At 37.8% G+C, this 144179-nt stretch overlaps 1 protein-coding gene and 1 pseudogene across 9 annotated transcripts; one reads left to right on the top strand and one right to left on the bottom strand.

The window, feature by feature from the left end:
• Positions 1–23697: 23697 nt before the first annotated feature.
• On the top strand, positions 23698–137132 carry LOC149217328 (pentatricopeptide repeat-containing protein At1g08070, chloroplastic pseudogene; annotated as a pseudogene). Of its 8 annotated transcripts, none has more exons than XR_016251254.1 (5): positions 23698–26762; positions 66443–66496; positions 66593–66880; positions 66991–67846; positions 136948–137132. The product of XR_016251254.1 is annotated as a pentatricopeptide repeat-containing protein At1g08070, chloroplastic pseudogene, transcript variant X2 (transcript). The 8 variants fall into 8 exon arrangements; XR_016251255.1 differs by lacking the exon at positions 136948–137132 and having other exon boundaries at positions 66991–67353; positions 67640–67972; XR_016251256.1 differs by lacking the exon at positions 136948–137132 and adding an exon at positions 63879–64038 and having other exon boundaries at positions 66991–67972.
• LOC149217329 (uncharacterized) lies at positions 72684–73151 on the bottom strand. The gene has a single exon (XM_089390184.1). The coding sequence runs from the start codon at positions 73149–73151 to the stop codon at positions 72684–72686; it is 468 nt and encodes a 155-aa protein (XP_089246310.1).
• Positions 137133–144179: the final 7047 nt, after the last annotated feature.

The raw sequence follows: 144179 nt of genomic DNA, 5'->3' as shown, positions 1-144179 counted from the left end.
ATGTGAGAAAAACCAAATTGAAATCCAGACGAGTAAATGGGAGTTGACCATGGTGTTGAAGCTACCCCTGAGTGGGTTCCAGCTAGCGATTGGTAACCAACCGGAACGGATGGTGCATCGTACAAGTGTGACTTAGGTGTACCAGTAAACATCGAAGGAGTAGCAGCAAAATATTCTGCCGCAGCTGCATCAAATGACACATTTCTAGATGTTGATGGTTGTTTAGACATGGTTAACTTGTCCAAAAGCTCTCCTAACGATTCGACAAGAACTCGCGATGAAGTAGGATTAAAGGAAGCAAACTCAGGAGTAGCAGGATACAAATTAATCCCAGTTCCAAAATGAAACGGGGTGTCATATGGGGGATCCTCTACTATCTCCTCTATAGCAATCAAACTGAGTGGAAGAGGTTGACTGTCAAGTCCATAAAAGATTTCTGGAGCCGAAGAAGGTGTAGTTTCTGCAGTGACAGATGTTGGAGGGGTAACAACTTTTGGATACTGAAATTCAAAGTCCAGATGTTCAGGTAAATGAACTACAGTCTCAAAGGGAGGTTCTTGAACAACTCCTAGTTCAAATGTAACCTCGGTTTGAACTGGAATGGGTTCCGGACCAACTCTAAATGGAGTTGTTTCAGGTTTAGAAGTATGTACCATTACACTAGGATCAATTCTAATGTCCTCTGGTAACTGCGAAACTTCAGCTTTAAAGGTGGATGTACCAGAAATAATTGGAGTAACTGGAGTCTCTGACAATGTTGAAACAAATGTTCCAAATAACCCAGATGAACCAGACTCAGTTAAACGAAACTGCTTTGTCTGAATTGGTTTCGCTTCCGAAGGCAAAGACGGTTGACTCGCTAATCTTCTCGAACGACAGGGTTTTGATTGACTTTCTTCCACGATTGCGGATTTCTAGATCAACTTAAAAATCAACTAAGGGAAAGTGATGTTATTTCATGGTCAATTTATTTTAACGACACTTTGGACACAACTTTGCTTTTTCAGTTTTAAAGAGTCGAGAAAAAGCTAAAGATGACTCTAGTCGCCTTCGATTTTTAATGAGCCTAAAAGGACAAGTGCTCAGATGGACCTTTTCTTTTAGAGAGTCGAAAAGGAACGAAAGTGACTACTTTGGAGAATCTAGACAAAAAGGTTTACCAGACCAATCGCAAAACTGCAATATACACCTTGGTGATAAATTAAAGAGAAATTACCAAGGACTTATGTACGGCAATCAATCTTCCCGAATGTTGTGTTCAGTGCATTGTGATCGATAATGCGACAGACTCAGTTTCCTATGGATAAAGGATTTAAGCCTATTGTGGTCTCCCAATATATACGCGACGGTACGGGGAGCAAAAGCCCGTGCTAGCACTTGTTGTATCAAAGAGGAGGAATCACCCAACCTTCAATGAAAACGATAGCCACTAGGTTTAACGACGCCAGAACACATCTCTAGCCTATGTTGAAAATGCAACAAGATGATGGAGCTTAGTGGAAAGGAGTCGCCTTCACTAAGTGGGCCCGCAGGCTATTTTTGGCGCAAAGTCTATTTTTAGACATATGGATCATGGTCTATGAGTTGCAGTATTCTATTTGTGGATGATTGGTCATGTCGGTAAAAATAGATGGACTTCTATTTTTAGACATATAGGCAGGTTTCTATTTTTAGACTGCCAGGCTAAAAATAGAACAGTCGAATATTATTAGCTCATAATAATATTTGGACTATAAACATTATCTTATCCTCTTGGAGCACTTCAGTTCGAGCTACGGATGTGGCACATGCAGCTGACAGAAGGAATCACGTGGTTTCTTATGTGTTAGTTGAGCTATTGCATGGAGGACTTCAGTTAGAACTCATGCATGTGAGTTCTGTGGAGTTGGATGTGGAGTTGATGGAGTTGTGATCAGTTTGACTTGGTTGAACTAGTTGTATTCAGTCTAACTAAAGAATACTCTAGTAATGAGTTGTGTGAATTAAATATTAAATAATTCACTAATTATTAACTCATAAAGCAACTGAAGAATACATCAGTTAACTCAGTGCATGGATAGTTCAGTGGAGACAGGTGTTAGAGGTTGAGATTGCTATCAGTTGTGACTATAGTTGTGCATGAGATTTGCACATGCATGGATTTGAGTAATGCCAATGAGGATTGCGCAGTGTGGGCCAATACCAAGGCAATTGTAGCTTGTGCTCACGTGATTTCTCTTGTAGATTGTGCAGTGGAGGCAGGCAAAGCAGCGAAGGAGATTTGAACCTGTGACTTGTTCGGATCTGAGCTAGTTTTGTGTGTAACAGGTGGAGATAGTACTGAGTACTTGTGAGGAGTATTGTACTATGTATTGTTACATGTTCTCAATCATTATAATATACAGATAGTGTGGGGTTTTCAGCTGTATGCTTTCCCTGGGTTACATACTGTGTTAATGTGTGCATGCGATTGATGTTTCATTGTTTTTGATGCTGCTAAATTGATGATCAACGTAGAGGAGGTTATGTATTATGCATGTATTCTGCAATAGTGTATAATCGGGATAATCTCTGTGAATAAGTGTTTATTATTCAAAATTTCTATAGCCTAGACCTCTAAATGTGTTGCGTTAGATTCCAAAGCGTTGTTAAGTTCATTGAGGTTCATTTTAAAGTTTATCTTTCTTAAAAGTTTTCCTTTGATGGCTCATCGCGAAATGTGATCTGAAATTCCTAAAGATGCAATCTACAGTGATAAACAATATTTTCGTTTATTTGACCAATGAAAATCCTAACTACAAAGGATAGAGCATAGAAGCGCTTTTAAAGCAAACAACAAAGAGCACTCACTAATGCAATTTCCCTAAATCATCTTTCCGCACACAAACCAAAAAATGCCAAAATGCAAATGCATGTATTTGTTTTCAACTCTCCTTAGTGTGAATGATTCAAGAAGGAAAACTAAATGCAGCAATGACTCAAAATGTTTCACTCAAAATGACAATTTTTCTTCAAAGAGGGAAAGGAAGACTCAAAACGACACTTTCAAACTTGAAGAGATATCTTTTCAACACTTTGAACAAACTCAAATCAAATCAAATGCATCAAAATAGTTTAATCAACAAGCTACGAAGGAGGATTTGCGACACTTCACTTTTTCGACGAAAATGGAAGACTTTACGACACTTTTTCTATTGAAAATGACAAATCGACTATCACTACTTTTGATAATGGATTGTAAATGGAAAAACAAACACACAAAAACATTCACCAATCCTATTCTAAATTGAGGCTGATTTAAGTGATATAAGTTGACTTCAGTAATGAGGTATTGTTCAAATTCAACAAGCAACCAAACAAGTCTAAAAACTAGTCAAAAACCCTCAACTCCTAGATGGGAAATTGAGTTCAGTCAATCATCGCACCTGGCCTATGCAGATAGTTAGATGCATCGCACTTTTCTCACTCGGGAGGTGAGATGCATATCAAATCACAGTGGAAGATAGTGCGATGGTCAAGGAGTGCTTCTGAAAATGGTTTTGGCTCAAATTTGCAGTAGTTTTCAATGGATCAAGCTTGGTTTTGATGAACAATGATAAGCAAAGTATGATGGAATGTCCTAAGAGGTTACTGAGCTACCAAAAGGGCATCTAGATGTGTTTGCAAGTCAAATGTTTAATTCATAAACTAAACCAGAGATTGACTGAAGCAACATTTATCTACTATGCAATTGCATAACAAGAGTGGTTCGAAAGCTTCTTGGCTAGCTTCAGATTGTGTCTATATTTTATATAATTCAACATGGAACAACAAATAGCAACAAACAATCATTTGGTTCTTCCCCAGCGGAGTCGCCAATTTGTTTCTGGGAAAATTAGTGTCTTGTCGAACGACTAACCCTCTAGGTTTGGTAGCTAACCTAGAAACAATAGTTTAAAGCAATTCAATATCTTTCCTATGAGTGACAGATAAGAAAGAGATTATGAAAGACCAACCTGTAACTTTCGCTTGAATCTTCGCTTGATCTCCCTCTCCTTTGGCTGATCCCGTAACTCCTCCCCGTACTTAACACGCTTGCAAAGCACCTGCACAGCTATAGAAACAAAGACCTGTCAAAGCATAATGATCCATCACAGCATAAACATCATAGAATCAAAAATATGATAAACAAATGAATGCATTTACAATTAACACAATCAATTGGGAAAATTTTTGAAGAACTTTATTGATATCAAGGAGAATTACAACCCATAAGAAGTCTGATCCAGTGCCATCCTCCCAGCTTCAAGCCTTCTTCACCTCATGAATCAACAAGAACACACCAACAATGACACAATGCTCTCACCTCAATACTAAAACTAGCAGCACTTCCTTACAACTCAGAATAATTCAGCCTTCTGATCTCTTGGATGGGAGATCCTTTTATAGATGATTGCAAGAGGGTGAGTCATCAATGGGGATGATGAATGCCATTCCATTTGTTGAAATTAGTTCCACAAGAGAGGGGAATTGGAGATGGTTTCCTAGTTCCCTTGGTCATCCTTGGGCGAATTCAGAGAGGCAAGTGGCACAAGAGAAGTTTCTAGAAGATTCCATGAGCAACCAACTAACAAACTGTCCCAGAATTTTGTCCAACCTCACCCATCGCACTTACTAAAGGGCCAAACTGCGATGCATCTCACTTAGACAGTGTATCAGGTGCGATGCATCTCACCCTAACACATGGCTTTCAGATATGGTTCAGTTTAGGCATTTTCTGGATGATTTCTGAGATGGAACTTTTGGGGAATGAGGCATTCAGATGACTAAGATTCTTTAGGGTATAAAACAACTCTTTTAGGGGTTGATGAGCCCTAATATCATTGACATATGAGTTTGGGGTTGATGTGCCCAAATATGTCTAACACTAATGCATTTGCTACAACATTTCTAAGTCTAGGAACATAAATAATATTAAAAGCTTTAAAATGATTAATCAAACGCCATACCTCTTGCTGGTAGCTTTTAAGATTCGGTGAAACATAGTGGATAATATCTTGTACCTTACGAGTGACCACCTCTGAGTCACCAATTACATTGAGAATCTCTACCTTCAAATCAGTGACTTTCTTCAATCCAAGTACGAGTGCTTCATATTCAATAGTGTTAATGGTACACTTGAACTCTAGATGACATCAAAGGACATGCTTCTTATTACATGGGTCTATTAGTACGCAACCAACTCCAAAGTCGTCATGCATCTTTGAACCATCAAAATAGAAAGTCCACATATTACTAGCTATTATTACTATGTACACCTATATTACAGGATTCATTTGCATCAGTTGGAGAACAAGGAAGGAGCTCCAATTGTGTATATGTTCGAATGGATGACAGTTGTGCTTGATAACACCCGAGGTTAGTTTCAAGGAAATAATTTCCAAAAATCGGGTCGACAAAAGCAAGAGGATCATTATGGCCCTCAAGTGGTGTCACTGTGTGTTTCAGTAATGTCTCACTTTCCACTTGAATATGGTTAATCTTTCCTTTATATGGAAGGCATAAGTGTGACCAGTCTGTGGTGGGCTCCAGTATTGTAGCAATAATGCTACAACTCCTGGAGCTTCCTATCTTTAATTTTATCAACCCGGTAGTTCGTACAAACTTGGAAGCGACGGTGCTGTATGCACAAGTACTAGCTCTTGTCGCAGTTGTCACTTGGTCAGCTGGCACAAGTCCGCTAGGGCTCAAGCCAACTTCTATATGCTCTCAAAAGAAGCTTGCTAAATGATGGACGAAGGCTATCTCAGAGGAAATTAATCTACTTTGCAAAAATGAACTGAAAGCCAACCAAAACATGGAAACCCTAGTTAACCCTAATCTGACTAGCTTAACCTCTATGATGCAATGGTGGGAGTGCAAGTGTCTGGAAATGATGCCATTACTTCTAATGATGTGAAATGCATGAACTTAAACTACTTTTATTGAAAAGAACATGTTTTTGTATTTTTTCTTAAATGGTTGGAGTGATGATGATTTTGTTTCTTATTAGGGTTTGGTTGTGCAGAGGTGGTGCGAAAGGAAGGAAAGCTTGGGAAAGGACAGGGGGGCTAGGAGAGGTCCCAGGGGATCCTTAGCATCAGTCCATAGAAGTCTACAACGTTCGGATGCTCGGCAACCAAGTTTGCAGGCTTCTACAGGATGTCTGCAGGGGATCCTACAGGAAACTAAGGAATTCTACAGGAAATCTGCTAACTTCTACAGGATGTGCTGTAAGTGGAAGTTTTGGGTGATGGTGAAGTGATGGAACAGTATGGGTGGATAGGTAAGGTGGAGATGGAACTTGTGATGGCTCAGGAACAGAGAAATAAGATGGAGAAAGAGTGCATGAAGTTGGTTGGTGGATAGAAGGATGGAAGCAACGAAAGGTCAAGAAAATGGAGCTACGTGGACAATGGAAGAGTTGGAAGGTAAACGAGCTGAACAGAGGTCGAATAGGTGGCTTTAGGCGTGGTTGAGAAGAAGAAGAAGGAAGTGGAATGATATTGAGCAGTGTAAATAAAACAAATTACTTATGTCTTGCACCAAAAACGAGAATTCATTAACCAGTGCTACCTGTGCTATTAAACCAATGAACAACGCTGTAAATCATGAAGAAAAGTAGTGCATGGAACTGTAGTGACGAAGTATGGCTCAAGAGCAAAATGCATGAAAGGATCCACGATTAAACCGACTGTGTTGCAGCTTGCATAAAAGTAGAAAAGACTGCGTTTTTTTGGTGGTTGGTATAGACTGCACCCCAATCCCTAAACAGAGATGGCAGTGTAGGCACTCAACCTTTTTCTTGGAGCTCCAGTGAATTACAAACCTCCTATTCTGATCTAAGCAACTGAAAGGGATTTAACCATAAGCTAATCCTACTCAATCTTATTAACGAAATCAAATCAGCAGACTGTGTTCTTGAAATGCATATCAAACAAAGGAACAAAGTGCTGGAAAGAAAGGCAAATAACACTACAAGAAGAGGAGATCTATTGCTCTCGGGTTGGGCCCTAACCTGAGAGCTATAGCTCCCTTAAAAGCTCAAAATTAGATCCAAATCTGCTTGCCTTTATTCATAATCAAAAGTCTAATGTCATGCCAAAACTGGCTTACAAAACAAACAAACACCGAGCTGTAACTCGTGCTCAGAGATTACAATAGTAATTCAGAAGGTCAAAAAGCTTCCAACAAAGGCTACGGCCTTCATATTTATACACAATGAAGATCAAGCTGGCTTCCTCCATTCGTGGAGCTTGGCTGTCCAACTGAAAGTCAAACTGCTGTAAAACTACTGATCCTGTAGAACGTGTTGGCTGCCTTTGAGCTCGGTGGGGAGAGCTGTTGGAGCTCGGAGTTAAGGTGACAATCACGAGGGAAGTCATTTAAGGCTGTAGACAACCTCCCTATAAACCTGCAATGCCACCTTTGCTGTCTCCTTGTCTCCTTCTGCGTGGTCTTTTGCTCTCTTTAATGCCAAAAACCTGAAATCATCATGTATTAGCCACATAGATATAATGCCTGCCCTTCTTCCTACAAACAACACGAATATACTAAGAAATGAATGCATAAGCGATAAAAGATGAATGGTTGAGCAAGGTAAGTAGGCCAATATGAGCCCAAATTGTACCAAAAATTGGGGCTCATCAGTCTGTAGCAAAATACCAGTGTAACTTACTAGACCAGTCTCTGCTCAGGAGTACGTCATAGGCTTCTAGTATGTCCACAATTACGATATTTATGCATTGGTGAACTCATTGATAAGATGATAATTGAATAAGGACATTCTTGAGTTCACCAATAGCTTGGGTGAGAGATCTGTCCTGCTGAATAATTTGTGCATCGGTTTTGTCCCATTACACAGTTATTTTTTTGGCAACAGATAACAACATTACGTTTACAAATGCACCATAATCGACTAAACAATTATGGACATTATAATTAAAAATTTCAAATGTTAACATAAATGGAGGGCAAAGAGTGTTATATTATAATGTTACAACATTAATTACAAATTCAAGGGGACCAAAAGACTTAGCAGACACCTTATGAGAGACAGGAGCTTTGTCACCTGGCAACGGTTGTGAAAAGGTTTGGAGAAGTAACTCATGTTGGCTTGCTATCTTTGCGAGCTCATATATGGAAATATTAGCTCAAGCTCTCTTCAAATATTCAACAACGTTATAACCAATGGTTTCACTTCTAGAAAGTTGTGCCAAAGTGCTTGGAGGAGTAGCTTTATTCGACACTTTCGAAGTAGTGGACTTACTTTTATTATTGGAGGAAGTGTTCTTGGAATTAGTTGCATTCCCATACTTACTATGCGCATTATGAGTAGGATTGATCAATGGTGAGATCCTTCTTAACAATTGTTCCTTCAATTTTTGTCTCGTCACCTCCTGTTCAGAAATGGGCCCTTTGCTCCTCAAACTATATCGACCATTTTGCTTTTGAGGAGGGGCTTCACTTGGTGGTGGTTCTTCAACACTCTTCTTGTCAACATTATAGATACAATCAAAAGTATTCACTGCATGTCCAATACTAGTACTTTCTTCAGCCACAATAGGTTCTTTTGTTTCTTCCATTTGTTTTGTCTGCTAATCTAGTAATAAGGAATCCACAATGTGTGCAACTAGAGCGTTCATGTTGTGTTTCCATTGTGGACATGTCTTTTCTGAATGATATTTCTGATGGAAAGAGAAATAGTTATCCATACCCATACTTTCTATATTCATCACAACATTTGAACTTTGGGCAGACTTAGCATGTTGATTGTTATTGTTACTCTTATTATTATTCCTTCGCAACATGAAAGACTTGGGAGGCTTACTGCTAGTAGAGGCCTCGCTTGACCTTCTCTTAGTTCTGAAATTTCATTAGTAAGTGCCTTCACTATACGTGTCAAGCTTTCAATATTTGATAATTCCTTATCTATATCCTTGCTTGAATAAGGCTGACACTTCCTACTAGTTTCCTTGGAGTATTTTGATTCATCGTCATCAGTAATAACTCCAATTGCACACAAATCCTTCTCGATGATGATTACTTCTGCAAATTTTTGTGTGAATGTTTCCTTTACAACTCTTTTGACAAATGAGGAAATGTTAGTGGGCAAGGTAGCTATGTAATAATCAATAGTAATCGAATCATGCGATTGTGTGCCTAGGGAAACTTGTTCATTAAGTGATTGAACTTTTGATTAAAATATTTTACTTTCTCCTTTTCCCCCATTTTACTATTTTTGAGCTCTTTCAATAACATGGCAGGAGTCTTGTCATCAACAAATTTCTGTAGAAATAACTTCTTAAACTCCCTCCAACTGTGGACTGAATGGACAGGAAAACCATGGTACCATGCTACTGCTCTACCTTCTAATGTAAAAGGGAAATGTCTACAAAAAACATCATCATACCTTACTTCCAACATTTGTAGATGCATGCATAAATCATCGATGTGATCTTCTGCCTTTGTCTTCTTATCTGGATCAAACTTTGATAACAACTTTTCTGGATATCTTGGCATCTTATGAAGATTATCTAAAAGAGAAATAGGCCCTTAGGCCATCTAATCCAAATCCTAGTCGGCCATGTCTTCTTCTCTTGGTTCCTCCCCCCTTTTAGAATCTGAGGAGCCTCCTCCTTGACTGTCTAAACCGTCACTGAACTAAAAAACTCTATCAGAAAGAATAATTTCTCCCTCATACCCTTCGTTGACGAGTGGAAGTGGATCTTTTTGCACTCTATCTTCAGAGGATTCCACTAACTCTTCAAAAGTGGCAAAAACCAAATATTCCACAATCGAAACTAACACACTTGTACGAGTTGTTTCTTTCTTCTTCGGATGATGTGGGAGATTATGAGCGATAGGGAGTAATCTGATGGATTTTGGAAATTAACGTGTTATAGGAAAAAGCACCTAAAGTTGTTTGTAGGTCACTTTGTATGACAACTCCAGACCAGGCTAACAAGACCCTCTTACTTTAGGAATAGGATTTGGAATGGTGCTCAGAATGTTGCTACCTTGTACAGGGGATGAATGATTAGGGTGTGTGGAGTTATCAACCATAAAACCAGCTAGCCCTCCTTCTAGAACCAGAATGTTGACGGTGTTGGATACCGCAAACATATGAGGCATCTCGCTGATATAAGGTCCTAATTAGACCTCGCACCATTTGGTGTAGGAGTTCCACCTGGAATACGACCCGACTGCTATTTACTTAAATAGATGCCTTGGATTTAGTTGTTAACACAAGAGAGAAGCACAAATGTCCTTCTGATTAAACAATCGAGTGCACCTTGTGACTGTTTGATTGCAGATGTATCAAGGTTCTTTAACCGCAGAGGGAAAATAAAGTGAGCCTCTGAGAGAGAAATAATAGTACTACCCTAATGGAGACACACATGAATAAGAAAGGTTTATCTAACATCGAATGAAATAGTTCACATAGATGTGACGATCATTATAAACATTACAACCCATTTCCAATAAGTTGAGCACTGAAGTCACAAAAATATTTCAATTACTTCAATATAGGTGAAAACAAACATAAACCATGAACATTAAAAAAATAGTCTTAGAAACATCCACAATTCATGTGTGAAAATGTGCTAGCATGGAAGGCTTCGATATTAAGCAATAGTTCCAAGATACATAAATACAATGAACATCACTAGCTCTAATATTGAAGAATTAGAGCCACTACTTGCTCCCCAAAAATACTAAGTCTATCTCTCTAATTCCTTGTGGGAGAAGCCAAGGTTAAAAGTCCTCTAAATGAGAAATGAGGATGCTTTCTTAACTTGAGGCATGACCTTTCACATCCCCGTGACCCTTGACTTTCCAACTCCTAATGACCTTTGGATTTCTACAACCTTTGAACTTCCAAATGACTTTTGGAATTACATATGACTTTTGGTATTACATTTTTTTTTGGACTTCCATGACTCTTTTGTCCATACTTGATTCTTGGAATTCCACTTATTTGTCTTTACAATGATTACAATATTACATTACGACTTCCACATCATCATAAGACGAAGACATGACATGTCACTATATTTGATGACTAGGACTAATAGTGACTGATGACATGGAATTTCTTCAGTGGTGACATGGCTGCCACTTGTGTCTTCATTCTTCATGTAGCTCTTGATCATTAATGCCTTCACCCTCCAAAGGGTCTTTGATCTTGGAGTCTTTAGGATGATTTTATCATCAATATTTCAATGTGTTATGTGCTCTTCAATGCTTCCTTTGTTTTCCTTCTTTGTTTGTTCTTCCTTGCGTGTGTTTTCCATGTTGTTCATGAGGTACGTATAGCTGCAATCACTCATGACAAGCAATCATCAACCTGAAAATATCCTATTCTAACATGTTTTATGCAGATTTTATGTTCATGCCCCATCAATGCACCTAAAAGGGAAAAGGAGAGCTTATGGGTGCATGGGCACACTTTGAAAGTTTGAAGGGTTGAGAGGTAGAGGCTTCAAGGCTTAAGCATTCACTCAAGAGAAAGAGGCAATCAAGGCAAGGCGTATTGCGCAAATCTAAAGGATGAATGGGAAAGATTCAGTCTTCCCAAATGCATTATGCACTCTAAGGAAAGAAGGAGGGCACAGGGCGCACTCCTGAAGGTTGAAAGAGGAGGCTTTGGGGTGTGCTTATGCACTCAAGAGGCCTAGGAGGGCACATGGCACAAGTACGAAGGCTGAAGGGTGAAGCTTTGTGCCTTCGAAGTGCGCTCATGCGCTCAAAGGGTTAGGAGGGCGCATAGCTCATTGTGGGAGGATGAAGCGTTGAGCTTAAGGTCTTTGGGGTGCACTCATGTGCTCATGGAGGGCACACTTCTTCGAGTCAAAGGAATTTGCTCAAAGGAAGACTTGATTTCTTGAAGGGCGCAGTTTAGAACAAGGAAGGGGAAAGGGCTTAAGGAGTGCACTTTGCACTCTTGGAGGGTGCATGGTACACTTCTAAACAATGCAGGATTCTCAATCAAGACTTCAGAGTGCGCTCATGCATTCTTGGCCTCAATGGGTTTGCTTTGAAACTAAAATTTGTCTAAGTCCGGAAGATAAGGATGGGGGCGAACTCGATGAGTTTAGACATAAAATCAAGTGCGACACATACCAACTCGTCAAGGAAACTTAGACAAGTTTGAACAATGATAAGTATACATTCAAAACACCACTTTGCATGCATTCTCCAAATACAATTGGTGGAGTGTGTGTGATTGCGACCAAAAGTGTCGTTTTACAACAACAAAGATGTTACGACCATGAAATGTACTAAAAGGTGTTCTACTCGATGCGACAACACTTGAGAACATTTCAGAACACTTGAAACGTATAGAATGACATGAGACAACACTTAACGATCAAGGTGACACTAGATATGACAGTGATAGTAGGCTCCAAAATTCGACTGTAGTGAAATTTTTGGAGGGTTTTGTGCAGCCACAACATAACTCCATTTATGCCTCGATATATTTGTGTAGACAACCACGATACTTGATCACTATAAGTTTCTCAAAGTCCTTGATAGCGAACTTCATGTGCAAGGTATGAACAATATTCATGAACTCTGGCACTTTTTGGTCCCTTTCCTATCGTAGTGTGGTCCATTTTATGTACTTTCGTTCATAATTTCCAACAGGGTAATATTGTTCCTTAACAACATCGCTAAAAGAGTTCCAAGAGGGTGTGATTGAATGTAAGGGGGATTCCTCTGTGGTAATTTTTTCATAGTAAGTTTCCCATTAGTCCTTAACATGGGGGGTTGGCCATTAGGAGTGTAAAAGTAATATTTTCTCTATTGAAGAAATTATGGGCCGAAAAATATCCTTCTAATAGATTTAACCATTTATTTAGAGCATCTACATCTTTCTGGACTTCAAATATAGGAATATCAAAGTTAACTTGTACATTGAAGGGGGCGACACCTCCGAAGTGGTTGTTGGATGAAGATTTATCGCTTATTGGTATTAGCTGAAGTATCTAGGAAATGTTATCCATCATCTCATTCCTTTTCCGCTTGAGGGCTTCTTCGAGCAATAATTTGATAGGACCTCTTGGTCCATCGTCCCTTTTTTCTTCCACCATGGGAGGTATTTAGGGTTAGCCAAGATGACCTTGCAAGGGATCAAGAAGTTTGATTCCCAACTCCCTATAGCTTGACCTCGTTGGGGACATGAAAAGAAAGATAGAAAAAAGAGTAAACCACATCAATACTACTAATTCATATTTAAAAAGGGAACATACTGAAATATAGATTTAAAATAAAAATATAGAGCTAAATGAAACTAAACTTCAATTAATAAATAAAAATGCTTAAACTATTTACATGTAGAAAGAAAGAAAATTAGTTCGAACAATGGTAATTTATCTCTAAGAAGAGATGTGATGGTTACACGCCTTATGAACTGTGTTACAATGAGTCTCGAAAGCCTTTTTATCATTAAAAAATAATGAGAAACACTAAGCATCCAAAACCCTAACCCTTGGAGATGAAGCACCAAAGGCTTATGGGCCCCAATTGGGTAAGTTGGAACGTCAACTTCCTAGGGTCATAATATTGGCATATGATCTATATTTTGTGTGCACAATAACCCGTCAATTTTTTTTTATTTGAGGAGAATAACTTTCAACCAAAAACGTGAGTCATAGTCTCTTGTTTGCTTGTTTCCCCAAAAAACATTGTTTTGGCCTCAAATCAGCTCTAGAAATTCAGTACCTGAAATTGCCAAAAACTGGAAACCACCAAAATGTTGAAAATGCAACAAGATGATGGAGCTTAGTGAGAAGAAGTCGCCTTCACTAAGTGGGCCCGCAGGCTATTTTTGGCGCAAAGTCTATTTTTAGACATATGGATCATGGTCTATGAGTTGCAGGATGTTGTTTATGGATGATTGGTCATGTTTGGAAAAATAGATGGACTTCTATTTTTGGTTCACAGCGGAGTGATCAGAGTCTATTTTTAGACTGCCAGGCTAAAAATAGAAACAGTCAAATATTATTAGCCCTTAGTAATATTTGGACTCTAAACATTATCTTATTCTCTTGGAGCACTTCAATTCGAGCTACGGATGTGGCACATGCAGCTGACAGAAGGAATCACGTGGTTTCTTATGTGTTAGTTGAGCTATTGCATGGAGGACTTTAGTTAGAACTCATGCATGTGAGTTCTGTGGAGTTGGATGTGGAGTTGATGGAGTTGTGTTCAGTTTGACTTAGTTGAACTAGTTGTATTTAGTCTAACTAATGAATACACTAGTGATGAGTTGTGTGAATTAAATATTAATTAATTCACTAATTATTAACTCATAAAGAAACTGAAGAATACACCGGTTAACTCAGTGCATGGACAGTTCAACAGAGACAGGTGTTAGAGGTAAGTGAAAGGGTGAGTTGTGACTATCAGTTGTGCATGAGATTTTGCACATGCAGGGATTGAGTTATGCCAATGAGGATTGCGCAGTGTGGGCCAATATCAAGGCAATTGTAGCTTGTGCTCACGTGATTTTCACCAGGGATTGTGCAGTGGAGGCAGGCAAAGCAGCGGAGGAGATTTGAACCTGTGACTTGTTCGGATCTGAGCTAGTTTTGTGTGTAATAGGTGGAGATAGTACTGAGTACTAGAGAGGAGTATTGTACTATGTATTGTTACATGTTCTCAATCATTAATATATAGATAGTGTGGGGTTTTTAGCTGTATGCTTTCCCCGGGTTACATATTGTATTAATGTGTGCATGCGATTGATGTTTCATTGTTTTTAATGCTGCTAAATTGATGATCAACGTAGAGGAGGTTATGTATTATGCATGTATTCCGCAATAGTGTATAATCGGGATAATCTCTGTGAATAAGTGTTTATTATTCAAAATTTCTACACAAAATAGGAAAAATATGTTGTGAACTAGTGGAGTAGGTGGGTGGATGTCAATATCCACCTTGATTAGTCCTCCCCCCTTAGGAAGCAATGGTAACCATTGGATTGAGTATCATCATGAGATGAGGAAACTTTTGTTGAACTTGGTCCCTAGGGAGCCACTTGCCTTGGTGCAGGAGTTGCCCTGCTTTGACAACTCGATACAATTGGATTCTCTAATGGCAAGTTTTCTTAATATGTGTGTCCATGATCTGATTAGTGACGGCCTATTCTTTGCAATATAGGTTGAGTTTTTTCGGTGTTATTTGTTCTATAATTTCTGATTTGTCCAACAATAGTGGAAAGTATCATTGAAGGCAGTCCACATTAAACACTAGGTGTAGGCCAAGGAATGGGGGGATACTTAGCTCTAAAGCATTATGACCCACAACCTTAGTGATGGTATAAAGTCCATAGTGGAGTGGTTGAATCTTTTTATGGGCCCCTGCAAGGTGTTCCTTCTGCAAATGCAACCAAACCTTGTTACCCACTTGAAACTTATGTGGCACCCGATGTTGATCATGGTGTTCGTACTTAATATTGGCCTTGTGTAGGATATCATGAACCTATTGGCTAATTTCATTTAATAAAATTGGTGGCTTTGTTGACTTCGGATTGAACATGTGCAGATTCTGCCTATGTAGTTGCAAGGGGAAGCACAACATCAATGGGGGACAATGGTTGAAATCCGAGGCACACCTGAAAGGGGTTGTGGTTAGTTTCACTATGGAAATCTATGTTGTAGACGTGTTAGACATAGGGGAGACTCTCATCCCATGTTTGTGTATGTTTGGAGTTGTACATGCATAATATGTACATGATCATCCTATTGACAGCCTCTATCTAGCCATCAGCCTGAGGGTGGAAGGTTGTCAATTTAGTGAGTTTGGTGTACAACATTGACCAGAGGCTCGACTAGAAAATGCTTAGAAACCTACTATCCTGATATGATATGATGGTCTGCAGGATCCCAAAATGTGCCCACACTTGTTCGAAGAAGAGCTTGGCAATGGCTTCTATTAGGACACTCTTCTTGCAAGTAGCTAATATGGCCATGTTAGAAAATATATCAACGACCACAAACAAACAGTCATCATCATGCTTTGTAGAAGGAAGGCCAGACATATAGTCAAAAGAGATGGATTCTCAAGGTTAGCTAGGAGTAGGCAAAGAGATGTATAGGTCTTGTTTCTCAATAGTTGGTTTGGCAATGACATCGACAATGCAAGACTTCATATATTTGCATACATCTTGTTGGAGCTTCGACTAATAAAAATACTTCTACAATATTACCATTGTCTTCTCTATAACAAAGTGTTTGACTACCCAACTTTAATCTGCCTCCTAGATCAACCTCGCACGCTCGCTTGAATGAACGCAAAGGTGTCCAAGGTAGGTCAACAACCCATACTGAAGGTGGAAGTATGAAACTAGCTTTTGGTTTATCGACATCTTGTAGGCGGCAGTGAATTTTGAGTCAGTATCGCATAACTGCATCCATCCAAAGGTCTCTTGCCCACAAGTGTTGGGAACTGTGTTCAGTGCCACAATTAGGGGCTAAAAGAGGAAGTATGCAATGTGATTTGTTCTACCCTTCTTGTATTTAATGTTCAGATGGAATTGTTGCAAATATGTCAACCATTTCTGGTGGTCATCGTTCTATAAAATTTCCATGTGTCTGCATAAATTAAAGAGTCCAATGATTTGTGTGGATGATTGTCTCCTTCTCTAGAATATAATGCTTCCATTGTCGGTAGGCCTATTCAATGGAATACATCTCATTATCATATATGTCATGCCTTTAGACAATATTTGAGAGTGTTTCACTGTGATAGGCCACAAAATGCCCTTATGAGTGAGGACTACACCAATAGAATATTTGAAGGCAGTTGTCTCAATCTCAAATGGTTGTTGCAGGCATAGTAGGATGAAGATTAGTGCACAGTAAAGGCAATGATTTAGTTCAACGAATGCCTTATGTTGTGACTCAAACCACAAAACTTTGTTTTTGCTCCGCCCTTGGTAACTTGGCTTAAGGGCCAAGTGATATGAGAGAATCCCATCACGAATCGTCGAAAGAAATTAGCAAGGCCTAGTCATCGAGGCCTTCCAATCCCGAATGAATTGGATCTTATCTGGATCCACATGCACACCAAGTTCAACAATAATGCAACCTAGATATTGGACCTTGTTCATGCCAAAGGAACATTTTTCGAAGTTAGCACATGGCTTGTGCTACCTGAATATGTTGCAAATGCTTTGCCCGACTATTTCTAAAGATGAGGATATCATCTAGATATACAACCGCGAACGAGTTGGTGAAAGGTTGTAGGATGCCATCCATCAGCCTCATGAAAGTTGCAAGGGTATTCGTCAAACCAAAAGGGCATGACCAACCACTCAAAAAGACCCTCCTTGGACTTGAACACATTCTTCCACACATTTGTGGGTTCTATTGGAACTTGGTGATAATATGACATCAAGTAAATCTTGTTGAAGTACATGGCCCCCTTGAGATAGTCAAGAAGGTTGTCAATATGTGGAATCAATTATATGTTCCTTACTATGATTTTGTTTAGAGCTCAATAATCAATGCATAGTCTCCAGGTCACATCCTTCTTCTACATAAGCACGATTAGCCCCCCATAGGGTGAGGAAATTGGTTAGATGTGCTCCTTTTGTAATAGCTCTTAGATTTGTTGCTTGATTTCCTCATTTTTCTAAAAGAGAGCGACGATAGATTGGCCCGTTAAGTAGAGGTGTGTGGGGGGTCAAGTTGATTGAATGCTTAACCTGACAAAGCAATGATATTCTCGTAGGTGAGGAGAAGATGTCCCTGTACTCTTCCATGACATTATCCACTTGTCTCTACTACATGAAGGAGCCCTTTCTGGAGGCCATGGATGTGGCCGTGATCTTCCCCTTACTTTGAGAGTTAATTAGGAAGAAAAATTCCTATTTTGGGAGATGATCTCACTACATTGCTTAGCATAGATCAAAGAAATAGCAGTAGGTGAGGCTAGCTTTGGTATTCTATATAATTTTATACCCAAAGTAATAATAACAGTATGGGTTCTAGACTCATACACAACATGAGGCTTCCACAAGTATGGTTTTCCTAACAAAACATCACAAACTTCAAGGGGAGCAACATCACACAATACCTCATTTGTGAAAGGCTTGATGTTGTAGGGCAGGTGGCATTGTTGGCTAACACGAGGATCTCTCCCTTGGTGGAGCCTTTAGATGGTGTATGGTTGTGGATGTGGTGTTTTTGGCAGACCCAACTACTTAATGACCTATGCTAAGATTAGGTTCTTTTGACTCCGAATATCGACAATGAAACACAACAATGCATCGTTCACCCACATTTCAAAGTGGAAGAGATGCTCACCTTCCTCTTGATCTTCAGGCTCACTTTGCTCGACCTTGGTGATGGCAACAACGGCATTGGGTTTTGCATCAATGATATGTTTCCCCTTGTCAGGTTCTGGTTTAGAGTTAGAACCTACATCTGACTCTGCAGCTTTTAGCTCGGCCACTAGTGACTCGTTAGTGCAACATTCATTTGTGCTATGAGTGGATCTCTTGTGGAACTCACACCACTTTCCCATGTCTTTCTTGTCTCACCGTTACTATTATTTACTTGTGGCTTCGATGGGTTGTCCTATGGTGTTGCTCCCAGGCTCTATCCTTGGTTTTACGGTTTGGAGCTGCCCTTGCCCTACTTCAGGTATGTATATTCAAAATTTTGCTTCTTATGTTAAAAATTTTGCTAGATTTTTACAACATATCGATATGTCAAGCCAAGCAAGGAGATGTCCAAGAAATCCATTTCTTCTTGGATGTATTTATGTAGAAAACCACGTACTTGAGCACAAAATGTCGCTAAGAGTCCTTGATTCCAACTTTGTGCACAAGGTATGATATATATTTGTGAACTCTGGCACTTTTTAGTCTGTTTCCTACTGTAGGGTGGTCCATTTTATGTACTTGTCTTTGTAGCTTCCAACGAGGTAATATTGTTCCTTAACAACATTCCTAAAAGTGTTCTAAGAGGCTGCGACTGCAAATAGGGGGGATTCCTATGTGGCCATTTTTTCACAGTAAGTTTTCCACCAGTGCTCGACATGGGGGGCAACCTTTAGGAGTGCAAAAGTAATATTTTCTCTATCATAGAAATTATGGAGCGAAAAATATCATTTCGACAAATTTCATCATTTATCTAGAGCATCTCCATCTATCTGACCTTCAAATATAGGAATATCAAAGTTAACTTGTACCTTGAAGGCGATGGCGCCTCCGAAGTGGTTGTTGGACGAAGATGCATGACCTATTGGTATTTGCCAAAGCATTTGGGAAAAATTATTCGTCGTATCATTCCTTTGTTGCTCAAGTGCTTCTTTGAGCAACAATTTGATAGGATCTCCTGCTCCCTCGTCTTTCTCTTCTTCCTCCATGGGAGGTTGTTGGGGTCAGTGAGGATGGGCTTGCAAGGGCTCAAGCAATTTGATTCTAAACTCCTTATACCTAGACCTCGTTGGGGACATACACAAAAATAGCAAAAAAAACAGAGAGAGAGTAGACCACTATGATACCATTGATCCTGATTTAAGAAGGGAACAAAATGAAATACATATTTAAAATCAAAATACAAAGATACAATGAAACTGAACTTCAATTAATAAATAGAAATGCTAAAACTATTTACATGTAGAATAAAAGAAAACTATCTCGAAAGGTGGTAGCTTATCTATGAGAAGAGATGTGATGGCTACGTGCCTTCTGAAACTATGTTACAATGAGGCTCAAAGGCCTTTTTATCACGAAGAATCAATGACAAACCCTAAACATCCTTATGAAACTATGTTACAATGACGCTCAAAGGCCTTTTTATCACGAAGAATCAATGACAAACCCTAAACATCTAAAACCCTAACCCTAGGAGATGAAGCGCCAAAGGCTTATGGGCCTTGATGGGGTACATTGGAACGTCAACTTCTCGAGGGTGTAACTTTGTTATATGATCTCCATTTGGTGCGCATGTTAGCCCGTTAGAAAGGTCTATCCAAGAAGAACAACTTTTAACTGCGAAATTGAGTTAAAGACTTAAGTTTGCCAGTTTCCCCCCAAAAAAATCGGTTATGGCCTAAAAACAACTCTAGAAATTTAGGACTTGAAACCACCAAAATAATAAATTTACGCTGTGAGCCAGTGGAATAGGTGGGTGACCACCAATATCCACTTGGATCATATTTTGAGTAAAATTGACTGCAAAAAATGACCCCAAAAAAGTCATTTCATTTACTTATTAGACTACGTTAATAAAAACATAGAAAGAATTATTAAATGATTTAATATTATTTATTCAAATTCATTATGTAGATATGTAAAATTTATTTAAAATTATATTATAATATTCTTTCTTTTTATTGACAATGTTTATTATATATATATATATATATATATAAATTATTCAAAAATATTATGTGTGTGTCTTGGTCACAAAATCAACTTTTTATAATCTCTATTTATTTTAGTATAATTTTTCTCAGTGCAACTACATGTTTGACCACTATCTCAAGATGACCTTATCATTCCAAGTTAAAATCTTCATTAAAATTGAAATTGAACCTTACTAGATGGTGAAAAACTCTTCACTTCCACCATTAAAGCCAACCTCACACACACACACACACACACACACACACACACACACACACACAAGATTTTAAGTCAAAATATATTTGTAAGAATACACACGCGGCACATATCATAAGGTAACAAAAATGATCATAATTTAATGGTTAAGTATTTTTCTCTTTTCTTTTTTTTGTATAAGATATGTATGTGTGCCATTTACATCATATCAAAAAGATTAACATGAGTTATGTGCTCTATGTGTATTAGTCTTCCAAGGGGAAACCAAACCTGTAACATAGCATAATTGTTTTTTACCACTTAAAAAACTCTGAAACTAAAATAAAAGCTTAAAAGATGCTATCCACTTAACCTACTATATCCTAACTTGACGGCTACAGGGTTTCTCCTATGAACCTTTTATCTCAAAAAGTTACAAAACATCATAATAAAAATTGTTAGATGAAAACTATTTAGTGGGAGAATCCACCTAGACTATAATTGGTGGGATGGTGTCTTCTTAGGATTCTATAAACTCTAGATTTACCAGTTTCCTAGGCATCTTTGTCATCTTGATCTCTAGTTGCTTGATATGTTTTTGGGTTTAATCCAAACAAAGAAGAATTTTCTATTGTTCCTCTGATTTTTCAGCTAACACATTTCACATAATTGTCTTTAATTTCTAGTAGATGTCTATTGTTTAGATGTATTTAGTGTTTTAGGTCCTCATAATGCCCGTGTTCATAACAAAATTGTTAGCTCGTTCCAATAATTCTTAATTTGAGATGAATTTGTGTTCTATCATGGTCTCTCTCTCAACATTTTCAATTTCTTGTTCAATTGTTGGAGGAGTATTATTTAGAAAATCACGAGTTGAGTTCTTTATAACAACCTAAGCTTTGGTCATGAATGGTCTCGCACTATTGTGATGACCTCTTTTGTTTCATGCTCCCCTGCCTTGAGGCATGATTGTTCTCTTTTGATGCATAGATAATTGAAAGAGAAATATGTGCGGGGAGCTAACAAACCAATCAAAGGCAGGATTAAAGACAAGATTGTTGAGGAACAACTTACACCTCCCATATCCACATCAAAAACAAAGAAGAATTTCCTTACTTTTCAACTAACACATTTCCTATAATTGTCTTTAGTTTCTAGTAGGTGTCTAATGTTTGGGTGTATTTAGTGTTGAAGGTCCTCATAATGCTCGTGTTCAAAACCCAATTTCTAGCCTCCAATATTTCTTCATTTATGAATTTGTGTTTTATCCTGGTGTCTCTCTCGACATTTTCAATTTATTGTTGACTTATTGGAGGAGTATTGTTTAGAAAAACCCGAGCTCAGTTCTTTGCAACAACCTGATCCCTATAGATGAATGGTATTGCACTATTATGATGACCTCTTTTGTTTCATGCTCCTTTGCCTCGAGGCATGATTATTCTCTTATGATGCAGAGAGAGTGAAAGAGAAATATGTGCAGGAGCCAACAAACTAATTAAAGGTAGGATTAAAGACAAGATTGTTGAGGAACACATTACAACTTTCATTTCCACATTAAAAACCAACAACAATTTTGTTGGTTGCCCACTCTTAGGCTTTGTCCAACCCCAACTTCTAAGCAAGAAGAAAAATGATAATGTAGAAAAAGGAAGTGAGAGACCAAAACACAAACTAAAGAATGATTCAAGTGGCTTGGTTTTAAAGTTACAAAAGTTGTATGACTAAAAATTCCATTAGAGAGTACCATGTATGTATGTGGAAGGACTAAACCTGCTTTCAAAGGTTCTAATTAAATCAACAAAGTCCCAAACAACTTTGAAACCGAAAAAAGGATAATAATATGCATAGAAATAAGTGTGGGTAAGCCTTTAAGAGAGCCACAACCTTGCACTCTGTCCTACAAGCAGTGTTGAGATACAAGGGTGAATGAATAGAATGTCAAGAGCAGGAAGCTTCAAAGACAAAGGAAAGAAACTAAAGAACTACTAGAATAATGAAAGTGAAACCAACGAGGAAGGGGAAGAAACAAGAAGAATCGAAGTCGACTGAACGAGATGAATCTAGCATGGATAGGAAGCCAAAACTAGTAATAAAGAGTGACAAAAAGGAAACAACAACTAAAGTGAAAGAGAAGTGGAGATAGAACACATGCCTCAGCAGGGAAGTGTTGCGAAATGGTGGTGTCTAGCCACATAATTCTTTGAAGAGGAAAACAACTGTTGGTTTCCACTACTCTGTATTATGGATTGCCAAATGAAGTGTCCAATTGTTTCCATAATTAGACTGTCTATCTAGCTCCCTCGTGCCTACAACCATTTCCCTAAACAAGGCATTGCAACCTTACCGCTCCAATTACTTCAATAACACATCTTAATTGCACTAATGTTGGCGATGAATCGTGGTTGTATACTTTTCTTGATAATTTACCAGGTGGAAGGTACCATCAACCCCCATCGTCCTTTAATCATACAACACATATCATCTATTAGTTAACTATGTTGTGCACTTGCTATTGAAAATTTAATTGTTAACTATTATCAATCAACACATGTTAACTTGTGAACTTATTTGCGCTGAGAAGTGCTCTCAACGCTGGTGTGAAAGAGATGTTTTAATATCCTGTACTGCAAACATTTTGACTCAATCAAATTACATAATATATATATATATATATATATATATATATATAAATTATAATTATTAATTATAACATTTTGACTTTACATAAAAATAAAAGTAAAATAAAATAAATAATTATAATCAGTGATTAAACCAACTTAAATCAAATCTCTTTTTACTCTAAAAATAAATTTATACCTCAATAAGTTTGATCCATATACTTATAAATCCAAAATAAAAATGAAAATTATTATTATTTAATAAAAAATTATTTCCTTTAAATTTTAAGCGGGCCATTGAGTTATTATTTTACATCCTTACAAACTAATTTCTTAATTAAATAACTAAATTCTTAATTAAATAAAAATAATTTTAATTATTACTTCAAAGCTGATATTTATAATTTAGCTATAATTTTTAGCTTAAAGCTAATATTTAAAGAATTTTAAAACCGAATTTAAACTTTATTCAATAAATTAAAGAATTTATAAACGGAATTTAAACTTTATTCAATAAATCTCTGCAACGAATTCTGTTGATATGAAAACTGCATTTTTCGACATTCTTTTTGTCTGCTCTAAACCCATTGCAGCGTGCCTGGTTATGCTCCCGAGGCGACCTCAAATTTTTGTGTGGGAAAAGATGTAAACCATGCAATACATTTTATCGGCCTGGGATAGCTTATAGCGTTTCTGTGCTTTATCCAAAGAGTAAGTCCTTGATCCGCGATCGATTCTGTTGGCATCGATATGAGGACTCTGCATTTTCAGCATTCTTCACAAAATAGCATGCATTCTTCACAAAATAGCACTGTGTTATCCAAGCCAGGGGAAACTGGGTTCCCAGCCTATGCCAAACTGGATTCCAAGCTCCTGAATCGATGGATTTTGCGGGATTATACGTACCCCTTTCCATGCATTCACCTACCAGCCTTCATGTAAATTCACATGTGATCAGAATCACGCATCAATTCATGGACCAGGTTTAATACCCACATACCATATTCTAACTAATCCAAAAGTACTACCCTTCACAGGCAATGGCCATAATAGCTTTATTGATAATCCCAAAAGAATACTATACATGGAAGAAGAACGTACAGAGTTTTTTTGGTGTAGTGCATCAGAGTAGAGTTTATTTGAGCACAGTTTCTGCGACAGTGGAAAATAAGGGAAAACCTAAGCGGGATTCTCGGAATAAAGAACCCGGTGGCATTGTTGGCGACGTCAGAACACTTGCCAATAAAGGGAGATTGAAAGAAGCTTTTGATCGATTGTGTACAATGGAGCAGCTAAGAATAAGACCGGATTCATATACTTATGCTTGTCTTGTGCAAGGGTGTATTGCTATCAAATCCATAGCGATAGGAAAACAAGTTTATGTGCACATGAAGCAAGTGGGATTTCGGCCTGATGTCTTTTTGCAGACAAAACTTATCACCATGTTTTTAAAATGTGGAAGTCTTGTGGATGCACGCCAAGTGTTTGACGAAATGCATGAAAAGAATGCTGTCACCTGGACTACCATGATTGCGGGGTATGCTCTTCGTGGGCAGGAGATAACGGCTCTGGCGCTCTTCTACCAGATGAGACAGGAAAGCGTGAAAGCCGATCACTATATATATGCTAGCATTCTCAGGTCATGTGCAGGCTTAGCGGTTTTTGAACAAGGAAAGCAAGTGCATGCGGATATCGTCAAGAGTGGATTCCAGTGGGATTTAGTTCTCTGCAGTGCTCTTGTGGACATGTATGCCAAATGCAATAGCATTGAAGATGCACGTAAAATGTTTGATGAAATAAAGGAAAGGGATGTTGTTTCGTGGAATGGTATTGTTGCAGGATATTCTAAATCTGGGAATTTGAATGATGCGTGCCAAACGTTTCATGAAATGCCTCTAAGGAATGTTGTTTCATGGACCACTTTGATGTCAGGATATACACAGCTGGGAAATGGTCAAGAGAGCCTGATACTTTTTAAACAAATGCAACGGGCAGGCATTAGAGCCGATGAGTTTACACTTGCCAGTGTTTTTGCGGCATGTGCCGATCTATCAGCTTTAATGCAGGGCAAGCAAGCTCATGCCTACCTTATTAAAAGGGGATTTGAGTCTGATCGTATTCTGAGGAGTGCCCTCGTCGACATGTACGCCAACTGCAGAAGTATGGACGATGCATATGAAATATTTGATGAAATGCCTCAGAAAGATATAGTCTCTTGGAATGGAATCATTGCGGGATATATGAAATGTGGGAATATGGTGGCAGCATGCCAAACATTTAATGAAATGTCTGAGAAAAATGTAATATCATGGACTACAATGATTGCTGGATACATAAATCATATGCACTGTAAGGAGGCATTGGCACTTGCCCGTCAAATGCATATTGAAGGAATTAAGCCAGATAATCGCACTTTTATCAGTTTTCTTCAGGCATGTGCTGGCCTAGGGGTTCTGGAACAAGTCAAGCAGGTCCATGCTCAAATAATAACTAATGGGTTAGAGGAAAATATGGTATTGACCACTGCTTTTATTGATTCGTATGCAAAATGTGGTAGCATAGATGATGCACGCGCTTTGTTTGACTGTATGCCTCACAAAGATGTTGTCTCCTGGAACGCAATTATTACAGCATATGGAAAGCGTGGGTTTGCCAAGGAGGCACTCCAACTCTTTGAACAAATGCAACAGGCAGGCACTAAGCCAAACCGTATTACATTTATTGGTGTTTTGTCTGCCTGCAGCCGGGCAGGTCTTGTTGATGAAGGCAGGCGGTACTTCGACAATATTAGTAGAGATAGTAACATTGCTTGTACAGCGGAGCACTATGCTTGCATGATTGACATTCTTGGTCATGCTGGGCGATTAGATGAAGCACATGAATTTGTTAATCAAATGCCTATTCGATCTACTGCTGAAGTGTGGGAGGCTTTGCTTTCTGCTTCCAGGGCCCATCACAATGTGGAATTAGGAAGGTGTGCAGCGGAATTTCTCATTGAGTTAAAGCCTCAACATGCAAGTGCATATGTGGTGTTATTGAACATTTATGGTGCAGGTGGATTGTGGGAAGATGCAGCAAAGGTTAGAAACTTGATGGAAGATAGAGGAGTGAGAACTGACACAGCGTGTAGCAAGATTGAGATCAAGCATGTAGTACATACATTTCTTGTAGGGGATAGTTCACACCCTCAAATAGAAGAGATTATTGCAACACTGAAGGAATTAGATAGACAGATGAAAGAACTGGGGTATGTGCCAGATGCAAACCTTCTGCTGCATGATGTGGAGGAAGAGCAGAAAGAACACAATCTTAAGTACCATAGTGAGAAGTTGGCCATTGCATTTGGACTTATTAGCTTGCCTTGTGGGACACTTGTCCGAATTGTCAAAAACCTTCGAATGTGTCCAGATTGCCACACTGCTGCCAAGTTTATATCTAATATTGCCAGGCGAGAAATCATTCTAAGAGATGCAAATCACTTCCATCATTTCAAGAATGGGCTGTGTTCCTGTGGGGATTATTGGTGATTCTTAGTCATATAAGCATCAGCACAAGCTATTTGACTATCGACTGTGCCTTGGAAGGTATGTTGTTATATGTTTTTAGTTTCCTGGTGTCCTTTAGCTATTATGATGTGTAATAGTATAAATTAGATTAATTAATTAACATGTGGCATGTTAATTGATAATTGTGGCATACTGATAGTTTTTTCAAGGGACATTTCATGAGATATTCTTGTGATGTATCCAATTCATGATAGCTGAAGGCATGCCAACATTCACTGTAAAATCTTACTTTTCTAGATCCAACCATAGTCTTACTCTGGAATGTCAGCTTATTAGCTTGCTCCTTGGGACACGTAGCTGAATTGTCGAGAACCTTTGTATGTGTCTGGGTTTTTACACTGCTGCCAAGTTCATTTCTAAGGTTGCTAGGTGAGAAATCATTCTAAGAGATGTAATCCACTTCCATCATTTCAATGATTGTCTGTGTTCCTGTGCAAATTATTGGTAATTCTCAGTCAAATACGTGTCAAGTGTAAGATAGTTGATTTGATTTTGATTTTGATTTTGTTTTGGAAGGATGGATTTTATTTCATGGTAGTTGAAGGCATGCCCATATTCACTGTAAAGTCTACCTTTTTGGTCCTACAAGCATTTGATGAACATCATTACGAAAAATAAGTGCAAAGTATAAACCTTAGAATGCCAGCGTATTAGCTTGCCCCCTGGGACACTTATTCCAAGTGTCAAGAACCTTTGTATGTGTCTGGATTGCCGCACTGCTGCCAAGTTCATTTCTGAGATTAATTAGATAAGTGCAAAGTTCAAAGTTATAAACCTTGGAATGTCAACTTATTAGCTTGTTCCTTGTGACACTCCATCTGAATTGTCAAGAATCTTTGTATGTTTCCTGATCACCATTGTTATGTATCAATTACCCTAAATAGCATAAAAAGAGAAATAATAAGTAATTTACACCTTACTAATGATAGAGAGTCAATGAATAAGAAGCCTCTTCGAGGTGGCAGCCTCCTTTTACAATATATCAAATGCACAAGACAAGATGCTTAGTCAAATGATTTTTCTTGATTTATAAATAGGAGATAAAAGAGTGCATGATGTATTCTATAGTCTAGGCTGACCTAACTATAATCAATATAATTATGATGAAAACGGGTTAGGACTTTAACATAGTCGCTCTCTTTTATAAAAAGCTTTGCCATCAGAGGTTGTAGTTGAAGGAGTTTCTTGATTATTTCTCACGTAGCTTCTTTTGGAGGCATATCCTTCCACTTGATCAGGGACTCCATAATGGTTCTATTCCAAAGAGAAATAGAACATCGATCTATAATTTTTTTTAGTTTAGGAATTATTTTTTCTTCTACATTGAATTTTGGAAGTTCAATCCATACTAGCATAGTCTGTCCTAGAACCTTTTTTAGGCAAGAGACATGAAAACCCTTATGAATGCATAAAGATGGGAGATCTAACACACAAGCCACTTATCCAATCTTGTAATGGATTTTGTAGGGTCCATAAAATTATGGAGCTAGTTTTTGATTCTTCCTTTGTTTGAGAGTAGATTTCTTATATGGTTGGAGTCTTAGATATATCTATCCCCCTCCTCAAATTGTCTTTCATATCAATGTTAATCTACTTGATGCTTTATCCCGTTTTGGGACATCTGAAGTTTTTCTTTAATTATTTGCAAAGATTCTTTAGTCTTCTCAATTTGCAAGTCTATTGCTTGTACTTTGGAATGGTCCTGCAAAAAGGATGTGGTCAGGAGCTGGATATCCATAAGGAGCTTGAAATGAGGGCATCTTAGTAGTTGTGTGTGTAATATCCCCAAGAGATTATTTGCCTCGAGAGACAAAGTAGCCTTTCAATCCTTGTAGGCTATATAGTCTTGGATAAAGGGGAAAACCCCAAAATTTCCAATGTTTGGGCAACAGGGGGGAAGTTTTGGGGCAGATGGGGAAAAAAGCCCAAAGTTGGGGTTCACCATGAATCCCTCTTAATTAATTAAGGAGAAAAATCCCCTCAAGAAAATCTATAAATACAAGAGGTTAGAATCACTTGAATCATCATTGGATTGGATCAATTTGTCTTTGTTTTCTTTGAGCCCGAGGCTTTGAGGGTTTTAAGACCCCTTTTTCCTTTGACTAGTTTCGGTGGAGGTGATTCCACCCTACCTAATCACCCATTCTCGTGTTTTGGCACATGTTATTATCTTTGTAGCAACTTGGATCTGTCCTAGATTATAAGGAAGAAGGATTTTGAAGCAGCTCTGGACTGGTTGGCATAAGGATGTGGTCTCTCTGTAATAATTCGTTGTTCAAAGAGCAACGAAGGCAACTCTTTTTGTGGCTACCAAAGATTCTCTTCCATAGACAATGAGGACCACCTCTATGGAATTTGTGGATTAAACAAATGTGGGAATATTTTGATACACCCTATACGTCTATGCATGGCACACCAAGAAGGGATTTTGTGGATTAATCAATGACAAATTAATAGAGGAGGAACAAACAATGATTACGTCAAGCGTAGGTTGTTATGCCAACCAATTGGTCAATTGAGATAGAGACTCTTAGCACAAGGGTTTAAAGACTGAAAACATCCATGCGATGGGTTGCCTGGTGAAAGGGTCAGCGAAGGTGATGTTGGTGACGATTTTGGTGGTTTACCTCATACATCAGAAAATTGATCATAGCGGCTCAACAAAATGTATACCCAAGTGAGATTTACGTGGAAACAAATGTAAATTATAGGGACAACTCCCTTCGACGGGCACGTCGCTAGCGTGAAGACTACCTTGAGCAGCTGCATGGGCCGCAACATACCTAACAGGTGGTTAGCAAATAACTGTGATTAAGACAAATTTAAGTACAACATTTCACAACCTCGTTGAGCACTCAAACACATAAGAGAAAGGTGGCTTCAAGTAAACTCTATTAAGGCATTGCTGACGAAAGGAACCAGGGAAGTCGACCCTCTGATAGTAATTGAACCATCCTGTAATGACACGTTCTGTCACAACTGTTGAGAGTCATTAGATAGTGAGTTGCAATCCATGTAGTAACAATTGGTTAGACATAATTGACACTGTTATAGTTAAATGTTGGACTATCAAATTTTGATGTTATTGCATTGGGAAAATTATTGACTAGATACACTTGTTAAATTGGGCAGCCAACCCTAGGTTGTTGTGTATGAAATTATTGGTTGAATATAATCACTGTGAGTGGGCAATCAACCCTGAAAATTAATGTGTTTTGATAAAGTATTATATTTTTGTAGAAATCTCGTGGAATGAATGTTTGCTATACATGGGTATATTTACCTCCGTTGCGTAGAAAAGCAGTATTCCCTAGTCAGCCTTAAGAACCCCAAGGTAAAAAATTACCCTAGGTCATTACAGTGTGATAGGTTGTATTATACCACTATTTTGCTAGAGAAAACTACTTGACGCATTGGGATTTGTTTGTTTGAAGAATAGCAATGAAGACAACCCCTTAAATATTTCTTCATTATTTTTGTTTGACCATCTTTTTGTGGATAATTTGCTAAACTCATGGGTAATGTTGTTCCTATTATCTCCCATAACTCCTTCCAAAAATTGCCTGTGAATTTCAAATCTCTATCATTTGCATTTTCTTTAAGAAATCCAGGAAGCTTATGAGATTCTTTCATGAAAACTTCCACTACTTGCATTGTACTATATGCGTTTGGAATTCCACAAAATGTGCATATTTTGTGAGTCTATCCTCAACCACAAAAATGGCATCCTTACCTTTTCATTTTGGTAAACTTGTAATGAAGTCCATTTATATCTCTTCCAATCCTTGATTAGGTATGTTTGAAGGTTGAATTAACCTTGGACTCTTTGGTAGTCTCTCCTTTATTTTTGTTGACCGTTGAGTTGCACTTAGCAGATGTTATAAAGACTCCATAGCCCAAGAAACAAAGTACAAATCAATTTTTTTCAGAATTCTAGAAGTCAATAGGGCATTCTAACCCCTTTCTCTCTCCTCTCTCTACATTCTGTTTTCAAATTCCGCAATCCGACGCGGAATTGTAAAAATGTCACTAGCATGATGAAAAAACCTTTGTAACAGGCCTAGGGACTTGGGACTCGATCAACAAGTGAGTACACCCTAGAGTGTTTTTTTTTCACTTAGCTAATTATTCTTGCTTTTTAGCAACGAATAATTCGCTGAGTTTTTTCACTCACATATACCCCCAAAGCTAGGGTGGCGGCTTGAAGATTGAGCTTTGGGTCCATCCTAATGTCTAGGGTCAATGTATATTACCTTGCTAGGTCATTGGTAAAGTTTTGCGGAATTTGACTAAGTCTAGATAGGATTTTTTAATAATTAAAAATTTCCCGCAAGACGAGATTTTTTTAATTAATTCTTATGTAAAATGTAAATAAGTGATGCCAAAAGATGTTGAGGGTGCATGAGTACTCAAAATTCATCCTTTCCACCTCAACATTCTTCTAGGATGCACTTTGGGGGGCAAACAATCATTTCGAACCCCTCAAAACCCACATTTCCTAAGTCTAGTGGGTAAATTGGAGATAAATTAGCCAGAAAATAAATATTGAGAGAAAAGAATTAATTCTCTCCAAGTCAAAGATGCCATAAAAAACGACACGGAAAATCAACAAGAGTTAAGTAAAGGTGATTGGATTAGATGGCATCCACATTGGCCCAAGAATTAAGGGGATGTCTCCTAGAGAAAATCAAGCTCTAAGAGGCCCATGCAGTTCCCAGGCAAACTTACACTTTTTGAGGGGGTAACTCGATTTGACTGAGGATGAAGATATTTGATTGAGGATTTGGTGGAGTTTGACTTGAGATGATGGAGGAGTGTGTCTCCTACCACTCCCACCTTACTCCACACATGGCTACACTTGCTCCAACGAATGTCTCCTTGAGGAATTGCGTAGATCTTGAAGGGAAAGTCGACTTGCAACATGTGGATTCACCTCTTGCTTTTGGATCATCACCTTTGGCCACTTGGAGATGCACTCTTTCATTGGGATCTTCTCCTAAATTGCTATATATGTAACCCATGGGTTCTCGTTTCCATGAGCGTTGGAAGCTTGATGCTTGTTGTAGCTCTACCAAAATTTTCATTGAAGTAATAAAGAATGTCTTTGGGGGTCACCACATTGGGTTTTATGTTGTTATGGCTTGTAGAATGAGGTAGCATTATTATTTTCATTGAGTTTCTTCTCATATTATGGTTGTATTTCGTTGAATTCCTCTTACATAGCTATTCCTTTCGTGTTATAGCTCGAGGGCACTTTTGTCAAGGGAAGGAAAATTGCAATTTCTTGTAGCCTTCCTTGAGCTTGCACATATCCTGAGCAATAATTGTGGTTTGCTTGTTCTCGGTTGAACAACAAATCCAACTTTGCAATCATATGGAAAGTTTCCAGTGGCACTAACATTTGGCTTTGCAAGATTTTGGTTGTGTTTAAGCAGTTTACCAATTGCCTTTGGAGATTGGGGATGTTCTTTGTTAGACTAGCCATCACCATCGATCTCAAGGAACTCATAATTCATTCAAGCCAAGGACTCTCCAAAGAATTCAAAAGAAGAGATATCAAAGGGGGGTCTCCATAGGCCTTTACTTTCTCCTTCCATCTGATTAAAAGCAAATTATCTCACTCTCTATTGTGCAAATATTGTCAAATAAGGCATAGAAGGCTAAGATATTGGGCTTAGTCCCAATTTTCATTCATTAAATCAGCTCATGCGAGTTGGTTTAGTGGAGGAATTTGTTGTATTATAAGTGTATCCGAATTAGCATTTAATCCATAAGTTTTTTCCATTACATGCACTCAAGTTTTTTCTTGCATATTTCAGCCTTTTGCTTCTCTTGTGTGCTAACTTATCCTCTCGCTGTTGTATAAGGGTTTGGAGATAGATTCGAATTGGAGAAGGTTTGGAAGCAAACTTGATTGGAGAAGGAGAACTAAAGCATATATATTGGAGGCTTTCTCACATCCAAACCCTTCAAGACTACCACCTTCTTTTTGCTACTCATTTTCTTGTTCCAAAGCCTCACAAGTTGTGAGGAGTTGTAACTTTTACATTTCATTTTTTCATTCAAGACTTTCAAGTCTCTCTCAAGAAGAGTTTTCTTGTAACATTTCTCAAAAGAAGTTCTTGATCATTTGTTGTAACTCTTGGGAAAGAGTAGTCTCGCTTTTCAAGAATATTGTAAAACTCTTCCCAAAATAGTCCCTTATTTCTATAAGAGGGCACTCACATCATTAATAACTATTTTTTTTTCTTTTATTTGGGAGCTTGGGGACTTTCCCTTTGGCATCCCATCCTTCTCTCTTTTGAGAGGAGGAGGTCTTGAGTGTGCTTGTTGCGATTTTTCCTTTAATTCCTTTTCATTTCTCGCAAGTAGACTAGCCTACATTTTCTTTTGTTTCATGCTAATGTTCATGTTATGCTTATTAGACTTTCATGATCTAGTTGCACGCTCTCTCCATTCACTAATGCACATTTGATCTTGAGATAGTTGGTTATTTTATGCTTTATCTCGATTCTCACTTGACTATCACTATATGCTAAGCTTTACTTGATCATTTACATGCTAATGCTCTCATAGTTTGATCTCATTTCTATGCAAGTGTCTTCTTTCATGCTAGTTTACATGCAAAATCTCAAATTTCCAATTACATGCTCTAGAGATTGTTTTGCTTTCATTTGATTTAGATTGCTTACTAATCATTGCAACTTGTCTCATTTGCAATTTTACTTTGAGCATTCTTCACATCTGAAGTATTTGCAATTGATCATTTTGGTTCACTAAAATCAACCTCCAACATAAGTTGGTTGTATAGACAATAGGACACCCTCCTCAATATTCATTTACCCATGTTTGGAGAAAGGTAAACATGTGACTTGGCAGTTCAGGCTTGGCTCAGTCTAGTGATGGAGCGCTTGCACGTGGGTTGACTTTGCTAGACTAGGTGGATACTTACTTATTAATGAAGCTAAGCTTCTCCACTTGAGGCTCCTTGTAACCATCCCTATCCTTACAAGGGTGAAGGGCTAGAGAGGAAGTTTCACGTTAGAATAGGTCAAATAAAATAAACCAAGGACAATTTACATCACACATTAGGTCATTGCAATATCTCTTATGTTTATGCCTTCTTGAAGTTATCTCATGCCATCGTTGATCAAGTTTCTTTTCTAAGCATTATTTACCTTCAAGTAGCATTTTACAATTGTAAGTATTTTAGATTTAGTTTCAGACATTTACATTTTTGTACTTGAAATATTTTCATTTGAAGCTCATTTGCTTATCTAGAAGTATCTCTTATTTCATTGATGCACTTTTACTTTCAAGTATATTTCATGTGAGCAAACTTTACTTTCAAGTACAATTGTATCTCGAGCATTTTACTTGCTATCTTATTCACTTGCATGTTCTTACTTTGAAAGTACTATTTCTTCCCTTGAGCATTTCATTTTGCAAATTTGGCACTGGTCTCATCATTTTATTTCTTAGTATCCTTCATATTGGTATCATTGCTTTATATATTTGTTCATAAATGATTATCTCTATATGCTCATGGTGATCTTATTTACTTGTTGAAGTATTTACATGGTTCAAGTGGTTTATTGTAAATTTGTAATTTGATGGTTGATGTATCTCTTGGCTAACTTATCATTTATCTCCTAGAACTTGCTTAGTGTAGCACTAACCAAGCCTTAGATTTTCCTTAGGGTCTACCCCCCTTGGCTTCGACTAGGAGAGAGCCTAAACGAAGGAGTTGGAATTGACTGACAACTCCAACTCACAACTTGCCCCCAAGGCCACAGCAAGTGGAGTTAGGGATTTTCTCCACGCTGACCTTAGGTGTGGATTTAGGCGACAATAATTTCTTTAACACACTTTAGAGTTTGTTAAAATTTTTTGAACATCATTCTTCATTCCTTCTCCAAAAGTTCTTGTTTGATCTTTTAATATGTGTTAAGGATCCTCGAGTATCCCACCATGGGAGAGTTATGAGGCTCCCTTATATTTGTGTTGTGAAAGTACCTTGGACAAACTTCTACAGTAATAGATCTAGGCACTATATTTTTTCTTGTAGAAGCTAGTGAGGGCACATCATAATTATTGAGGAAGTACATCACTCTTAAATTATAGAGGGAGAGGGCATATGCATGCCACCACCAGCTAATCTTAGAGGCATGTGCCACTAGTGAAAGATAGAATAAGAGCAAAATAAAAATAAAATCAATTTGGTTTTATTTTTAATAAATTCTATTTATAATTTAGGATAAAAGCAAATTCTATTTTTGAGTTTGAGTCACATGAAAACCTATTTTTTAAACCCTAGTATTCACTTCTCATATCTTGAGGGCAGAGGTACAAAGTCATTCATTGAGCCTTGAGTCTAGCAACTAGTTGTTTAGGGCATAGTTTTAAAAACTAGTCGGCCTGAACTGGAACCCAGTCAAACTGGTCGGTTAGATAGGGATAGGTAACAAGCTAGTAGAAAAACTTGGTTCGAGGGCCAATTTGTATTGGGTAGGTACCAAACTAGCCAGTTTGGTACCTAACTGTGCAAACTGGACCTAATCAGCTAGTTCCAACCCTAACCAACCCAATTATATCTCACATGCATGGGGGAGTCTAAGACACTTGGCGGCGGTTTTTTAGGTGGTTTTGGAGGAAACTAGGGGTTGTTTTCTTCCCAAAACAAACTCCCTTGGCCATAAAATCAACCCTCTTCCTAAACCCTAAACCTTAACAAAAAAACTAACTCAACCCTAGCAATGTTGGCGATCAACAATAATGTTAAATTCTTGAAATAAAAGTGACATTTCCTCTATCTTTAATTTTCATCCTTTTGCTTAAATTTTTAACATTACCATTAAATGTTTTAGGATGTTTGAGAGTGGTTCCATCCTCATTGGATTTCGTATGAGAAAGTAGAATTTTAAATCTCACTCAAAATCCAACAGACTTAACAATTTTCCGGATTTGGAAGTGTCCATTTGATTTTGTCATGTGTGAGGGTATGGGATTGGTATTTGACATAGTTATAAGAACCAAACCGATCATTGAACCGGTAGACCCCCTGGAACGGGAATCGTTCAGAACCGTACAAAAACTGGCAAGAAAACCAGACCAAAATACCGGTCACCAAAAACACATAAAATATTCAAATTTTAAAGAAAAACATATTTATTCATGTGCATCCATATGAATCCAAACCATTTATACACAAATAAGCAAAAGTTCTCATTTATATAGCATGTAAGGGTGCACATAACCAAAATAGCATAGAGTGCAATCCATTTCTAAATCGAAAATACTTCAGCAAACAAGCTCCACATGGCCTCTAACGTCCAAAAAAAATTATTCTACAACAAATACCTGCATATCATCAAAATCATTGTCTATATTGGGATCTTCGTCATCAATATCACCCTCTAAGCATTAAAATAAAATAGAAAAATCATAGCATGTCAAGTCAAGATTTTGTTTGAGTGATGGGTATTTTTTTTAGTAGGCTCATGATAGAGGAGTTCAACAACCAATGCCACCTAGTTATGGTTTTTAAAACTATGGCTTAGGGGTATCTCCCTATAGCAGATTTTTCAATCTTCAATGTTAATAAAAGAATGATAGGTTTTGTAGTCATCTATTGAATTCTGTTCATTATTTTTTGTAGAGTATGTCTATAGATTCTAGGATTTGTTATAGAGACGTTTTGATAGTTTCTTCGATACACTTCATTTTTCGGTGCCCCATATACTATACTATTAGAGGATGATATCATTACTTATATAGAGAGTCGGGAGTCACCCTTTCCACTTTTTTTTGCTACCAGGACCAGAGATGCCTAACACTTTTAATCAGGGAGATTTTTCGCCATAGATCCCAGATGCTGCATGCCATACCCCATCCAGGGACAAACGGGAGGCTCACCTCCTACTTTCAGGTGGTCTCGTCATATCATATCAACAAGCAATAAGTCGAGTCTCATAGTTCCCTCGACTATAGAGCTACGATACTGCATATATCTCTTTTGCCCCCCCTTTGCTGAGTATATCATTGAGGTCACTCCAGATATGTTGATCCATACATTAGTCCACACATCCATCGAGGACTGGTGGTACCAATTCTAGATGGATACAGAGTCGAGGCCCTTCCGCTCATCCACATACTTCGGTCTCCTAGAGGAGCAACCAAAGATCTATTTAGAGTTTCTTCCCTTTGGGCTCAGATGTTAGGAGTATCCCTAGCTCCTATCCCTTCTAGGATCGTAAAAATATGCCAACCTTCTATAACGCTAGCAGATTTTGTAGGCGAGCTCGAGATTAGCTCGCCCCTTGCCCTCGGCCATAAGATCTCGACGATCTTGATTTCATTGGACTCATGGCATCGTTGAATGTTGTTGTCATTGATGTCAACCTTGGAGTTTGACTTTGACTAAGCCCCTGTCATTGATGTCAAAGTTGTAGATGCCTCGCCTTTTGCAGCTAAAATGACGTGGCAAATCATGATTATTTGAGTTCGGACCATCCTTATTGGATTCTCTTATCGAGCAGTTTTCGGTGGTATGTGGCACGCCGCGAGAGGCCTCACGATTTGTGAGTTATACCAGTTTGAAGTTGACTAATCCTACTCATGGGAAAAAACCCCAAAGGATGGTGATATGGCATCATCTCATTAACTAGCTCATTATTTAAATCAAGGAGGTATGGTTTCCTCATCAAATTGTGGATTACAATATCTCATGAAGAATCTCAATTATTATTTAGGATTAACAAGGGGCATTGAACCTTATCAAAATTTAATTCTCATATCTAAAAGAGTAAAAGGCCTTACTTGAACGATTTTTTCTGTAATATTACTCTGAGATGTTAGTTTCTGTAGCATCAAATGTGTTCTAGCCACAAAATTTGGTGGAGAGGCTAGAATACATGAGATCTCCAAAACCCAAAAATCGTTTATGGAAATTCCACTTAGAGATGACTTAATTAGATTATTAACCAATTTTTTAATGTTTCCTTAGTCTAAACTTAGGAAAATTGCTTAATTAATTAGAATTAATTAAGTCAAGGTGAGAATTCTTTAGAAAATCACACGCATTGATCCCGAAATGATCTGAGCCATCGATTAAGATTTAATCTTGGCCGTTGGAGTCCTAACAGGAAGATATAAGGGATTGATGTGGTGATGGAGAATGCACCAAAGACACTTGGAGAATTTGATTTTCCAGAGTAGCAACAGTCAGTTGCCAGAGAGTTCGAGCTTCAATGAAGAAGCAGAGACAGTGAGGGGCAGGGACAGTGAGGCTGAGGAAGTCTTCCAGATCCAGGGAGTGCATTTGCAGAGAGGCAGAAAAACCACATCGGTTGAATCAAGGGCTGTGCAGAAGCCTTTAGAGGGCAGTTCGATTTTGCTGGAGAGAAGTCGAGTTTCAGTTCTAGAGGCCGGGAAAGGGTTCCAGAAAGCCAAAGAGACAGTTTCTCATCTAGTGGCAGACAGGACGACTACGAGAGCAGCTGATTCAGGCTGTGCGTAGGAAGGGACTACGCTAGGGTGATGCAGGCCTGCGCAAAGGCAGTTTGGATGGCTCACTTGGAGCTGCAGTCAGAGCTCGGATTTGCCTGTGGGGTGAGGAAAATTCCTCACTAGAATTTTGCCAGTATTTTTTTCTGTAGGATTGTCAGATTCGACATCCAGATTATTGTACTAAGATTTTCTCACTGTTGCATAATAATAAAACCCTCAATTGCTGCACCGGTTTTCCCAAGTTGGGTTTTTCTGGGGACATTTGTCCAAAAATAACGGTGTCATTTTTATGTGTGTATGTGTATGCTAGTGTTTTCTCAATTTCCTGTGCTATTTTTCTTCTACAGTTTATTTGTGAAAATCACAGTGAGAATTATTTGATATCTGCCGTAGCAAACTGCAAATAAATTAACAATTAGGAAAATAATTTCCAGTTGCTGTGATAGATGGAACTTTTACCTGAGATGCTTTGGTACTTGAGGAGACAAAGAAACATCAAGCGAGTGCGTGTATTTGTGTGAAGTTTATTTCTAGGTTTTGTTTGCAGAAGGAAGTTTCTCAACCCTCTTTAGGGCATCAACTTTAACACAAGGTCTAGTTTTACGTCATCTGCAAGTAAGTGCTTTTAATAAGGAAATCAACCTCAGAGTCAGTTCAACTTCTTGTCTTCTTTTATGAAACTCGGGATATAGTCCTGTGCATGAAATCTCTTGTTCTGGGCCAGCAAATATTGTTTTGGAGTAACTTTTAGGTCTTGTGAATGAGACAAGGACGAATTTGGAAGCGTATCTATATGTGAGGTGGCTTAATTCTGAACTTAGTGGCTTAATCCTGTGCGGACTTGTGCACACTTTGGTACTTGCAAAATTCAATCGCTCTATCTTGAAATTGAGACTTTGAAACTTCCGGTTTTGTCGGGAAAAGTGCAGGGCTTTAAAACTATAATCCTCAGTCCTGAAATACTAAGAGATTTAAGGATTATCCCTGCGGCCTTGGTCTAATCCTTAAGAGTAATTTCTATGGTGACAAACATCTGAAATGTGTGCGGTTTCTTGATCCATTTATCCTACGACCTAGGTCTTGTTCTGAGATACACCTATGGATCTGAAATCCAAGGTTCTGAAACCTAAAGTGCCCTCTTTGATCATTGTAGAGGTGGCCTAACTGATGTGGTCTTTTTGGTACATTTATATGCTTGACTTGTATCTATTAAGGCCAACTTTTGCATTGAGCTAAGAAGTCTTGAAGGCGTGAAGCAATAATAACACCTGTGCAATCATAGTCACTAAAATGAATGAAAGTAGTTGCAGCAGTAAATGATGGTTGTGTATTGTCATTATGAGTCCGAATTTGCAAATGAAGACTCCAGTATTAAGGATAGACAGTGATAGCAACTTTGCATTACAGTTTTAAAGTGAATAAATTCTGGATGGTGGTATTTCCTTTGCACAACAGTTAGGGTTTCACATCAGTAGTTAAAGGTTGGGAGTAGTTTCCTCACTATCACATCATCTAGGAAAGTGTCTCATCATCAGTGCTAACTGCAAGAACAAAAAGCTTGTACAACATTCCTTCACTGTCAATATTGAGAAACATATAAGAGTTAATTATCAACACAAAGTTCTACTTTCTGTAGCAGTGTGAGGTGACTCCATGGTAGCATATTGAGCAGACAGAGGTATGGATACAATTTTCTATAAGAAAGAATTAAGGTATGAACTTTCTTCCAATAAATTGTAGTTCTGAATCTTGCAAAGATCTTGTGTTGCTGCTTTGGTTTGAAATTGAAGATCAAGGGTTTCTACTACTATGATACCATATTATTGAACAAGTCTGTGTTTAGGGCTGTTTATACCTTCAACACTACAGCGTCTTTATCATCTAACTTTTTGCAACAGTCCAATTCACAATGGTTACATCATTAAAAGACTGATTCTGTTCAACAGTAAGGGTTTCAAGGTTATAAGCGAGGGTTTCATTGTTCTATCACTTAGACCTATCTATGCTACAATGGCATATACATGACTTTGTGATAGCTGTACTTGAGAGTGAGACTTGTTGATGCTTGTGGGATAGCAACTGTACTTGATAGTGTTTGACTTGGTATTATTTGTATAATGCTTGCATGCTTGTCCATATGATTATCTTGATATCCTTGTGCTAGAAAGCTAACATATGCCGGTGCTTCATAGCTATATCTGAGCAGCTACAAGACGTATGGCAGTAGGCCTCTTTGGGCAAAACTTGAGACAGTTGCAAGTAGGTCATAGAGCTGACCTAAGACATCTAGGACTGAGTCATCATCGGACATCAGTTCCAACAACATATAAAACAGTACTTGCAATAGCATATTGATTGATACATCCTTCAACACTGGTGCAACAACATAAGGTCAAAAGTAGCTTGGCATAGTTGGTTTGGGCAACTGCTCCATGAACTTCTTACTGCATATTCATCTGTAAGCATTGCAGTGTTTATGTCGAGGGCAACAGTGGTTGATGTACAGTGACAATGTCAAGATTGACAATGACAACTATACTAACGTTGGCAACAATAGTAGTAGTGGCAATAGAAGAGATAGGAGCTAAAGGCAGATTTGATTGACAAAGATCATTGTGGAGATTACTGTTTTCGCAGTTTCCTATTGATATAAAAAACAGGTGGATCTAGGCTGAAAATTGTGAAACGTGGTTCGTCGTCTGATCAGGGTGGCGGGGTGGTGCAAGGCAGGAGAGTGGAGTCTCCTTTAGGTTGGAGCCTGAGAACACTTCAGGGTGGTAAGGTGGTGCAAGGGCAGGTCGGTGCCTGCACAGGGTGTCAGTGCATCCTTTTAGTTGGAGCTGATAAAACGCATCCAAGTTCGAATGTTTTCTTGAAGACCAGTCATCACAAAGCCAGGGTGGTAGGGCGGTGTTATGAGACAGGTCACAGCTTGTCGTGGGGGTCGGATCCTCCAACCAGTTGTAGCTAGTGAATCGTGTCTCCATTCAGTTGTAGCTGATAAACCATAGTAGGTCGTAGCCTACTGGGGGTCGGAGCCTCCATCCAGTTGGTGCTGGTAAAATGAATCTCCATATTTATATTCAGGGAGTTTGGGGCTTCCTTGTGCATTTACACTAAAGTGATGTACTAAATTAAATATAAAAAACATTCCATGGTTTTCTCCTGCATTGGGTTTCCACGTAAATCTTTTGTGTACTGTCTTTATTACTGTGCATTGCTGAATGGTGTTGTTTACTGTTTATGTTATGTGATGTTGATTAATGTGAAATTCATGCTCTGAAGATTAAAATTAACTAATTGGAAAGAAATACTGATTCACTCCCCTTTCAGTGTTTCCAACACTTGTTACTTACATTGGGAGACTCCCTTATGATAGGTCTTGTTCCTTCCCTATGTTAGCTCTATCTATATGTGTGGACTTCTTTTTAGCACTATATGTGTGTATTTCTTTTCTTTTAGCTCTCTTTGCATTTCCTCGGAGTTGCGTTTACACTCCCACTTTGTATTCATATTGGATGTACTTTTCAATCCCTTTGACCTACTTTTGTGGTCATTCGTTGGACATTAATAAAATGATCTAATCTTATAGGAATTGTAGTACAATGTAGAATCTATTTACTAGGAGCTAGAAAATTTCTACTTGGTATTGGAGCTGTTCATTGAAACCTTATGGGAATCCTCAAAGAATATCGGTCCTCTTCGACCACTCTTCTCTTGGATGCCTGTCTCATCCTCCAAGAGTGTCGGTACCTTTCCTTTCTTGGATTCTATATGCTTAACGAAATCACAAATGCTTATCCAATCCTCCACCATATTCTCTTCATTACATGAAGAAGAGAATGCACATATGATGTCCAACATCACTCCCTCTCAACCAGAGTGGATATTGCTATTCTATTTAGAGAATAGATCCTTGCTCCTATCTAAGGAGACTCCTTAACTCCTTTTCAATCTAAAGGAGATTCCTGACTTCCTTTATAATTGGGAAGTCATGTCCACAAGCTTTCTAGCTTGTCTTTATAAGAGTATCAACTACCAGTTCTCCATAGTTGCTTGGCTCCCTCATTTCTCCACATCTCATCATATCGAACTTGCTTCCTTTTGAGGTATCATGGAGCCATCTTCACTCTTCAATTTTTGTGACAGGAACCAGGTCACCTTTCTTGCACATCACTTTCATCTTGTCATCATCGATGAAGGCATTATATTAAGCCTTTCCAAACTTCAAGATGATCATAGCTTCCTCATGAAAGTGATCTCCTTTTGACCTTTAGGTTATCTTCTTGCATTTCTACCTTTTAATCTCAAGATGGGCACATCTTGACTTCATAGTTGCCAGGTACCAGATATTGAGCTTCCCTCAACATTCTTCATACATTCTATCCATACAGTTGAACTTGCCTCAACTGTCATCATGTATTCTTGCAACATCTTTCTAGGTAGAAAAATAATATGTTAACCAGATAACCAACAATAATTAAAAATACTTACCTCCTTATGATGACCTTCTCGTCCAGACATCAACATCCTTATGGTCCATCTCCACTTGAATCTTCCTTCATGCATCAGAGTGCCCAAGGATCGAACTTGATTACCAAGTTAGAACTTTTTCTTCCGGAGATTATACTGGATGTTAATCATTATTCTATATAATCTAGAGAAAGTCTTAATTCTTTATTCATCCTTGAGTAAGCCAAATTCTTCCCTTTAAAACATCACATAATCATACAAAGCATGTTACAAGATTCTACCCACATGAATCTTATCCAAGAGTCACTTCCAATGTGTATCCCTATGCCTCTTATTCCATCATCTAGCTATATGTCTCATAATGAGCCTGCATCTTGACCCATTGCATTCCTTCATCCCTTTAAGAGTATTGTTTCCATACAGTATGGAATGTATACTATCCTTGTCATACTACTTCCAAATTTTTTCCAAAATGATGGTTCTTTTAGGATCATGATGATCAAGCTATGCAAGATGACTGCCTCTAATGTAATGTTAGATAATCCCTGGATGAACGATATGCAAAATGGTCTATCTATCTACTTTTAAAGACTAGATGATTTCTACAAAGCAACTTAACCAAGTAGACTCTACATATGCTACTATCACATGCTTCTCTCTATGATGTTATGCAAAATCAAGATTCCTTTTAAAGCAAACAACAATACATGCTATCCTAAAGGAAAGATTAATCCTCAACTTTCTTGATGTCTTCAAGACCTTTGAAGAAACTTCAATAATATCCTTGAAAGATGTTTCCTAGGATTCCTCCAACAACAACTTTTAAGAGTGATGAATGATACCAAGATCCTTTTGATGCTTCCTTCAAAGATGCCTTTCAATGAGGCTTTAAATATATCTCCTTCTCTCAAGAGACAACCTTTCTTGTATTTTTCCTCTCAACCCTTCCTTTGATGAGAGCTTGATGTAGCCTTGATTTTCTTCAATGTAGAAACCCTCCTTCCAGATCAATAGGTCTTCTACTTCTTTTCTTGTATCCTTCCGCAAATGATTCCCTTTGACAATCAATTTTTTCCTGTGTGTCCTTCTAGCTGCCTTCTCTTGTTCACCTAAGCTTTGATACCATGTTGGAAAATTCAAAGTGGTAGCTTATTAAATCAATTTTCCTTAACCTTAATATTTGCTTGTGAACTTTGTTAGTCTTTCTATGTTCTTTATTTAGATCTTTTCATCAAACAAATATCAAGAACATAAATAGTAGCAACATAGGACACATAAACTAGGCTCTCATCCAAGGCAAAAGCCCTCCAAAGGGAAAACCCGAAAAACTCCTCTTCTTATAGAATTTGCTTCCAATGAGACAACAAAGACGCAAACCCTAGAAGAAGTCCTCCAAGTACCAAGTCATCCCTTCCAACAAGTCCTTCCTCGATCTAGCACCAATCGGCTTCAAACTGCAACTTCAACCTACCAACTTCAATACTGCTACTTCGATCTGCAACTACGACCTTTTAGCTGTTGCAGAAACCCTAGCTTAGCACTTCAAGAGGTCTTCCTTGATGAAGACAACTTTTTCCAAGGTTAGCGAAGTCAAAATAAAATATCTTGCTCTTCTAGCTGCTTGATACTGCAACTCGGGCCTGCAATTTCGGCCTTCTTGGAAGCTACAGAAACCCTAATTCTTCACATGTGTGAGAGAGATAGAGCCCAAAAACAAGATTTTCGTCCTTATTTTGTTCTTCTAGACCTTCACAATCTTCTTCTCTTGCTCTCAAACTATAGATCAAGCTTTCTTCTTGAGATCGAGCTTGTTGGTGAGTGAGTCCCAAATGAGGTCGAGCTGCTCCTTTATATAGCCTTTCCAAGAGGTCGAATTCCTTCCTTTAGGCCGACTTGAAGCTTCCAGGGTCGACTTGTACTTTTGGAGTGTCCAAGTCTTTCTAGACTCAAAGGTAATTCTTTTTCCAATTACATTTTGCGTGGAAGGGTCTTATAAACATGATGTTGAGTCCTTTGAATCATGACAATAAATCCTAAGACCTAACAAACCATAAAAGCATGAAGAACATCCTTTTACCTAGAAGAACATCAATAAGAAGCATGAAACCCATGCTTTAATAATAATAACTTTTGCTTTTCTTCTTTTGTTGTTACATAGGATACATATTGAAATGAGTACAATAACAATTATGAAGACTGAAACTAGTTACATTTTCAACACAATGAGTCCTCAATTGGAAGAGATTGTTCAGAGCCTAGTTAAATGTTGGCAAGAGGTGTTCATGAGAATGGTCTATACATATTGCAGGGGGGATCTTGTGAGAGCTCTTGTGTGAGATTTGGCACAAGAGACTAGGTCACTTGCACTATGGAGCTTAGCCAATCTTGAAGAACATGGTGCAGGGATTGCTAGAGTTCAAGGTTGAGAACAAAGGAGTGTGCAATGGTTGTGCACTTGGCAAGTATGTGAAGACTATTTTTTGTAGTAGTGAGATTCTTAACCTAATCCACTCAGATGTATGTGGACCCATGTCTTCAACTTCCTTATTAAGTAACATTACTATTTATCTTTTATTGATGATTCTTCTAGGAAATCCTAGATTTATTTCATGAAGACCAAGGATGAGGTTTTTGAGATGTTTCAAGAGTTCAAGGATCTTATAGAAAATCAGGCAGGTAAAAAGTTTAAGGTGTCAAGGCTTGACAATGGAGAGGAGTATACCTCTAAGCAGTTCAATACCTTTATAGGGAAGTAGGAATCAAGAAGGAGCTAATATTCCCTCTAATCCTCGACTAAATGGGGTTGTAGAGAGGAAGGACAAATTTACATTGAAACAACCAACTCCATGATTTATGATTTCGATCTCCCTATGTATCTCTTGCTAGAAGCATGTCTCACAATTATCCATCTTCTAAAAAAGTGCCCTCACAAGTTTTTGAAGGACAAGACACCAAATAGGGTAGGTATTCATAAGTGAGAAACCTCGCGTATCACATCCCCATATTTTCAATTGTCATGTCTACATTCATATGTATGTGGACCTAATCCATTTAGATGTATGTGGACCCATGTCTTAATTTCCTTATTAGGTAACATTTACTATGTATTTTTTATTGATGATTCTCTTAGGAAGCCCTTGATTTACTTCATGAAGAGCAAGGATGAGGCCTTCGAGAATTTCAAGAGTATAATGTTCTTGTAGAAAATAAAATAGGTAAAAGGATTAAGGTGCGGAGGTCTAACAATGGAGGGGAGTATACCTCTAAGGAGTTTGATACCTTTTATAGGGAAGTAGGAATAAAAGAGTAGCTGATAGTTCCCTATTGTTACCCAATATTTTGTAGGGTATCTAGTAGGGATCCTGAGAGCACTTTTAGGTGGATATTAGCAATAAAGTGTTGTGATAATATCATAATAAATGTTAGGGCTGATACTTCCAGACTTTATATTGTTCTAGTAGCGGATGCTTAGTATTTGTGACAATTTTGCCGCAATCTATTGCTGGGTGGTCAGTTTGCAGAGGTTAAAGGATCTTTTGTTGTCCACCATCTTTTGATATTATATGAAGATTACATGTAAAATGGCAGTTATGTTGAATTGTGTTATCATTGATGTCAAAGTCAGTGTTTGAATGCTTTTAATCTATGTTACCGGATCCGTGAGGGTAAAGAGAAGGAAACACGGATCCCCGCATCTGAACTGGATTCGGATCTGGATCCGTGTGTGATCCGCCAGGGTGGCGTTTCAGCGTCAAATAGAACCTTGCCCTATGTTTTGGAGACGATTTAACTGGTTTGGTGGCAGATTTCGGTGGTTTTGAAGACAAAATGGGCGTTCACAGTGAACTGTGGGAGGTTGGTTGGTCGAGCCACTATTAGACGTCGCGTGGTTGGGTTGGCAACACAATGCAGGAGGTGTAACTGAGACGTTGCATGGTCGGGGTGTCAGCAACGCGTCACATGGTCAACAACACAACGGTCGCTTGGTTGGGGTTGTGGGCAGCACAACAACGGTGACGCCGGCTGGAGAGGGCGTAGGCATTGGCAGAAGGTTTTTTATTACGTTTTTTTAATAATTTTAATTAATTTTTTATTATATTCAACATATAGAATTATTTATATTTCATTTACATTAATTTATAATGTTAATTTAAATCAAATATAATATTAAAAATTAAATGTTAACATTATTATTTAATATAATATTAAATAGTAATATATTTAATTTATATTTATAATATTAATTTATATTATAAATTAAATATTATTAATATTTAATTTATACACATTTAATTTATTAATGTGTAATTTATAATTTTAAAACATAAATTTAATTTATATATAGTTTTATTAATATTTAATTTATATTAGAATTTTAATTATAGTTTTATATATTAATTAATTAAGATTTAATTTGAGATTAAAAAACATATATTGCTACTTTTGTATGGTTCTAATTTATATCTAATTATAAAGCAGAGTGAAGGAACAAATATCAATAAAGACCCAAAATCTCCTTTGTGATAGTATGTGGAAATTATTGGCAAAAATGTTGGGGATGGTTCATACAAATGGAGATGTAGTGAAAGCAATAGCATTCCAAATGGCTCATACACTAGGGTGAAGGCCCATCTCACTGGGCAAACTAAAATAGGTGTGTTAGTATGCACCTACTTTATATTATCATATTAGTAGAGTGACCATTCACGAGGCACTCATTTTTGTATTACTGCTATCATTTTTGTATGAGGCAACATGCATTATTTCAGTGTTTAGATTCATAAATTATTTAATGATTTAATTCTAATGTTGTGACTTAGTAATGGTTTTGATTTAGAACTATGTTTTTTAAAATATAAAAAATATTATTATATTTTTTTGTACTTGCCGTATCCTCACCGTATTCGGATCCTGGCTTTTCAAAAAAGCAACAGATCTGTATCCGTATCTTGGTAACTTAGCTTTTAATATACGTTAGTTGATTGCATCAATTGGAAGTACTGGTTGACCATTGGAGTGGCACATGATGATTATATGAAGAGTCCATGCCCAAGGATGATCTAGAGAACACTTGTACCATCAGATATCATCAGTCAACAAAGTTTTTTAACTCTACTTCTATTTTCTCATTATCTTTTTTGTATCCAGATTCCACACCCTGCGGGGAATTGTAATAAATGATACTAGTAATGATGAGTTTTGAGTATGTAACAGACCTAGGATGTTGGGACTCGATTAGCAAATGAGTACACCTTGGAGTGTTTTTTTTATCTGGTTAATTATCCTTTCTTTTTTAGAGACGGATAATTTTCTGGGTTTTTTCACTCACTTTTTACCCCAAAGCCGGGGTGATGGTTTGAAGGTTGAGCCCCTAACACATCTTAGTGTCTAGAGTCTATGTATATTACCATACTAGATCACACAAAAAATTTCGTGGAATTTGGTTAGGTCTAGGTAGTCATTTTTTAATTTTTTAGATTTCTCGCAAGTAAAAAATTACTAATAAAATTGTATTTGTAATGTAATAAGTGATGCCTAGAGAAGTTGTATGGGGTATGAGTAATGAAATTTGCACCTCTCACTCTCAACTTTCTCCTATGACACTTTGATGGGTTAAAAATGTGTTTTCAACCATCAAAACTCATTTTTCCTAAGTTTAGTGGGAAATCTAGCTATTAATTAAGCCAGAAATTAAATAAATGGAGAAAAATAAATATCCACACATGCTAAATGTTGTGGAAATGAGGTGAAAAATTTTGGGGGAGTTAAAGTGAAGTCTCAAGGTGATGTGGATTCCTATAATCAAGGAAATGATATGTGCTCAAATAAAATCGAATTTCTGGCATTAAAGGAGAACGCTGCTTATTTGGAAATTCGAATTTGTGAAGTTAATGCACATTTGGGAGGATTTGAGAGAATATTTGGTGGAGATTTTTCTGGGAAATTGTCCCCACATGGGTTACCACCCATATACATTTGCCATTCTATCTTAAAATTCGAATTTGGCACATAAGGGAAGAAGAAAATGATGTCCACTTGCTAAAATTCGATTTTTACATTTGGCATTGGAGCTCCATTCAACAAATTCAAATTTTTCTTTAGGATTGTCACCTCATGCCACTTGTTTAATCATTTCTACATTGGGATTGGCTCCAATGCCATTTGTCATTGTCATTTTTCATTGGGATTTGCACCCAACTCTCTATATAATAGAGCCATGGACTCTCATATTATATCATGTAATACGAGCTATTGTGCTTGAGGAGACTCTGTGGGATTGTATTCACTACTGAAATATAATACAACAATCTTTGGGGTAAAGCGTGATGGTGTTTTTCTCCTTGCATGTGTGGTAAATTCTTGACTTGTTGTTATGCTTCTATTTATTTCTTCATATCATTATTTCTTTCATGCTTGTTTTAAGTTATGATAGTATGCAACTATCTCATATTAGCATAAGAATTAATTATTTGTTTTAGGAAAATAAATCTTCTAGTGGATAATAGATGTATCTCTAGGAATTCTTTCCATTGCACTTATTTAATTTCATGTCGATTTAATGATTTGTGGTGAAGTTTTGTAGATAAATAATTATTTGGTCAAGCTTTTCAAGTGTGAGGGGAAATTCTCGGAGGAATCAACCCATTCTTGAAAAATATTCAAGGAGAACACGCATGTTTTGAATTCCAAAGTCTCATCTATATATTATTTGTATCTTGCAGGGATTTTTTCAAGTTTCTTAAAGCTTTTATTTCTTGCATCAAAATATCAAACTTGGAAAAATTTATTTTTTACGTATTGTACTTCATTTATCAATATCTGGCTATTTCAAAGAGCTAAGTCATGGCTAGTCAAAGAGGAGAGTTTTCTCATGCTCTTTGGCCTAGCCTCTTATAGATTATTTTTGTAACATATTTTGTTGTCATCTTGGTCTAACATTTGAGTTATTTTTGTATCGTTTTGAACAAGGTAGTTTCTATGCTTTGATTTGTAGACTTATTCATCTAGAAAGCATTTACAATATCTTGTGCTAACAATTTGGTGTTTCACTTTTCAGATTTATTTTGGCTTTCCATTTGAAAGCATTTAACTTCATTTTAAGCAAAATACATTCTCATCTCTTAAAGAGCAAATACTTTGAAGGCACTGGTTGTTTATATATTTCATGCTTATCTTATGATGGTTATTGCTCATATCAGTTTTTGCTTATAAATTTTAGTGAAATAATTTATTTAACTCTAACAATTCTTCTAGAAACTCACATCTTTTTAACCTAACTTTTCATTAGGGACCACCCCCCTTAGCTAACCTAGGAGATAGCTCAAATGGAGAGTCAGGATTAGTGTGACAGCCCCTTCTCTGAGTTCCCTGCCACCAACCACACCTTGTGGGGTTGAAGGCTTTTCTCACTAACTTGTAGGTAGGTGTAGGTGATAGGGTCAACAATACCAATGGACTAGAAGCCCCAGAAGAAAGGAAAGGAAACCCAAGTCCAGATGCCCCACACTTGTAGAGGCAAAAGGATGTTAAGGACAATGATTTTACTTGCAAGACCATCAACATTTGATCGTGCTTGTCATGCCATTTCCAATAGTGGGTAGCACGTCACATGGTTCCTCACGGTTGAGGAGATACACTCTCTCAAAGTTGAAGCTCGAAAGTTTGGTCATGATGACCCAAATGAATAATGTCTTGGACCAATATTTTGGCATAAAAAATGAAATGAAAATATTAAAAATGGATTATGAAAATGGTTGCAGAAATAAGTTAAGGTCGGTTCCATTCGTTTGGATTGGTTGGCCCCCCTAAAGTCCCCATTGATTTAGTATAAGTAAAGACCCCTTCTATGGCATTGTGTATAAAAAAATCCAACTCGGATTAGCTCTGAATTGACCAAGTGATATGAAGCAAGAATTTGAAATCTCTTGAGGCAAATTGAAGGCCATCTGAGGAAGCGAAGTCTGATCTTGTTGGGAAAGCCAAGGTCACTTTTTGTTTATCTTTATACTGGCTCATACAGGTCGTGTAGCTGGTGCGGTGAGGGCATGTCCAACAAATCTTTGTTCTGAAATTGAAGGCTACCTTGTTCTGAGCTGTCTTTGATTTGATGCGCAAGGAAGTTACCTCCAAAGGAGAGAAATGAGGAAAATAATCACTCTCGCAATAAATCTTAGATTGATTGCGATGAACTGGTATGGCTTTGAATTGGTGCAGTAATATGAGTGATGGTATTTTGTGTGAACTAGGAATGCGATTGTAGAAAGTGAGGTCTGGTGTGAACGACTCTGCATAATAATGATTTACGTATAGTAAGCTTGAAATCAATTTAGTGATCAATCTTGTAGCTCGAACTTGAGTGATGAAGTGTGCTTATGACTGTGGGTGATTCGTATAAAGTGGAGCGACTAGATATTCAAGTGGCTGGGTTCTAATCAATGTAATCTGATCTACGCCTCATTTAATCTAATGGATCAAGGTGTGTAGTTGTAACTCATGATCTAGGGTGTGTGTGTTATCAAAGAGTATTGGTGTGCAATAGGGCGTGTGAAAGTAGAAACTTCAGAAGGTTTCTTCTGCCAAACTAAGTTGATATGTTTTAGAAGTTAGGCCTCATTTGGTGACTAGAGAAAATGTGGCATCCATTCCTAACCTGCTAGTTGCAGCTCTGGAACTAATGACAACAACATTGATTGGACCAGAGCTATTATTGTTACAAACCATGGTGTTGCACTTGTTGATGTCGAAAGGAAGAAAGGAGAGTCGATCTCTCAGTTTGGTACCCTTGCTCGACTCGCCTTGCTTGGTTTGAAGATTGGATGTTTGATTCTTTAACGACGGGCTTGGATTTCAAGTTTTACCAGATTGACATTAAAATTCTCATTAGTATAGTTTAAATTTCGGCCCTAGGCAGATTTGTTTAGGCATTTGTTTACTGTTATTATTCTTTTCTAGTTGTAGGTTCCTTCCGCAGTTGTGTGCTTAGAGCCTCTCTTTCGGTTCTTTATTCCTTTATCATAGAGAAGTGTAGATTGGAGGAATGAATTGACCTTATCGCTTTATGCCTCGACATTCCATCTATGTTTCTCTTAATGTCTGGTCATTTTGAAGTTTATTCTTTTGCAGGATCAAATATTACTCAGGACTTCATGCAGAGCTTGCATTTGACTTTGAAATAGGAGTTTCTCTACAGGGTCGAACTAAATTTAAGTACTTAGCATTGCTAAGATCATTTTGTTCACCTTTCAGTTATGAACACATTGAAGTATATAACAACGATCTGACATAGTTGAAAACATTATGATGCCCAAGAAGTTGAAGTGTATGTGTGTCCTAAACGCTGATTATTGGATCTGCTTGCAATCTGTCCATTTACCTGAAATATGTTATTGGTCCTTTATTGTAGCTAATGTTGATGGCAGAGACGTGCTAATGAAGGGTTTTGTGATCAGTTAAGTTTGATACGAATGTGTTGTTGTTGATGAGGATTTAGAGAGATTAGGACTACCTTTGTGTCTACTATTGTTGGGCATAGTTATAGATGAGCCAGGGTTTGTAAGTGTTGCATATTCCACTGCTAGTATTTGTTAGGGATGTTTTGAGCAAAGTTCTTGGTTTGTGTTTGCATTGATATCAAACAATTGTACATGGTTTGATTGACTCTGTCAAGATTTTGGACTTGGAGAAGTGCAATAGTTGGACAGTGATCAGAACAGTGGTTATGAAGTGCATTGATCAGGTGCAGTAATTGAGCAAGGTGACCAATGTGATCTATCTTATTCGTTTTATCTTTGATCTTAAGGGTGGAAAGGTGGTGCAAGGCATAGATTGAAGTCTCCTTCAGGTTGGAGCCTGAGAACACTTTAGGGTGGCAGGGTGGTGCTAGGGCAACAAATTGATGCTAGCAGGGTGTTGGAGCATCCTTCTAGTTGGAGCTAGTAAAACCAGGGTGTTGGCGCATCCTTTTAGTTGGAGCTAATAAAACTAGGGGGTTGGAGCCTCCTTCTAGTCATTGCTAGAGAATCTTGGAAGTTGGAGCTTCTTGTTGATGTAATCTTTAAGACATATATTAAAAAGCATTCAGTGGTTTTTTTCTCGGAAAGGTTTCCACCTAAAAATATCTTATGTACTATCTATGATGTTATGCATTGTTGAATGGTGTTGTTAATATTTAATGTTTAATTGATATGATTAAAATTTTTAAAGGTGCCCAATACTAATTCAACCCCCCTCTCAATATTGGTGAATATTCTAAAAATTGTTATCAAAGCTTTTTCCTTCAGTTGCAACCTAACAACTGGAAGGCAGATCTTAGGAGAACAAAGATGGGAAGATCAAGGAAGCACACCTCCAAACGATCAAAGGAAGTCTCTGCCATTGCACTAGTTTCAAAATTTGTTATAGCTATTGAAGAGAAATAGGTTGGTCCAGTTCCTTTGTTTGATGAAACAAGCTATGAATTTTGGAAAGATAGAATGGAAACCTATTTGGGAGCTCTTGGATATGATGTATGGGATTTAGTTATTTCTGGAAACACATCTACAGATGAATCAAGAAGGTACAATACAAAAGCAATGAATGTCATTTTAAGTGCTTTGCTAGATTTTGTGAAAACCAAAGTGGACCAATGCTCATTAGCCAAAAAGCTTCGGGAGAAGCTTCAAAATCTCTACTTAAAGAAGCATGCAGATGAAGATGAAGATGAAGATGATGATGATCGTGATTTAAATAAAGTAGATACTTAGATCAAAGAATCTGACGATGATGATGAAGAAGAAGTAGAAGTGGACATGGAGAGAGAATTGATCAGTGCATTAAGTGATCTTAGAAAAACAAAGAAGAAAAATCATATGCTTGAAGAAGAAGTTGCCCTCCTAAGACTTCAAGTAGAGGAGGTAGAAAAGAGAGAAAATATCTTGAAATGCTAGGTTCAAGACTAAGACGTAGAAGTTACTCAAAAGCAAAAAGAACTTGATGCAACTCTAGTTGTAATAAACAAGCTCAAGGAACGACTGAAGGAGCAATTGTAGGATGTTGAAAAGAAGAATCATGTCATTGATGAAAAGGAACAAGAAATTGCTCACTTGAAGATGAAGGCAAAAGAAGTAGGTGAAGCTCCATGCAACGAAGGCACAAGTTCCAAGCCCCCACAGAGCAAGATTGAAGAGAAGCTTGAAATCAAAATCCTTCAAAGGCAAATCAAAGTGAAAAACAAAAGAAGATTGAAAGTGTTGTTGCTCCAATAAGTTATACCGAGGTAATTAAGGACAAGGATCAACAAAGGATCAAACCTCCTGCGCGAAAAAATGTCTTCAGAAGTTCAACATCATCAAGGCAAGCCATCTCATTTTGGTATCCTAGTATATTTCCTAGTTATTGTTTTTCATGTACAAATTTTGGGTACAAGGCTAGGGATTGCAAAGCTTATGGCAGGGATGATTATCAAGGTCATTATCAAAACCCTAAAAGCAAGTTTGCAGGAATACAAGATGGATATTCAAATGGCATCATCAACAGAAAACATATGTCAATTACTCTGTCATTTAGGTTTCATGTAGAATGCTTCAAATCCCATAACTATGGACATATAGCTCGTGATTGCAGAAGCATGATGAAATCTTTTGTAAGGGAAAACACTGATATCAGGCACAAGAAGGTTTGGAGAAGAAAAAAAAGCAAGAAGAACATGTGAATGAAGAAATCTCCGAGGTCATACTCTCAGGATTTGTAAAGTCACAAGACCATGATAAATCTACAGTTACAAAGTAAGATGTCAAGATTCATAATGATCCTGCAACAGAGCAGGTTCATATATCATTCTAAACAATCTAGCTTGGAGACTCCCAGTACTATGAATGTTGAAGAGGGGGAGTCTAAGTAGCAACAACTACAAATTTGAAGATCTATCCCTTAGGTAGTTTGATTTGGAATGGCAGACTTATGGTGGTTTGATGGAAAACGTAAAGAAGTCGTCAGAACAATGATCAACCTTATGGACAAATTAGTCAACATTGTCCACAATTGAGTAGTAGACTTGAAAAGCAAAGTCATGAACAATTTTGTGGCACTTTAAGATCGAACTCGAAAGATTTGTAGAAGGGTTATTTGTCATGGAGGTGAATTTTCAATAGAGCATATTGATAGGTGGAATCAGTATGTCACAGAATGGCAAGTCGTGAGAGGCACAAGAAGTCAGGGGAAGAGAAATTGTCACGGGGAGAAAATCAAATTGCAATAAGACAGAGGGAGATATTTTGTCAAGGGGCGTTACCCTTTGCCATTGATGTCAAAGAGGGAGAGAAATCAGGAGAAAAAGATTAGAAGCATGGAGATAGGGGGAGTAGTGATTGCAGGGGTAGTATGTGTGTTGCCATCAATGACAAAGGGAGAGATTGTTAAATGGTGTTGTCATTGATGTCAAAGTCAACCTTTGAACGCTTTTAATATACATTAGTTGATTGCATTAATTGGAAGTACCAATGGAAAAGAAGCCCTGGAAGAAAGGAAAGGAAGCCCAAGTCTAGATGCCTCACACTTGTTGAGGCAAAAGGATGTTAAGGACAGTGATTTTGCTCTCAAGACCATCATCATTTGATTGTGCTCGTCATGCCGTTTCCAACGGTATGCAGCACGTCACATGGTTCCTCATGGTTGAGGAGATATGCTCTCACAAAGTTGAAACCCCAAAGTTTGGTCATGATGCCCCAAATGAATAATGCCTTGGACCAATATTTTGGCATAAAATTTTAAATGAAAATATGAAAAATGCATTATGAAAATGGTTGCAAAAATAGGTTAAGGTTGGCTCCATTCTTTTTGATAGGTCTCCCCCCCTAAAGTCCCTAATGATTTAGTATAAATTAAGACCCCTTCCGTGGCATTGTGTTTAAAAAAATTTAACTCGGATTAGCTCTGAATTGACCAAGTGATCTGAAGCAAGAATCCAAAATCTCTTGAGGCAAATCGAAGGCCATCTGAGGTAGTGAAGTTAGATCTTGTTGGGTAGGTCGAGGCCACTTTTTGTTTATCGTTATATTGGCTCTTACAAGTCATATAGGTGGTGTGATGAGGACTGGCCAACAAATCTTAGTTTTGGAATTGAACTTGCCCTGATCTAAGCTGTCTCTGATCTAATGCGCAAGGAGTTTACCTCCAAAGGAGAGCGATGAGGAAAATAATCGCTCTGGTAAGAAATCTTGGGATGGATTGCGATAAACTGTTATGGTTCTGAATCAGTGCAGAAATTTGAGTGATGGTATTTTGTGTGAACTAGGAAGGCAATTGTATGGAAGTTGTTGATTTTTGGTAGCTTGGGAGGTACTCTAGAGTCCAAGCCCTAGGGTTAGGGGTTTGGAGGTTGGAGCGCCACAATAGGGCATTGTGGGTGTGGAACCCAAGATGTGCACTTTGCACCCAAGCATGTTGGTGTGAATCCATGAGGCCTACTGGACATCTGATGGATGGAGATGATAGAGGATGTTGAGAGGAATCCAACACAATGAAAATCATCAAATTTCGAGTTGTCTATGTGGAGAAATTAATTTTTGAAGTTAATGAATGGGTTTGGTCAAGGTCGGCTAGGTGTTTAGAGACCTTGTGACAAGTTTTTAAGCCCACACATTAGATTTGATGGAGGCCTCATGTTAAAATATAAATATGAGGTGAATGTGAGGCTAATTGATCACCCTAAGTGCAACAAATCATAGGAGATTATCATCTGAGGTAGCCACAATTTAGAAAGGAGGTCAAAGCTAGAGAAGAAGCACTGTTTGGGTCTGATTTTGTGCTTTTCTATGGGCCGAATACGAATAGAGGCAAGCTAAGGCCTCAAGGGACAAATTTGGGCTGGTTGAAGGTGTGTTTGTGGCATATGACATCTTTGTTTAGCACTGTGGTTGGGTACAAGAGACTGCATAGGGAGCCGAACTCTGTTCCTTAGTGAACAAAGAGCCGTTGGGTGAGAACGGGGGCATGAATTGAGCCCTACAACTCACAAAGGTACAACAAAAAGGAGAAGGAGCTATTCCACAGATGTTGGAGGGACTTTTTGATAGGTAGAAAGGGATGACAGGTGGCTGTTGGAAGCCCTAACCAGGTAACCTCATCAACAACATTCTACACCAATCCAGGAGCAGTCAAAGGTATGGTTGGTTGATGATCTCAAGTTGATTTTGTTGCTAGGAGGATAGATTCCAAGTGTGGATAGATTGGTATTGGACATCTTGTGGTTGGTGGAGGGCAACAAGTAGGCATCCAAGAGTAGCCCTAGAGCAGTGGCCAAAGAGGGACTTTGGATAGCTGTGAGTTGGTAGCTTAACTAGCTTCTTGATGGACAAAGGAGGCTACTAGAGGAGGCAAATTGGAGCTCAAGGTTTGGCTAGCTAGAGGAGCAGATTTGACAACCCATGTTCATCATTGGAGAAGCGACATTTGATGGTGATAGGTGGCAACCCTCCTGCCCTATGTTAGTCTTCATTGGAGCAACATAGGAAGACTATAGTGGCAAGACAAGTCCCAAACAAGCTGAGGAGCAACAATGGGTAGAAGTCCCTATGTGTTGATGATAGATGGACTTGTGATCTACTAGAGGGCAGATTGTGGAGACCGAGTTCAGTGGTCTAAAGGAGTTGGTGCATTGATAGAGGCAAGGTTATGCAGATTGGGAGCGAAGGACCCATAGGTGTACAAGATATGACAAAGAAGCTGTGGTCGTCGACTACATCATCTAGACCGATAGATTATCTTGTATTTTGTATTCTTGTACTTGTGGATATTTGAGGGCCATTATCCTTGGTATGGGAGCCCTAAACTGGGATTAATATAACAAAGATTGGGTTATTATACAAAATTGTGTATATTTTTTGCATTAGTAGATTTACTGTTGTATATTGTACCATTATTCAAAGTAGCTTTGTTGTGATTCTTGATTTGGTAGCATCAATGATTTAAGATTCTATCCTAGACACCAAGGTCGTGGAAAAACAACATGGTATCAAAGCATGTTTGAGCTACTTTGAGGGACAATGAATCAAAGTGTACACAACGAAGTACAACTTAAGAGGGAGTTGGTCACATTGTAGGTGAAGGGCTCACTACAATGTCGAAGTTGCAGGTTGGTCTCTGGTATGAGGACAGGTTGGAAGGGTTGTCCAACTATAGTCCATGGAAGGAAAGGATCAAGTTGGTCTTGCAGGTCAACATGATCTAGAAATTCACCGAGGAAGCCATCAAGAAGCCGACTAACCTTAAGGAGTTGGAAGTGTACGAGGAATTGGATATGAAGGCGAGATTGATCATCCTAGATGGTGTGAAGGACTCCCTAATACCTCATTTTTCTGGGAAGAACACTACACATGAGATGTGGATGGCTCTTCAAAATTTGTTCCAGAATAAGAATGAGAACCGGGTACTGGTATTGGAGGATAAGTTGAATTCCACCAAGATGATGCAGGGTGAAGGAGTGACTTCGTATTTGACGAGGTTGTCTCAGGTCAAAGATGAGCTTGCTGTTGTCGGTGTGACTATTTCAGATTCTGATATGGTGAGGATTGCTTTGAAAGGGTTCACCGGGGAATGGAAGCCCTTCATCATGGGGATCCTAGCCAGAGAGAAGTTACCAGTTTAGAATAGGCTGTGGGATGACTTCATTCAGGAGGAGTTGTGAGATGAGGATCTTCATCCGAGGAAGAAGGCTTTAGATGATGATGTGGCACTTGCAACACGAATGAAGGGAAAGCAAAAGAAGGACTTGAGTAAGATCAAGTGTTTCAATTGTGGTGAGATAGGTCATTTTCCGACGAGATGTGCGATGAAGAAGAAGACGGGAGATGACGAGAAGAAGAAAGGGAAGCAAGTCACCTGGGTTGCCACTTATGCCGAGATAGATAATCTCTCCAGGAGATTGGAGGAGGAGGACTTTGCCTTGATCCCTCATTTCTTGTAGAGTACCATCGATGAGGTTGCATGGAACGTGGACAGTGGAGCGTCGAAGCATATGACTAGGTCACAGGAGGTATTCGAGACTCTAGCTGAGTGGGACTCGATGTTGCACATGGTGTCAGGCAGCAAGAGTCAGAAGGAGATTCGAGGAGTGGGAGTTGTGCCATTCATGATGGAGTCAGGAAAGGTGATGTGAGTCCAGGATGTACTGTTTGTACCAGGACTCAGATATAGCGTGATATTTGTCTCAGCAATCGAGCAGAAGGGGTTTGAGGTCTTGTTCCAGAGTGGGACGACAAGATTGAAGCCCAGAGGCTCTAGCTCCGCAGGTGTGGTGATTGGAGTTAGAGAGCATGGTCTATATAGGCTGACGGGCAAGCTTATGTATCATGGGAAGAAGATACAGGAGGACCAACTACAAGTTCTAGAGAAGCAAGTGCAGGTGCAAGGTTCAAAGGAACATGTACATGTTCCAAAAAAGAAGATCCAAGCTCCAGAGGCTTAGGGGGAGTCGAGTTCTAGAGGGAGTTTGCAGGTTCAGAGGGATACTTTGTAGCCCAAGAAGAGTGCATGGTCAGTGGGGTGCAAGGGTGCTCCTACAGCTGCCAAGAAGGAATCATGGAGAGAGTGGAAGACATTTCAGGATAAGAAGAAACAAGATGCTTCTAGTGACAGTGACACTTTCGTGAGAGGCATAGTCGATGCTACATGGATTGCTGCAGATGTATCATGTGGGAGCTAGGAGTTGGGTGAGTGTTGCGAGTAGTCATGATGATGATGATGAGATACTTCCTAGTCTTGGAAGTACCTCCCTTGCTTAAAGGGAGTGTTGATTTTTGATAGCTTGGGAGGTACTCCAAGCTCTAGGGTTCGAGGTTTCGAGGTTGGAGCACCACAATAGGGCATTGTGGGCTTGGTACCCAAGATGTGGGCTTTGCACCCAAGCATGTGGGTGTGAATCCATGAGGCCGTCTAGACATGTGATGGATGGAGATGATAGAGGACGTTGAGAGGAATCTAACGTAACAAAAATCATCAAATTTTGAGTTGTTTATGTGGAGAAATTAATTTTTGAAGTTAATGAATGGGTTGGTCAAGGTCAGCTAGGTATTTAGAGACCTTGTGACAAGTTGTCATGCCCACACATTAGAATTGATGGAGCCCTCATGTTTAGATATAAGTATGAGGTGAATGTGAGGCTAATTGATCATTCCAAGTGCAACAAATCATAGGAGATCATCATTTGAGGTAGCTGCAGTTCAAAAAGGAGGCCGAAGTTGGAGAAGAAGAGTTGTTTGAGTCTGATTTTGTGCTTTTCTAGGGGCTGAGTAGGAACAAGAGGTAGGCCGACGCCTCAAGGGAAAAATTTGGGCTGGTTGAAGGTGTGTTGTGGCATATGACATCTCTGTTTAGGGCTGCGGTTGGGTACAGGAGACTGCACAGGGAGCCGAAGTCTGTTCCTTAGTAAACAATGAGCTGTTGGGTGGGAATAGGGGCATGAATTGAGCCCTACCGCTCAACAAGGTATAACAACAAGGAGAAGGAGCTATGCCACAACTGTTGGAGGGACTTTTTGATAGGTAGAGAAGGCTGACAGGTGGTTGTTGGAAGCCCTAACCAGGTAGCCTCATCAACAACAATATATACCAGTCTAGGAGCAGTCAAAGGTATGGTTGGTTGATGATCTCAAGTTGATTTTGTTGCTAGGAGGATAGAGTCCAAGGGTGGACAGGTTGGTATTGGACATCTTGTGGTTGGTGGAGGGCAATAAGTAGGTGTCTAAGAGTAGCCCTAGAGTACTGGACAAAGAGGGACTTTGGACAACTATGAGTCGGGTGAAGTGTTGGTAGCCTAGGTAGCTCCTTGATGGACAAAGGAGGCTATTAGAGGAGGCAGATTGAAGCTCAAGGTTTGGCCAGTGAGAGTAGCAAATTTGACAATTTGTGTTCATCATTGGAGAAGCGACATTTGATGGTGATAGGTGGCAGCCCTCCTACCCTATGTTAGTCTTGATTAGAGCAACATAGGAAGACTATAGTGGGAAGACAAGTCCCAAAAGAGCTGAGGATCAGTAGTGGGTAGAAGTCCCTATGTGTTGATGATAGATGGTCTTATGATCAGTTAGAGGGTAGATTGTGGAGACCGAGTTCAGTGTTCTAAAGGAGTTGGTGCATTGATAGAGGTAGGTTTTGCAGATTGGGAGCGAAGGACCCATAGGTGTATAGGATATGACAAAGAAGCTATGATCGTCGACTACATCATCTAGACCGTCAGAATATCTTGTATTTTGTATTCTTGTACTTGTGGATATTTGAGGGCCGTCATCCTTGGTATGAGAGCACTAGACTGTTGTATTATTCAGTTGGATTAATATAACGAAGATTGGGTTATTGTACAAAATTATGTATATTTTGTGCACTAGTAGATTTACTCTTGTATATTGTTCCGCTATTCAAAGTAGCTTCGTTGTGATTCTTGGTTTGGTAGCATCAATGATTTAAGATTCTATCCTAGACACCAAGGTCGTGGAAAAACAACAAAAGTGAGGTCTGGTGCGATCGGCTTTGCATAATGATGATCCACGTACAATAAGCTTGAAATCGATTCAATGATCAATATTGTAGCTCGAACTTGAGTGATGAAGTGTGCTTGTGACTATTGGTGATACGTATAAAGTGGAGCGATCAGATAATTCAAGTAGATGGGTTCTAATCAATATGGTTTGATCTACGCTTCATTTAATTTGATGGATCAAGGTGTGTAGTCATAACTCATGATCTAGGGTGTGTGTGTGATCAAAGAGTATCAGTGTGCAACAAGGTGTGTGCAAGTAGAAACTTCAGAAGGTTTCTTTTGCCAAACTAAGTTGATATGTTTTAGAGGTTAATCCTCATTTGGTGACCAAAGAAAATGTGGCATCCATTCCTAACATGCTAGTTGCGGCTTTGGAAATGTTGACAACATTGTTGATTGGGCCAGAGCTATTATTGTTACAAACCAGGGTGTTGCACTTGTTGACGTAGAAAAGAAGAAAGGAGAGTGGATCTCTCGGTTTAGTACCCTTGCTTGATTTGCCTCGCTTGGTTTGAAGATTGGATGTTTGATTCTTTAACAACGGGGTTGGATTTCAAGTTTTATTAGATCGACATTAACGTTCTCATTAATACAGTTTAAGTTTCAACCCTAGGCAGATTTGTTCAGGCATCTATTTATTGTTATTATTCTTTTCAGGTAGCCGGAGCCTTCCGCAGCTGTGTGCTTAGAGCCTCTCTTTCGGTTCTTTATTCCTTTATCATAGAGAAGTGTAGATTGGAGAAATGAATCAACCTTATCGCTTTAGGCCTCAACATTCCATCAATGTTTCCCTTAATGTCTGGTCATTTTGAAGTTTATTCTTTTGCAGGATCAAATATTACTCAGGATTTCATGCAAAGCCTGCATTTGACTTTGAAATAGGAATTTCTCTGCAGGATCGAACTGAATTCAAGTACTTGCCATTGCTAAGATCATGTTGTTCACCTTTGAGTTAAGAACACATTGAAGTATATAACAATGATGTGAGATAGTTGAAAACATTATGATGCCCAGGAAGATGAAGTGTGTGTGTGCCCTAAATGCTGATTATTGGATCTACCTGCAATTTGTGCATTTATGTGAAATATATTATTGGTCCTTTACTGTAGCTAATGCTAATGGCAGGGATGTGCTAATGAACGGTTTTGTGATCAGTTAAGCTTGATACAAATGTGTTGTCGTTGATAAACATTTAGAGTTCAGGATTAGGGCTGCCTATGTGTCTATTGTTGTTGGGCAGAGTTGTAGATGAGCTAGGGTTTGTCAGTGTTGCATATGCTGCTGCTAGTTTTTTGTTAGAGATGTTTTGAGCAAAGTTCTTGGCTTGTGTGGGCATTGATATCAAACAACTGTACATGGTTTGATTGATGCCCTCAAAGTTTTGGACCTAGAGAAGTGCAATAGTTGGACAATGATTGAAGCCCTAGTCCTTAGCCAAGCTTCAACTTGAAGCCTATCTGAGGGTACCCGTATCCCTTTGTTGACTTACATTATTGAGGGAATCATTTCTTTGACTTCTGCATATCTAGATACTACTTGTCGTTGCCTATCAATAAACCCTAACTTGTAGTAGTCCTTCGCTAGTTTGGGGTTAGAATTCTTGTTCCTTTATAAAGAAGACTTGAGTCTATTTTTAGCTTTAAAGTATCTTTCCCTAGGCCACATGTATCATCTTAAGCCTTCTAATCATAATACCCTTATAGATGAATATAGGGAAGCCTCCCTTGTGTGAAATTCCACTAAGCAGCAGGAGGAAGGTTGCTGAGGTGACAGTGGAAACCCTTCCTCATTGTTGCCATAGGGTTTGGCCCTTGACCTGTGAGTCCTCTCAGTTGAATTGCTAGATTTTGCAACAACAGTCCTCAAAACCTTAGGCTTTTAACTCTTGAGTGGCATGGGGCTAATCTTTGTTTCTGCTTCTCTTGAAGGTAGTTCCTTTTGGATGGCGAGGGTCCAACTGATCTCGAATACTCTATGGATTTCCAGCAAAAGGGGATGAAATATGTACATTTTTTTCCCTAGCTTCACGTACATGGGTTTTGTGAAAGCTGTTTCAAGAGTTTGAATGTTGAAAAGAGTTATCTAAGGTTAGTCAAGAGTTCTATATATAACTATTTATCCTCCAATGTACTTCCAACACCATATTTTATTCTTCAAAAATTTGCAACAGAATTTTATGTTTCTGGACCCCAGTAGCAGAATTGTTTACCTTCTGCCATTGCTTTTGCTGGAGATTACCACTGGATAATCAGTTCATGCTTGTATTGTGCCAGAAAAATTTATTTCTTGTAATCTGCTTGTATACATCCTGATTGATGATGGGAGGTATCCCTTGTTGCCTTTGTATTTTTAGCTTTAAAGTATCTTTCCCTAGGCCACATGTATCATCTTAAGCCTTCTAATCATAATACCCTTATAGATGAATATAGGGAAGCCTCCCTTGTGTGAAATTCCACTAAGCAGCAGGAGGAAGGTTGCTGAGTTGACAGTGGAAACTCTTCCTCATTGTTGCCATAGGGTTTGGCCCTTGACCCGTGAGTCCTCTCAGTGGAATTGCTAGATTTTGCAACAACAGTCCTCAAAACCTTAGGCTTTTAACTCTTGAGTGGCATGGGGCTAATCTCTGTTCTGCTTCTCTTGAAGGTAGTTCTTTTTGGATGGCGAGGGTCCAACTGATCTCTAATACTCTATGGATTTCCAGCAAAAGGGGATGAAATATGCACATTTTTTTCCCTAGCTTCCACGTACATGGGTTTTGTGAAAGCTGTTTCAAGAGTTTGAATGTCGAAAAGAGTTATCTAAGGTTAGTCAAGAGTTCTATATATAACTATTTATCCTCCAATGTACTTCCAACACCATATTTTATTCTTCAAAAATTTGCAACAGAATTTTATATTTCTGGACCCCAGTAGCAGAATTGTTTACCTTCTGCCATTGCTTTTGCTGGAGATTACCACTGGATAATCAGTTCATGCTTGTATTGTGCCAGATAAAATTTATTTCTTGTAATCTGCTTGTATACATCCTGATTGATGATGGGAGGTATCCCTTGTTGCCTTTGTATTTGGCAAATGTTTTCCCACTGTTATAATGCATGGCATGCCAACTTTAATAAACAGGCAATTGAAAACTACAGAGGATTGGTGAAGCCATAGCATGCAAAGTACACTTCTAATTGCCAAAGCCAATTTTGAGCTTTTCCACATCCATATTCTTCTCATTGAGTTTGATTTCCTGCTTGGCTTCCTCTTCAAATAGACTGTATTTGGTTATAGGTGGATCCTGAAGTAGTGGGGTTGTGATAAAAGCATAGGATTTGTAATTGAAAGAAGAGAATCTATGGTACCAATAACTATATTATTATACCTTGGAATACCTACAAAATGTCATGATTTGTCACATAGACATGCATGCAATCATCTAGTAAGCATATTTGCTTGTTTTATCATTATGCTTTGGATCTCCTAAACCCCAGTTCTAGGCAGTTTAATCTTTGCTTTGGTGTTGGTAACATTAAACTTCCTTAGCTACATCACATTATCTTCCATGGTTGGGTTATATTTTTGAGTTCTTTCCCTGGTCACCCCAATTTCCTCTTGCTGCTCACCCACTGCTCGGTATTGGCTCATGTGGATTCTTTGTAGCCCGTTCTTCAGGAAACTTGTTTCTCTATGAGTATCCACTACAAGGTTGGTTAGAACTTGACAGCATGGAATCCAGAGTGCCCAATTAGTTGCGAATATTAATCTCGACATTAAATTTTCTTTCACTTTAGTGGCTATGAGAGTTGTCTGGTAACAAATTTTCTGGCCTTGGGCATCTACATTGGCACCCTTATTTTGATTCTTGCCCTTCCTTACTTTAGGCTTTGTTGGGTCTCATTCTATCTCTTATAGAGACTTATTTTGATCATGTTCTCTTTCTGCTTCGCTTTTGTTAAAATTGGCAACTAGGGCCAAATTCCACCTTGGGACAGCTCATATGATGGAGATGATTATTGCATTGGATTCCTCTTTTCGAGAGTTCCAAGTTTGATACATCTCATTCTGACAAGCAGAAGTGGAATTTTGAGTTTATTCTCTCTCATGCACAAATTGTCAAGGTTGGCTTCAGCTTAATGTAGGCTCAAGACGCCCAAGAAATGTGTCATTTCACCCTCAACGAATTGTATAAATAGGAGTGACCTCTCTCCTCATTTGGACATCACTCACTCATCATTTCTTCTCTCTCCTAATCAGATTGGTTCGTACAGCTTGGAGATCATCTCTCTCTCTCACATGTGTGGATGAAGGATGAATTTCTGGACAGGCCAAAATTTCAGAGTTTCAGGACAGTGTTGACCAGCATTGACTAGAGGGCTATTGACCAAGTTTGACTGTGTTTTCTGTGGCAGAATTTCGATCTCCTTAAGCCGCATTTTTGGGCACAGAAATCGAGGTTTCCTGGGCATGTTGACCAGTGTTGACTTCAGGTTGACTTCTGTTTTGACTGCAGAAAATCACAGCAGATTCTCTCATTTGACCGAGCTGTTCAGGCTGAGTTTGATCAAGGAAGACCGAGCTGCATTGGTGAAGTTTTGCTGCTGTTTTGACCAGCATTGACTTTCTGTTTAGGGCTGAAATTGACTGCAGTTGACTGCAGAATTTAACAGGGCTGGTTTAACTGTGTATTGGGCAAGTGAATTTGATTTTTGTACTCTTTCTCTCTGCTGAACTATTGAATAATAATTAGAAGATTTGATCAAAAGATTTTCTCCACATTGGGGTTTTTTTCCCTGGCATCTGCCAAATCTTGTGTCCTCTTGTCTTGGCTTATCTTCTGCATATGTTTTTTTTATGTTCTATCTGCATTTACTGTCAATGTGATTGCCACTATAAATAATTGGAAATTGTCATTGGGCTGCTAAAGGAACATTGAAGTAAATTGTGCTAAGCATAGAACATACCATTGTTATCTAAATTTAACAGCTTTTAACGTCCCTGATGTAGACTTTTATTTTTGTTCTTTTGCAATCATTGCGGATATGCGTTTTATGTTCTATCTGCATTTACTGTCAATGTGATTGCCACTAGAAATAATTGGAAATTGGCATTGGGCTGCTAAAGGAACATTGAAGTAAATTGTGCTAAGCATAGAACATACCATTGTTATTTAAATTTAACAGCTTTTAACGTCCCTGATGTACATTTATTTTTGTTCTTTTGCAGTCACTGTGGATATGCGTTTAGCACTGCCAATGTTAACTTATATCAGCATACTTGGTATGTCCCATTGGCCAAAATTGGCCACTATTGAACATTGTTACATTAATATTAAATTTATATCATTTAACAAATTGGCATGTATTTTATCTGCAGGAGTTGGTTAATCAGTATCACTCAGTAAGTCTACTGCAAGTTATTGAACGAGTCAATTGATATTGTTGGATGAGGACTGAATGGCACTGTTGACTAAATTGGATGAGGTTACTGCTAACCATTCCATGAATTGCCTGATGTTATTACATGAGACAACGATTTTTCATTCCATGAATTGACAGATGTAATTGCAGTAAGAGCCTTTGCTCAACTGTTGCTCCAACATCACAGAATTGCAGGCTTAGCTTCCTTTATACTGCCTCCAATTCTTCTCCTTGATATCTTCAGGTTTTGGCAGATTTTTCAGCATTGTATTGTAGCTCTCGATTTTTAGTTTCCACTGTGCCAAAAGGCTTGAGAAGAGGGACTAACTGTGAAAATTATATCTGTTATTGCAGGACAGTCCGCGCAAGATGTATAGCTTGGGAGTTTGCAAGGATATCTTGAAAGGAGATCTTGCACTGCAATTTTCAGATCTAATTGTGCCCTGGGATAAAAAGAAAAGAGGGCCGAATGCATTTGTGTTGACTGTCGTCTAGTCCAGAATTGAATATTTTTATACGGGCCGAATTTTGTAACCCTGTAACACCTTGCATTCATGGAGGCCAAATTATTTCTGTGTATTGGGTTTAGTCTTGTCATCAGTTTGGAGCATGCTCTAAAATTCTGATTTTTCAAGTGACCGAGTTCATTTTTAAACAAGGGACAAACTCCATTCCTATTGTTGGATTTCCATCACTTCTATGGATAAAATCTGCTTGGTAAGAATCTGAAAGGAGAGTGAGTTCCTGACTGTTCCTAGACTTGTTTTGCTGGAGATACATACCTGAACTGTGTGCAATTTCCAAGTCATTTCCTGGGTAGTACTGCTGAAGATACCCTTTGTTGTACTGAAGTGGGAAAATGGACTGATATGAAAAAATTATAATCAATAATATACTGCTGTTCATGTCTATAATATACTGCTGTAGCATCTATTTGAGAGGGCCGAAGTGCGTAGAGAGCATCCCATATTTGTCCTAAAACGAATTTCTCGACTGTCATCAGCTTGTGGGAACATTGTGAGCAGAGGTCATGGTTTTTCTTGGCAGAGGGGTGTGTATTACAGCTGAAAGGAGTACAAGTTTATCATATCTTGAGACAGCTCCAGTAGTAACTGCGTGGCTGTAGCAGAGAATGAATTCAGAGGACAAAAGACACGTGAATTCCTTGTTTTCATCACTGCTGTAGCAGAATCACAGAGGCTGAAAATTTGTACTGAGTTTGCATTATTCCTCTTATACAAGCTTCCATTTCTGAGCATGATTTATTAGTCTATGTATGTATGAAAACTTTAATGTAAATCTAGGTTATTACAGTGTGATTAAATAATTCAAATCACTCATATTCCCTTGTTGAAGATTATTGTGATAATGACATAAGTATTCTAAAGTGTTTCCATGAGTTAACCATTACATTGACTGTCATTTATATCAAGAAACTATGAAAACCACCTATAACCGTATGCACACGTATGACAAAATGCCTAATTGAGCGATTTTGTTAAAACTGAGAAAACTTAGAGGCCATTTTGAGAAATTTAAAAGAAGGAACATTACAAAATACTATTATAAACAAAGCAAGTATAAACTAGAATTCAATAGGATGTGTAAGGAAAAGAAAAAGCAGAAGTTTGATCAAAGGAAGTAAGGATTTAATCCTTTACAACATAAGAATCAATAAAAAGGTTTTAAGTCAAATTACCCAAAATGAAGTAGCTTCCAACAAAATTTCCAACTCAAAGTGGAGTTAAACCAACGAAGTTGGTGGTGTGGAATCCAGGGAAGCCTTCTCTATGAGGTGTTGGCAATGTGGAGGAGGACATCTTCTCAAGGACTACCCTCATAGGCAAGAAACTATTAAGCCTACTTACCACATACAAGAGGCTGCAACATTGAACATTGTGGTAAGGAATGCTCCAAAAGTATATGCTACATTGAAAGATCGACATGCAGAGCTCAAGCTTTTGTGGTGGAAGTTGATGTTAATACTGCTAAACAGCTATCTCCATTTAGCTAATCTAGGATCCAGTCATAGTTACATCCCACCTAAAGACAAGTGGTTCATCTAGGCATAGAGAATCAAATGGACACCTTTTGTGCCTCAAAACCTATAGCATGATGCCTTAGGAGATGCAAATGCATTGGAAACTGTGACTATGGGGATGCAAGGCCAAGGCCAAAGGGGAGTGCGAAATACATAAGATACATGACAGATGTGCGGTAGGGGGTGCACCGGGATCGATGGGATGATGTTGGGGAAAAGTAAATATGGTGATCACCCTTACAAGGCATTATTGACACAAGTGCTGCTTTAAACCATGATTCCTAGGAGTTCTTATTCCATGATACCCTCACACCATCCCAGGATATAAGAATATCCATCAAGCCAGGGAGTTACCGCCTAGCAAGGGGAAGTCAACAATGCCATAGAGGCAGACATACCATGACACAAACAATGCCAAGAATAGTCGTGACCATCCACACCAATGGGGATCAATAGTCACTTTCACAAGGTAACACACACCCACATGCCCTTACAGGGCTATAAGTGTTAAATCTCCTAATGCTGTCCAAATTTATTTTATCTCAACAATTATTTATTCCCAACAATTTAGGTAATTAACAAAATAAATCTGGAATTACCGAAAAATAAAATCACTTGTATTTTAACATCTAGAATATATGCAACGGAAATATATCAGAGAGATCAATCACACATTGCAATAGAAATAGTTCACCCACAGCAATTCTCAGTCATTTATTAATTTCAAAAATCAAGGTTTCAACCTACAAAGAATTTGCAAAGAAAAGTACAGTGGCTGGAATTTGCAATTCGACTCCACTGGAATAATTCAGCGCAAGGAAAATCAACCAACTAGAAATCGACCTTAGAGAAATTTGGCCTAAAGAAAATCGACACACCTCTCACTAGAAAATCAACCTCTGGGCCTAGCTCTCACTAGGCCTTTGCGCACTCACAACTTGCCTCTGCAAATCAACCTCCCCAACAATTGCGCCTCCTCACTTCAGCAATTTGGCCTTGCCAACTCCCAACAAATCGATCTCCTGGTAACACCCTGAAATTATCCCTGTATTCTTCTTCCTTCTCTTTACTCGAATTGAGCCTCACGCTCTAGAGAATTCACTCTGTCCTTGAGAAAATCGCTTTCCCGAAAATGTTGTAGCTGCCTCTCTCTCTTGTTTTCTTCTGTCTTCACCTCTTCGCTAGGCTTTTTTTTATAATTTTGATTAAGCCCAAATCCCTAACCCTATTCTCCCTTATAGAAGATCTTGGAGATCAATGGTTGAGATTATTTATATGTCATTTAAGTAATTAAATTATTTATCCTTAGAAAATTGACTTTACTTATTGTACTTTTCCTAAGTTAGACTTAGGAAGGAAGACATAAATCACTTACTCCAACAAGTAAGCACATAAAGAGGCAATAACTCATCTTCCACATGCTATGACACCAAATCTATGCAGAAGAACTTCCAAAGCTACCACAAGCTTCAACACTCCCTCCTAGCAAGCAAGGGATTCTCAATCACCTTGGCTTATCTCAGTACTTCACAAACTCATTAGAGGTTTAGTGAGAATAGTTGCCACCTGCTTCTCAGTGGAAATGTATTGTATCTCACAATACCTCTCTGGACCATGTCTTTGATGAAGTGATATCTGCTCTCGATGTGTTTGGATCGATCATGAAACACGAGATTCTCATAGAGATTAATGCAATTATAATTATCACAATGAATCACCCTTAACCCCATCTCTAGATCCAATAGTCCCGCAAGCATCTTGTCAAGCCACATTGCCTCACAGTTCACCACACTCGTTGCCATGTAATCAACCCTTGCTGAACTAAGTGCCATTGATTGCTGCTTTTTGCTGTACCACGAGATCATGGCTGATCCCAAGCTGAAGCTACATCTAGATGTGGATTTTCTGTCCACAACGCTCCTTGCTTAATCAGAATTTATGTACCCCTGCAACTCCACTCCTCCAATTCTAACATCTTAGTCCAAAGTCTACCGTACCTCACAGTTACCTCAACACATGCTTCGTTGTACCCCATGAACCTGTCTCGGCTCTACCATGAATTGGCTTAGTGTGTTCATGGAAAATCATATCTTCGGCATGGTGTTGACCAGATACATCAAGGAACCTATTAGTTTCCTGTATAGTGAGGGATTCACCAACTCACCTTCAGGAACACTTAGCTTCTTCAAGTTAGTGATAATCAGTGTAGTCACAGGCCTGTAATCCTCCATCCCAAACCTCCTCAAGATCTGAATGCATACTTTCCTTGTTCAAGGACTCCTAATTGTTGCCACACCTTCAATCCCGAAAAGTAGTGCATCAAGCCGATGTCTTTCATCTTGAACTCTGAAGCAAGATCTTCCTTACCTATCCCTATGAGCTTCTCTGATCTTGTCAAGAAGAGATCGTCCACATAAAGTACCAAGATGAGCAACTCTCCCTTAACAAGTACATAGTACAAGTTGGAGTTGGCCTCACTCTTGGTGAAGCCCAAACCAAGAAGATATCCATTAATCCCTGGCATACCATGCTCGTGGAGTCTGCTTTAGCCCATAATGGGACTTCAACTTGCATACATGAGACTCTCTCCCATGCACCTCAAAGCCTTGAGGCTGCTCAATATGCACTTCCTCATCAATCACCCGTTGAGGAAAGCAACCTTCACATCCATCTGATGTATCCTCCACCCCATCTCTGAAGCAATGGACATAACTGCTCTAATTAATGCATATTTGGCGACAGGTGCGAATGTCTCCTCATAATCCACTCCCTCCTGCTGGGAGAAACCTCTCTCCACAAAGCTCGCTTTGTACTTCTCAACCCTGCCATCAGTTGCATGCTTGATCTTGTAGATCCATCAAGAAATGACCACAAACTTTCTATCCAGTCTCAACCAATACATCATTCCTCATGATGGAGCTATACTACTCCACCATGGCATTCCTTTAGACTTGCTCATCTGCAACCTCCTCAAAAGTGGAAGGCTCAATCTCGTTGATTTGCTTGACAATGCCAAATAATAGGAAAATCTTGTAGATGGTCTGCTCGGTCTAAAGGTGCTACTAGGAGCTTCCACACGCTCCTCAACATCCCTCAAGGTCTGTTCGACCCATCTTCACCTCCTCCTGGTAGAGCTCGAAGGAATATCTTGCTCATCCTCCATATTTATAGACTGTGTCCCTATTGCTGGTGCTGCTAGTCCTTGTTCAGCCTTAGGACTTCTCGCTCCTAATCCTCTACCCATATTGACTCTTTCTCACGAGACCTCCTAAGGGTCCTGCCCACATCAAATCTGATGTCCCGAATTAAAATAACTTTCCTTTGTCCTGGAATGTAGACTTGGTAGGGCCTTTGAGACCTTATTGTAGCCCACAAATATGCCCCTTTCTAATAAGGGCTCCAACTTAGTCCTCTTCTCCATGGGAACATGGGCATAGACTGGACTATTGAAGATGCGCAAATGGCTCACATCTGGTTTCATTCCCTTAAACATTTCCTTAGGAGTCGCGTCCTCTAATATCCTGTTAAGACTCTTTTTGCACATATACAACTGTATTGTAGGCCTTTGCCCACAAAAACATAGGCAATCCTTGATCATAAATCATTGCCCTTGCTTGCCTCCATTATGGCCCCATCATTCCTCTGGAAAACCCCATTCTGCTTGGGGTTTTAAGGTATAGTGAACTCTTTCTTAATCCCTGTTTCCCTATAAAAATCCTGAAACTCGTTGGAGGTTTACTCGCCCCCGTTATCTAATCTAAACACCTTTATCTTCTTCCCAGTCTGGTTCTCCACAAGAGCTTTGAACACTTGAAACTGATTAAAGACCTCATCCTTGGTCTTTAGGAAATATATCCTAGTTTATTCTGGAAGAGTCATTTATGAATGTCGCAAAGTACGAATACCCTGTGATTGACGTCATGTACATAACACCATAAATGTTTGAGTGCACCAAGTCTAGCACTCCCTTGGACCTAGTTTTGCTATGAGGACACACAACCTTGCCCTACTTGCCAAGCGCACACCCTTTATACAATCCAACCCGCTCCACCCTGATCTCTGGAAAACTTGTAACTATTCTCTGTAACATAGGGAGAGCTCCGTAGTGTACGTGTCCCATCCTCCCATGCCATATCTCACTTTGGCTGTCACTCTCATGTATGAGAGCCTTCACCGACTGTCCTCTCAATAGATAGAGATCCTTCTCCCTTCTCCCAATTACTCGCTTCTTGTTGGGATTAGTTCCTTTCGGCCCAACAACCACTTCACCTCCAATAAAGCTGACTTCTAGTCCTTTGTCTTCTATGGCTGAAACTGAAAGGAGATTCTTCTCTAGACCCGATATGTACAATACTTCATTCACCTCCATGATACCACTTGAGTCCATCTGAAACTCAATACTGCCAGTGCCTTCTATTGCATACTTGTCCTTATCACCAAGCTCTACATGTATATCCCTAAGCTCCCTGGTCATGTTGGTGAAGACGTCTCAAGATCTTGTCATGTGACGAGATGCTATACTATCCTGAGACTAGACTCCTCTCGTGACGGTTCCAGAAAGGCATGACACCACGACAAAGTTTTTCTCAAACTTCTCAACTATTTCATACTTCTGTGCAATGGCTGTCGTCGCTGTCATTCCCTTGCCTTTCTTGTTTGGACACTAACTAGCAAAATGCCCGAACTTATGACATGTAGAGCACTTGACTTTGCTCATGTCCTTCTCCTTTTTATTTTGTGAAGGTCCTCCTCCACCCTGGTTTTGTTTGGCCTTCCGTTTGCCTTTTTTCACTTGTGTAGCAAGAGAAAATTCATCTTTCTCCTCAATACAATTTTGCTGTCTTCTGGTCAATGAGCTCTACCATATCGCCTTCTGGATAAAGTCATCCCACAACCAACTCTAATCAAGAAGTTGTTGTTTACCAAGGATCCCATACACAAAGGTCGTCCAATGCTTAACACAACCCTTGAGAGCAACTTTTACTAGCTCCAAATCAATCACAATTTTCCCAACAACTTCAAGGTCATCACGGGCCTGTTGGATCCTCTCGAGGTAAGATGCTACGATTTGAGATCTGTTCATCCTGAAGTTATTTAATTTCTTCCATAGCACCATTTTCTTGTTTCCATTTTTGTTCAGATAAAGACTGGTTAGATCTACCCACAACAGACGTCCGATGTCCTTCTGTGATATGTGAGGAATTATGTGATCCCTCACACCATCCAAAATTATACACCTTGCTTTCATATCTTTGAGATTTTTCTTCGTTGCAAGGTTTGGATTTGAAGGAACCTAAATATTTGTGTTCACAAGATCACACAAACCATTCATTTTCAGAATCATGGTAATTCTCTCCTTCCATGGACCGAATTTAGTATCTCCATCCAACTTGTCTTCATATCGCAAACTATTTAGTGATGCCATCTTCACAAATCGACCATGATCACAAAATCCAACTGCAAAATTAAAAAAATAATTTTGTTGCTGTAAAAAAGAGAAACTCGCTGCTACAAACCCTAGTGATTTCAGATCTCTCTCTTAGAGTTATCTAGAAAGCTTTGATACCATGTTAAATCTCCTAATACTAGCCTAGATTTATTTTCTCACGGTAATTATTTATTCCCAACAATTTATTTAATTAACAAAATAAATCCTAAATTACCGAAAAATAAAATCACTGGTATTTTAACATCTAGAAATATATGTAGCGGAAATAAATCAGAGAGATCAATCACACATTGCAGTAGAAATAATTCACCCACAACAATTCTTCTTCATTTATTAATTTGGAAAATTAGGGTTCCAACCCACAGAATTTAGAAAGAAAAATACAATGACTTAAACCTGCAATTCAACCACATTGGAATAATTCGACCCAAGGAAAATTGACCAACTGGAGATCTCCCTCTAAATAAATTGGGCGTGAAGAAAATCGGCCCACCTCAAACTAGAAATTCGGCCTTTGCACGTAGCTCTCTTTCAGCCTTTGCACACTCACAACTCGGCCTCGACAAATTAGCCTCCCCAACAACTCTGCCTCCTTCTCACTTCAACAATCGATCGAGAGGGAAGAATTGGTAGCCCATAAGAGTCTAGTAAGGTGATCCAAATCTTCTACGTGAAGAGGAGTTGGGTTGGTGTTTGTAGTGGAATTTACAATAGCTTGATAAACAATCTTGATTGCAGAAAAAGGCATGGCCATCCCTACATGCTTGCTCTCCTCTATCGAAGCAGAAGAAGAAGGTAACACCCACGAACTTGCAAAGTAAGTCATTCGAAAAATAACAAGTTAAAGAAGGGATTGAGGTCATTGACATAGCAGAGCTAGTAGAGATGGTATTTATGTAAGCAATTGAAGGTGAGAAATTAAAAATTTCCATAAGTGATTGATACATTCCAACTCCCAAACTTTTTGTGGCCTTTCAAGATTTATTAACTAAAGGGACCATATATTCTGAAGATGTAGCTAGATCATTGCGACAATAATTCAACTGGTAAATTGTTACGATCTTCTATTCCTGAGGAAAGCAAAGGACTTAAGAGTGTGGAAACCACAACTTGCATAACATAAATCCAACTATTTCTCAACAAAAGGTTGTAATCAAATTTTGCATTGACTGCTTCAACTTTTATTGAAACTATTAAATTTCTAATAATAGCCAATTTATTTTTTCACTGCAATTTAGTTTATCTCCAGTTTATTATTTATTTACCCAAATAATAACTCAATCACTGAAAAATAAAATCACTTGTACTTTTAACTTCTAGAATTAAACATATGTAGCAGAACTAAACCAGAGAGATCAATCACACATTGCAAAATAAATTCACCAACAACAATTCTCTGTCATTTCGTTACCTGGAAAATCTGGGTTTTCGACTCAGAAAGATACAAGGAGAAATACAAAATGCTCCTTGAGAATGAATTCGGCCCAAGATGATTCGACCTCGAGGAAATTAGCCTCCAGATGAAATTGGCTTGAAGAACTCGACCCACCAAGATTGTTACCAACTCGACATGCGCCCTCCTTGCATGCTACTGATGCACACTGGGGAAAACTTATACCTCCAACTATTTGGCCTCCTCTAGATAAATACAATCTCCCTGGGGCAACTTGACCTTGCAATCTCCTCCTACTCGACCCTCCTGGATTCGCTCAAATCTGCTTGCACTCCTTCTCTGCGCACTAGTCCATTGAGCCACTCACACTTAAAGAAAACTGCGTCCTCTAAATGTTGACTTGCTCACACAACTTGTGCTCTTCATGTTGTGTCTTTAATTCCTCGCTAGGCTTCCTTTATAATATGCATTGAGTCCAAATCCCTAACCCTAATATTCCTTCTAGAAACATCTTGGAGATCAACAATTGTGATTATTTCTAAGTCACTTAAATAATTAAATTATTTATCCTTAGAATAACTCAGTAGTCTACAATAATTAATTGAGTTTAATTGTTGTACTTTTCCTAAGTTAGAATTAGGAAATAAGACATTAATCACCAGAAGAGGCAAATAATGTCTTCTACATGCTAAGACACCAAGCTTATGCAGAAGACCTTTCGAAGCTTCCACTCACTTCAACTCTCCCTCTTAGCAAGGAAGGGATTCTCCACCACCCCGAGCTTATCCTGGTACTTCACAAACTTTTCTTTCACTAGAGGCTTAGTGAGAACATCTACCACTTGCTCCTCTGTAGAAATGTATTGCAATCTCACAATACCCCTTTGACGCTGTCTTTGATGAAGTGATATCTGATATCGATATGCTTGGACCGATTATGAAACACAGGTTTTTCAGAGAGCTTAATGCAACTATGATTATCATAGTGGATCATCGTTGGACCCATCTATAGATCAAATAATGCCGCAAGCATCTTGCGAAGCCTTCACAACTCGCCATACTTGCTGCCATGTACTCTACCTCTGCTAAACTTGGCAGGCCTTTAAGACCTCAATGTAGCTAACAATCACACCCCTCTCAGATAAGGGTGTTGGAAAATGTAACTAGTTTCGGTCTTTATAATTGTCAATGTACTCAAATCATTATGTATATCTTATGTTACAAGAAAAAGAAGAAAGAAAAATATTATTTTGAGCATTGGTTTCATGCTCCATTTTGATGGTCATCTAGGTTAAGCATGTTCTTCATGCTTCTAGGGTTTGTCACGTCAAAAGAATAATTTTCATTGACTCAAGAATATTTTTCTTGAGTCAAATTAATTGTATAAGTCCTATCGGGCAAGATGTAACATGCAAAAAATATTTATTTTCAGTCTACAAAGTCCTAGAAACCTCCAAGCACGTGTTGGCTCAGGAAGTGACAAGTTGGCCTAAAGGAGGGTATTTGAACTCCTCAGATGTGTATAAATAGAAGCAACATCGACCTCATTTGGCACCAATTCGATCTCTCTCAAGAAGAAGTTCGATTTGTAGTTGGGAAAACAAAAGAAGCGAGAGCAAAGGCCAAGGAAGCAAGGAGAATTCAAGAAGAAGAAAGAAAGTTTGGTTTTGGGTTTTTTTCTCTCACATGTGCAAAGATTAGGGTTTCTGTAGCTTCAAGGAAGGCTGAAAATTGCAGGTCTGAATTACAGGAGGTCGGATTACAGATCCAAGTTGCAAGAGGGTTGAATTCTCTAGTTTTACCTTGGAGACCTTGGCTTGTTTGAAGGAAGACTTCTTGAGGAATTCACATGTGCCAGAATTAGGGTTTCTGCACCTACTATGGGCCGAAGTTGCAGGTCGAAGCTGGGCTCATTGATTTGGTTGATCTTGGACCTAACTGTAAGGGCTTTTTGAGGGTTGACTTGGTGCTTGGAGGAGGACTTGGTCTAGGGTTTGGGTCTTGGTTTTTCCATTTGTAGCAGATTCTATAAGAAGAGAAGAGATTGTTTCTGGGTTTTCCCCTTGGAGGGGTTTTGCCCTGGCTTGGAGGCTATATCTTGTGTCCATTGTCTTTATTGTTTTTGCTCTTGATAATTGTTTGATGAAAAGATCTAATAAAGAAACACAAGAAGATAAATAAAGTTGACAAACAATTATTAAGGTTAAGGAGAATTTGAATTAATAGCTACCCTACTGCATTCTCCAACACGAAATCAGAGCTAAGGTGAACAAGAAAAGGCAGCTGGAAGATTATCTTGATGGGTTTGCTTGTCAAGGGGAATTATTTGCTAAAAGACACAAGGAAAGAAGAAGAAGACCTATTGATCTTGAAGGAGTGTTACTGCAACAAGCTTTTGTTGAAGAGGAGCTCATCATGAAGCCCTCATTCATCTTGAAGAAGAGGAAGTATCAAGGAATCTTGGTATCATCTTTCACTCCTTGAAGCTTTTTGAAGACACCGTTGTTGAATGCATCCTAGAAGTCATCATTCTAGGGCATATCTAAAGTCTCCTTGCAGGGCTTGAAAGCGTCAAGATAGTTGGAAATATCATCTAGAAGGAGGACTCTTTGTTGACAAGTAGTATATTGTGTTCTATCTACATATATCATGGCTACATTTTGCAAGGAAAGCAACAAGCTCATTGGATCAACAAACTTCCTAGCATGGAAGAAGAGGATTGACTTCGCACTAATAGAAATCAAGTCATGGAGTATGTCCTTGGAGAAGTAGCTGTTCTTGACAAAGAGAAGACTCAAGAATTAACAAAGTACAAGAAGGGAGAAGTAAGTGCACAAAGGATCATTGTTGAATTCATTAAAGATAATCTTGTTCGCTTTGTTGCTAATTTGAAGACATCAAAGGCTATGTATGATTAAGTACATAAGGTCAAAAGATTTCCTTGAGGAATGAACTATATAGAATAAGGAAATCAAAAGATGAAGACATGGCCACTTATCTAATGAAAATCTCACAAATAAGAGATCAATTGCAAGGGCTTGGGAAACTGTTTCCGACTCTTAAATAACCATTTGTGTGTTGAATGCTTTGCCACCTAATTGGAGCAGTTTTGCAACAAGAATCTGCTCAAAGAAGGATACTACACCTTTTGATGAATTGTGGGCTCAATGTATCTTGGAAGAATCCAGGATCAAGGAAAATCTCACAAATAAGAGATCAATTGCAAGGGCTTGGGGAAACTGTTTCCGACTCTGAAATAACCATTTGTATGTTAAATGCTTTGCCACATGATTGGAGCAGTTTTGCAACAAGAATCTGCTCAAAGAAGGATACTACACCTTTTGATGAATTGTGGGCTCAATGTACCTTGGAAGAATCCAGGATCAAGGCAAAGGATGACATTGAATCAAATGAAACATCTCAAGCTTTTGTTGCAAGGACCAAGAAGTTGAAGAAATGGAAGTTTGGAAAGTCCAAGAAGAAGCCAGATATGTCCAAGATTCAATGCTATGGATGCAGTGAATATAGACACTTTAAGAGTGATTGTCCAAACAAGAAAGATAACAAAAGAAAGGAAAAAAGTGAAGGTCACATAGATGAAGAAAAGGGAAAACTTGAGAAGAAGCTAAAAGGAGAAGATCCCAAGGATCTTTACTATTGAAGAAAGCTCCATCTTTGTCAAGTTATTTATGAAGTTTGTCTTTGTTTTTATTAAGTCGAAAGTAGAGTAGCATGCCTTGTTGCAGTCTCTAGAAGTAGTCTTGATTTTTGTAAAAGCGTGGCATCATAGATAGAAGCATGTGATAATAGAATTCAAGTCTACATGATCAAGTTGCTTGAAAAGTTATCTAGTTGTCAAAGAATGAGAAGATTAGGATCATATTGCATATTATAGTTCATCCAAGCATTTTCTAACATCATGTTAGGGGTAGTCGTTTTGCAAAAAAGGATCATCAAGATCCTATAAGAACCATCACTTTGGAAGGTTCTTGGAAGAAGCATTATGACTGGTATATATTCCATCTAGTATGGAAACAATACTCTTAAAGGATGAAGGAATGCAGATGGTCAAAGACATAATGAGATTCTCTCTTGGGAAAAGAAACCTATTTTTGACAAGTATAAAAAGCAAGCTCGTTCGAAGGATGGCTAGATGGTTATATGGAGGTATGCATATTTTAAGTAAACTCTTCCTTAAGATAAGGTTTCATATTTAAGAATTATGAAGAGTTGATGTGCTCGACAAGTCTTCCATGTTGTTACTTGATGCCTAGAAGAAGAAGTTTGGTGAATGCTCTTGCATAAGATAGCATAAACATGATAATATTGGTCAACATCAAGTATGCTCTCCGAAAGAAAGAAAGGAAGTTAATAATGACAACTCCTAAAAGGAAGATATTGTAACTTGGTAATCAAACTCAATCCATGGGCACTCTAATTAAAATGAATGCATGAAGAAAGATTCATGTGGAGATGGATCATGCGAAGGGATGTTGATCTCGAAGAACTCAAGAAAGCTGATGCTTTGATGAGAGGGCCATCATGACAAGGTAAGTCTTATACTTAATACTTTGATATTGGTTATCTGGTTAACATGTTGTTTTGCTACCTGGTAGGACATTGCAGGAATACATGATGACAATTGAGGCAAGTTCAACTGTGGGTGCTGAACTCAATTCAAAGAACATATGAATTGAGTATTTGATTTTGGCAATTATGAAGTAAAGGTGTTCACATCATCACCTTGGGATTGAAAGGTAGTAGTATAAGAGGATAACCTGATGTTCATAAAGATCACTTTCAAAGGGAGCTATGTTTTGGAAGGCTCGATATAATGCCTTCATTGATGACAACTAAAGGAAAGTGATGTGAAAAGTTGATGGCTTGAACCCTGTCACAGGATTGAAGGAAGACGATGGCTCCATGATATCCAAGAAGGAAGCTCAACATAATGAGATACAAATGAAAGTGGGAGCCATGCAATTATGAAGAAAAGGTAGCTGATACACTTATAAAGACAAGAAACTTGTATGACTTCCCAACTAAAAGGGAGTGAAAGAATCTCCTTCATATTTGAGAGGGAGTAAAAGGAGTCTCCTTGAATACATGAAAAAGAGCAAGGATCAATTCCCTAATCAAGAGGGAATGAGGATCTCGTCTCTGGTTGAGAGGGAGTGATGATGGACATCACATTTGTATTCTCCTCTTCATGTGTCGTGCACTTGACCAGGATTAACAACCGTAAGTCTAAGTGAAGGCCATGGAGGGAGAATGGTGAATGGAGGATTGGATAAGCATCTGTAATTTCCTCGAGGATAGAAAATCCAAGAAAGGAAATGGATCGACACTCTTTGGGTATTAGATACGTATCCAAGATAGGAGTGGTCGAAGAGGAGCTGTTGACCACTGGAGTGGCACCTGATGATTATATGAAGACTCCATTCCCAAGGATGATCCAAAGGACACTTGTACCATCCGATATCATCAGTGAACAGAGTTTTTTAACTCTACTTCTATCTTCTCATCCTCTTTCTTGTACCTAAATTCCACACCCTCGGGGAATTATAATAAGTGATACTAGTAATGATGAGTTTTTGAGTCTGTAACAGACCTAGGATGTTGGGACTCGATCAGCGAATGAGTACACCTTAGAGTGTTTTTTTTATTTGGTTAATTATCCCTTCTTTTTTAGAGACAGATAATTTTCTGGGTTTTTCACTTATTTTTTACCCCAAAGCTGGGGTGATGGTTTGAAGGTTGAGCCCCTAACACATCTTAGTGTCTAGAATCGATGTATATTACCATACTAGATCACACAAAAAGTTTCGTGGAATTTTTTTTGGTCTAGGTAGTCTTTTTTTTATTTTTTTAGATTTCCTGCAAGTCAAAAATTGCAAATAAAATTGTATTTAAATTGTAATAAGTGTAGCCTAGAGAAGCTGTATGGGGTATGAGTAATAAAAATTACATTTCTCACCTTCAAATTTCTACTATGACACACTTTGAAGGGTTAATAATGTGTTTTGGACCCTCAAAACCCACATTTCCTAAGTTTAGTGGAAATTGTGGCATTTAATTAAGCCAGAAATTAAATAAATGGAGAAAAATAAATATCCACACATGCTAAATGTTGTGGAAATGAGGTGGAAAATTATGGGGGAGTTAAAGTGAAGTCCCAAGGTGATGTGGACTCCTAAATTCAAGGAAATAACATGTGCTCAAATAAAATCGAAATTCTGGCATTAAAGGAGAAAAATGCTTACTTGGAAATTTGAATTTGTGAAGTTAATGTACATTTGGGAGAATATTTGGTGGAGATTTTTATGGGAAATTGTCCCCACATGAGTTACCACCCATATACACTCGTTATTCTATCATAAAATTCAAATTTGGCACATAAGGGAAGAAGAAAATGATGTCCACTTGCCAAAATTCGATTTTTACACTTGGCATTGGAGCTCCGTTCAACAAATTCGAATTTCTCTTTGGGATTGTCACCTCATGACACTTGTTTTATCACTTCTACAATGGTATTGGTTCCAATGCCATTTGTTATTGTCATTTTTTATTGGGATTTGCTCCCAACTCTTTATATAATAGAGCCATGGGCTCTCATATTGTATCATGTAATACGAGCTATTGTGTTTGAGGAGACTCTGCGAGATTGTATTCACTACTTGCAATATAATACAACAGTCTTTGGGGTAAAGCATGATGGTGTTCTTCTCCTTACATGTGGTAAATTCTTGACTTGTTGTTATGCTTTTATTTATTTCTTCATGTCATTATTTCTTTCATGCTTGTTTCAAGTTATGTTAGTATGCAGTTATCTCATATTAGCATAAGAATTAATTATTTGCTTCAGAAAAATAAATCTTTTAGTGGATAATAAAGATGTATCTCTAAGAATTCTTTCCACTGCACTTATTTAATTTTATGTCGATTTAATGATTTGTGGTGAAGTTTTGTAGATGAATCATTATTCGGTTAAGCTTTTCAAGCGCGAGGGGAAATTCTCGAAGGAATCAACCCATTCTTGAAAAATATTCAAGGAGAACCCGCATGTTTTGAATTCCAAAGTCTCATCTATATCTTATTTGTGTCTTGTAGGGATTCTTTCAAGTTTCTTAAAGCTTTTATTTCTTGTATCAAAATATCAAACTTGGAAAAATTTATTTTTTACATATTGTACTTCATTTATCAATATATGGCTATTTCAAAGAGCTAAGTCATGGCTAGTCAAAGAGGAGAGCTTGCTCATACTCTTTGGCCTAGCCTCTTGTAGATTATTTTTGTAACATACTTTGTTGTCATCTTGGTCTAACATTTGAGTTATTTTCGTATCCTTTTGAGCAAGATAGTTTCCATGCTTTGATTTGTAGACTTATTCATCTTGAAAAAATTTATAATATTTTGTGCTAACAATTTAGTGTTTCACTTTTCAGGGTTATTTTGGCTTTCCATTTGAAAGCATTTCACTTCATTTTAAAAGAAATACAATTTCATTTCTTAAAGAACAAATACTTGGAAGGCACTGGTTGTTTATGTATTTCATGCTTATCTTATGATGGTTATTGTTCATATCAGTTTTTTGCTTATAAATATTAAAGAGATAATCTATTTAACTCTTACAATTCTCATAGAAACTCACATCCTTTTTAAACTAACTTTTCATTAGGGACCACCCCCTTAGCTAACCTAGGAGATAGCTCAAACGGAGAGAGCCGGGATTAGTGTGACAACCCATTCTCTGAGTTCGCTGCCGCCAGTCACACCTTGTGGGGTTGAAGGCTTTTCTCACTGATTTGTAGGTAGGTGTAGGCGGCAGGGTCAACATTTTTGGCTCCGTTGTCGGGGACAAGTCTTCTTGTACTTGGGAAATACAACTAACTTTTGGTTTTTGCATGTTGGATTTTAGAGTTAGATTCTTGTTCAAGTGGCAACTCCACTTATTTCATTTTCTGCAAGGATTTCTACTTGAAGCTTGCTTCTTGTAGATCTCTTGTTAATCTTGGAGAGGAACCTCTCTCTGGTATCCATTTGCTCTTTTCAGGGTCAAGTGAGCATGACATCATGAATGATTTGTTTGCCCCTACATTTTAGGCTATCCAAATTTCATTCCGAATGAAGCCATTGAGGCTATTGAAGAGTTGCCTAGTTTTTTAGGTGATGATGCCATTAGTACTAAAACTCACCTTAGGAATTTCCACCTTCGTTGAGCAAATGGTGCCATGATATTAACCATGAGGATGTTAAAATGAGACTTTTCATCTTTTCATTTGATGGAAATGCAATGGATTGGTTCATAGAATTACCTGCTAACAGTTTTGATTCTCTAGAATCAATCATTGACACCTTTGAAGAAAAATATGGAGATGAAAGAAAGATCAAAGCGAAAGCAAATGAGAATGATAAGGATCTCATCAAGGGGTTGACTCAAATGATATGCAACTCAACCAAGTTCAACTCATTAAGACCATGGAGGTAAATCATGCACAAGCAATAAAGGCCATGGAAGTCAATCATTCTAATCAGATGACCTCTATTCAAAACAGGTTGCTCGCCATGGAAGAAAAACAAGTGCAATTAATCAACACCATGGAAATGAATCATGTCAAGGAAATAAGTGTTATGAAGGCTAATCAGGTCACTTTTCAGAATAGGTTGGATGAAATGGAAAGATTACAAGTACAAAAATTCCAACTTAGGTTAAATGACGAATGGGAAGAGAACAAAGAAACAAATCATAAGCCTCCCAGTCCACTGAAGCAATTTTCATCTCATTATGAGGAGGTCATTTACTCCATTGAAAAATGGCTAATTGATGGAGACTTGGATAACAAGGAAACTGAGGGGAATCAGGTCTATACTTATGAGATTGATCCATCACCCATGTCAGAGCATCTTCAAAATTGGGCAGAAAGGTCTACTTTGATCACCTCAACATCAACATCAAAATCTATTAAGAAGAACATAAAAAAGTGGAAAGGATTTGGTAAATCTGATGACCATGTACAACACAGTGTTGGGACAGACCAAACTCCTAAGATATTCAGAATTGGCTAGGGCACATCAAAAAAACCACCCATGGATTTGCTTGAAAGCAAACAGGTTCTTAGCATGAACTTCATTGAGGACATTTGATGCTATGGGGCATCTTTTTGTATCATATTTCTAACCTTATTCCTTGTCATTTTTGTTTAATTAGTTTTATTTCGTGAATAAATTGTCATTTATGCTCTTAGAATAAATTTTGTATTTCTTCGTTTCTGTACTTTATTTCATTTGATGATATTTTGAATGGTATTGCTGATATGTCTTTTGTCCGTTGATGCAGATTCCAGGTTCTTGCACACTATCACTTTGTATTTAGCATGCATCTCCATATGGAGCCAAATGTTGACCACTAGAGTGGCACCTGATGATTATATGAAGACTCCATGCCCAAGGATGATCCAAAGGACACTTGTACCATCAGATATCATCAGTCAATAGAGTTTTTTAACTCTACTTTTATCTTCTCATCCTCTTTCTTGTATCTAGATTCCACACCACACGGGGAATTGTAATAAGTGATACTAGTAATGATGAGTTTTTGAGTTTGTAACAGGGCCTAGGATGTTGGGACTCGATCAGCAAATGAGTACACCTTGGAGTGTTTTTTTTTTAATCTGGTTAATTATCCCTTCTTTTTTAGAGGCGAATAATTTTCTGTGTTTTTTCACTAATTTTTTACCCCAATGCCGAGGTGACGGTTTGAAAGTTGAGCCCCTAACACATCTTAGTGTCTAGAATCGATGTATATTACCATACTAGATCACACAAAAAATTTCGTGGAATTTGGTTAGGTCTAGGTAGTCTTTTTTTTAATTTTTTAGATTTCCCGCAAGTAAAAAATTGCAAATAAAATTGTATTTAAATTGTAATAAGTGTAGTCTAGAGAAGTTGTATGGGGTATGAGTAATCAAAATTACACCTCTTACTTTCAACTTTCTACTATAACACACTTTGAGGGGTTGATAATGTGTTTTGGACCCTCAAAACGCACATTTTCTAAGTTTAGTGGAAATTGTGGCATTTAATTAAGCCATAAATTAAATAAATAGAGAAAAATAAATATCCACACATGCTAAATGTTGTGGAAATGAGGTGGAAAATTATGGGGGAGTTAAAGTGAAGTCCCAAGGTGATGTGGACTCCTAAAATCAAGGAAATGACATGTCCTCAAATAAAATCGAATTTCTGACATTAAAGGAGAAAGCTGCTTACTTGGAAATTCGAATTTGTGAAGTTAATGCACATTTGGGAGAATATTTGGTGGAGATTTTTGTGGGAAATTGTCCCCACATGGGTTACCACCCATATACACTCGTCATTCTATCATAAAATTCGAATTTGGCACATAAGGGAAGAAGAAAATGATGTCCACTTGCTAGAATTCGATTTTTACACTTGGCATTGGAGCTCCATTCAACAAATTCAAATTTCTCATTGGGATTGTCACCTCATGCCACTTGTTTTATCACTTTTACATTGAGCTTGGCTCCAATGCCATTTGTCATTGTCATTCTTCATTGGGATTTGCTCCAAACTCTTTATATAATAGAGCCATGGCCTCTCATATTGTATCATGTAATACGAGCTATTGTGCTTGAGGAGACTCTGCGGGATTGTATTCACTACTTGCAATATAATACAACAGTCTTTGGGGTAAAGCATGATGGTGTTCTTCTCCTTGCATGTGTGGTAAATTCTTGACTTGTTGTTATGCTTCTATTTATTTCCTCATGTCATTATTTCTTTCATGCTTGTTTCAAGTTATGTTAGTATGCCGCTATTTCATATGAGCATAAGAATTAATTATTTGCTTTAAGAAAAGAAATCTTTTAGTGGATGATAGATGTATCTCTAGGAATTCTTTCCACTGCACTTATTTAATTTCATGGCGATTTAATGATTTGTGGTGAAGTATTATAGATGTTTCATTATTTGGTCAAGCTTTTCAAGCGTGAGGGGAAATTCTCGGAGGAATCAACCCATTCTTGAAAAATATTCAAGGAGAACCCGCATGTTTTGAATTCCAAAGTCTCATCTATATCTTATTTGTGTCTTGTAGGGATTCTTTCAAGTTTATTAAAGCTTTTATTTCTTGCATCAAAATATCAAACTTGGAAAAATTTAATTTTTTTATGTATTGTACTTCATTTATCAATATCTGGTTATTTCAAAGAGCTAAGTCATGGCTAGTCAAAGAGGAAAACTTGCTCATACTCTTTGGCCTAGCTTCTTGTAGATTGTTTTTGTAACATACTTTGTTGTCATCTTGGTCTAACATTTGACTTATTTTCGTATCCTTTTGAGCAAGATAGTTTCCATGCTTTGATTTGTAGACTTATTCATCTTGAAAGCATTTACAATATTTTGTGTTAACAATTTAGTGTTTCACTTTTCAGGGTTATTTTGGCTTTCCATTTGAAAGCATTTCACTTTATTTTAAACAAAATACAATTTCATTTCTTAAAGAGCAAATACTTGGAAGGCACTGGTTGTTTATGTATTTCATGCTTATCTTATGATGGTTATTGTTCATATCAGTTTTTTGCTTATAAATCTTAAAGAGATAATCTATTTAACTCTAACAAGTCTCCTAGAAACTTGCATCCTTTTTAAATTAACTTTTCATTAGGGACCACTCCCCTTAGCTAACCTAGGATATAGCTCAAACGGAGAGAGCCGAGATTAGTGTGACAGCCCCTTCTGTGAGTTCCCTGTCACCAACCACACCTTGTGGGGTTGAAGGCTTTTCTCACTGACTTGTAGGTAGGTGTAGGCGGCAGGGTCAACAAAACTGACATTCTTTGAGGATTGGGCATCCAATATAAGAATAGTCGTTAAAGGACATACTTAGTGAACATCCAAATGGAGTGTGTACCTTGAAGAGGTGCTGTGGTATTTCAGGTAAAGCCTCCCAACATTATGCTCTTGTATAAGAAAGAGCTTGTCAAGTCAAGGCCTTAATATGTTGACAATGCTATTCATAATGTTGATGCTTAATGATGGATTACCAATTCGACTCTTATAAGAACTCTTCAGTTTGAGAATAACCTTGTACTAGGTGTACAATTATGAATACCTCCCTAGTTAAGAAGAAGTATTGGAAAATGCAACTAGTTTCGATTTTCATGATTGTCAATGTACTCAAATCATTATGTATATCTTATATTACAAGAAAAGTAAGAAGGAAAAATATTATTTTGAGCATGGGTTTCAAGCTCCATTTTGATGGTCATACAAGTCAAGCATGTTCTTCATGCTTCTAGGGTTTGTCATGTCAAAATAATATTTTTCTTGAGTCAAATCATTTGTATAAGACCCTATATGGCAAGATGTAACATGTAAAAGATATTGATTTTGAGTCTAGAAAGTCCTAGAAACCTCCAAGCACAAGTCGACCTAAAGGAGGGTATTCGAACCCCTCAGATGTGTATAAATAGAAGCAACATTGACCTCATTTAGCACCAATTCAATATCTCTCAAGAAGAGTTTGATCTGTAGCTAGGAACAAGGAAGAAGCTTGAGTGGAGGCTAAGGAAGCAAGGAGAAGTCAAGAAGAAAGAAAGTTTGGTTTTGGGCTCTTTTCTCTCAGACTTGCGAAGATTAGGGTTTTTGCAGCTTCAAGGAAGGCCAAAAATTGTAGGAGGCCGAATTACAAATCCAAGTTGCAGGAGGGATGAATTCTCTAGTTTGACCATGGAGACCTTGTCTTGTTTGAAGGAAGACTTCTTGAGGAATTGACATGTGCCAGAATTAAGGTTTTTGCAGCTACTAGTCCCCGAAGTTGCAGGTCGAATCTGGGGGTCGAAGTTGAAGCTGGACGCTGGTTGAACCAGAATTGATCTTTGTTGATTTGGTTGATCTCTGACCTAATTGGAAGGGCTTCTTGGAGGGTTGACTTGGTGCTTGGAGGAGGACTTGGTCTAGGGTTTAGGTCTTGGTTTTTTCATTTGAAGTAGATTCTATAAGAAGAGAAGAGATTTTTTTGGGTTTTCCCCTTGGATGGGTTTTTCCTTGGCTTGGAGCCTATATCTTGTGTCTATTGTCTTCATTGTTTTTGCTCTTGATAATTGTTTGATGAAAAAATCTAATAAAGAAACACAAGACGATAAATTAATTTCACAAGCAATTATTAAGGTTAAGGAGAATTTGAATTAATAGCTTCCCTACTGGATTCTCCAACAAAGAGCTCCAGGTTAGTCCTCTTCTTTGTAGGCACATGGACATAATCTAGACTACTGAATATGTGCGACTCACATCCGTTTTCACTCCTGTAAATAGCTCCTTAGGAGTCATATCCTCTAACACCCTGTGAGAACTTCTATTTTGCACGTACACAACTGTATTGCAAGCGTCTGCCTACAAAAACATAAGCAACTCCTGATCATAGATCATTGCCCTTGCTGCCTCCATGATGATCCTATTCTTTCTCTTAGTAACCCCATTCTACTAAAGGTTGTAAGGCACTATGAGCTCCTTCTTAATTCCCGCATCCCTACAAAAACCCTAGAACTAGATAGAGGTATATTGACCCCATTACCCTATCTCAGCACCTTTATCTTCTTCCCTATCTGGTTCTCCGCAAGAGCATTGAACTCCTGAAACCAATCGAAGGCCTCATCCTTAGTCTTTAGGAAGTAGATCCAAGTCTTTCTGGAATAATTATCTATGAACGTCACAAAGTATAAGGACCTTGTGATCGACGTCACAGACATAGGACCACAAAAATATAAATGCACCAAATCTAACACGCCCTTAGGCTTGATCTCATTGTGAGGATATACAACCTTGGCCTGCTTGCCAAGCGCCCATCCTTTGCACACTCCATCCTGCTCCACCCAAATCTTTGGAAAACTAGTAATCATGTTCTGCACCATAGGAACAACTCTGTAGTGTAGGCACCCCATCCTCCTATGCCAAATCTTACTCTCGTTGTCACTCTCATGTATGAGAGCCTTCACCGGCTGTCCTCTCAATAGATAGAGATCCCTCTCCCTTCTACCAATCACTCGCTTCTTGCTGAAATCAGTCCCCTTCAGCCCAACAACCACTTCACCTTCCATAAAGTTGACTTCTAGTGCTCCGTCTTCCATGGATGAAATTGAAAGGAGATTTTCTCCTACCCCGATACATATAACACCTCGTTCACCTCCATCATACCATTTGAGTCCATTTGGAACTCAATACTCCTAGTACCCTTGACTACATACTTGGCCTTGTCACCAAGCTCCACATTTACATCTTTAGGCCTTGTTGGAAAATGTAACTAGGTTCAGTCTTCATAATTATCATTATACTTGTATAATCTTGTATTTCATGAAAAAACAAAAGAAGAAAAATAATTTATTACTATTATTATTATTATTATTTCATTAGTCAAGCATGTTTGTCATGTTTCTAGGGTTTATTGAGTCAAAAGAATATTTGTCATGAATCAATTTATTGTACCCGAGTGAAGTCCCATTTAGCCTTTTGAAAGAAAGTGGACAAAGAATTTTATTTGAGTCAAAATAGTCAATTTTGTCTCCACAAGATCAAGTTGACCCTACCTAGACAAGTCGACGCTGGAAGGTACCCATTCAACCTCTTGGATGTGTATATATACAGTACAATGCGACCCCATTTGAGAAAAAGCAAGCAACTTCGATTTTTGTGCCAAGAAGAGAGAAAAAACCAACAAAGAAGACAAGGGAAACGAGCTAAAGTCAAAAGAGAGAGAACAAAAGTCAAGGAGGAAGAAAATCTGCCACGTGCAAAATTCTGCCCCAGTTTCTGTTGTTGGAAACACTGAGAGGGGGGTGAACCAATGTTTCTTAGCAATTAGTGACTTATTAATCTTTTCATAGCATTAGTTAATCTTCAACAATATTTAAAACCATAAATAGATAGTAGATAGTGAACACAAATTTTTAGTTGGAAAAGCCTCTTCGAGTCAAAAACCACCGAACTACGAATGCTTTTCTAATAAGTTTTTTTTAATCTTCAACTCCAATTGAAAAGAAAGCTCCAACTCCCTAGAACTTTAGAAAAACATTCATTTTCCAACTCCCATTGGAAGGATGCCCCAACGCCTTGGTTTTATCAGCAGTCAGCTGAAAGGATGCTCCAACACCCTAGCAAGCTCCATTTTGTCCTAGCACCACCCTGAAGTGTTTTCAGGCTCCAACCTGAAGGTGACTTCAACCACCTCTGTAGCACTACCCTACCACCCTGAAAATGACAAAAAAATAATACAATATTGTGGACTCCCATACCAGGGATAATGGTCCACTTACAATGATATACAATGACTTTACTTCAACTGACCAAACCCTAAGACCTAAACCCTTGTCCCAACAACAAACCCTAAGACCAAATGACTCCTACAATTCCCTGTACAATAATGCCTTTACAAAATTTTCACAAGACTCTGAATTTACATACCACAACTATACAATAAAAATGTCTCTGAAGTGAGGATGTTGCTGATGATGAAACCTTGAGTGCTTTTCTGCCTTTATTTCTGTAGAGAATGATGAAATTGCTCTGCCCACAATGATGAAACTACTCTATGATAAGGTTGCTCTAGTGATACCGCAAAAACCACCCTTGGAGCTATTTCTGAAGTAGTGTCTTTTAACTTAACATAGGCTGCAATCTTCTCATGCTAAGGAAAGCCATTGTATTTGATCCTACTATAATGAATGTTGTTAATAACAAAATCCTTGCAGATGCCCTTCCTTCCAAAACCCTTGCTTCAACAAGTATTATAAGATTACTAGTAAAGATGGTGCCTGGAAGAAAGCTTTATGATTGAAGATAAGGCCATGGATAATAATGAGAACCCTTTTTCTCACTTCTTTGATCAGTTTCCAAAGGTCGACTTCCACAATGTAGACTTCACTGTACTGTTCACTGTAGCATATATATAGGCAGGTCTTTACAATGAACCTATAATGGTGTAATTCAACGATGAACAAAACCTTTATAACTCGAATCAAGTTTGGACTGATTTAGGCATTTTCACTGCTTAGGAAGACACATTCTTGTGCTAAGAAATACACCTTTTGCTGGCCATGAATCGTAAGGAAAGATCTTCAAATTAGGCCGCAAGGAGAGGAACTTTTGTGGCAATGTTAGTGCCCTAGAAAGGGCTGAAACCACTTTTGCAATGGAACTTAAACCCTCACTAACTGAGCCTTGAGCTTCTTAATAATTCTGTGCAATTAGATGTCAAAATAAAGCTTCTAATAAGGACTAAAAACTTCCAGTTTGGTGCACTGAGTTCTGGACAAGTCAACTTTCAATACCAGCTCTTCCACTTCGTAGAGATTTGTGAATTAATTGCAAATCAAGGACGGATACCTTCGTTGATCATTTAGATAAGTTGCTAGGGTATCAGTTTAGGAGTTTAAAGATGTGAGGACCATAAATTATGAATTCGAGCCTCAGAAGTACAAGTCGAGAGCTCCAATAGTGTTCGCTCTTCTTCTAGAGTGAGGCTGAGGTTCCTTATAACATTTGCTGGCCTGTAACAGACTTCGATCTTCTTATAGGACAAGGCCGAGGGTGCTTACTTCATAAATTAATGCCCTAAAGGGTTGCTAGAAGTACTTTCCACCTGCAATAATCCTGCCCAACAAATCCCAAACCCAAATCAAAACCAAAACTAAAACTCCCAAATCCGTCTCTTCTGATTTGATAATTTACCACAGGGGCCAAGTTTTCAGAGCTATCTCACAAAGTTATTTCATTGAAGTGCATATCTTGAAGAGTGATATTAGGTCTCCTTTTATAGACTTGTTTTGGGTTGAGAGGGGCTTCAAGAAGACCTTTGACTTCTAATTTTGAGGGAGTTTTTCTAATTAAAACCATTACTGCCTTAAACCCTAAGCAAGAAGGCCACTTGCCTTTTGGTGAGTGGATTTGGCTTTTTAATTTATAAAAGACACCTCTTGTGGGTGCTAAACAATTTTATGCCCTCCACAAGGTGATTGCATCATAAATCATGATGAAAAACTCTTAAGCTTGATGTTTAATAGCAAACAACCAATGATAAGGTGCCATGTCACCACCCCTTGGGGTTTTTACCCACTCACTAGTGTCTTCAACTTTAAACACACATATCTCTCAAACCGTGAGGCCTCTCAGGGCGTGCCACATACCACTGGAACCGGCTTGACGAGGATAATCCATCTAGGGTGGTATGGATGAAAGAATCAATGATTTGCCATGTCATATTGGTCAACGAAAGCGGGGCATGTCCAGGTGCTGCTTAGGTTGACATCAATGACAACCACCTATCAACAATTGTCACATGCTCGAGATTTCAGGCTGTTGTAAGGGCCAAAAATTTCAGAAGTAATTGCAGGTTCGAAAATTTCAGGTTTGACCAGATTTGAGGAAGAATTGAACATCATTGACTTGAGTTTTTTTTTTTCTAGGTTAAGACTAAACTAAGTACCCACGGGGAATTGAACCAGTGACCTATCGCAAGGAGTGCCTTAACAGCGCACCCATTCACCATCAATCCAAAGCCCCGTGGGCTATCATTGACTTGAGTTGACTTTTGCTTGTTGGAAGAATTTGGAAGGAGGGCCGACTTGGGTCTTGTGGAAGGTCTTGGTCTTTGGGTCCTGGATTTCTCACTTTGATTTGATTCTATAAGAAGAAAAGATTTGACTAGGTTTTTCCCCTTGTGGGGTTTTCTCCTTGGCTTTGAGCCTATATATTGTGTTCATTGTCTTCTTGTGATCTTCATGTTTATGTTTTGGTAATTGTTTGATGTAGAGAACATAATAAAAGTAATAAGAAGCTAACACATATTCACAAGCAATTATCAAGTAAGAGAAATCAACCCTAATAGGTTGCCCTAGTGATTTCTAAACATGGTATTAGAGCTAAGGTGAGGAGAATGCAACTTGAAGATCACTCTTGTTGGCATAAGTGGAAGACATTTCTACAACAATTATCCAAGCTACTTTAGGAGGACTCATTTGCAAAGGGCATAAGGAAGGGCATAAAAAAGAAGACTTAAAGACCATCATTCATCCTGAAGGAAGACTACTACATCAACTATCCATCTCTCTCTCTATCATTGAAGGCTCTTGGTTACTCATCATCATTTTTGAAGAAGATCATCATCTTATCAATCTCTCTCTCTTGGAATCTCTTTGATCATCACTCATTTTGGAAGACATCTCTATAAGAAGAAAAATCAAGATTCTTGGGAACATCATCTACATTCTTGGAATCATCATTCATCATTGAAGCAGTTTGAAGTTACTATTGCACCAACCATCCTAGAAGTCATCATTCTAAGACTCTTGGAAGTCTTGGGAGCATCAAGATATTTGAAAACATCATCATCAAGCAAGATACTCTTTTGACAAGTAAGTACTATATTACTCTCTATGTCTCAATCTTCAAATCAAATGACTTCATTTTGTAAGGAAGGCAACAAACTTGATGGGTCATCAAACTTTCAAGCATGGAAGAAGAGAATTGATTTGGTGCTCATAGAAAATGAAGTCACGGACCACGTTCTAGGCAAAGTTACAGAACTAGAGAAGGATAAGACTCAAGAATTGGCCAAGTACAATAAAGGAGAAGTTAGGGCTCAAATGATTCTCATTGAGTCCATCAAAGATCATCTTATTCGCTTTGTTGCAAATTTGGGCACATCTAAAGCAATCTATGACAAGTTGGTAAAACTATATGTAGTTAGTACCACCGGTCAAAAAATATCTTTGAGGAATCGACTTTACAAAACAAGGTTATCGAAAGATGAAGACTTGGCCTCATATCTTATAAAAATCTCACAATTGAAGGATCAACTACAAGGGCTTGGAGAAGTCATTTCCGATTTTGAATTAACTACTTGTGTACTCAATGCTTTACCTTCAGAATGGAGTAGTTTTGTGACTAGCATCTATTCAAGAAAGGACACTCCAAACTTCGATGAGCTGTGGGCTTTGTGTATTCTAGAAGAAACAAGATTGAAGGCCAAGGATGACACCGAACCCAACAATGAAAAGTCTCAAGCTTTTGCTGCTAGATCAAAGAAGAAGAATGAAAAGTTTGGAAGATTTGAACCTTGTCGAAAGTACAATAATAACAACAACAATCAGCCACGTGGAAGACAAGACATGTCCAAAGTACAATGCTTTGGGTGCAATGAATATGGACACTTTAGAAGGGATTGTCCCAAGGATCCTCAAAACAGGAAGAACAATAAGAGGAAGGAAAGGAGTGGAGCTCACATTGTTGAAGAAAATGAAGAACCTGAAAAGAAGCCAAAGAATGAAGATCATAAGGATCTCTATTATTGAAGAACTCCACCACTATTAGGTTTACTAACAATTTGTTTTCTCTTTTATTAGAAGATGGCAGTTAGAGTAGCATATGCAGTTACATTTGTAGAAGAGTCTTGGATTTTGCAAATTATGACATCATGGAAAGAAGCATATAACATTGGAAAAATTTGAGTCTACATAGTCAATTGCATTTTATTGGAAGCAATCATCTAGTAAAGCAAGGATAGAAGGATTTGGATGATTTAGCACTCTACAGTGTTAGAAAATCAGAAAGGAAGAAAGATTTTCTTATATTGATAATTACTTGTGATTTTCTTGTAGTCTTATTAAATTCTTTTTATGTTCTTCTTTTCATCAAGCAATTATCAAATCAAAACATGAAGATCAACGACACAAGATATAGGCACTCAACTAGGGCTAAAACCTCTCTATAGGGTAAAACCCAGTCAAACTCTTCCACTACTAGATTCAAATGAAGATGAGACAATCCAAGATCTTAGACCTGACCAAAAGACCTTCCTCCTTCACCAAGTCAACCCCCAAACTGTCCTTCCAAACTTCAAAGATCAATTGCAACAATACTGCACCAACATTGCATCAATACTACATCAAAGACAAAATTTCGGCCCAGCTTCAAGTTTGCAACTTCGACCTTCCTACAGCTCCATAATTTCGCACGTGTGAATCACAAGATAGAGAAAATGGTCTCCAAGCTTCTTCACTAGGGTTTTTCTCCTTCTTCCTTGAATTTCGCACCCTTTTTCCTTCTCCAACAACTACAAATCGAACTTGTTGAGAATGTCTCCAAATGAGGTCTAGTAGATGCCTATTTATAGTTGTTTCTGGCACCAATTTGAGGACGACTTGTCCAAGTTGAGGTCAACTTGGTGGAGGAGGCATAAATGACCTAATTTACATCAAAATAAATTTCTTTCTTGATAGATAAAGCCCAAGAAGGGTTTTTTACATGATGACAAGGACAAGGACTCTTGACATAAACCCTATAATCCTACAATGGAGGCTTTGACCTAAAAATCATTGACCCAAGCATGAAACCCATGTTTTAATAAGTCAATTTCTTTTACAGTAAAATTTATTTTTCTTTCTTTTTACAAATACATTACATTATGACTCAAATACAATTATGAAGACCGACACTAGTTACATTTTTCAATACCCCCTCTTAACTAGGGAGATATTCATAATTACACATATATACAGAGGTACATGGAAGATCTCAAAATAATATGCTTTATGAAGAGTCACAACACACGCAATGCTATAGATTAGATACTTGACTAGGGTACTCTAATCGGGTGGGACTAAGGTGTACTCAAGCTTTAGCCACTCTAGGTACCATCAGGATTTTAAGCTCTAACACCAACCCAGGGATCTAGGTGTGTATCCAAGGTTGGAGCTCCAAGACCAATGCCACCCTCCCTACTTCAGGATCTAGACATCAACACATAGGCCGACCAGATGTCCTCCCAAGCATCTTGTCGCCCCAAGATGCTTTATCTCTCCAAATCAACTAAATCAGATATATCCACCAATCTAAGCATGCTTCAAACATTCAACCCTTTACAGAGAGATCCTGCACAATCACAACCCCAATCAGTGATAAACCTTCAAATATATATACAAGTAAACACAAACCTTTGGGGTCCTCAATCATTGTGATGCTACTTATATCATCATCAACTTATCCAAATACAACTTGTCGGGAGCTTTCTTCTTCTTTCTCTTCTTCAGTAGCACCAAATACAACCTCAGTGCTTCTTAAATATTTTGTTTGCAAATCCATCTATAGTGGCTTCATTCTTTCTTCAAGTTATTCACTATGGCTATCATAATATGCCCTCCTTCTTAACTGGGGAGATATACCGTTTCATCTATATAAGCTCCCTCTCAACTCAACAACTTCCTTCTTTTATGACATTAGAGAGACTTCAACCTTTCAAAGCTTTATTTCTTTCTCATGGCATCAAGGTTATCTTGATCATCATCATTCTTATAAGTTCCTTCATCAAGTTCATCATTATCATCTTTATTTACGTACATCTTCAACATCTTGAAGATTATGTACCTGCAAAATTTTAATAGCAAGTACAACCACATATACAGAAGCATGAAGTCAACTATATCAAAATCATATCATTACAATGGAAGCATCAAAACAATCAAGCTTTAGATATCGAATACCTAAACTTAGTTAGGTTTATATTCAATAAGAGTTACATCTTTTATATACTAGATTTCAACATCTTGCTAGGGTTTTATCATAAACCCTAGACTCCATCTTCAAGACATAATGTCTTAGATATCAACAATTCAATCAAGATATCAATCCAATCATAGGTTTTTAACAATATGCTCTTAGAATTACATGTCAAACCCTACTAGGGTTTGTTGCAAACCCTAGATTTCACCAATAAAGTCAAATTAGCATACTAGCATTTCATATCTAGGATTTCATTGTTATTTCCTTATATCAATTTCTTTCTATGATTTTGTTGTAAACCCTAGATGCAAACATCAAATTTCAAAATTAGATAACAATTTTGACCAGGCTAGGGTTTCGATCATATAAAAGAATATACACCTAGGGTTTCATTCCTAGGACTTTACTTTAGCTATTACAAGGTTTTTGTTCATAAAACCCTAATTCACCAAACCCTAAAAATCCAGGGTTTTGTTGTATAGCTTAGACATCAACAACAAATCGTAAAGGACTAGGGTTTTTACCACAACATTACCAAAACCCTAAACATCAAAAGAATAGGATTTCATTACATGTTCTAAACTTAATCAACAACCCCTAAGTAGAGTAGGGTTTCATTATTAACATTGACATACCCTTTAGCATTAAAAGGCTAGGGTTTTACAATAAACCCTAAAGGTTAGGGTTTCACAAAAATGATCAAATGACAAGAGACAATAAAACAAGCGTAGATTCAATCTAATGATTAATTGCCCTAACAAGAATCTTTATGATTCAAAACCCTAGACATAAAGATGTCAATAATATAAATCAAATTTCAAAAGAAGAATGATCATACCTTTTGTATGAAGAAAGCCTTGCAACAAATCTTGTAGTCTATGACATGCCTTGAGTTGTTCTTTAACAAACCTTGTAGGGCATCAATGAAGGGCTTCCTTTGCAACAAAACTTCTTTCATGATTCAAGTCTTTCGTTTGAAGTCTCCTCCACAACCTCTATGTATTTTACAAGCTTTCTTACCAAGGAAAATATAAAGAAAAATGTTATGAGCAGTGTTCCACAGGGACGCGTCCCCCCGCCTGGGGGTTGAGTTTCCTAGCTCCCTTGCGCTCCGGGGACTTGGGGACGAGAGGGGGTTGTTTCCCCACGCTTCCAAAAAACAAGGTACGCAGGGGGACTTTCCAGGGAGTCGTTTCCTCCCATTGAGTGGTCGTTTTCGAAAAAGGGGGTCGTGGGGGTTGTGGGGGGTCGAGGGGGGCCATTTCCCTTTGACCAAATTCGATTTTTTTAATGATTTTTAAGGAAAAACTGTTCATTATTGATTTTTATAATTTATATGTATTACTATTCATATCAATGATCAAGCCTTGCCTGTCCCCATAACCATTTTAACTCAACCCTTGTATTATAATAGTTTCCCACAACAACCATTCTAAGACCACTGAGAAACAAAGAAAGTGATTGAAAGATAGAATATCCAACAAACAGAAGGCAAATCTGGTCATGAAAGGAGTGGAGCTGAACCATAACATAGTGCAAATAAGTAGTGCTTTTTTGAGTCCACTGTCAACTATCAACTACAGAACAAAAGCTTGCCCTCTTATTGGCAACATTGTCTATTTGAGAAATGCTTTTTTGGTAAACAAATGATTCACGACTCCACTTATTTGTCTTATGGAAAAGTGATGTTCTAAAAACTGTTCAGTGTTGGCATTAGGAGAAATTATTGATTTTTAAGGCAAAACTGTTCATTATTGATTTTTTTATTGACTTTTATAATTTATATGATAATGATATTCATATCAATGATCATATTTATCTTCTGTATTTTTAAAAGTTTGTCGATATTTTCTCTGATGTTGCCAATAATTTTCTTTCCAGACCCTTGGTGATATATTTGCCAACACAATGTTTGCAATATTGTTTACACAAAACCAAATAAGACCACTAAAGTTGGTTACATTATTATGCATCTTTCATTTCTATTTTTTGGTCTCCAACCTTTTTCCTGAGCATCCATGTCCCTCCAATCTATCTTAATAGAAAAGAACTAGTGGCCATACTCAAATATATTCTTGCAGATAGACTCAAGCCCTGCCTGTCCCCATAACCATTTTAACTCAACCCTTGTATTATAACAGTTTCCCACAACAACCATTCTAAGACCACTGAGAAGCAAAGAAAGTGATTGAAAGATAGGATATCCAACAAATAGAAGGCAACTCTGGTCATGAAAGGAGTGGAGCTGAACCATAACATAGTGCAAATAAGTAGTGCTTTTCTGAGTCCACTGTCAACTATCAACTACAGAACAAAAGCTCGCCCTCTTATTGGCAACATTGTCTATTTGAGAAATGCTTTTTTGGTAAACAGATGATTCACGACTCCACTTATTTGTGTTATGGAAAAGTGATGTTCTGAAAACTGTTCAGTGTTGGCATTAGGAGAAATTATTGATTTTTAAGGCAAAACTGTTCATTATTGATTTTTTTATTGACTTTTATAATTTATATGATAATGATATTCATATCAATGATCATGCTTTGCAGCTTTTAAGTTTTCGTTTTAAATTTGTTTCAGTGATATGATTCATCGATTTATAAATTATATTTTATATTTATAAGTTTTTAAGACCCTGATGTCCCCCCACGTTTCCTATAAATTGGTGGGGAGCTTTTGCATACGTCGCTCCCACGTATCCTCGCTCCCTCGCCTCCTCGTCCTGGAACCTTGGTGGAACATTGGTTATGAGTATACAATACAAATAAATCTCGATGTGAGGAGGAAACCAAGCATGAAATATGAAGCAAAGAACAATATACTTATCTTTTGGTAAAACAGTGAAGGCTCCCTCTTAATCTAGTCCATCTGAGGGATACCTACAACTTAAACAATTCAAAAAGGTTCTAACAAGATATATTAGATCTACAAACTTTAGAAATCAGAACATAAAAGAAAACATTGCAAAACTTAAAATAGTAGGATATGTAAGAGAAGACTCAGTGGTATAAGTCTTTGACTTTAGATTCTTCAGTGTTGTTTTTCTTAGGTGGAGCTTCATCGACAACAATTGCATGTTCTCTTTCTCTCTTCGTATTCTTTGGAATTTCAGGACATTGAATTTTGTAGTGTCCCATCTTATGACAATTATATCATTCAATCTTTGATAGATCAACCTTCTTTTTTGGTCCTTTGAACTTCTTGTATACTCCCTTCTTCTTGTGATGTGCAGAGTAGGCATTTGAAGTGTTGTTTTCTCATCTTCCTTTTTGTCACTTACTAATGAGACACATGCTTCTTCTTGACTGCATGCATTCCACATTTGTTCATAGGTTGGTGGACCTTTCCAACTACTAATTCTTGATGCAAAAGAGCTCCAAGATTTTGGTAGACCTAGTAGTGCAACAATCATGAGTTCTTTCTCTGGTACAACTTCATCAATAGCTTGGAGTTCATCTCTTATTCTAGAGATCCTTACAAAATATGATGATACAATATCATCTTTTGTCATCTTTATTGTTCTTAGTTCATTCTTGAGACTAGTTATCTAACCAATGTTCTTGATGGTGAACAACTTGGAGAGGGCTTCATACATCTCTTTTGCAGATTCTATATTAGATATGTATGGGATTAGATTGTCCTTCACTCCATCTACAATCAAATTCATGGCCAAGATGTTAGTTTCCTTGTATTTTTCTTTTCCTGCATCATCTGCTGGTTCCTTGACTTTTCCTTGAACAAAATCCAAAACTTTATGCTTAGCAAGAATAAGATCTATCCTCTTCCATGCCCTGTAGTTGGAGGCTCCTTCTAGCTTATTTTTTGTCTTCATTGAGGTTGCCATATACTTTATAATATCTCCTTCACTTGATATAGATGATCCTTTCCTTAATGATCTTCTTTTGTTCCTTCCTTCTTAACCCTCCTTTCAATAGACCTTCAAGCTGCCTTTTTCTTTCCTCCTTCACCTTAGCTCTGATACCATGTTAGAAAATTAGAAAGACAGAAAGATTTTCTTATATTGATAATTACTTGTGATATTCTTATAGTCTTATTAACTTCTCTTTATGTTCTTCTTTTATCTTCTTTTCATCAAGCAATCATCAAATCAAAACATGAAGATCAACGACATATGATATAAGTACTCAGCCATGGCAAACACCCCTCTAGAGGGGAAAACCTAGTCAAACTCTTCCACTACTGGATACAAATCAAGATGAGACAATCCAAGACCTTAGACCTGACCAAAAGACCTTCCTCCTCCACCAAGTCAACCCTCAAACCGTCCTTCCAAACTTCAAAGATCAATTGCAACAATACTGCATCAACATTGCATCAATACTGCATCAAAGACGAAATTTCGGCCCTACTGCTTCAAAATTTCGGCCCAGCTTCAAGTATGCAACTTTGACCTTCCTACAACTCCATAATTTCGCATGTGTGAATCACAAGAGAGAGAAAATGGCCTCCAAGCTTCTTTGCTAGGGTTTCCTCTTCTTCGCTAGGGTTTTTCTCCTTCTAACTTGAATTTCACACCCTTTTTCCTTCTCCAGTGACTGCAGATCAAACTTGTTGAGAATGTCTCCAAATGAGGTTGAGTAGCTACCTATTTATAGTTGTTTTTGGCTCCAATTTGAGGCCGACTTGGTGGTTGAGGCCTAAATGAACTAATTTACATCAAAATAAATTTATTTCTTGATAGGTAAAGTCCAAGAAGGGTCTTTTACATGATGACAAGGACAAGGAATCTTGACATAAACCATAGAAGACTACAATGGAGGCTTTGACCTAAAAATCATTGACCCAAGCATGAAACCCATGCTTTAATAAGTCAATTTCTTTTACAATAAAATTTATTTTTCTTTCTTTTGACAAATACATTACATTATGACTCAAATACAATTATGAAGACCGATACTAGTTACTCCAAAGTTAATGCAACTACTACTTGGCATCACGTTGTTATAGAAGCAGTCATTTAGCAAGAAAGGATCACAAGGATCCCTGACAATAACAAAACCCTCATTATAGAAGTTTCTTTAGTGTATGGAAGAATCATTATGACATGGTAGGAGTATATTCCACTAGAAGATTATGGAGGTGTTCTCTGTTAGGGAAAACCTTGGTTGCGGAAAAAACCCTAAGGTAACCTCGAACATCTTTGAGGTTGAGAGCTGGCCCTTTAACCCGGAGAGGGATCTCTCCCTAAAACAAAACTACCCGAAGGTCACTATAGTAGAAGGTTTCGCCTTTAAAATTCTATGGCCAGATTTAGTTCATAGGATAAAATTTGGTTGGGCTGTTTACAAAACACACCATTGGGCATGGAGTCTAGTTCTAACAAGTAATGCTACAAATCTAATGAGCATGATACAAAAAGCATGATAGCAACAAATCCTTTGACAAATTGAGAGTTTGGAAGAAAAGAACTGAAGTGAGACAAAATTATAGTTGATTGAGGTAACAAATACTAATGGCTGAGAATTATGAGAAAGAGCATAAATGAATCCAGATCTCATACATTGAAATTTCCAGACATGAAGAGAAGTTTTTATAAACAAAGAGAAAACTGATAGGGAAGTACAACACATGAATTTCCTATAAAATGCTCATAAAAACTGTGATATATAACACTGCTCAAATATATCAGAATGCAAATGTTTATAGTAAAACCCAACCCTTTTCCCTTTTGCAGTCTCTGTCTTTATAGAAAAGACAAAACTAACTAAAAACCAGTTTCTAGCAAAGCTTTAATTACAAAATCTAAAATAATAATGTACTTTATCAAATACATGCATATAGAAAACTTCCTAATCGTATCTGTATCTAAAGATCATGCTATTACTAGAGTCATGGCTGGAGATAAGGATCAACAAGTCGAATTTGGTGAAGTGGCATCTAAGTCACCAACTGTCCATGAGCTTTTTCCTCACGAAATATTAAAAATAGGGTCCATTAATCCCTTCGAAAATGCAAAATCATGATAGCTATTAGAAAACTGAGAGAGGTTTTTCTAAATGGGTCTGTTGTGGACAAAAACCTCTTTCGGTTTTGAAAAATTCATTCTCATTTGTTCGGGATATGATTTTGAAAACAATTACTAAAACAGGATTGCAAAATCCTGAAAAACAACCTTTCAAATATCCCTTCGAATATTTCAAACCGTAACACATGTTAGAAAACCGAGAGAGGCTTTCCTAATGGGTATGTTGTGGAAAAAAACCTCTTTCAGTTTCGTAAAACTCATTTTCATTTGTCTGGAAAGCGTGCCCAAAATTACTGTGCTGTATAGGAAAAATAGAGTTTTTAACTGGCCATTTTTACAGATAAACACTGATAAGCCCGTTGTCAACGAATTTCTTTAGAAAACATTATCAGAACATTAAAGTGCTGATAGCCCCGCTATCGATGATTTCCCTGTTTATTACAACTAAAATGCTGACACTGAAACTGTCAGCATTTTCTAAAAACTTTTAAAAACAGAGTTAATGTGATAACAACTGGCTTCATGGGGATGTTGTTGATCATAGATGGCAGGAAGAACCCCATAGACTAGAGGCCTGATCCATTGGGCAGATCCCAACCAGTAACCCTGCAACCTGTAAACTGTACCACACTGAAGTCCATACTAAAACTGCAAACTGAAAACTATACTGCAATGTGAAAGATGAAATTTTTTTATTACAATCGAATCCACACTTGAACTCTAGTTTCACCCTGAACACCAATTGCTGAAAACTAAAAACTGAAATTCATGCTTGCCATTTCCTACTCTAAGTTGAACCATGAGTTGTTGTTAGGTGAAGTCAAACACCTAGTGCAACCATGCAAGCATCTTTTCCATTGATTGAAAACCTTGCATGTCTTTATTGTGGAGTAAACTGAAAAACCTATTTAATGATAACTCAAAAGAAAATCTGAAAATAAATTTGATATTTACAAAATTTGAAAATTTGGGACTATTTTCTGACTCCAAACCTGTTGCGAAAGGATCCTCATAAGAATCGAAACTGATTTTACAGTTTTGCCAAATTTTGTCACTCTGATATGGAACTCCTCCAGCTGCATTTTCTTTCTCAAATACCTCCATCTGATGACTGTCATAATGCTGCAAACAAAAACTTTCTGGACAAGAAAAGATTGGCTGCAACACTGATTCTTGATTATCTTCATGTATATCAGAGAAAGATGAAAAAGCCATGTCTTGCAAAATAGGAGTGACTGAGGATGGTTGTTCATATGTTTCAACAAAAACATCATCTTGATTTCTTGTATTTTTCTGATTTTATATCTTCAAGAGATGTGAGATCCTGAATGATCTCTCCATTTTGGAAACAGTCCACAAGAACTTGCTCTTCTTCCATGACTGAAACAGGAGGTAAATAATCTATAGAAATCACTGACTGAATATCATTACCCCTTTCTTTGTCACTTAAAATCTGAACATTTTCATCAAACTCATTGAATGGCATAATATTGTCATCATTAAGATTCTGCTCAATTTGATTTTCAGCTAAGGGATAGGTTACTATTTGCTGAAAACACTCCTGAGCTTTATGGCAGCTAGTCTCTACTAGTTCTTCCTGATGAAAAGACATTTCAAATAGGGCTTTTTTGATTTCTTCATCCATTAAATCTTCATTATCAATGTCAATTCCCACATATTGAATAAATCTTTCAAAAGATTCACAACAATTCCCAAAAAGTGATGAAGATTGGGAGCATTCCTTATAATTCTTATAGAAAACAGTATGAAAATATTTAAGAGAATAAAGACTAGCAGGTGGCAACCTTTCATACCAGGATCTTGCCTTTTCTTCTAAGGTTGCCATAAAAATTTTCATCAGGTAGTCTTCATGAAATTTAACCCCAAGCCTATGTATATGCATATGAAATTTTGCCAAATGAAGAGTAGCATCATCCCCATCCTCATCTTTGAATCTTGGCAAATATAATTGCCAATCTATACGAGGAATACGATTTGGAAAGCTAGGAATATGAGCACGATTCATAGGAGCATACCTTGCAGATTGTGGATTCATCTCGAGACAGTGGAGTCGCCAAACAGTGCTTTAGACAACTAAGTCTTCGGCCAATGGAGTCATGAAAATTTTGAGCTCTAGGTTCAGTTAAGAATGGAGTCGCCAGGTGAATGTTGCACAACCTTTCTGTGTCTGTCCTCTGTTCACCATCAGAGAGCAGATCTGATCTTTGTCATTCTCCCAGGGATGATTTGACATGAAATTTTGCGTCCCCAACAACGATGCCAAAATGTTATCACTTAAGGAAAACCTTGGCTGGAGGAAAAACCCTAAGGTAACCTCGAACCTCTTTTAGGCTGAAAGCTGACCCTTCAACCCGGAGAGGGATCTCTCCCTAAAACACAACTACCTGAAGTTCACTATAGTAGAAGGTTTCGCCTTTAAAATTCTATGGCCAGATTTAGTTCATAGGATAAAATTTGGTTGGGTTGTTTACAAAACACACCATTGGGCATGGAGTCCAATTCTAACAAGTAATGCTACAGATCTAATGAGCAGGATACAAAAAGCATGATAGCAGCAAATCCTTTGATAAATTGAGAGTTTGGAAGAAAATAACTGAAGTGAGACAAAAATTATAGCTGATTGAGGTAACAAATACTAATGGCTGAGAATTATGAGAAAGAGCATAAATGAATCCAGATCTCATACACTGAAATTTCCAGACATGAAGAAAAGTTTTTATAAACAAAGAGAAAACTGACAGGGAACTACAACACATGAATTTCCTATAAAATGCTCATAAAAACTGTAATATATTTAAGACTGCTCAAATATACCAGAATGCAAATGTTTTCAGTAAAACCCAACCTTTTTCCTTTCTGCAGTCTCTGTCTTTATAGAAAAGACAAAACTAACTAAAAACCAGTTTCTAGCAAAAGTTTTAATTACACAATCTAAAATAATAACATACTTTATCAAATACATGCATATAGAAAACTTCCTAATCCCATCTGCCTCTAAAAATCATGTTGTTGCTAGAGTCATGGTTGGAGATAAGGATCGGCAAGTCGAATTTGGTGAGGTGGCATCCAAGTCAACAACTGTCCATGAGCTTTTTCCTCACGAAATCCTGAAAAATAGGGTCCATCGATCCCTTAGAAAATCCAAAACCATGATAGCTGTTAGAAATCGATAGAGGTTTTTCTAAATGGGTCTGTTGTGGACAAAAACCTCTTTCGGTTTTGAGAAATTCATTCTCATTTGTTCGGGACATGATTTTGAAAACAATTACTAAAAAAGACTGCAAAATCCCGAAAAACAATTTTTCAAATATCCCTTCGAATATTTCAAACTGTAACACATGTTAGAAAACTAAGAGAGGTTTTTCTAAATGGGTCTGTTGTGGACAAAAACCTCTTTCAGTGTCGTAAAATTCGTTTTCATTTGTCAGGAACGCATGCTTGAAATCACTGTGTTGTACAGGGAAAACAAAGTTTTTAACTAGCCATTTTTACAGAAAAATGCTTATAAGACCGCTGTCATTGAATTTCTTCAGAAACCGTTATCGGAACATTAAAGCACTGATAGCCCTGCTATTGATGATTTCCATGTTTATTACAACTAAAATGCTGACACTAAAATTGTCAGCATTTTCCAAAAACTCTTAAAAACAGAGTTAATGTGATAACAGGAGGCAATGTCAAAATTAGTCTAGAAGTTTGAAAGTATGAAGATAGTCGAGAAGCAACATGGAGGCATAATTGAAGCATTTCTCATCTTAGAGAAGTAATCTCATCATCTTCAAAGAAAGAAGCAGTTTGTTGAAAAGGGAGTTATCTAGATGTTTGTATGAAAGGAAGAGGTATGAATATCTTTAGAAAAGAGCTCTTCATGACAAAGTGTTTTCATGTCTTCAAAGAATATTGTAGGAAGAGTTGTATTCAGAAATGTGTTTGAAAGTATGAGCATGGTATGTCTTGGTCAGACTGGAAAGTCATGACTCTTCCATATGGTTATTCGATATTTAATAGCATGACATATGGGCAAAACACATGGTGATAATGATGAAGATTTGATATGGTCTCTTGAAGAATGTAAGAAAGATAGTAATGACAACTTCAGAGGGAGCTCTAAAGTCCCAAATAGATATAATATTGAAGCTTGCTGAATGGTTCAGGAACACATTGGTTGATGATTGAAAAATGAAGAGCATGAAGAACTCTAGTTGAATATGAAGATATAGACCATGCAAAAGGATGCTGACCTCAGAAGGTGCAAGTAGAAGAATTTGTCACCTTGGCTAGAGGCTATTATGATTTGACAATTCTGATATTGAGAAAAGATGTTTGGATATGGTATGAATTTTTGAAAGAATATATGGCAGAAATGTGTACACCATAAAGGCATGAAAGGCAACAATTTGATATAGGAAGTCATGAGATAGTTTGTTTATCACTTGATGACATGATGGATTCGATGCTGATCTAAAAGAAGTTCACTTTCCCAGATGGACAGAGGGAGCTATAATTAGCTCTACATTGATTGGTTTGATTAAAATACTTTTGATGACAAAGATACTAATGATGATTGATGGAAAGTGATATAAAAGGTTGATGACAAGAACGCTTTCATAGAGATAGATTATGAAAGAGTTTGGCCCCATGACATCTAAGAAGGTCGAAGCTCAGGTATGATATGATGATGCGAGATAGGAGCCCTTGCAGCTACTACTAAGATCTCCACGAAAGAATAAGTAGCTGATGATTGAGACAAGCTAAGGATTGTGATGATGTCTCCCTGGTTAAGTGGGAGTAAGGGATCTCCTCTCTGTTTCAAAGGGAGTAAAGGACTACCTCTCTGTTTGGGAGGGAGTGATGATGGACACTGTATTCTCTATGTGTCATGCATTAGGCCAGGACTAACAACCATAAGTCTAGTGAAGGCACTAGTAGGGAGAATGGATGATTGGATAAGAATCTGGGATCGATACTCTTTGAGGATTTGGAGTCCAAGATAGGTAGTAGTCATGTGGATCGATACTCTTTGAGGATAAGACATGGTATACAAGATAAGAGTAGTCGAAGAGGACCAATATTCTTTGAGGATTAGGAATCCAAGATAAGAATAGTCTTGTAAGGACATACCTGGTGAACATTCGGATGGGGTATGTGCCTTGAGAGGCGATTGTGGTGGTATCCAAATGTATGCCTCCTAGCATTGTGCTCTAATCTAGTGTAGAGTTAGAGCTTGTTAGTCGAGGTCTTGCTATATTGCAATTTGACAATGTTGGTTATGATGTTGATTCTTGATGATGGCTTATCAACCCGTACTCTTCTTATGAGAATATTTCAATTTGATAGTATCCTTGTATCCAGTTGTGTAATTATGAATACCTCCTTAGTTAAGGAGTGTTGGAAAATGTAACTATGTTTGATCTTCATAATTATCATTGTATTTGTATCATCTTGTATTTCATGAAAAAGCAAAAGAAGAAAATTAATTAATTATTATTATTATTTCATTAGTCAAACATGTTATTCATGCTTCTAGGGTTTATTGGGTTGAAAGAATATTTGTCAAGAATCAATCTATGTACTTGAGTCAAGTCCCATTTGGACTTTTGAAAGAAAGTGGAAAAAGAATATTATTTGTCAAAATAGTCAATTTTGTCTCCACAAGACCAAGTCGGCTTTACTTGGAAAGTCGACCCTGGAAGGGACCCATTCGACCTCCTGGATGTGTATATATACAATATCATTCTACGTCATTTGAGAAAAAGAAAGCAACTTCGATTTTTGTGCCAAACAGAGAGAAAAAATAGCAAAGAAGACAAGGAAAAAGAGCTAAAGTCAAAAGAGAGAGAACAAAAGCCAAGGAGGAAGAAAAATCTGCCACATGCACGAAATTCTGCCCTAGTTTTTGTCACATGTGCGGGAATTTAGGCTGTTGCAGGGGCCAAAAATTTCGGAAGTAATTGCAGGTTCGAAAATTTCAGGTTTGACTAGATTTGAGGAAGAATTGACCAATGTTGACTTGAGTTGACTTTTGCTTGTTGGAAGAATTTGGAATGAGAGTTGACTTGGGTCTTGTGGAAGGTCTTGGTCTTGGTCTTTGGGCCCTAGATTTCTCACTTTGATCTGATTCTATAAAAAGAGAAGATTTCACTGGGTTTTACCCCCTTGTGGATTTTTTCCCTGGCTTGGAGCCTATGTCTTGTGTTCATTGTCTTCTTGTGATCTTCATGTTTATGTTTTGGTAATTGTTTGATGAAGAGAACATAATAAAAGTTATAAGAAGATAACATATATTCACAAGCAATTATCAAGTAAGAGAAATCAACCCTAATAGGCCGCCCTAGTGATTTTTCAACATGCCCCATGGTCATGTTGGTGAAGAAGTCCTGAGATCCTATCATATGATGAGACGCTCCATTATCCATGAACCAAACACCTCTCGTGATAACAATTTGTGAAATTCTTTTACTATTTATCTTATCTTGATCTTCTTCTTATTATGAGTGTGTGTGTTTACTTCATCAAACTGCTACCAAAACAAAGAGACAAGGACACAAGAAGTTGGCATTCTACCAGGGCCAAAACCTCTCCCTCTTGGAGAGGAAAACCCGCACATAATTCTTCTTATAGAGATTCTAATTGACGAACACCAAGACCATTATACTTGACCCTCTATGCCACTCCAAGACCAAGACACCAATCCTCTTCCTTTGTTACTACTGAGATCATCATCATTGTTGCACCATCACCGAGGTCTTCATCAACGGGATCTTCATAATGTGATATGTATAGGAGAGCTGCATGTAGATCCACCGATATCATGACAGTCTCATCATAACTGTACCTTCACTGAGATCATAGCCTTTGTGACTATGTCTCCATCAAGAACGAGATCATGACTGTGATAGGATCATGACTGCACCTTAATGTATGTCGAGATAAGTGAATCATTGTGAGATCCTTCTATCATACTTATGTCGAGACTGTGTATGCTACTGTGGGATCCCTGAGATCCTTGTCATCACTGGTTATGCCGAGATTTTGTGACTGCGTTTTCTTCCTATACTGAGGCCTTCATGATACTGTCTAGCATGCTGAGACAGACTCTTATCATTCTACCTATGCCGAGACTGTAACCATTTCAGTGGCACCCATCTGAGATTACTGTGAGGTTGTCCATCCGAAGTCTGATCCTTACTGTTATATGAAGAAACTCAGTCCTGTACCCATCCGAGATCACAAAGGAATGCGAGTTCCTGCACCTTCGAAGTTGCAGAGATATCTGAAAATTATCTGACTGTAATTCTGAACTTTACATGCCTATTTATAGTGGTTTGACCCTGTATTTGAGCCGACATGACCAAGTGAACTGTTGTGTCATTTATATGAGCTGACATGTCATCTTTTAGTTGTTTAATTCATTTTTGCAGGCTGACATGATGTTCTCTTCATCGTTTTGCTTGTAGTCTTCTTTGTTGAAGAATGGTGCTTTCTTTGGAGGGCTTCTTGATACTAGGTTGACCCATGTACATTATAAATGCTCTTAAAGAGCTCTTTACAATAATCTTGACTCTTTGACTTTCCTAGACCTATGGAATGAGCAAGAAACTCCTTCATATAATTTTATAAAAATACTATTTATTTTTCTTGACAAGTATAAAGATCAAAATTACGTTGACAAATATCGAACCTAGTTACACTTTTCTACAACAGGCGAGACCAATGATTTATAAACACCCTAATCATTGTCTCTCCTGGAACATACCCCACTTGGGTTCTCAGGGTGTGTTCTGCTAGGACTATTCTTATCTTGGATTCACAGTTCTCAGAGAATATTGGTCCTTTACGACTACTCTTATCTTGGATGCCCTATCTCATCCTCAAAGAGCATCAGATGCTAGATGATCACCCAATCCTCCATTCTGTCTTCTAAGTGAAGACTAAAATGATGTGTCTATCTCTCCCTCTCAATTAGGGAGGACATATTCCAATAAAGAAATGTACTCATTCCTACACAAGGAATGTTTTTAAGCTCCCTCTTGGCTTAGGAATTTCCAAGTTTCTTCCAAGTAAGAAACTTGTTTCCAGGCTCCCTCTTAATGAGGGACTTACAACAACTCCTCAGGTGGAGATAATGGGACAACCAACTGCTTTGAAGAACTCCTTCCTTCGATGTCATGAATTTCTTCGTTGTTATGGAGTCTTCATCTTTTGGGACTTCTTCATAGGGCATAGACCATCCATCACTTTCATTCATGAGTCAGTCATGTCATCATTCCTTTCATTAGAAAGTGATCCATCAGTCTACATCTGGTCTTGCTTCATGTCATGCTGCCTTCTTCATGTTGTCTTTTTTGGAAGGATCTTACATCGTTCTACATGGTTCTCTAGGAAGACATCCATAGTTCTTCCCTTGGCAGTCCTGCATAAGCCCATCCATATACTTGTTCAAAATAAGAAATGAACACTTAAATCAGACTTACCTTTGTGATGGTCTTTCATCATGACATCTTCCTGTAGGTATCAACACCTTGCATACAAGTTGACACATCTCCCAAATATATCCATTGTCAAGGGTCTCTATCTTTTTCAGACTTCCATCAGAGTCTTCGTATCTTTCCGGGAGATTTCTTAGTCAAATCTTCGTGGTCTTTCGGATGTTGATTTCCTTTACCATGGTTGCATAGTCCATGATCTCTTCCTTCCTTTCTTCACATATTTCATTCCCAGAAACTTCCAATCAGAGTTCCTCTAATTACTGTCAACCACCTCATTTTCTTATGAGGACATAATATGTTGATTTTATCTAAAGTGACCCATGCCTTCCGACATCTTTTCATAGGAGGAGATTCCTTTCCTTTGATCATGGTTCTCAAGATAAAGCAGTGATCCATGTTACCTGCAACCATACAACATGACATTATAGTACTGAATACAAGCATACATACCTCATTTACCTTTAGGCCATCTAGGCTGCTTTCAGCAACTTGCTTGATTGAAAAGAGCTTCAATCCCTTGATCTGCTTCATATGTCATCATACCATCATCCCATGAATTCCACAAGATGGAGTTCCTGATGAAACACTTGCTTTCTCTCTAGATCGGTGAACCCTCTGATGAGGATTCAATCAGAGAATCTTGAGGATCTTGTATATCTCTGTCCAACAGATGTTACCCTTTAGATGTATGATGAGCTTTGTCCTGGATGACTTCTTCCTTTTCTTAAGTTTCCTGAGGTTCCCAGGAGCTATATCCTTCATATTTGACTGCCATAGATTTTGTTGCAACTGTCCTTCATGTTTCCCTATGGTGATGTCACAAGCTCTTGTTTCTAATGCTTTTCCTCTTTCTGCTTCCCCACTCTCCGGTGAAATGGATTTCTTCTCTATCTTCCTTATTATTGCCCTTCTTGAACTTAGGACAATCTTTCTTGTAATTCTCATAGCATTGAATCTTAGCTATGTTCTTCTTTCCTTTCGACAAATGTCTGAATACTTTTTCCCTCAACCTGTCTTCTTCTATCTTGCATAGAAACCACAAGTTGTTGAATGAGATAACTTTCTTATCCCCATGGACATTTGTTACTTTGTCCATCAGTTAGTGTATTTAGAACGATGGAGATCATTTCCTTATCTGAAATCATCTCTTCCAGATCTTGCAGTTGAGATCTTATGAAGATATCCCTTCATCCTTTGATATCTTCAATTTGTGAAGATCAGATCTAAGTGATATGACCATTCTTATCGCATCTTCAGAGAATAGTTCGACCATCTTATCATATATCTCTTTTGATGTCTCCAATCTTGCTATATAGGGAATGAGGGGACCTTTGACTGATTTCATAAGAATCCCTTGAGCCCTTTTATCCCTCTCCATGTATTCAGATAAAGCTTGACCTTTGGATAGTTTGGAGACTTTGCAATGACTTCACTTTCTTTGAGGACTATGTCTATCCTCCTTTTTCCATGCAAGGAATTTCGATGACCCAACCAACTTATAGATCTCCTTGCAAAACGAAGTCATTTTACGAGATTTGATTATAGAATAAAAGATACTTACTTGACAAGTGAAGATGAAATCTTCAACTTGATCTCTTTGATGGTGGTTGATGAAGATGTATTAGTGCCCTTTTGGATGATCTTCTTCCAAATGAAATACCTTTTTCAATAAAAGGAGATGGCCCCTTTTATGATGACAACACCTTTGATCTAGCTCCCTTTGTTGATGCTGATTGAAGAGGATCTCTTGATGCTTCCTTGGATGACCTTCTTTAAGGATAAGGAGGAGATCCTTGCTTCAATGAGGGGAGACTGCCTTGGAACCTTTTGAAGATGATGGCAATGCCTTTTAGCCTTCTTTGGATAACTAGCCTTCAAGATACTTCGACTTCTTTGGTGGTGAATGAGTGCAGATTAGAAATGCTTCTAAAGTTTCGACTTTCTCCAAGATGATGTGATCTTTGTCCTTGAAGTGCTTCTCTTGAATGTCTATACTTTGGACTACCTTTCTTTGTAGATCTCTTCAACTTGATGAGGGTCTTTGTGGTCTTTTAATGGTGACTAGAGGATCCAACACTTTTGCTAGTGTAGACTTCTAGTTGCCTTGATTTGATTGATGATCCCAAGACTTCCTTTTGAAGTAGACTTTCTTCTTCAATGTAGATGTCGACTTCATTTTTGATATCCTTCAACTTGCTTTGATGCCTTCCTTGAAACTTGATCCTTGAGTGTCTCTTTGATTAGATTCCATTCCTTAACTGCCACCTTGCTCTGATACCATGTTGAGAAATCTAGGGCATTAGATTAGGTGATTTCTCTTAGATTAGTAACTGCTTGTGAATGCTTTTTACTTCATTAGGTTAGAATCTTCTTCTTCTTAGATTAGTACTGTTCTTCTTCATCAAACATTAACCAATGCATGAACATAAATGAACAAGAGACACAAAAACTCGAACAAATTCTTCTTATAGAGATTCCAATTGACTAATACCAAGACCAACACCCTTGATCTATTAGCCACTCCAAGACCAAGACACTAGTACTCTCGACTATCTTTTGCTCCTTTTCCTCTTCGTGACTCCTCTTCCACTTTCGACCTTCTTAGCATTGACATCATCTCTGTCATGTCATCAAACTGTGATCATTGTAGCAACGTTGAATCTTATTGTCATGTCATCAAAGATAGCAACGAATCTTTGTATCTTCATTATACCACTGATATGAGACTTCTTCCTAGCACTGAGACAGAGATCCGAACTTCATGTAATGACTTGATCCGAACTAGTCACTGTAATCCGAATACAGAGATACATCTAACTGTGGTATCATTATAGCACCGAATTGTGCTCATATACCCTTGTCCGATCTCTGAACTTCTGCTATAATACTGAGACTTTCCCTCTGAAATCTGAGCCATTGTTCTTGCAATCAGCCCTTAGACTTCTTCGCTGCTCCCTTATCATCCAAACTCATCTCTGTTCTAGAGATCCGAATTGATCTCTATTCTAGGTCATCTGAAAATCTCAGAGATATCGAACTTCTGCGCTGTCCTAATGCGAGGACCCTAGCCATGTATATATAGTAGTTTGTCTATATAATAAGCCGACGTGTGCATCGAATAGGTGTGACTTCAAATTGTAAGTCGACATGAGTTTGTTTCATTCATTTGGAGGCCGACTAGAAGAGGAGGACAATGCTTGTCTTTGGAGGGATTCCAGGCACTTTAATAGACTCATATACATTTGACACATGCTCAAGAAGAGCTCTTCATACATGACATTGACTCTTTGACTTTAATGACAAATCCCAAGGCTCTCAATGGGAGCCATCTAAAATAAAACCCTTGCTCATGAAACCCATGAAGCAAGACTTACAATAATAATTTTATTCTCTTCTTTTCATCATTTACAAAGATCATAATTACATGTCATTATGAAGGCGAAACCTAGTTACACTTTTCAACACCAAGCCTATGTAGAAGACCTTCTGTCGCTACCACTCACTTCAATAGTAACAATCTATCTGCCCAATTGAATGGGAAATAAAATATAATCCCATCTAGCCTGAAGGATTGCCCACAGAATGTAATTAACAAAGTAGGAGATGGAACCAATTATGGAGAGCCAATGGCTTTCCAACCTGATAGTGACATGACACTCTTTGAAGTGTCATCATCCACAATTATTTTGAAGATAGTTTTTTCATTGTATGTTAGCTAAATTTGGAAAGTTATGTGGTGAGGAAGGTGAGGATTGATGTTAGAAGTGTCAAACATGATCATCTGAGAATTCTTAGGATCGACTGAGGAATGCACTCCTTTGTGTTGGACATGCTTGGAGTACCTCTAAGGCAAAGATAGCTCACGACACTGAGGCCAAATCATCCATGATGGAATAATTTTGAGCAGCCCTAGCATTTGGATTGTGTGTCAACCTTTTGAGCATACCTTTCAGCATGCGTGGCACTATCTCAACCACGAGTTTCTCAATATGCAAATGATTTTGTGGTTCAAGAGTCTTCTTTAATGTTGGAGATTTAGGGTCTCATGATTATGAACTCATGTTGAAACATCCACTTTTGACTTAAACATTTAGATGTTTGCCAAATTGTCCCCTTGATTAGGACTACCTTGTTTACCCCCTTTTTGAGATCTAGGGTTATTCGATTTGCCAACAACTAATTGCTTCCCTTTGGGGAAGGTGTTATTAGGCACAAATTGTTGGCTTGTAGATTCTTGTTGAACTAATAAGCATTGAGCCTCTTTTAGTTTGGGGCAAAGGTGCATCAACCTAAGTTGCACTTAAACGGATACAGGAACAGATACAAATACGGGGTTTGAAATGGATACAGGAAAATATACAAATACGGGGTTTGAAATGGATACAACAAATTTTCAAAAAATCTGGATACCATATGACAAGGAAACAACATCTATATATATATATATATATATATATATATATATATATATATATATATATATATGATAAAATGAAAATTTCATATTATCATTCATCTTTTAGTCTTTAGAATCTAGATTCTATATTTAAAAATACATAATCATCATCATGAATTCAACATAAACAAATCATCATCAATTTAGTATAAACATTGTCATCATCATCATCATCGTCATCAATGATTATTATAACCTTGGCACCTTTGATTAAAATGTCAATACCCACTCACAATTTAAAGGAATATGAGATTGTTTTCAGAGTCACATCATACTTCATGAAATTATGTATTTTTCTAATTAATTTGACAATTGTATGTTTCTAATTAATTTGACAACACTAACACAAAGGCAACATAGTGAATTTGACTTTGTAAATAGTATGTTGCACAATATCTTGGTCTAGACTCTAAAGGAGTCATGACATAGAAATATTGTTTAGTATCACTGAATATAATGTAAATTTAATCATTGTAAATAACAACATCTACACATTATAAATTGGACTGTATTCTAGTAGCTACAATAGGAGATGCTTTGAAATTCATAGAAAAAAGTAAGCTGGATTTATTTATTCACAACCTAAGATCATATGACCAAGAATCAAGATGCCACAATTTAAGCAATTAAGTATTGTGAAGTATGATACTAGTAAAGAAATGCTGAGAAATTTAACCTAATGCAAAGAAACTGCTTCCACCAGCCAACTTTGTGGGTAACAACTTTCCTTCTTGATTTCATAGATACCTTATGAGTTTCCATTCCAAATTCCAGGTTTCCATCCTTTAGATCTGGCATTGTTGAAAACTTGTTGGCAAATACCTCTATCATGTCATGAATCCTTTTTCAAGATAAATGTTCACTTTCAGATGAGCTGTAATCAGTGGATATAAGGTCTGCAAAGAATTCAACTGCATTTACATGCTCTGGACAAACAAACCTGGAATATATTCTTGCAATAAAGTGCCTAGAACATTGGAAACCTGGAAACTTGGAAACATATCCATATTTTTTGGAAACATATCCAAATTTTCTAGAAACGTATCCAAATTTTCTGGAAACTTACCCAATTTTTTTTGGAAACGGATCAAATTTTCTTGAAACTCCTTTGAAACGTTTCCGATCTCAGGCAGGCCGTTTTTGAAAAAAGTGAAACATGGCGGAAACTTTTCCATGCCATTTCCAAGCCGTTTTGTACGTGTTTCTGTATCCGAAACATTGAACGATGTTTTTGGGAATTGGGGGAAATGGTTCTGGTAACTTAGGCGTCAAGTGATCTTCCTTACAAAGGTTGCAAGGAAACTTGACTTTCTTCTTTTCCTTTTTTGCCCCACTAGCATTAATATTGGTCTTATTTGTGTCATTATTCCACGCCACCTTCTTTCTTGTTACCTTTATTCTTTTTTTTTTGCTGCATATTGTTGTTTTCGTTTGGAACTAGAGGATTGCAGAGCGTGCACAAAATATGTTTGGAGAAGTCATGGATTGAGTTTGACTAGAGGCTGGCTCATGTAAAGACGTCTGTTGTAATTGACTGGCAATTAGTGTTGCAATAGTAGTATCAATAGAATCAACAACACCATAGCGTGTGGTGTTGGCTTTGGTTTCATAGTATTAGTATTTGATTGCAGTGCATTGGGAAAGATCTCATAAATGACCCCATATTGTGAATAACTCAAATCCAATTGTTGGACCTGAAATATAGCTTGCTTTTTTCGATATACTCCTAAAAGAGACGCATCTTTAGAAATGTCAAGAAACAAAGATTTTAAAAACCATTCCAAGAGAAACTCGTTAGGAATTTTAGCTTTGATCATTCGCTTTCTTCTTCGTCATTCTTGGATGTAGTCGAAGATGTGGGTTGCATTATCTTATTTAAAGTTTGCCAAGATTTCAATCCCAACATCATAGTGGAGGTTTAGTTGAAAATGTTTCAAAATTATTGTTGCCAAATCATTGAGGTAGTGAATGACCCCCCTTTCAATTCTATATACCACTTCACAACAATGCCAGTAAGTGTGTTTTGAAAGAGCCTCAATTTGATGGAATCATCTCTTGGGGAATTTGTGGAGCACAATTTGTGAAATTTTAATACTATTGCAGTTACTTGTTATTATTAACCTATCAAATTTGTTTAGTTGTCTTCTGCAATTTATTTGCGATAAATACTGAATAAAACATTATTGCAACTTCATGGAAAATAATAATCCACAGGAACTGAGAAAATATTGCACGCACACAAAATAATGAACACTGAAAGTTTTGGACAAATGTCCCTGGGAAAGCCCCAGTGTGGGGAAAATTAGTTCCTTTTATTTATTCTTTAGCAAAATTTGTGATTGAAAAAATTACAGTGGTTTGCCGTAAATTAGCAAACCTTCGGAAAAATTGTTTCTTTCACTTTTGCAAGTTGATTTGGCCTCCTGGAAGCAACTCAACCCTTGTGATCCAATTTGACCCTCCTCTAGAGCCTCGAACTAGTTCACACATGCGACCTTGGCAACTTGGCCCTCATTGGCAACTCACACTGACAGGGAAAATAAACTTGGTCTCCTCTGGAATTTGACTTCTACTGGCAATCTCGGCTTCTATTGTGCAAATCGATCTCTCTGGGAAATTTCTTCTTGCTTCAGCGACTCGACTTCACTGAATCAACTCGCATTGCTGAGAAAATCAGCCTCTTTGCAAATAAAATTGATCTCCTTCTATCTATGAGAAACTGGAAATCATTGTGAAGAATTTCCTTTGGCAACTTTGTCTTCAATCACTGCTGATCGCGATCCGTTGGTGCCCTCACGCTATCATTGCGCGCTTGCTATCACTGCAATTTTGTGTCTCTGATGTGTTCTCCAAATGCCCATCGATTTCCTCTTATAATCTCTTGTTGAGCAATCAACGACCATGATCTAATCTCAATCGATGGCTAAGATCATCTTGACCCCATCACATGACTTTTCTAGAAGTCACTAGAGGAAAATTGATTTACCTCAATTAATCTCGATTAATTAAGCCATTTCCCTAAGGAAAATTAATAAACTATCTAATTGATCTAATTAAGGTACTTTTCTTTAAAACCGTTTTCTGGGTATTGGAGAAAATTAATCCACGATGTTCCTTAGCCTCATGGACACCATCTGAGACTAGAACACTTGTCCAAGGTACATAAATTAACACACTAAGTGAAAGCTCATGATATGATCAACAAGATTCTCACTAGATTTCACTTGAACTTAGGAATGTGAAAGCTTGGTGGGAAGTAGAGGCCAATTTGGATTATAGCACATTGGATCATTAGTAAGATTAGAAAGATCTACTAAGTTAAGAGTTGCTAGGAAAGGTAGATGCATTTGAGACATGGAGTTCTAACTTCTAGAGGCAATCCCCCTTGGTTGATTGGAACCTGGAAAAGAAAAACTTGGATTGGTATTGGCACTGGGTTTCCTGGGAGTGTTTGTAGAGAAATCAAGGTTTAGATTAAAGCCTTGAGCACCTTGGCCATGTGGAGGGAAATGTCCACCCATTGCATTCTTGAAAGCTTGGGAGGGGTTGCACCCTACTGACATCCCATATTGAGGAAAAATCCCCTGCATTGGGTTCCAAAAATTTGGGAAAGGCATAGATCTTGGGTGGATCGCGGTTGAGGGGAAAATTTTACTCCCTTGTTGTCCAAATACTGAGAAAGGGATATAACTTGTTAGTCCACTTGAGGATGAAAAGGATGTGTCCTACAAAATAACTTGGAAATAGAAAAGGACCACTTCCTATTGAGGGATGTGAAGGGGGGACATGTCCTCCCCTAAATGGAAAAGCTTCAAGGGAAGTTGTAAAACTCCCAACATTAGAATAAATGCTTGAAAAGATTGTGGAATAGGCCGTTGAAGTAGCTGGAATCCAACTAACATCATCTTGAAAGTTAAGGCACTTGCAACATATGAAGTCATGGGTTGAGTGCCCCCACTTTAGCTAGTAGTGGGTTTGGTCATAACTTTTGGAGGAACTAAACTAACCACCTAAGTGGTGGAGATAAGAGGGTTAATTTTTCCCCCACCAATGGAAAAAATGGGGGTTTGGGTGCCCCCACTCCCAACAACCTTACGTGGATACTCATGTTGGACTGGTGTAAAGAGGGGGTATGAAGAAGAGTTGAATCTGAAGTAGATCCAACGAACGCAACAACCAGAGCATCTAGCCCAGTAAGAGGGCTTACATTTAACTTAGAAGTGTCTGGAATATCAATAATTTCCATAGGCACAAGGTCATTCAGAGAACTAGATCGAAGTTGTGTCGAAATAGGGACATGTCGTTTAGGTCTATAAGATAACCTTGTGCTTTGAACTCTTCTTCAGACTATGTGCCCTTTGTGAGAGGGTTCAATTGTGCGAAAGATGGCTAAAGTGGCTTTGATGAATTCGATTAAGCCAGTCTATTCTGCCTTTGATGAGGTAGTTCCCACCATTTTAGGAGAAAGGTCATGAACCCTTCTAGAATAATGAAGTGGTTTATCAACCACTTTGAATCAAAGACCCAAAAGTGACAAGTTAAAGGCTCACAAACTAGAAACAAAGCAACACACCACTATATACAAGACCCTAGGATAATAACGAACAAACTACTCTCCTAGATTCTAACTCAGGGTGGTTAGTACCACACACTAGAATAAATAAGAGCAGGAAAGAGGGCCTTCTGTAGGCAGGCTTGGGATGATTAGGGTCCAAGACCTACCAACAAAGGTGCGAGAAGCAAATACGTTGAGTTCCCGACAAAACCTTTACTGGTGCAAGTATCTTTGCTTTGCAGGGTACCCTTTAAGAGCACTGTAGCTGTGATACAATGTTTGGCTTAGGTATCATAGCTATTCCTCCTTGCAGTCACTTAGGAGGAACCTAAGACAAGCGACTAAGATGCCAACTTGCAATCAATGATTGAAGGGGGACGATTATTAGTTGGAACCATGCATGTGGGCAGGGTAATTCAACCCAAAACTTCATGAATGGAAAATCCATAGAGGATCACGCCTAATAGAAGTTCCCGTTTTTGCAGTATTCACAAACGACAAGACAAGTTAGAGAGGGGGTATGCCCCTTCACTTATCTAAATGAAACCAAGTGCTTGACTTCCATGTTAAAGGAGCTTCCTTGTCAATACTTTTATATGTTATTGGACTTTGACTAGTCTTTAATGACACTAAAGTTTAGTTTGGTGGCCTCGAAGAGTTTACTCTCCAATCTTAGTCCAAGGACCTGTCACCCTTCTTTTAGTAGGGGTACCTATAGAGTCATTGCAACATTCTTAAGCACCACTGTAAGGCCAAGGTCACAGGTCAAAAGCCATGTAACAACCATGAGGCCTTGTATGCTCTTTGGACCCTGTGTCATGTTGAGGCAGTCTTGTTTTGGTCGGATCATGCCCTGTTCCTTTGAGTTTGTAGCAGGTTTCTTTCGTCCCTAATGGGATTGGAGGGCCTGAGGTAATCTTATATGTGGACTCATGGTTTTGTGGGAGCTTTGCAGTGTAGGGGCCAACCTAGCCCACATTGGGGGCACCTATGTCTTTCTGCATGGTTCTGAGTCTATTGAGTTTGTATGTGGCCTTAGCTTTGGTATCATATCCCTCAAATGTTTCTCATATATAGCAATCACACAATCAATAAGATTTTCACACTTCCTAATGCAATTCACATTTTTTAAAGGCAAAGTAGTCCCAAAAGTGAAAATGTCAACAGGGTCCTAGATTGCAGAACTTAGTGAGAGGATGACATGCCACGTGAAATTTTTTCATTTGATGAAGGCATTCTCAAGATATGGCTAGTCAAACAACAACGTTACAAGTTTTCCAGGGGTAGAACACGGGGAGCATTGGGCAAATTTTCACATTCATTATGTCAAAAGTGGTCTACTCGCTGAGAGGAATAAAACCTATGTCTTAGAAATAGTTTATCCCTAAGGGCATTAGAGATCATCCACTTGGACATTGTTGAAGAATCTAGGGCATAGTAGTGTAGTGTGATTCTTCGTTACTTGATAACAATTTGTGATGCACTTTGACAATTTATCTTCTTCTTCTTGTTAGTGTGTGTGGTTCATCAAACTACTACCAAAACTAAATAACAAGAACACAAAGTTTGGCTCTTTGCCAGGGACAAAACCTCTCCACTCTTGAGAGGAAAACCCTTGGTAAGTTTTCTCTTTTTGAAGCTTCTTATTTGAACCACTGCCAAAACCCTAGACCCTTGACTAGGATATCCTCCAAGCATAAGTCAAACCCTTCCTCTTTCTGCACTATAACTTCTGACACATGGATTTCTTTCTTCTGGCACTTTTCTCTTCAACACTTCGTCTTTCTTCCGTTGCTTGTCTAAGTTAGACTCTCTTCTTCTTAGGAGAAACCCTAGAAAATTAGGGTTTCTTTACTTCGCTTTAGAGAGAACCTTCTTTGCTTTCTTTTGGAGACCTTGTAGACCCATTTACACATCCAAATGAGGCTTCTAAATGTGCTGCCTTCAATTGCTGTCAAATCCGTAAAAGTTACACTGCTGAAATCTTTGCACATGTGGACAAAAACCCTAAAACATTCCCCTTATTTTCGCTGTCTTTTCCTTCTTCGCTGCCTTAGAAGGCTCCTTTTTATCGACTTCTGCTGCTTCTATTCTCAACTAGTTCTGGCTCCTTTTCTGCGCTGAAAGAGAGATATGATTCTTGTTCAAATGAGGAGTGGACAACCTCTATAAATAGAGGTTTGTCCCTCCTTTTCAGGCCAACTTGACTGTTCATTAGGCTGACTTGACAGTTTCATCATAATTCATCTTTTATTCATTATTTGGCTGCTTGGAGACTTCGTTGAAGCTAGGAGAGGATTTGACTTGACTTGGAGGTGTTCCCATGACCTTGTACATTGACATACATGATGTAGCATGCCCTCAAAGGGTCTCATCATAATTACATTTTGACTTTGACTCTCTAGAAGCACTTTAAAATGTGCTTGACCTATTTTCAATGAGCAAGAAACTCATTGACAAATAATTTCTCTTTTCTTGAATAAATACAATTATCAAAATTACATTTATGAAGACCTAGCCTAGTTACATTTTCTTCATTAGGCATGAGGATGTGGCAGGGAAGTTTTTCCATGTGGCATAACAGAGGCAAATTTTGTTAGAATTCGACATATAATATGTCAAAATTGGTGTATAGAACGAGAAGAACAAATCCATGTCTTGGTTTTTCCAAATTCCCAAGGATGTTACAAATCTTGAGGTGGTCGAAAATGCACTCATTAATGCATGGATAACTTATGTCAATTAAAAAAAGTCGTTGGAAATGTTAATATAGATATTGGAGGTTACTATTTCCAAGAAGATTAAGATAAAGATAAGAAAAGTAGCCGTTAAAAGTAATGTAGCATGACTCTTATAAGACCTGCGAGTACCCGTGGGTCTTGATGGGTTTATAGCGAGATGTGTCACTCACATAGAACCCGGGGTTTCTACTCGTACCCGCCAAAACCTGCACAAACTCGGCTACCTGCATTGAACCCGTGAAGAAGTGCATATGACCCGCATAAGACCGGTGGAGACCCTCAAAATATATATATATATATATATATATATAATTTTTTTTTTTTTTTTTTTTTTTTTTTTTTAATTTTTCTTTTTATGGGCTTAAAATTTACCATATTAGTTTTTTTTTTTGGTTGGTTGTATTTTTCCGAGTCTTATATGAGTCTTATACAGGTTGTTCTCGAGTCTTATTCGGGTCGTTCCCGAGTCTTATATGGGTCACCAAGTCAATAGCCAGGTGAGTCTTATACGAGTATGAGTCGTGCAACATTGGTTAAAAGTCAAAAGTCAAGTAATTGGTTAAAAGTCAAAAGTCGAGTAATTGGTTAAAAGTCAAGTAATTGCTGTTCTGATTTTCCAGATTGTAGATTTCACCAAAAAAACACTCTACAAGGCTCAATACACTAAGTCTTTATTTGTGCCTTGTTTTAGATCAGGTTACTCTATATTGTTTATTTCTTGCATTTGTAGTTAAATTTCAAGTTATTTCAGTCCTAAAATTCATTATTAATAGCTGAAATAATTTTCTAGGTTATTTATCCAAGGGTTTTTGACCACAGGACCTCCAAAAAAGAATTTGCAGCTAGCTGGAAATTTACTCTTAGCACTTGTCCAAGGTTTAAAGCAATGTTGCACTAATTGTTATTAGGATTAAATCGGCACCGGGAAAAAATCGGAAAAAATCGCAACATACAAAAATATTCATTTTTTTTCAATTTTTTTAATATCTAAAGCATCTAAAACATAAAATAAATACATTGACACATAAATATGATAAAAGAACTAATATATAAGATGTTTAATATCATTTCTAGTGCCACATCACACATAACAGTGAATCATGTCCTCAATAGTAAGACCTGACTCATGACTCCCAACGCAGCCTCAAAATATCAACAAAAAATATAATAATATATCTCATATCATGAGTCATAATGTCATATACAATGAAATGAACCAAATAACTAAAGTCTAATACTACTGATTTCCTTTGCCCCTCTAGATGTAGATGTCGGTGGAGTTGGCAGTAGACTTTGCTGTGCTCTAGAAGCTGAAGAAGTAGGAGCTACAGGAGGTAGACCACATTCTCTACTGGTGACAAGTGTAGCTTGGGTCACCTCCTCATAATTTTTTATTTTTTATTTTTTTTTTCCTTCTCTTTCTTGGTTTATATATATATATATATATATATATATATTTTAATTTATTTTAATTTTTTTTCTTCTCTTTCTTGGTTTATATTTTCCCGCGATTTTTGCGAAAAAAATCGCGATTTTTTCAAAAAATCGCTATTTTTTCATAAAAATCGTTGGAAAAAAGAAATTTCATTTTTATCGGCCGATTATATCGCGAACTTTAAAAAATCGCGATTTTACGATTTTATCGCGATTAGTGCAACACCGGTTTAAAGTTGACCTTAACTGATCAAACTTTAGTCTTTCAACTTTTCCACTCTTAGATTTGACATCTGAGAGTGCTTCAACACTTTTGGGTGACTTTTCAAGGGTCTTGCTTTGCTGATTTCTACATTTTTTGCAGAAATGACAGACCTATCAAAACAGGGCAACAAGCAACTTTACATAGAAACCCTCCTAACCAACCATTAAAATTAAAAAATTACATTTTTGGTTAGGATATTTTCAATAAACCAAAATCCATTACTCATACTGTTAATTTTAGGTATGTTCTATGCTTAGAGCAATTTACTTCAATTTTTCACATTAGCCCAACGACAATATTCAGATTAGCAATCACATCAGCGTGATAGTAAAGTGCAGATAGAACATAAACATAAACAGCAGAAGACAAGCCAAGACAAGAGGACACAAGATGTGGCACCAGCCAGGGACAAACCCCAATGTGGGGAAACCCTTGATCAATTCTTCATATATCCTTCAATAGTTCAACAGAGAGAGAGATAGTACAAATGTATTTGAAGTCAATACTTGACTTGCCAAAATAGGAGATCATACATCAGAGATCTTCACCATAAAGATGACACAATAGATCTGATGACAAGGACTGAAGATATGCACCAGATGATAGGTCTAGAACAGCTCAACCAATTACCCCAAAATGCTGAAGTTTTCCTTCCATAAGGCTCTCCTTCCTTTGCTGCTTCACTGATCATGTCAAGGCTGCCCATCTGGCAACTTGTATACGCTGAAAGGACTGAAGCTCTAATAAGCGCACCTGAAGTTGTCCAACGCTTCCTTCATGATCTTCAAAACAGACTTAAGAGAGAGCAGCCCCAAAGAAACCTTTGCTATGGTGCTATGGCCTGTGGCCTAGCACATAGCAACACAGAAGTACAAGACCTCAAAACAGTTATAAATGCATCAGTATATCAGTACCCAATCTGCATATGAAACCAGTCCTACTAGGTCTGATCTAAGTCTGAGGGCAGACTTCATCATCACACAGTTTCCTCTTATGACTGTGGCTTTCACTTCTACAAACAGTCTCATACCTGGAACAACCTCTATCACATTACTGTCATCTACAGCAATGAGCTGTCACCTACAGCAATCTGATCATGCTTCTTCTTGATGTGCTGGGGCTTCCTTAGTTGACCTCCTTTGCAGCGTATTGAAGCTCCCTTAGACAGCTGATAGATCATACATCAAACTGCGGTTAGATACCTCCTTTTTCTGCGGCTAGATATCTCTATCCTTGTTGCGTCTGAGGGTTCCTTTTATGCTGTGATTAGGGCTCTTCTAACTGTGGTTTGAGGGCTTCTTTTACAGCATATTAATGCTCCTCCTGGACAGCATATAAGTGCCTCTTGGACAACAGATTAGGACCTTTCCCAACTGCGGATTAGGGCCAGATAGAAGTCTCTTATGGCAGCGGATTTAGGCCTTCATTTGCTGTTGATTAGGGCCTCTCCAACTGCGGCTAAGAGACCTCCTTACTGTGAATAAGTGTCACCCTCAACTGCAGATTAAGGCTTCCCCTTTAATGCATATAAGTGCCTCCTCTTGCTGCATAAAAACCCTCATTCACTGCTGCCTAGGACACATCTATTCGAATGGTAATGTCGGCCTAATATATGGACGAACAACTATATATAGGAGGCTATGCTCATTGCAGAAAAACAATGAAGTAACTTCACATCATTATGAGATTTCGGTAAACAAAAAAGGTGCAGATTCTTTGTTTTGGTGATCCATTGCTATGGAAGAGTTTGGATGTCAAGCTACAACACAGAAAGATCAGAGAAGAAGCTCGGACTAAGGTACAACAGTCAATGAATTTAGATGTCACTGTAATTTTGGGAGAACAGAAGCAACGAGGAAAATGACCATGTCAGAGATAAAGTTTCGGTGTTCTAACAAGGAATCACAGTCCAATGGAGATACTACAGTTCGGTGGTATCAAGGAAATTCGGAACCCTGTACAATCACAGTGACAACAAGAATCTTTGTGCTACACAGTTTGGACAAGTTTAGATATATATTACAGTTTGGTGCTAAAAGAAATTACAGTTCGGTAATCTGAAGATTGAGTTTCAGTGCTATCTAAAGAAGAACTCAGTGCCATCACAAAAGTGAGGTCTCAGTCATATGACAGTGAGGAGGTCTCACAAAAGGAGATCACGATGTGAAGACAGTGATAAGATTTCGATGGTGACAATGTTTCGTTGCTTAGAAGGTCGAAGAGGAAGAGGAGCCAAGAAGAAGGTTGACTGTCAAAGAGGACATGTGTCTTAGTCTTGGAGTGGCTATTAGGTCAAGGGTCTTGGTCTTGGTATTCGTCAATTGGAATCTCTATAAGAAGAATTTGTGCGGGTTTTCCTCCCAAAGAGTGAGAGGTTTAGGCCCTGGCTCATGCCTACATGCTGTGTCTCTTGTCTATTTATGTTCATGCATTGGTTACTGTTTGATGAAGAAGAACACTAATAATCTAACATGAAGAAGATACTAATCTAAAGAAGTAAACAGCATTCACAAGCAGTCACTAATGAAAGAGAAATCATCTAACACTAACGCCCTAGATTTCTCAAAATGGTATTAGAGCTAAGGTGTTGAAGTCAAAGGAGGGCAACAAAGAGACATTCAAGGATCAAGAAGGGCATCAAAGTAAGTTGAAGGTTATCAAAGAAAAGGATCAAGATCTACATTAATGAATCAAACCCTAGATCGAAGAAGCAGTCTACTACAACAAGTGCTTTTGTTTTTATAGTCGAAGAAGCAGTCTACAACAACAAGAGCTTTTGTTTCCATAGTTATTATCAAAAGGCCACAAAGACCCTCATCAAGTTGTCTGCAAAGCAAGATAGCTCGAAGGACCTTAAAAACGAAGATCACATCATCTCACGGAAAGTCGAAACCCTAGAAGCAGTTCTGATCTACACTACAAAAGAAGTCGAAGTATATTGAAGGCGAGAAGGCATTGTTATCATCTTCATGGTTATAAAACAAGCAAGGATCTTCTCCTTGTCCTTGAAGAAGTTCATCCGAAGAAGCTACAAATCATCCTCATCAAAAGGAGCAACCTTCTCTATTGAAGAAAGACTTTTTCATTTGGAAGAAGATCATCCAAGAGGGAGCTCTAATATATCTTCTTCAGCCATCATCAAAGCAATCAAGGTGAAGATTTCATCTACATGTCAAGTATCTTTCATTCTTTAATCAATCTGGTAAAATGACTTCGTGTTTGCAAGGAGATCTATAAGTTGGATAGGTCATCAAAACTCCTTGCATTCATTCTTGGAGACATCAAAGAGATGTATATGATAAACTCATCCTCTAAAGGTGCAATAAAGAAGGTCACATGAATTAGATCTGATCTACATGAAAGTAAAGGTATCAAAGGATGAAGGATATCTTCATAAGATCTCATCTACAAGATCTAGGAAATAAGATAATCATCATTGATCTATAATGCACTAATAGATAATCAAGGTAACAGATCTCCATGGGATAAGAAAGTTACCTCATTCGACAAGTTGTGATTTCTACGCAAGATAGACGAAGACAAGTTGAGGGCAAAAGTGTTGAAGGTTAAGAACTCAAACATTTGCTGGAAGGAAAGGAAGTTTGGAAAATTCTGGTTCTTAGAAAGAAAAGAAAAGCATAACTAAGATTCAAATGCTATGAACATTACAAGAAAGATTGTCCTTAGAAGGACAATAACAAGAAGGACAGAGAAGAAGTCCATTTTATCGAAGAAGTAAAGGAAGCTGAAAGAAGGAAGTCCAAGAAAAGAGGAAGTAAGACATCTCCACTAGGTCTAAGAGAGTCTCCCTCTCAAAGGGGCTTGACATAACTTCTAAATCTTATGTTATAGGATATGTCTATAATAAATAATAAGCTACATAGTGGCATCATGGAAGCATTAGAAACAAGAGCTCATGACATCACCATAGGAGACATGAAGGATGTCTGATAAAGGATATAGCTCTTGGTGACTGCATTGAAAAATCAAAGGAAGAAGTCATCCAGAACAAGTGTTATCATACATAAGTTTAAAAGGGAAACATCTGCTGAATAAGAATATGTGAGATGGAATCCTCATTGAAGGTTTCACCGATCTAGAAAAGAAGCAAGTGTTTCATTTGGAACTCCAACTTGTGGGGTTCATGGGATGATGGAATGATGACATGAGAGATGAAGCAAGTCAAGGGGTTGAAGATCTTTTCAATCAAGGAAGCTGCTACCGCATTGAAAAATTAAAGGAGGAAGTCATCCAGAACAAGTCTTATCATACATCAGTTTAAAAGGGAAACATCTGCTGAATAAGAATATGTGAGATGGAATCCTCATTGAAGGATTCACTGATCTAGAAAAGAAGCAAGTGTTTCATTAGGAACTCCAACTTGTGGGGTTCATGGGATGATGGCATGAGAGATGAAGCAAGTCAAGGGTTTGAAGATCTTTTCAATCAAGGAAGCTACTGAAAGAAGCCTAGATGACGTAAAGGTAAATAAGGTATGTATGCTTGTATTTAATATTATAAAGTCATGTCGTATGGTTGCAGGGAACAAGGATCACTACTTCTATTTTGAGAAGCATGATCAAAGGAAATGAATCTCCTCCTATGAAAGAATGTCGGAAAGGCATGAGTCATACTAGATGAAATCAACATAATATGTCGTCATATGAAGTATGAGGTGGTTGACTATGATTGAAGAACTCTGATTAGAAGCTTCTGGAAATGAAGTGTGTGAAAAGATAGGAAGGGATCATGATAATGTGCAACGAAGGTAGAAGGCATTCAACATCCGAAGTCCAAGAAGATTTGACTAGAAGATCTCCTGGAAGAATGTGAAGACTCTGATGGAAGTCGAAAAAGATAAAGACCCTTGACAATGGATATTAGTGGGAGATGTGTCAATTTGCATGCAGGATGTTGATACTTAAAGGAAGATGTCATGGTAAAGGTAATTTTGATTTGAAATGTTCATTGATTATTTCTGAACTAATATCTGGATGAGCTTATGTAGGTGGACCATATAGAAGGATGTAATGTCCTTCCGAAAAATACGGCATGAAAGCAGAATAACATGAAGCAAAGACAGATGGAAGATCACTTTCTGATGAGTTGAAGACATGATTGACTCATGGATAAAAGTGATGAGTGAACGGGGCTCTATGTAGAAGCCCCCAAAGTTAATGACTCCTTAACGAAGAAGAAATTCATGACATCGAAGGAAGGAGCTCTTCAAGCAGTTGGTTGTTTTAGGATCTCCACATGAAGAGTTACGATAGGTCCTTGGTTGAGAGGGAGCCTGAAAATAAGTTTCTTACTTGGAAGAAACTTGGAAAATTCCTAAGTAGGAAGATTAGGTACATTCCTTCTGTGATAGGAATGAGTACATTCCTTTAATGGAATAAAATCCCCTGGTATAAAAAGGAGTGATAGACATGTCATTCTGGCCTTCACCTGGGAAGACAAAATGGAGGATTGTGTAATCATTTGACATCCGATGCTCTTTGAGGATGAGATAGGGCATCCAACAGTAAGAGTAGTCGTAGAGGACTGATATTCTTTGAGGACTAGGGAGTCCAAGATAAGAATAGTCCTCATGGAGCATACCCTGAGAGAACCTGGGTGGGGTATGTTTCGAGAGAGACAATGATGGGTGTGTCTATAAATCATTGGTCTCGCCATCATTGTGCTCTGATCTTGTGGAGAGATAGAGATGTTAGTCAAAGCCTTTCTATATGACAATGCTGGTTGGTATGATGTTATACAAATGAGTTACAAATCTGAATTCTTCTTATGAGAAATTTTTCAGATTGAGAATGACCAAGTACCATTATGAATACCTCCCTAGTTAAGAGGGAGTGTTGTAAAATGTAACTACGTTCGGTCTTCATAATGACATGTAATTTTGACTTTTATAAATGATGTAATAAAGGAAATAAAATTATTTTTGTATGCCTTGCTTCATGGGTTTCATGAGCAAGAGGTTTTATTTGTTAGTGGCTCCCATTGAGCTCTAAGATTTATCATTAAGTCAAAGAGTCAATGTCATGTATGACGAACTCTTCTTGAGCATATGTAAAATGTATATGAGTCTATGTCTATGTCTAAATAGCCCTCCAAAAAGACAAGCACAATCCTCTTGATGTTGGCTTGCAAGATGAATTAAATAACAACTTATGTCGACCCACTTAAAATGACACATCTAATTGAATGGTAATGTCGGCCTAAGATATGGATGAACAACTATATATAAGAGCCTATGCTCATCGCAGAAAGACAGTGAAGTAACTTCACATCACTCTGCGATTTCGGTGAACAAAAAATGTGCGGATTCTTTGTTTCAATGATCCATTGCTATGGAAGAGTTCGGATGTCAGATAAGAAGCTCAGACTAGGGGACAACAGTCAAGGAATTCAGATGTCACTGTAATTTCGGGAGAACAGAAGCAACGAGGAAAATGACCATGTCAGAGATAAAGTTTTGGTGTTCTAACAAGGAATAATAGTCCAATGGAGATACTACAGTTCGGTGGTATCAAGGAAATTCGGAACCCTCAGCAATCACAGTGACAACAAGAATCTTTGTGCTACACAGTTTGGACAAGTATAGATATATATTAGAGTTTGGTTCTAAAATAAACTACAGTTCGGTGATTTGAAGATTGAGTTTCAGTGCTATCTAAAGAAGAACTCTGTGCCATCACGAAAGTGAGGTCTCGGTCATATGACAATGAGGAGGTCTCGCAAAAGGAGATCACTATGTGAAGACAGTGATAAGATTTCGATGGTGACAATTTTTTGTTGTTCAGAAGGTCGAAGAGGAAGAGGAGCCAAGAAGAAGAAGGTTGACTATCAAAGAGGACGCGTGTCTTAGTCTTGGAGTGGCTATTAGGTCAAGGGTCTTGGTCTTGGTATTCGTCAATTGGAATCTCTATAAGAAGAATTTGTGCGGGTTTTCCTCTCAAAGAGTGAGAGGTTTTGACCCTGGCTCATGCCTACATGTTGTGTCTCTTGTCTATTTATGTTCATGGATTAGTTACTGTTTGATGAAGAAGAACACCAATAATCTAACATGAAGAAGATACTAATATAAAGAAGTAAAAAGCATTCACAAGCAGCTACTAATGAAAGAGAAATCATCTAACACTAGATTTGTCGACAAACTTTTCCATCAATGAAAGCCACTCTATCACTTTTATCGACTTGAAATGGATAGTAAATTCTTATGAAAACTTGGAACAAATAGGATGTTGTTGAGATGAATATTGCCTCCATTTTCCAGTTCTATCGAGGTTGATCCAATTCCTCTTACGGGGTAGCTCTTATTATCTCCAAGTTCTACGGAGTAAGAAGATTTTCCTTTTGACAATGTCTTTAGTTGCTTGTGATGATCAGTCATGTGTCTTGATGCACCACTATCGATCACCCAAATGTTCTCATCTTGAAATGTGCCAGTGAGTGCTGAGAAGAGTCCTTCATTCTTTGTCTTGGTCACTTCCTTCCTTGGAGTAAATGGAAAATTCCATGCTTCCTTGATACCTTTCTTGAGATGGCTTGCTACCTTTGAACACTTTTTGAGAAACTTCATTAATGTAGTAGAGGTTTTCATAATGCCCTTAGCCAACCCTAGCTCTGATACCATGTTGAGAAATCTAAAGGGTAATGATTAGAGTGATTTCTTTTTCTTTGATAACTGCTTGTGATGTCTTTTTACTTATCTTACTTATTAGTTTCACTTATTATTATTATGTTTGTGTATCATCAAACAACTACCAAAACAAGAAGAACAAGAACACATAATATAGGCTGCAAGCTAGGGCCAAAACCTCTCCACTTGAGAGGAAAACCTGCAAATCTCTTCTCTTCCTTATAGATTCTTCAATTGACGAATTCCAAGACCTTTAGACCAAGACCAATACCCTCCAAAACCAAGTCCAACCTTTCCAGATGATGTGCTTTCCTTGTACAATTCAAACCCAGTCAAATTTCTTCTAGTAGCACAACTCTGACCTCTAGCTGCAGAGTTTCGGCCTCTATTGCAAACCTGAAATTTTCAGCCCTCCTGCAGTTGTTGCTGCCACACGTGTGAGCTTCTTTTAGCCTCCCAAGAATTCCTTAGACCTTCGCTTGGATTGCTCTGACTTCTGGAGCTTGAGGATGGATTCTTGTGACCTTCGCTTGGATTGCTCTGACTTCTGGAGCTTGAGGATGGCTTCTTGTGACCTTTGCTTGACCTTCTTGCCTTCTCTTCTTCAAGATCGAACTTGTAGAGGAAAACCCTAGATTTGCTGCAGAAACCCTAGCCTTCCTTCGCATGTGTGAGAGAGAAATAGCCCAAAACCAAGTCTTCTTCGTCCTCTTCCTTCTTTGTTGCCTTCTTCCTCTTCTTCCTTCTCTTGAATGAGTGAGAGATGAATGTGCTCTAAGGAGGTTGAGTTTCCTCCTTTATATAGGCTTCTCAAAGGTGGATGTGGCTCCTCAAATTAGGCCGACTTGCCAGCGGCCAGGTTGACTTGATCTTGGAGGGTATTTTGACACTTTTAAGGAAGAAAAATAATTTTCTTTCAAGTTACAATGTGCCCAAAGGGCTCTTCAACTTATGACAATGACTCTTTTGACTTCTTGACCTAGGACAAACCCTAGAAGCATTCAATGGGTGCTTGACCTATAAAATAAAAGATCTTGAGCATGAAACCCATGCTCCAAAAATAATAATAATATTTTTCTTTCATTTTACAATTTACAAGAATCAAAAGTACATTTCATATTTATGAAGACCGAACCTAGTTACACATTTTTCAACAGATATTGCATATATTGGATATATTCTATGATCTTGCTGGATTTAACCTCATATTTTGGATCTTGGATCACTTTTCGTAGGCAACACCTGGGATTTCTAGCTTGCCAAGATGCACCCAACAGAGGTTTCTCTGAGAAACTAGAAACTCCACTTTGCCCAACAACTCTATGAAAAGGATGTCAAAGATGAGGAGATTGAAAGGGAATACTAGTATATCCAGAATCTCTACGAATTTCTGAAACAATCTGACCGAAGGGGTGGGGGGGGCAGAGGCCCCTCTCATGGAGCTGGTCATGGACGGCTATGTAGAGGAAACCCTAACCTTTTTGCATGTAGTTATGCATTTGAACTTTATTTTGTTTTTCCATATATCAGACACAAGTTCGTACCTATATGGTACAATTGCTTTTCATTATTACATTACAATAAGATACATCAGCTGTAAGAGGGTGTAGAGACTGTAAGAGTGGGGATACTATTTAAGTAGGGCCGTGAGGCCAGGTCTCATATAATGAGTGCACAATGGCAAAAGTATTAAGAGAGCGTAATTTTCCAAAAGATAGTTACAAGTGTTACAATGCTCATGTTCATACAATACGAATTAGTTACAATGGTATGGATAGTCATGATAGGGGGTAGTCATGACTCATAACATATATTGTTCATATTCCTAGTTATAAAGTTCAGCTTCTTGTCCATGTTAGAATTAGGCAGAGTTGGATTGCCAAGGCTCAAGAAAACCTATTTGATGTCAGGAGCTGTGGTTGACGACAGATGTCAAGCACCGAGTAGCTGAATGTTTCGACTTATCAGATATTGGAACTTGGGTGTCAGACTTACTTGGTTGGGTTCTCCTTTCAAAAGTGTTTAAACTCTAATTTTCCAAGAATGCATCGTCAGGTTTGATGCATGATGTGAAGACTTTTTTTTGGTTTGATTTGAAATTGCAATGTCTTGACCAAAAGTGAGCCGATTTGAACCATTTTGATTTAAACTGGTTGGTTCAGACTGACTCTGGAGTCTGAATATAAGTCAAACTGGTACCAGTTCATACCAATTCTTGTCTGAACTGCTCTGTCCTGATCCCCACCCAGAATCCTCAAAATGCCAAAAAAAAGGGAAAAAAAACGACAAAACAAAAACATAAGATAGGTAATACCCCCTCCTAAATCCTGATCCGATGCTATATAATATTAATAATAGTGTCCCCCCAGTCCCCTCTATTTTCCTGTGGCTGGTCAAAAGAATCTGATTTGATTTTCTATTTTTACTGTTAAATTCTTAAAAGCTGATATTGGCTTAAATTTTTAACATTAAATGTTGAAAGTGTGACTCCCATTTCGGGATGTTTGGTAATGGTGTCCGACTCCAAGGACCTTACATGGAGAAAGTGGGAAGTTAGATGTTTTTCCAGTTTCAGCAGGTTTAAAAACTATTCAATGTTTTAGAACTATATGAAATAAAATTGTTCAATGCTTATATATTTTGGTTTAACAACTATTGTCTGTTTTAGAACTATATGAAATAAAATCGTGCAACGTTTATGTGTTTTGGTTTGGATATATACCGCACTTGATGCCATTTTTCTATATTCACTCTTACATGCTATTTATGTGAGAAAACTCGGCATATTTGTTTTTTAATGGTTTGGAATTACATTGATGTACATGAATATATAACGTTTCTAATTAAAAATGAATATTTTGTTTTCCAAGATCAATTCTTTTTTATGGTTTTTTCCCAGTTTTTGGGCGGATTGAAGATTGTGGCTTTTCTAGATCTAGTTTTGGTAACTTGGGTTCCTAATGATGTATGCCCATTGCCTTGATGCCTGATGGTGAAATATTTGTGGCTGTCTGTCTTGTTAGAAATGCATTTATATGGAAGTATACTTTGGGGTTAGTTGGATTTTTTAAGAGATGAGATTATGGCTAAGCTAAGTAATAGGGCACATGTTAGGAGGGTGCTGTGTCCCTACCTGGTTGGACACTGACATGCTAGGACATGTTTTTTGGCACATGTTCTAAAACAGAACACATGGCAAGCATGTGTTGGACACGTGTTTTACCTTTTCAACAGTGTTGTCTACCGAGGTGGCGAATTTGCCCAGATGTCAGAAAATTGCCGGATTTCGGCTGTTTTTTTCTCAAAAAAATCTGACAGTAGAAGTCCTTGAATTCTGTTTGATGGTGAAAATGGATTCAGCACCATCAAAAACCCCTGGGGCACCCAAAATCTTGAAACTTAACAGCTGTAACCCGGATTTCCCAAAATTTCTGCCGGATTTAATCAAAATCTTGTCGGAATTTCCATTGTTTTCTGGAAAAATTTGAATTCTCATTAGACTACGTGCCTTTCAACGCTAAGAAACATTAACATTTTTCATCGCTATTTCCTCACTCAGGTGTATAGAAAGAGCTCTTATGGTCTCCCATTATACAGGTGAAGTGTAAAATTGAGATTTGAAGGGATTCCAAGTGTTTTGTAATGAATTTGATCGTTATGTCTCTATTTCATTTTTTTATTAGTAATTGTAATTTTTTCAATATATATATATATATAAAATGTGTTCTGTGTCCTATTTCCATGGTCAACATGTCTGGTGTTGGACACTTGTATTTACATGTCCTTGTGTCGTGTCTTAGCTGCTAACATTCTATCCATTTTCTGAGGGTAGATGCCTGAACGTATGGAAAGGCCTTTTATCAAATCAATTTGCAGTTGTTATTATCAATTATATCTCTCTTTTGCACGGTCAAGAACAAAAAAGAAAGAAATGTAATAATGTAAACCATAGTGGAAATCATTCCTAGATGCTCAACAGAGTAGGAAACTACGAAAGGTACTTAACCAGCTGCTCTCTCTTTTGCACAGTCGAGAACAAAAAAGAAAGAAAAGTAACAATGTAAACCATAGTGGACATCGTGCCTAGATGCTCAATAAAGTAGGAAACTACGAATGATACTTAACCAGATGCTAGTGTGATGTATAATATTTCAAGCTTTGTGTGGTTGCTCCATTCTCTCTTAAGTTAATGTAGAGTATCTTCTTTCTGCATTTTTCACATTGAAAATAATAATGCTAATACATACCTACTCTTTTTGTCTGTTACCAGTGAGTAATTATCCTAATTCAAGGACATATTTGATGGACAATAAGCTATTAGGTTATTATGAACTGCTCTTACTAGAATCTGGGAGCTTCTCATTTTCAAGAATGATTTTCGATACACCTGTCACAGACAATGTTGTTTCGTTGCTCTGTAACATCACTATGCAACATGGAAGACTGTTCACCAGATTCCTAAAATAAGATTCAACTTTTTGAGGATGCACATGAATCACCTTAAGACATGCTTTTTCATCATTCTTTACCTATCATTCCCTTGGATGTTAGAGTTTCCATGTTTGATTTGTCTTAATATGCATTATTTGTATTAGCCTCTGGAGAAGTTTTGGTTAGAGGATGACATTGGACAGTGACTGTTGAGTTGATGAGGTAATTTATTCATGCTAAGGGCCAAACCGGGCACAGCATGGAACTCAAATACTTGTTGCCTTGTAGGATACCTATTTATTTATTTGTTGGTTGTCATTATGCGTATTTTACTGTCACATGCCTGCTGAGATAACGTAGATTTATGTGGTGATATTGTTCATCTGATCTTGAATCTTCTGTATGACATTCTAGAGGAAGTGTTAATCCATGCAAGAACACCTATTTAATACTATTATCTTAATGTACTTTTGAAAATGGCTACCAAATATGCAAGGAATGGTATTTATTGTGATATGAGTTCTTTCATATCGAAAATTGTCCATGCTCTATCCTATTGGAACTTGGCAATGCTTTATTGTTGCAGGAATTAGTCTGGTAGAGTTGGTAATTCTCTGTCCACTTTCAATTTTCTTGTACACCCTGGGTCTTCTATTAGTACTCATTTGCAATAGCTTACAGAGAAGGAAATTTATGTACACGAGTCTAATTATAAGTTTTATTGCTTGCCAACTTATTTCATTCTCGGTTGCTGCAATTTCAACCAATAAACACTAGTAACCTAACCAGTTCACAGGTTTTGTATGTCAACTTCTTAGATGGCTCAAACATAAGTTGACAGGCAAAGTGCTTCATAGAGGGAGACTTATCTTGCATACCATATAAATGTACTCGTGATTGACGATGGCCCATGGGCATTCTGTTATGGAAACTTTAGTAAATTATAATATACCTTGATTATTTTGAAGGTGTTTACTATTAAATTGTTGACATTGACAAATTACATCATGTATCTTTGTCTCTGAGATGAAATTGATACCCGATAAAGTCTATGCCAAATCTTATGTCTTTTCCAAAACCAGAAGCTGTCGAGAGAAATAGTAATAAAGCTATTGAAGGTGAGATGAGTGAAAATATACAAGAGGAGTCTTCTGGTGTAGTTGCTTGTCTTGAGCCTGGTAAATAAATCTTCTAGAGGCATCATTGTCGTATTCAGTAGTAACATGGAAGAAGATGGTGTTAAAATGTGTTTCTCCAGAGATGGATAACAAATGCCTCTACTCTTTAAGTCAGATGGATCATGGACCAAGGTAGGGATATATCAGAAGCTCATGTACAGAACTTGTGCCTGCGACTCTGATTTAATGAGCATGTGGCCTTGTGATTAATCCAGACATAAAAAAAGGCTAAGGGGAAAAGCAGCAGCAATATGTTTGCAAATGGGAAAAATGGATCCCTGAGTTTGTCTGGGCACGATAGGCAATGTGAAAATATTTATTGTCTATCGTATCTGTTATCTGCACAGGCAATGTTTTGGACACACTGAGCTTGCTAATTTAAGCAATGTCAAATATTTCCTTGTAAATTTTAGATAATCACCTGTTTTCTTTAATCCAAACATTTTCCATCTACAAGTTCTCGTTTTTACTTTCAAACGTCAGGATTGTCACACCATTTGAATGATATTCCAATGGACAATGCCTTTACAAATTCAATCAACGACAAATGTGATTGTTTTCTAAAACAGGTAAGAACAATTGTTTCTTGAACGTAATCGTCGTTTTTGAAGTTGAATGTCCTTTTACTTTTATTCTTGATTTGTCTATTTTATTTTAACTTATTAATCTTGAATCTTTTGTGGCCATATTTGAGTTCCTTGGAAAACATGTTAAATGCTTTTGGAAAGCTGCAGTTTCAGAACGTCAGTTCTCTTAATGTTTTCAGCAATCTTACTGGACCAGGTAGCTGTTTCATCCAAATTTTGTATGTAAACCCGAGAGTTAGGGTTGGCTGTTGCCTTCAGTTAGCAAACATCTACTGATATATTCTCTATTCTTGGGTTCCTTAGCAAACATCTACTGATATATTCTCTATTCTTGGGTTCCTTTTTAGAGCACAGCCATGTTTGGCAAGTTTTCTTTCAAGTTGCATATTTGTATTAGTACAAAAACAAATTTACAAATACATAAATGCATCTTCCCATACTAAATAAACATACCCAAACCCAACATAACCATCTTTCTCCTAGGCATTGGAAAAATGAAAATTAATCTCGGTATAAGCACCATTCTCCTCAGCAATGGAAAATGAAATTTAATATACACTATTCTTTGAATGTAGTACTCTAAATATTAATCAACTAATATTTTCACAACATTTTTTTTTGGTAAAATGTAGAGAAATTCAGCAGATTGATGGAATTAGAACCAAGAAAAACAATTTAACTTGTAGGAAACATGTAGCTGGGCCATGTCCTAGTACCTGAAATGTCTGGAAACACCAAAATGGATACAAAACAGCTTGGAAACGTTGTCAACTGTACTGTTTGGTGTTGCCAAATCTGGAAATGTTGTATCATATGGCTAACAATGTTTCCAAGCTGTTTTGGCCATTTCTCGTTATGTTATGTTTCGGACACCTTTTTGGATGTTTCTGAGACTGCCTAATTGCCCCAGAGGGGCATGGGACCCATAGTGAAATTATTGCCTTATCCATCCCATTGATCCTTAAGACAAAACAAAGATAGGGAATTGAGCTTTGAGGAGTTTGTAACCTTAGTAATTAATGGTGAAAGTGGCATTCTCTTTTCTCTTACATTTTCTATCATTTTGCTTAAATTTGAACTTTTTCGTCAACTGTTTCAGGGTGTTTGAGAGTGGTTCCAACCCCATTGAACTTTATAGAGAAAGTAAAATTTCATATTTCATTCTGAATTCCACGGACTTAACAATTTTCAAGATTTCAAAGTTGGTGGAATTATAGTGTTTCCATTGGATTCAATCATTTACGAGGGTATGGGATTGGCATTAGTCGGACTACCAAGCCGTGGGATGTTGCATCATGTTTTCAATTATGACAGTCAATATGGATATGAGTTTCCTTCTAAAATGCCATTTGGGTATCACTTTTACTACCCCTTTCGTTGGTAGGATATTATGTGTTTGGTAAATGCGTTGACCTATAATTTATTTTTAGTTGACCAAAAAATTAAAGGTGCATGTGTAATGTTAACATTATAACTAAAATAGCAATTTTTATGGATAATTTAAATCTACTTTTTTTTAGGTTGTGATGGGTTACCTGGGCTCTTATCTTATTGAGTCATGATTGTAGGCTTGTACTCCGCGGGTGTGAGCTCGTACTGTTGACGGGGAATCATGGATTTCGATATCTTAATCAACGGGAGATTTCAATGCTAGAACAACAAATAATCAAGCTAGCATTCTTTGTTGCAAAGAGGTTAACAATCCTATTTGGCTCACTGAAGAGGAGAATCCCCAATGGGTGAGGTGTTCAGAAGATGACAAAGTTAGCAATCATTTTGGAGATGAGTCGCTTAAATTGTGTGGGGCTTTCAACTTAATTATTTGCAATGGTCTAGATAGATGGAAAAGGTCTGGGAACTTCACTTGCAACACATACAATGGGGCAAGTGTCGTTGACTATGTGATGTGTTCACAAAGATTAATAGAAAAGATAGATGAAGTCAGTATTAGAGAGCATATTTGGGACTTAAAATCTGACTATAACCCAATTTTTATAAGGTTATCATGGTTAGAAGAAAGACAACAAAGGAGGAAAACCCAATGCTCTCGACAATCACTATCAAGGGGTAAAATTTTTCTAACACAAGAAAATGGTACTATCTTCAAGACAATATTAGAGAGATTAATTCAGAAGGAGAAAATTAGTTTCAAATGCTTCAACAACCATGAGTTAACAAATATAATTCAAAGTGCACTTTAGAAGTGCAAAAGAGCAAAAAATAGGAAATCAGAATCAAATTATTTTCCTGTAAATGCGTGGTTTGATGAGGAATGCAAAATGGCAAGGAGAACCTTGAAAAAGGCAGGAAAAGAGAAGATCAATGTAAAGTTATATAAGCGGATACTAAAAAGGAAAAAAGATGAGTTCATGCAAACAAGGAGAGAAGAGTTAATATATTTAAGCAAGAATAATCCAAAGCTTTTCTGGCATGAACTGCAACCAAGGAAGAAGCAAATTGAAAATAATATTACAGCCAATCAATGGTTTGAATATGCAAGGCAACTCTATGAGAAAAATCTGAGGCGGAGTCTCCCCCTAGGATCAACACAAATTCAAAGCTCTTCACATTACAGGAGGTGGAGAATGGAATTAAGCTGAAAATAGGAAAGACAAAGGACTTGGTTGAACTTCAAGCAGAGTATCTAAAATGGGGAGTGAACGCTCTTGCACCACACATCATGAAAATATTCAACAACATCATTCAACAAGGATTCCCAAGAGATTGGGCAACTAGCCTAGCAATACCCCTTTTTAAAAGTGGAGACATTAATAATCCATCCAACTATACAACAATTATGATCAATCCTTTGTTTGCAAAGCTTTTCAGCAGCATGGTAGAAGATAGAATTAGCAAGTGGGTAGAGGTAAAAGAAAAGAGGGCAAGAGAACAAGTGGGTTTTAGGCCGAAACATTCTACAGTGGATCATGGCATCACGTTGAGACACATTGTTGAAAAGGTTTGGGAGGACAAAGAAGTATTTTGCTGCTTTTTTGACTTCAAAAAAGCATTTGACACAGTCCCTAGGGATAAGTTGTGGCGTAGAATGGAAGAACTTGAAATTCCTGTGCATTATAGAGCCGCTGTCCATAGACTTTATGAAGAAGTGAAAGTCAAAATTAGAACCTCAGCAGGTATTTTAGAAAGCTTTAGAAGTGACATTGGAGTCAAGCAAGGTTGCCTTCTATCCCCCACTCTTTTTGGTCTATATATTGATAAATTGGAAGAGTGGCTAAATTTGCAAGGTGGAGATGGTGTTCGGTTGGGGGAGTTTGTGATAAAACTTCTTTTATACGCTGATGATATTGTATTGATTTCTTAATTGGTCATGGATTGCAAATGCACTTATATGCTCTTGAGCATTTTTGTAGAGTAGTGAGGATGCAAGTAAATACTAGCAAGACCAAAATAATGATTTTTTCTAATAAAAGGAAGCAGAGGCAACATACTTTCTTCTTTGAACACAACATTCTTGAAGAAGTAAATGAGTACAAGTACCTTGGGATTGATTTCAACAACAAACTCAATTTGGAGGATTGCAGAAAGGAGAATTTTAGGAGGGTGGAAAGCATTACATGCTCTTCAAAATAGGATGTAGAGAGGCAGAGTTATGGGATTGGAAAACGATTAAAGTGCTTTTTGAACTCCTAGTTTGTCCAGTGATGTTATATGGGTGTGAATTGTGGGCTAGCAGCACTCTCGTCTCAACATGGAAACAAATTGAGAAAATCCAAAAACGTTTGATCATGGGCAAGTTCAAAATAAAAAGTTCGGTATTTTATGGGATAATGTTGAGTGAAACAGGAGCAACTTCCATTGAAGCAATTGCTATGGTGCGGCTCATAAGATACCTAAAAAAATTGAACAAATGAGAGTTGGTAGATGGCCTAATGTTATCTTCAATGAAGACATGAGTGAAAGAAAGAAAACATGGATGAAACAAAACTACACATGGATGCAAAAATGGAATATCTACCTCAATGCCTGTCCCACAAATAGCAATGAGCTAAAGGATTTTGTTATGGAGAAGTTTTGTAAAAAGGTATGGGGAAAAGAGTTGGGTAGAAAGAAGAAATATTACATTGAGGAATTCAACCCTACGTGTGATTTACAACAAAAATAGTTCATTAGAGCTAGCATTTCGTGGAGGGCAAAGGTTCTTATTGCTCAATTAAGGACCAAATCACATCAACTTCGGTGTGAAACATGACAGTGGAAAAGGCCTAAAGAAGCTTGGGAAGAATGGGTGTGTACATTTTGCACGTCTGGGGCTGTGGAATCGGAAAAACATTTCATTTTGGAATGTGATGCATTCAAAGACATCAGAGAAAGTTATGAGAACATGTTAGCATCAGTTTCTTGGCATTGTCTTTTTTAGCGAGGGGATTGTTGGAAGATTAGGTCAGCTCATCATCAATTTGAATCGAAAAAACACTGAATTGCAAAGAACAAAAAACAGGGAACTAATGGTCTCATAGACTATTTTTAGTCTCGTGGACCTTAAAATATCATTTCATTTCATTAACAACAAGATGCCTTCATTAACCACCGTACATGATAATTAATATTTGATTTATTTGCAATCTAGGTTAATAATATTCTATGATTTTGGCTGTTACGAGCACTTGCGGGGAATGTTGAGGTAGCTGCATTTTGCCTTGGGAAATGGAATAAAAAACACAGAGAAATTACTCCATCTTTATAACTGATTTGACTGATTCAATTTTTACAATTGTTTGGTATTAAAGAGAAGAGGGAACTTTACACATGGAATTCAAGAGTATGAAAGCTACCCTGCATGTGTTCGATTTTTAAAGTACATGTCTCTAAATTTTGGTGGATTTGTGATATTTTGTGGCCATTTATACAATAATATATTTTCCTTGTGTTCCGATTTAAGTTAAGTTAATTTAATTGTAATATATATTATATAATCTTCCTCTAGAATGATTGGGTGGTTGTTGCATCCCATAGTGTTTCTCTGTAAATTTAATCTTAATCTAAAAGGCTTTTCAAAACAACAATAATCTACTTAGTTGTCATTGAGAAATTTGGCATTCGCCTTGAAAAACTACCAATGCCCACTATTAATGGTCCCAACCATTAATGGATTTATTATTAAATAAATGCTAGACAATGACTTCAGCCACTATGCTTCTTTATCTATTGAAATTATGAGGAAATTTGTGAATTTTATGGTCTAATCATTAATGTATTTTCAACATTTGGATTTTTTTAATTAATATTAATTTGGATAAATTTTCAAATTGAGGAGAATTATGGATCTAATCAGGGAATTTTTTTGT

This window comes from Pinus tabuliformis, chromosome 1_1 (assembly GCF_031772625.1).
Source record: "Pinus tabuliformis cultivar Carrire ecotype Pingquan chromosome 1_1, CPIR1, whole genome shotgun sequence".
NCBI lineage: Eukaryota > Viridiplantae > Streptophyta > Pinopsida > Pinales > Pinaceae > Pinus > Pinus tabuliformis.
Note: the sequence above shows the minus strand (reverse complement) of the source record. Positions and strands in the feature narration are given on the sequence as shown.

What these genes read in the sequence shown, in the direction of transcription:
- LOC149217329 (XM_089390184.1), bottom strand. Translation starts at nt 73,151, where the DNA reads ATGACCAGGGAGCTTAGGGATATACATGTAGAGCTTGGTGATAAGGAC.